Source organism: Cucumis melo, chromosome 6 (genome assembly GCF_025177605.1).
Source record: "Cucumis melo cultivar AY chromosome 6, USDA_Cmelo_AY_1.0, whole genome shotgun sequence".
Taxonomy (NCBI): domain Eukaryota; kingdom Viridiplantae; phylum Streptophyta; class Magnoliopsida; order Cucurbitales; family Cucurbitaceae; genus Cucumis; species Cucumis melo.
The window spans coordinates 31853203-31966495 of NC_066862.1; the positions used below are offsets into that span (position 1 = coordinate 31853203).

The 113293-nt window shown below is 32.3% G+C and overlaps 8 protein-coding genes across 12 annotated transcripts; 5 read left to right on the top strand and 3 right to left on the bottom strand.

Annotated features, from left to right (window-relative positions):
- Positions 1–38523: 38523 nt before the first annotated feature.
- Positions 38524–41190, top strand: LOC103491054 (probable serine/threonine-protein kinase WNK11). The gene is made up of 3 exons (XM_051086258.1): positions 38524–38685; positions 39240–39743; positions 40497–41190. The coding sequence occupies exons 1-3, from the start codon at positions 38683–38685 to the stop codon at positions 40890–40892; spliced, it is 903 nt and encodes a 300-aa protein (XP_050942215.1). The 5' UTR covers positions 38524–38682; the 3' UTR covers positions 40893–41190.
- Positions 41191–48380: 7190 nt separating this feature from the next.
- LOC103491055 (heterogeneous nuclear ribonucleoprotein 1) lies at positions 48381–51542 on the top strand. Of its 3 annotated transcripts, XM_008450861.3 has the most exons (5): positions 48381–48657; positions 48752–48868; positions 49073–49320; positions 49543–50749; positions 50997–51542. In XM_008450861.3, exons 3-5 carry the CDS (start codon positions 49099–49101, stop codon positions 51008–51010), a joined length of 1443 nt encoding a protein of 480 aa, XP_008449083.1. In that variant the 5' UTR covers positions 48381–48657; positions 48752–48868; positions 49073–49098; the 3' UTR covers positions 51011–51542. The 3 variants fall into 3 exon arrangements, with proteins under 3 accessions (XP_008449083.1, XP_050942762.1, XP_050942761.1); XM_051086805.1 differs by having other exon boundaries at positions 48381–48868; XM_051086804.1 differs by having other exon boundaries at positions 48382–48657; positions 48752–49320.
- Positions 51543–55615: 4073 nt separating this feature from the next.
- LOC103491056 (uncharacterized) lies at positions 55616–57671 on the bottom strand. 2 transcript variants are annotated; one of them, XM_008450863.3, is made up of 2 exons: positions 57303–57671; positions 55616–56948 (listed from the first exon to the last, which is right to left on the bottom strand). In XM_008450863.3, exon 2 carries the CDS (start codon positions 56929–56931, stop codon positions 55753–55755), a length of 1179 nt encoding a protein of 392 aa, XP_008449085.2. In that variant the 5' UTR covers positions 56932–56948; positions 57303–57671; the 3' UTR covers positions 55616–55752. The 2 variants fall into 2 exon arrangements, with proteins under 2 accessions (XP_008449085.2, XP_008449084.2); XM_008450862.3 differs by having other exon boundaries at positions 57201–57671.
- An 11542-nt stretch (positions 57672–69213) lies between these two features.
- On the top strand, positions 69214–72506 carry LOC103491057 (NAC domain-containing protein 91-like). The gene is made up of 6 exons (XM_008450865.3): positions 69214–69689; positions 69779–70041; positions 70117–70206; positions 70290–70748; positions 71776–72006; positions 72084–72506. The coding sequence occupies exons 1-6, from the start codon at positions 69515–69517 to the stop codon at positions 72264–72266; spliced, it is 1401 nt and encodes a 466-aa protein (XP_008449087.2). The 5' UTR covers positions 69214–69514; the 3' UTR covers positions 72267–72506.
- A 3810-nt stretch (positions 72507–76316) lies between these two features.
- On the top strand, positions 76317–82654 carry LOC103491058 (kinesin-like protein KIN-12F). The gene is made up of 15 exons (XM_051086831.1): positions 76317–76669; positions 76750–76812; positions 76916–77050; positions 77194–77277; positions 77400–77525; positions 77623–77682; positions 77787–77840; positions 77955–78047; positions 78170–78265; positions 78431–78579; positions 78734–78880; positions 79109–79238; positions 79328–80350; positions 80707–81471; positions 82116–82654. Exons 1-15 carry the CDS (start codon positions 76406–76408, stop codon positions 82368–82370), a joined length of 3444 nt encoding a protein of 1147 aa, XP_050942788.1. The 5' UTR covers positions 76317–76405; the 3' UTR covers positions 82371–82654.
- A 622-nt stretch (positions 82655–83276) lies between these two features.
- Positions 83277–87434, top strand: LOC103491146 (chloroplastic import inner membrane translocase subunit TIM22-2). Its single transcript, XM_008450973.2, has 5 exons — positions 83277–83650; positions 86437–86501; positions 86646–86718; positions 86798–86851; positions 87006–87434. The coding sequence occupies exons 1-5, from the start codon at positions 83467–83469 to the stop codon at positions 87245–87247; spliced, it is 618 nt and encodes a 205-aa protein (XP_008449195.2). The 5' UTR covers positions 83277–83466; the 3' UTR covers positions 87248–87434.
- A 939-nt stretch (positions 87435–88373) lies between these two features.
- LOC103491059 (pirin-like protein At1g50590) lies at positions 88374–90346 on the bottom strand. Of its 2 annotated transcripts, XM_008450867.3 has the most exons (5): positions 90081–90346; positions 89959–90008; positions 89796–89863; positions 89502–89668; positions 88374–89018 (listed from the first exon to the last, which is right to left on the bottom strand). In XM_008450867.3, the coding sequence occupies exons 1-5, from the start codon at positions 90197–90199 to the stop codon at positions 88520–88522; spliced, it is 903 nt and encodes a 300-aa protein (XP_008449089.1). In that variant the 5' UTR covers positions 90200–90346; the 3' UTR covers positions 88374–88519. The 2 variants fall into 2 exon arrangements, with proteins under 2 accessions (XP_008449089.1, XP_050942216.1); XM_051086259.1 differs by lacking the exon at positions 89959–90008 and having other exon boundaries at positions 90081–90238.
- Positions 90347–104925: 14579 nt separating this feature from the next.
- LOC103491147 (exopolygalacturonase-like) lies at positions 104926–106787 on the bottom strand. Its single transcript, XM_017045110.1, has 4 exons — positions 106743–106787; positions 106088–106372; positions 105279–105797; positions 104926–105150 (listed from the first exon to the last, which is right to left on the bottom strand). Exons 1-4 carry the CDS (start codon positions 106785–106787, stop codon positions 104926–104928), a joined length of 1074 nt encoding a protein of 357 aa, XP_016900599.1.
- Positions 106788–113293: the final 6506 nt, after the last annotated feature.

Here is a 113293-nt window from a genome sequence, read left to right on the forward strand (position 1 = left end):
CCTATATGTTTGGGGTTATCAAGTGGAAGTAAGAATTTATAATCCACATGAAAAGAAACTGGATTCAAGAACAACCAGTGGTTTCTTCATTGGTTATCCAGAAAAATCAAAAGGGTATAGATTTTATTGTCCTAACCACAGTATGAGAATAGTTGAAACTTGAAATGTAAGGTTCATTGAGAATGACATAATTAGTGGGAGTTTGGAACCACGAAAAGTGGAAATTCAAGAAGTTAGGGTGGAAATCCCTTCATCTATAACTTCTTCTCAAGTTGTTGTTCCTGTAGTTGTTGACTCTGTTAAAAATCCACAAGAACAACAAATTAATGGTCAAATACCACATAATGATATTGTAACAAATGAACCTGTAACTGAGGGACCACAAGAAATAGAATTAAGAAGATCTGTAAGATCAAGAAGATCAGCTATTTCTGATGACTATTTGGTTTATTTGCATGAGTCAGAATTCGACTTAAGCATTGATAATGATCCAGTTTCGTTTTCACAAGCCATTAAAGGAGATAATTCTACCAAATGGTTAGATGCCATGAAAGAAGAGTTAAAATCTATGAATGATAATGAAGTCTGGGATCTTATAGAATTGCCTAAAGAAAGTAAAAGAGTTGGGTGTAAATGGGTCTTTAAGACCAAACGTGACTCAAATGGCAATATTGAACGATACAAGGCTAGACTTGTTGCCAAAGGTTATACTCAGAAAGATGGCATTGACTACAAAGAGACATTTTCTCCTGTTTCGAAAAAGAACTCATTAAGAATTATTGTGGCTTTGGTAGCTCATTATGATTTAGAGCTTCATCAAATGGATGTGAAAACTGCCTTTCTAAATGGAAATTTAGATGAAGAAGTGTTCATGGATCAACCAGAAGGTTTTATGGTTGAAGGAAAGGAACATATGGTGTGTAGATTAAAGAGGTCAATATATGGACTTAAACAAGCTTCCAAACGGTGGTATCTTAAGTTTAATGATACCATCACATCTTTTGGTTTTAAAGAAAACATCGTTGATCGATGTATATGCCTAAAGATCAGTGGGAGTAAGTTTATAATTCTTGTTCTATATGTTGATGACATCTTGCTTGCTACAAATGACTTTGGTTTATTATGTCAAACCAAAGAATTTCTTTCTAAAAACTTTGAAATGAAAGATATGAGTGAGGCATCCTATGTGATTGGAATTGAAATATTCCGTGAATGAACACATGGATTGTTAGGATTGTCTCAAAAGACCTATATTAATAAAGTTTTAGAGAAATTTAAGATGGACAAATGCTCTTCAAGTGTAGTTCTAATTCAGAATGGAGATAAATTTAGTCTCATGCAATGTCCAAAAAATGAATTGGAACGAAATCAAATGGAAACTATTCCTTATGCATCTATTGTTGGAAGCTTATTGTATGCACAAACTTGCACTAGACCAGACATCAGTTTTGCTGTGGGTATGCTAGGCAGGTATTAAAGTAATCCAGGAATGAATCATTGGAAAGCTGCAAAGAAAGTTTTAAGGTATCTGTAAGGAACAAAGGATTATATGCTTACTTACAAGAGATCTGATCATCTTGAGGTGATTGGATATTCAGATTCAGATTTTGCCAGATGTGTGGATACAAGAAAATCCACTTTTGGCTATTTGTTCTTGTTAGCTGAAGGAGAAATTTCATGGAAAAGTGCAAAGAAGTCTATTATCGCTGCATCCACTATAGAAGCTGAATTTGTAGCATGCTTTGAGGCTACAGTTCATGGTTTATGGTTGTGGAACTTTATCTCAGGACTTGGAATTGTCGACAGTATTGCCAAGCCACTGAGAATTTATTGTGATAATTCTGCAACAGTTTTCTTCTCAAAAAACGACAAGTATTCTAAAGGTGCTAAACATATGGAATTAAAATACTTTGTCGTTAAAGAAGAAGTTCAGAAACAGAGGGTGTCAAATTGAACACATTAGCACTAAACTTATGATTACGGATCCACTGACCAAAGGATTGTCACCAAAGACGTTCAATGATCACGTTGAACGTATGGGCATCAGTAGATATCATCATTGAGATCAAGATTATGTTATTTGATACTTTGAGCTCATTTATTTATTGTTTCTGATTTTATTTTATGGTTGTGTTCTTATGATTAGTATATACATAAAAGAATTATGTAAACCAAACAGGACATCATCTTTGATAAAGACACTTATTGATTATCTTTATTATAGATCATGTTAATAGAAGAACTATTTCAGTGATACATGGAAGGGAGTATGTTAATGCAATGATGTATGACTGCCATGATCCTTTAGTAGTTTCTTTGACTTGACACGATATGTTATGAAGTTTAATTTTGCGCATTATGTCTATGAATGTATATGGTAAATAATGTCAATGAGCCAAGTGGGAGAATGTTAGATTTATTCTTAAATATAATATTATCATTAATGTGGCCCAATTGCATTATTTATTATTTATTCTTTTTGGGCTTATTATTTTATTAGGCCCATTAGGCTAAAAGATAATGCCCTAATTTAACACCATGATGGATGGTGTTTATAAATAGAACCTTAGGGATTGATCCTCTCACTGCCTCATTAACTAGTTTATTCTTCCCATCAAGAAACTTAAATTAAGTCTAAAAGGAAGGCAAGTGAAAGAAACACAATTCCTCAAGAAGATTATTCATGGATCAAGGTATGTTGTTTTTTAACTAATTTTAATTTGTAAAGTTATCTAGTTCAAAGATCTTGGCATTTATCGTTATATACAATGTTAAGGTTTATTGTATAATCATGAAACTAAATTTTACACTAGAAGCAGCCATAAACTGACGGACAATATGAACAATATATGCAACGTCTAGATGACTCACTGTTAGATAGATGAGACTGCCAACAAGTTATCAACACAGACTCACATCTTCAAGAGGAACACCATCATAAGGGGTCAAATGAACATTGAGATCTAATGACGTCGAAGTTGTATTGGAGTCCTTGATTCCTGAGTGGACTAAAATATCCAAAGCATATTTGACTTGAGATAATAAATACTCATTCGAGCGCCGAGAGACTTTAAGGCCAAGAAAGTAGTTGAGAGACCCAAGGTATTTCATCTCAAAATGTTGACTAAGATAATGCTGGAGATCATATATGACATGTGGATTATTACCAGTAATAATCATGTCATCAACATAGAGAAGAAGAAGAACAATACCCTGGGTGTATGGTGAGTAAAGAGAACTACAAGAGACGGGGTACTCCCGACGCATAAATACGTCGGCGAAAATGAAAAGTTCATCGAGAAAGGATATCCCGACGTACAAAACGACGTCGGAAAGAACGTCGAGAGAAATGCGTCGCGAGAGGCTTTCCCGACGCCGTACCAACACGACGTCGAGAAAGGTTTTCCCGACGCATATCTGGGCGTTGGGAAAACCGCTTTTCCGATGTTTTTTTTCCCGACATAAAGAATGTCAGGATATCCTTTTATATATTTTTTTAAATATTTTATTTCTACTTTTTTCCTTATAATATTTTGCTCAAACATTCACAATGAAGTTCGGATTGCTCAAAAAATTTTCGCAACGTTTTGAATTAAATTAAAACAAATTAAATATAAATTAATAAATATACAAACACAAATTAAAAAATAGAATTAAAATTAATCATACGAATAAGTTGACTACAACAAAATATAGTTCTCAAAATAGAAAAAACATAAACATAATGAAAAGTCTCCCAACGAGGTGCGTATGTACGTCATTCGACACCTTCGGTCCTAAAAATTGTATAAAAATAACTAAGTTTAGTACATAATCATATATTGCAAAAACTTAAGAATAATAAAGACATATACATACCGCAGAGCTAGGGATCATGTGGTGGTCCCTGTTGTGCACGAGTTAGTTCTTCTATCATCTTTTTCATACTTTCCACTTGTGAAGCTAATGCTTGGTGATTTCTATCTTGTACTTCAATCTCTTTTTCTGTGGACTGCGAACAAGATGTCGACGAACTGCTTGCACTCGCCGTTCTGCGGGCCTTTGACTTAATTATGTTAGGTAACGCGCAAAAATATATAATGAAAGTGGATAATTAATAAGGGCATAACTTACATGCGCATCCTCAGCGGCCTGCGACACGAATGTCCCAGCTCGAACGTGTGTTTCCCGAAACAATTTCACACGATCGACCGACTCCTCTTTTCTTTCAGCGAGCTTATACTGTCATTGTAGAAACGACTTGGACCCACTACTATGATTGTAAGGCTGCTTCTGTCTAGCAGCCTTGTTCGTCCGTGATTACTCCTGCATTAAAACAATTATATTGTTTATTTCGTATACATATTAAAACTTATCATAATTAATCATGACAAATACCTAGAATGCACGGCTGATATAATGGTCGCAGAGGAAGTGTCAATCCTCATCACGTCCAACTAATGCGTTTGGTGGGTTGGCACGAGCCTCCTTCGGGTCGCTGTACTTTTTGAAATGTCTATGACAGTCAGTCCGAAACTCTTTAAAGGTCGTGAGCATCTAATGCTCAACAAACCTGTTCTTCGCTTGATCATTGAAATCAAGCACAAACAATCGCTACACATTACAAACATAACACATTAGATTGGTTAAAGTTAGATATGTTTCAAATGAAATCATATATAAATGTGTAGTGCATTTAATTTCCTAGAGGTCGCCCTTGACGACCTTAATGTATTCTCTCCCAACGTCCGCCCACTTAAGACAGTGGACGGGAAATGTCTTTCACACGCACACACCTATCGCCTGGTTGAAGCGAACGACATGTGGAGAAATAGGCTTCTCCGCTTCAGGGGCGATCGTCATCGGAATACGCCCATTTATTGCAACGTGGCGCTCTAACTTCAAGAGTCGAGACTGCGCACGTCTTCTAGGAGTCGGAGTCACTTGTTGAGAAGAAGACTCTGCTCAATAAATCGATAATAACATATAAAGTTAGAAAAAAGAACATGAAATATTTGTAAGTTAAAATGAAGAAAATTCTTAGACTGACCCGTATTGTCGCCCACAGATGACGACCCTCCCGCAATGTTATTATCTAAATCGTCCTCAAACTGGAGGAACATATCGTCCGTCTCCATAAAATTTGATCGTCGATATGACATAATGGCTATGGACATAGAAAACAAACATTCAATAAGCAAATACTTCAAAAGATCTTCGCATCCTACAAACCCCTCCAAACTACAGAGGCTACCATAACTGCAGGATAGCCAACACAACCTAATTATTAACAACAAAATACTTCAAACTATCCTACTACCACCCATTCAAACCAGCAAATTCAAAACAAAAAAGGCTACCATAACTGCAAAATAGCCATCTCAAATCAACAATACAAATATTCAACACAAACAGGTTAGCCAAAACAAATCTTAACACACATTTTACATTTTCAATTCAAAACGTAAACTATAAATCCCCCCCCCCCCCCGGCTTCAATTTAACTTAAACCTCCCTCTCCCCAATTCAATTTTAAATTTAACTATAAATCCCCCCCTCCAATTCAATTTAAGTATTCCCCCCCCCCCCTCCCCTCCAATTTCAATTTTTAATTTAACTTAAACCCCCTCCCCCCAATCCAATTTTCAATTTAACTATAAATCTCCCCCTCTCCCCTCAATTCAATTTAACTATTAACCCTCCCTCCCCTCCAATTTCAATTTTCAATTCAACTATAAACCCCCCCCTCCCAATTCAATTTTCAATTTAACAATAAACCCCCTCCCCCAATTCAACCCCCATTCACTTTTCATTTAACTATAAACTCTCCCCTAAATTCAATTTTCTAAATAACCCTAAACCCTAAACCATTCAAATTTCAATTCAACCACAAATTACACACATTCTATACAAAAATACATTTAACAAACAAAAATCTATTCCAAAATAAAATCTTAAAATAATTTTCCTAAAAAAAACCCTAAAACATAAATTTAAACTAAATAAAATTTAATTTTCCACTTACCTAAAGTGGCAGACGACGGCTGAACGATGGCAAGGACGGCGGCAGAACACGGAACGGCGACGACGATTCTCTCTTCTCCCCTCTCGTTTTCAGTTCTGTAAATTATAGAACTGAAACGATTAAAAAGGAGATTTCCCGATGCAGTGCCGCAGCGTCGGGAAATCCCCCTAAAAGCGTCGGGAAAAGGGGCATTCCCAAAGCTCATTAAAAGGTTTTCTCGATGCTTTATAATGCGTCGGGAAAAATCCCTTTTTTCAATGTCGTTCCCGACGCACTGTGCACGGCGTCGGGAATAGTTTGTTTTTTAAATTTAATTTACCCTTCTCCCGACGAATTCTTGCCGATGCTTTCTTGGTGCATCGGGAAAGAGTGTTTTCCCGATGCTTTGCCCGACGCGGTGTTCATGGCATCGGGAAAACCCTTATTTCCGACGTTCCTTATGCTGACGTCGTATTCTGCATCGGGAATGATCCATTTTCTTGTAGTGGAGCGCAGTGTCATGAGAGCTAGAAGCAAATCCAAGTTGAGTGATGGTAGAGCTAAATGTGGCAAACCAAGCCCGTGGAGCCTGTTTCAGACCATATAATGCTTAACACAGGAGGCACACCTTGTGTAGAGAAGAAGAAGTACCAGGAGATGCTTCATGTGGAACTTCTTCAAAAAGTGTCCCATTAAGGAAAGCATTTTTGACATCCATCTGAAGAAGAGGCCATTGCTTGGCAACAGCAACAGCTAACAAACTTCGAAAAGACGTCATTCGAGCTACAAGAGCAAATGTTTCTTCATAATCAATACCATATTCTTGCGAATATCCTTTTGCAACAAGACAAGCTTTATAACGCTCAATAGTACCATCAGGGTAAGTCTTGATTTTGTAGATCCACTTACAACCAATGGGTCTTTTACCAGGAGACAATTTACATAGTTCCAAGTATGCGTCTTTTTAAGAGCCTGTAATTCATCATTCATCGCTTTCTGCCATAAAGGGTCAGTACTAGCATCTTAACAAGAGGTAGGTTCAACAAGGGAAACAATAGTCGAAAAGTAGCGATAATCTTGGAGATGGATAGGAGGTTCTCTTACCCAAGTAGAACGACGAAGAGGGGTATCTAGAGTAGGTCTATGACTATCATCGGAGATGGACGACTATTCGAGTTTGTAGGAGCAGGTACAAATTGAGCAAACTCGATATCAGGAGTGGACTCAGAGAGAGGAAAAAGTTCAACAGATGTGTCGGTGAAGAAAGGTTGAGGACTAGAGAAGAAAGAGTGGAAGAAGGACAAGCGAGAGAACATAGTGTGCTCCCAAAATGTAACATAGCGAGATATACGAAGTCTGCTGGAAAGAGGATCCCCACAACGAAAAATTTTATGTTATGTGCCATAGCCAAGAAAACAACAAAGGCAGGCACGTGGTTGAAGTTTAGTTTAATAAGGAAATAAATAAAATCAAATAATATATTCCTAATTACGAGAGATTGTTGAAAATTTCTTTTTATTGTCCTTGTCTTTAGGCCTAACGTGTTAGTGGGGTAAGTATGTGTCATCACCACTAGCACACTAGTACCTAGTTTATAGGAGAGTTTGTTTTAGGTTTTCCACTTTCTGATTTGTTCATCTTTCATTAGTTGAACGTGCTTGTATTGCCAATATATAGGTCATTTGATTGATTAATAAAAAAGTCAAATATTGAATATTTTCTTTTAATTTAATTAACAGAGATTTTACACATTAATACCCTCTCTCAAACTCAAGTTGGTAGAGTAGCTGTCAGCTTGATTTTGGTAAGTAACTAATTGAAGCGAGTAGATGGTAAAGTTTTGGTAAAGATATCTGTTGGTTGCTCAATGGTGGAGACAGATCACAAAAGAAGTGTGTTGCTTAAGAGATGATGACAAATGAAGTGACAATCATTTTTTATGTACTTTGTACACTTATGGAAAACATAAATGTGGGCAATCTGGATGGCATTATGATTGTCACAATGAAGGATAGTAGGACCTTGCTGGAGAACACCCATATTAGCAAGGAGCCAACGAAGCCATAGGAATTTAGTGGTAGCATCAGCAAGAGCACGGTATTCTGATTCAGTACTAGAATGAGAAAAACGCTTATTGTTTCTTGCTACACCAAGAAATGAGAGAATCTCTTAAGTAAACAAATAAAATCATGAACAGAGAAGCCAAATCAAATTGGAGCACGACCGAAACGAAGAGAGAACTAAGAACACGATTAGAATGGAGAACATACGTAATGGGGTTGAACGGAGAACTGAGAGCCAGGGAGTTGTCGATAGATGGAACTGCCGGATCTGCGTAACGGAAAGCACAGGGTCGGATCTTCGTCGACTGGAGCTATGGAGCGATGGGGCGGCAAACAGATCTTCGACTGCCTTCGTTGGATGGAACAGGTGGATCCTCGTTGAAGTGTCAGGTGGAATCGTGAAGCAGATGGAGCAGCGGGTCTTCTTGGAGCAGATGGAGGCGGCGGCTAGATCAGAAAAAGAGGGCGGCAGCTAGGTCAAAGTTGTCTTACCATGTGCTGATATTTTATTGAATAAAATAATTGTGTGCTATTACATCAAGGAAAAATAGAGATAAATACAAGAGACCTTTGTGGTAATAAGGAAACAAATAAAACCAAATAATATATTCCTAATTACAAGAGATTTTACACATTAATGAAAGCAAATTTATGTTTATGTCCTTACTTAGCTTGTTAAATACAATATAAATAAGGGAAACTTTCCTAAATATAACAAACTACTTAAATATTTACAGTCGTGTAACAAAGCCCATAAAGTTAGCCATTTTTTAAATATTTTCAGATGTGTCCTTCTATCTTTTTCTCCTCTCTGCGATTTTTTATCGTCTTCCTCTGTACTTCTTTTTTAGATGCGATTTTTTCCATTTTTTTTAGATTTGGGTAACTAAATCTATTTCTTTCTATCATCTTTCATTTTTTAGGTGCGGTCTTTCTTCCTCTTTCTTCTTTTTCTTTTTTTTTTCATTCACTGCATGTATCATATCGTCTTTCTTCTTTTCTTTTTTACGTATAGATTAGGTAACCAAATCTAAATGATGGTGTATAAAGAATCTTGAAAAAATTGGTTAGGCATTTAAATTAAGATAAGCAAAACTAAAAGATTGTGTATAAAGAATATTGAAAAAAATCGTTGATACCAAATTTTAAAAAAAAAACCATTTAGATTTGGCCCCAAATCTAAACGATTTTGTAACCCAATTAATTAAACGATCATGTAACCAAATTAAACGATAGAATTGAAAAAAACAAATTTAAACGATCGTGTACCAAACAATATTCAAATCTAAACTATCATGTACCAAATCGCATTACCAAATATATTACGCGCATTGTTGACGAGCTTTTTTGGTATTTTATATGGTGGGCCTCTAGGCTTTTTTCATTTTCAAAATTATTCTATATAGTGTAAATATTTTGCCGTTTTTTTATATTTTTGAAAATATCTCTATAAATAATGCTTAATGATCACAACCATTAATAAATATTCTTAAACTTCTTTCCTTTTTCTTAACCTACTTTGTCTTTCAAAGTTGAATGATGAATTTTTTGTAACGACCCAACTTTCCGGACTAAGCTGAGGTCACTACCAAACACCAAAACTCGACCATTCAACATAAAATTTAAAACGGACCAGTTATGATTCATTGAAACATTAAAAATCTTACAAAAGACAGTTTCGGGCCCTATTTTAAATAGTCAAAAAGTCACAAAATAAAATACCAAGTCACCAGTTCAAAATCACAAGTCAAAATATTCTGACAAAATACATAGCGGAAGCGATAAGAAAACCAGACGCGTCCATATGGCCTTCACGCATCCTTCCTGCCTCTCGTCGGTCTGCCCCTCGCTGTACCCCTACCTGAAAAGTTAAAGAAGAGAAAGGGTGAGTATAAACATACCCAGTAAGGGACCCACTACTAGGCCCGTTAGGGGACAACAGTTAACTTCCTATTCGGGGGTACCCTACATAACAGTCTAGTGCTCCCGAAGGATGCACATATCAGTCTAGTGCTCCCGAAGGATGCACATATCAGTCTAGTGCTCCCGAAGGATGCACATATCAGTCTAGTGCTCCCGAAGGATGCACATATCAGTCTAGTGCTCCCGAAGGATGCACATATCAGTCTGGTGCTCCCGAAGGACGCACATATCAGTCTAGTGCTCCCGAAGGACGCACATATCTGTAAGGCACACTACCCCATAGATGAAGCTAACCGTTACCCCTCAGTCCAAACTAAACTGTCTACATCAGTCACATCCCAACGGCATTCATATCACAGTCCCGCCATAGGCTTTGTCAGTCAGATAGTATAGGCTTAAACATCTACGCCCTCAGTTGCTATATGCATTACCGATTCGCACACCAATAGGGAAAACCCTAGGTCCAATCGACTAACCAAACAAAATCGGACTCACTGTCCATCCCCGTCCAAATTCCATGAACCACATCCAGACCAGTGTTTCACTACATACTGAACCGTAACTTCAAGGTCCATCAACATAAAACCTCAATCCACAACTCGCAGTCACAGTATATTTACATCAGACAAATATAATAACAGTACTTAACAGTCAACACGCATACAGTTATTCAGTACAGTCACTAACGTGTAATCCCCTGTGGATTACTACGTTTTCAGTCTGGATTCGGGGTCCAGTAGTAAGAAAACCCTTACCTGAAACTCGGTTATGCCCCTCGATCGAAATCCACGCTCGACAGATCTACCTAACGAAACAAGAAAGTTTTAGTTGGTGACTTTAGTAGCAGTTGTTTTAAAAGGTTATCCGTTGACTTACCCAAGGAAAGGAAGCTATCTCCAACCAGGTCTGCCGCGGAACCCGAGAACTTAAGCGTCAACTCTGTACTACCTTCAAGGGAGAAAAGTAGGGCCATATCTTAATCCAACATTCAAACTCGAATCGGACGAGGTAACATTAGGGAATTCATCAAAACAATCCTTACCGAAGACTCACCGTGAACCGAAGTGGAGGAAGGAAGGCTTAGGTGGCTCGGCTCGGCTCGGCTCGGCTCGGCTCGGCTCGGCTTGGTTCTCGGCTCGGCTCGGCTTGCTCGGCTCGCGGCTCGGCTCGGCTCGGCTCGGCTCGGCTTGGTTCTCGGCTCGGCTCGGCTTGCTCGGCTCGCGGCTCGGCTCGCGGCTCGGCTCACTCGGCTCGCGGCTCGGCTCACTCGGCTCGCGGCTCGGCTCACTCGGCTCGCGGCTCGCTCGGCTTGGGGCTCGGCTCGGACAAGGATGGCGGCTCGGGTACGGAAATGAAGAAGAAGAAGAAGGAGAAGAAAAAGAAGGAGAGATGGTGGTGATGGTGGCGCTGAAACGGAAATGAAGAGGGAGGGAGAGAGGCCGTCGGAAAGAAAAAGAGAAGAAAAACTTGGGGCGGTGGCGCGGCGTGGAAGGAGGAAACGGAAGAGAAAAAGAAAAATTTCGACGGGGGGGGGGGGGGGTAGGCGGCGCGAATTTAGGGTTTGTTTTTTTTAAAAAAAAGTTTATTATATATATATATATATATATATATATAATTCTTAATAATTATATAATATTAATAATTTAAATTAAATAATAATATATATACTAAATATAAATAATAATAATAATAATAAGTAATAATAATAATATATTAATAATATTAATATTAAATAAATAATAATTTATTATTATGTAATAATAATGTTTATTGTTTTAGAAATAATAATATTTCTATAATATTAATTAATAATAATAATTATAATATTAATATTATAACAAATAAAATAAATATTAATAATAATAATATAATTAATATTATATTATTATTATATCAACTTGCACTTTACATAAAACGAGAAGAATTTTACCTTAAATTTTCGGAGCGTTACATTCTTCCCTCCTTAGGGAACTTTCGTCCTCGAAAGTTTTATTTCTCGAACACTTCGGGATAACGGGATCTCATGTCGTCTTCACGCTCCCATGTAGCCTCTTCTACCCGGTGATTCCGCCATAAGACTTTAACTAGGGGAATTTGTTTATTTCTCAACGTCTTCACCTCTCTAGCAAGCACCTCAACAGGTTATTCAACATAGCTCAAGTTTTCATCAATCTCTAGTGGCTCGTAATCCACTACATGGGATGGATCTGGCACGTACTTCCTCAACATAGAAACGTGAAACACATCATAGACTGTCGAGAGTGATGGAGGCAACGCCAAGCGATAAGCTACAGGGCCAATCCGCTCCAGAATCTCAAACGGCCCAACAAAACGGGGACTCAATTTTCCCCTCCTTGCAAAACGCAAGACACCTTTCATAGGTGCTACCTTTAAGAACACTTTATCCCCTACCTCAAACTCAAGGTCCTTCCGCCTCACATCTGCATAACTCTTCTGTCTACTCTGAGCGGTATGCATGCGTGATCTAATCTTCTGAATCGCTTCGTTAGTAGACTGAACTAACTCAGGACCCATCAATCTCTGCTCACCTACCTCACCCCAGCAAACCGGGGATCTACAACATTTGCCGTACAGGGCCTCAAACGGTGCCATGCCAATAGTAGCCTGATAACTGTTATTATAAGCAAATTCCATCAAATGTAAGTGGGAGTCCCAGCTACCTGGAAATTCCAATGCACACGCTCGCAACATATCCTCTAAAACCTGGTTCAGACGCTCAGTCTGACCGTCAGTCTGTGGATGGAAAGCCGTACTAAAGTCCAACCTCGTGCCCATAGCAGTCTGCAAACCCTTCCAAAATTTGGAAGTGAAACGGGCATCTCTATCAGAAACAATCGACACTGGCACTCCGTGTAATTTCACTATCTCAGACATGTACAACTGTGCCCACTTACTAGCAGTATAGGTGGATTTACCCGGAACGAAGTGCGCTGATTTAGTAAGTCTGTCCACCACAACCCAAATCACTGTAAATCCCCTCAGAGTTCTCGGTAGCCCTGTAATGAAATCCATGGACACGTTCTCCCATTTCCATTCCGGTATGCTCAAGGGTTGTAATAAACCCGCTGGTTTCTGCCTTGGTGCCTTAACCTGCTGACACACCAGGTATTTACTAACAAATTCTGCTACTTCCCTCTTCATGTTACGCCACCAATAAACCCGCTTCAGGTCCTGATACATCTTCGTACTACCTGGGTGCATGGAAAATGGGGAACTGTGAGCCTCAGATAATAATTCTGTCTTAACCGCACTATCTGACGGCACACAGAGGCGTCTCTCGAACAAAAGTCCACCATCAGAGGATAACGAGAACTCAACCGCTTGCCCTGCCTCTGCTAGGCCACGTTTCTCAACCAGATAAGGATCGTTACTCTGAGCATCAATGATCCTTTGCCTCAAGGTCGGCTGTACTGTCAACTGGGCTAACTGCATAGTAACTGCACCCACTGACACTGCAATCTCAGCCCGCTCAAGATCCCGATGCAATGGGGCCTGTCGGGTAATAAGTGCTGCCGAATGTGATACCTTTCTACTAAGAGCATCAGCTACCACATTCGCCTTGCCTGGATGATACAGTATCTCACAATCGTAATCCTTCACTAACTCAAGCCATCTCCGCTGTCTCATATTCAATTCTTTCTGAGTAAAGAAGTATTTCAGGCTCTTATGGTCCGTGAAGATCTGTATCTTTTCGCCATATAAGTAATGCCTCCATATTTTCAAAGCAAAAACCACTGCTGCCAACTCTAGATCATGTGTAGGGTAGTTCTGCTCATGACTCTTCAACTGACGAGACGCATAAGCAACCACCTTACCCTGCTGCATCAAAACACAACCCAAACCCTTCTTGGAAGCATCACTATAAATCACAAAACTGCCAGAACCGTCGGGTACAGTAAGAACCGGTGCGGTAACTAGCTTCTGTTTAAGGTTCTGGAAACTGTCCTCACATGCCTTACTCCAAACGAAAGGAGCTCCCTTCCTGGTCAACTGAGTGAGAGGAGTAGCTATACGAGAAAAGTTCTCCACAAACCGTCGATAATAACCTGCTAAACCCAGAAAGCTACGAACCTCACTGACTGTGGAAGGTCGGGTCCAACCGGTGACTGCCTCTATCTTAGCTGGATCCACAGAGACTCCAGCCTTAGAAACCACGTGGCCCAGAAAGGACACCTGCTGCAGCCAAAACTCGCATTTCGAGAACTTTGCATACAATTTATTATCCCGAAGTGTTTGCAAAACCATACGTAAATGCTCCTCGTGTTCGGCCTCCGTCTTGGAGTATATCAAGATATCGTCGATAAATACGATCACAAAAGTATCTAGGAATTCCCTAAACACTCTGTTCATCAAGTCCATAAATACTGCCGGAGCATTCGTCAAACCAAAAGACATCACAATAAACTCGTAGTGTCCATATCTGGAACGAAATGCTGTCTTCGGTACATCCTCATCCTTAATCCTCAGCTGATGGTATCCCGACCGAAGATCAATCTTAGAAAACACTGTGGCTCCCTGTAACTGGTCAAATAGATCGTCAATCCTGGGCAAGGGATATCTGTTCTTCACGGTTACCTTATTCAACTCCCTATAATCAATGCATAGACGCATCGATCCGTCCTTCTTCTTAACGAATAAGACTGGCGCACCCCAAGGTGACACGCTCGGTCGAATGAATCCCTTATCAAGCAATTCCTGTAACTGTACCTTCAGTTCTTTCAATTCTGCGGGGGCCATTCTGTAAGGGGCTCTGGATATAGGAACCGTGCCCGGCTCCAACTCTATGGCAAACTCAACCTCCCTGTGCGGAGGTAACCCTGGAAGTTCCTCAGGAAAGACATCCGGATAGTCCCTCACTACTGGTTCTGATGACAGGGATACATCGGCCTCTCTAGTATCCACCACGCTCGCTAAGATACCCCAAGTACCCTGACTGAGCAGTTTACTGGCCCTGATGGCTGAGATTACCTGAGGCAACGACTTTGACCCTCCTCCCTTAAATTTAAAACTGGCCATCGAGGGAGGGTTAAACGTTACCTCCTTACGTGAACAATCTATACTGGCGTGGTTAGCGGCCAACCAGTCCATACCCAGGATTACATCAAAGTCTAGCATATCCAGAACTATCAGCGTTACTTCAATCACATGACCTGCTATCTCAATCTGACATGCCTTCACCTTTTCCTTCGACAACATACATTCCCCGGAAGGAGTAGATACTGACAGAACATGGTGTAAGGGCTCTACCTCAAAGCGGGCATGCGACACAAATGCGGAAGAGATAAAAGAATGCGACGAACCCGAATCAAACAAAACTAAGGCGTAATGCCCCAACACTGGGAGCGTACCTGTCACTACTGTGCCTGCCTTCTCAGCCTCGGTCCTGTTGGTAGCAAAGACTCTACCCTGATGTGGAGCACCTGCTCCCTGGTTCTGCGCGATCCCCGTGAGTCTCAATGGGCATCTATCAGCTGTATGACCCTCTTGCCTGCACTTAAAGCAGGTCCTGGTCCCGAATAAGCAACGGCCCAGATGGTGCTTCCCACAAGTGGTACACAACGGCTTTCCTCTGGCAGCCTCCCCTGCCTCAAAAGGTTTCTGCTGGAAGCTGCGAAACTCACCACCTGATCTGAAATTCCGCTGTGGTACTGGAACAGGCTGCTGCTCAGCCTTCCTCTTCTGTCCCGACGTCGAACCTCTGCCAGCGGTCTTAGACGAGTTGGCCCTCTCCTGTAAACTGAGATCCACTGCCAGGCGCAGTGCATCGGCATGAGTAGCGGGTCTGAAAGCTCGGACCAAACCCTGAATGTCCAGTCTGAGGCCTCTAACAAACTTATCAGCTCTGGCCGCCTCGGTCGCTATCATCTCGGGAGCGAAGCGGGATAACATGTCAAACTCCGCATCGTACTGCTCCACTGTCATGTCACCCTGCTCTAGGTTCAGGAACTCCTGCCGCTTGGCATCTCTCAAACTGGCAGAGAAGAATTTCGCATAGAAACTCTCCTTGAACTGCTGCCACGTGATCTGACTCACATCACCACCTAGCATTCTCTCTGTAGTCTCCCACCATGCAGTACCTCTGTCAGTCAACATAAAAACAGCACACTGAACCTTCTGATCCTCAGGGCATTTCATGTAACGGAATATGGTCTCCAAGGAAGATAACCACATCTGAGCCCTGGTGGGGTCCTCCAAAGACCCATCGAACGTCGTGGGATTATACTTCCTGAAATCCCTCAGATGCTTAGCCTCTGCTGACAACTGATCCGGCACAAACTGGGGCGCAACTGGTACCGGAGCTGGAGCTGGAGCAGGAACTGGTGCTGGAGCTGGCGCTGGAGCTGGCGCCGGAGTTGGCGAGACAGGCTTCTGCTGCTCCCGCATCTGCATAATCATATCTCTAAACCTCTGCTCTATGGCGGCTAGGTCCGCATGAGTAACTGGCGCAGCCGGGTCAGGGGCTTGGGCTACAGGCTGCACCTCAGGTTGAACGCGTCCTGCTCCCCTTCCTCGGCCTCCTCGACCACCCCTACGTGCACCTCTTCTTGGTGGCATTTCCCTAACAACCACCAACGATTCCTTTAGTCATAAATGGTAATTGAATTTGCAGTTTAACTTAGGTAAGGTAATGCAGGTAGAGTTATACATATACTTTCATGAGAGCATACCTGACGAGCGGCAAGGATCGTTTCAGCCATAAGGACACAAAACACAGACTCACATTATAAGTCAGTCTACAGAACCTAAAACTTTTGCTCTGATACCAACTATAACGACCCAACTTTCCGGACTAAGCTGAGGTCACTACCAAACACCAAAACTCGACCATTCAACATAAAATTTAAAACGGACCAGTTATGATTCATTGAAACATTAAAAATCTTACAAAAGACAGTTTCGGGCCCTATTTTAAATAGTCAAAAAGTCACAAAATAAAATACCAAGTCACCAGTTCAAAATCACAAGTCAAAATATTCTGACAAAATATATAGCGGAAGCGATAAGAAAACCAGACGCGTCCATATGGCCTTCACGCATCCTTCCTGCCTCTCGTCGGTCTGCCCCTCGCTGTACCCCTACCTGAAAAGTTAAAGAAGAGAAAGGGTGAGTATAAACATACCCAGTAAGGGACCCACTACTGGGCCCGTTAGGGGACAACAGTTAACTTCCTATTCGGGGGTACCCTACATAACAGTCTAGTGCTCCCGAAGGATGCACATATCAGTCTAGTGCTCCCGAAGGATGCACATATCAGTCTAGTGCTCCCGAAGGATGCACATATCAGTCTGGTGCTCCCGAAGGACGCACATATCAGTCTAGTGCTCCCGAAGGACGCACATATCTGTAAGGCACACTACCCCATAGATGAAGCTAACCGTTACCCCTCAGTCCAAACTAAACTTTCTACATCAGTCACATCCCAACGACATTCATATCACAGTCCCGCCATAGGCTTTGTCAGTCAGATAGTATAGGCTTAAACATCTACGCCCTCAGTTGCTATATGCATTACCGATTCGCACACCAATAGGGAAAACCCTAGGTCCAATCGACTAACCAAACAAAATCGGACTCACTGTCCATCCCCGTCCAAATTCCATGAACCACATCCAGACCAGTGTTTCACTACATACTGAACCGTAACTTCAAGGTCCATCAACATAAAACCTCAATCCACAACTCGCAGTCACAGTATATTTACATCAGACAAATATAATAACAGTACTTAACAGTCAACACGCATACAGTTATTCAGTACAGTCACTAACGTGTAATCCCCTGTGGATTACTATGTTTTCAGTCTGGATTCGGGGTCCAGTAGTAAGAAAACCCTTACCTGAAACTCGGTTATGCCCCTCGATCGAAATCCACGCTCGACAGATCTACCTAACGAAACACGAAAGTTTTAGTTGGTGACTTTAGTAGCAGTTGTTTTAAAAGGTTATCCGTTGACTTACCCAAGGAAAGGAAGCTATCTCCAACCAGGTCTGCCGCGGAACCCGAGAACTTAAGCGTCAACTCTGTACTACCTTCAAGGGAGAAAAGTAGGGCCATATCTTAATCCAACATTCAAACTCGAATCGGACGAGGTAACATTAGGGAATTCATCAAAACAATCCTTACCGAAGACTCACCGTGAACCGAAGTGGAGGAAGGAAGGCTTAGGTGGCTCGGCTCGGCTCGGCTTGGACTCGGCTCGGCTCGGCTCGGCTCGGCTCGGCTTGGTTCTCGGCTCGGCTCGGCTTGCTCGGCTCGCGGCTCGGCTCGCGGCTCGGCTCGGCTCGGCTCGGCTCGGCTTGGTTCTCGGCTCGGCTCGGCTTGCTCGGCTCGCGGCTCGGCTCGCGGCTCGCTCGGCTTGGGGCTCGGCTCGGACAAGGATGGCGGCTCGGGTACGGCTCGCGGTCACCTCGGCGGCGCGCGACGACAGACACAACAACCCGGCGATGGCGGCGACGGTCTTCGGCTTACCCCGGACTTTATGAGTTGCACCGGACGGCACGGAGGAGGAGGTGTTGCTGGTGGTAGAGACAGAGACGGTCGGCGGTGGTAGAAACGAAGAGAGAGAGGTGGAGAAGCGCCGGCCGATGGAAGCGAAACGGAAAAGGGATGGAGGCCGCGGCGAACGTGCTTCTGCTGTCGTCGGTGAGGGGCTGTAAAGAAGAAGAAGAAGGAGAAGAAAAAGAAGGAGAGATGGTGGTGATGGTGGCGCTGAAACGGAAATGAAGAGGGAGAGAGAGAGGCCGTCGGAAAGAAAAAGAGAAGAAAAACTTGGGGCGGTGGCGCGGCGTGGAAGGAGGAAACGGAAGAGAAAAAGAAAAATTTCGACGGGGGGGGTAGGCGGCGCGAATTTAGGGTTTGTTTTTTAAAAAAAAAGTTTATTATATATATATATATATATATATATATATAATTCTTAATAATTATATAATATTAATAATTTAAATTAAATAATAATATATATACTAAATATAAATAATAATAATAATAAAGTAATAATAATAATATATTAATAATATTAATATTAAATAAATAATAATTTATTATTATGTAATAATAATGTTTATTGTTTTAGAAATAATAATATTTCTATAATATTAATTAATAATAATAGTTATAATATTAATATTATAACAAATAAAATAAATATTAATAATAATAATATAATTAATATTATATTATTATTATATCAACTTGCACTTTACATAAAACGAGAAGAATTTTACCTTAAATTTTCGGAGCGTTACATTTTTCAACCCACATTTTTGGTTGACCTAATCCCTTCGTTCAAATAATTCGTTTTTTAGATTAGATTTAGATTTTGAAATTTCTTAAAAGAATTATTTCAAGTACGGTGATATGTTTTTTTCCCTTCCTTTTTCTTTAATCATGAAAAAAAACTAAAATTTAAAACATAATTTTTAGATCAACTAAATTGACTTGGATTTGGGTGGTTTTAAGCCATGTTAAACCTATTTTTGGGTTAATTAAATTAGCCTAAATAATAATAAGACCAAAGTTATTTTATTCGATTTAATGATTACCATGAAAACACATAAAGACGTTTTTAGGGGAAAAAATCAATTTTGGATATGCATAAAATTTTTAATTGATGTATTGTTTATTATTTTATCATTAATTTGAGAAATGGCGTTACAAATTGTGTACAATTTTGATTGAAAATTGATCCAAAGGGATGAATTTCGACCCTTGTTTATGATTTTGGAATTTATCAAAATTCTTCCAATCTGAGAACAATTTTTTTCAGAGAGATTTGAATAACATATTATCTTTTAAATTTGATTATGCCTAAGTGCAAATCTTTTGAAGAAATTTAAAATCGAAAGAAATCTAAATAAAGGTACGAAAATTTTAGAGTTTAAATTATTGATGGAAATGATTAATTTAATGATAAAATTCAAGAGGATAAATGAATGTTTAATTATCTTCTTTGAAATATTAAAAGAAAAGCAAAAGAGGTGGGGGGTAATTTCAAATTTGAGATTGAATTGAAGGTTTGTAAATGGATTGAAGGTGAGGGGAATTGTTCAACACCAAAAAAATGTTATTTTTATGCTTGTGGTTCTAAGATTCTAAAAATTATGGGGAAATAATTCAAATCAATTAATTTGTAGATAAGATGATGAAGGCAAAAATTTTGTAATTTGAAAGGATATATTTGATTTTGTTTTGATAATTTTGAAATAAGAAAAATAAATTTAACTAACGACAATTACAAAACTATTTAACATTAACTTAAGGTAATTAGTTTAGTTGACTTTGATTAACTTCATAATTGGATAGAAATTGTTGAAAGTAATCACACACTAGCAATAAACAATAATATCATTTATTAATGTGTAAACCTCATCAAGACATTATATGAGTGAAAGGCCAAAAACACATTCATCACAATATTGATTTTAAGAAATTTTGATAAATTTTCAAGCATAATTTGTGCCATGGCTAATATAAAATGTTCGAGGTAAATTTGTAAATTTAGAAAAGAGATCACCTACAAAACAAAGAAAAATGATTCCAACTTTTAAGCCAGCATATATGAGAAAATCATTAAGTAGAGGCCAAAGTTTACTAACTCTTTTGATTCTCAAACATTTTTTTTCTAATCAGTAAAAGACATGTACATAAAACGTATAATGTATAGCTTTAGATTATAGTAAACATTGCATGTATATGTTTAGGTTGTACTAAATTTAAAGGTACGAAATTCAAAATATAATAGAATTAGATGTACATGAGAAAGATTACAATAATTAGATTAAAATATAAGAATTTAAAGGTAAGACTTGCATATATTAAAAAAATGATTTCTTTATAAACAATATTTTTTTTTACAATTTGAAGATAACTTATTGTCACCTCTGAGCTTGATCTAAATTTTTGTTGTCTTCACTGAAATTCCTCTTAATAGTGCAACATAAAGTTATCAGTAATATTTTTCAACATTAGGATTTGTTTGTCCTTGTGCTTTGTTCATTGTCATTGAAAAGCATGAATGAATGAAGAATTATTTTCTCTTGAACTTGAATGGATATTCATTGTCATTTGGTGGGCCTAATGGTATTCGTGGAAGAAAAAACTTAATTTCTTGCATGATCTCTCATTGCTATTTTATCATGTATAATATTTTTGTTAAAGGATTAACATATCAATATTGTCCAATTACACAATTCATTGGATGAATCCAAATTTCTCAATAACGACGTAGAAAAAAAATCAAGGAAGCCTTTTATATAGTAAAAAAAATGTTACAAAAACTTTTCAACTTTCAAGTTTTAAAAATCATTTGCATTCAAACTCTTCACATTCTATATTTTAATTATACTTATAAACTTAAGTATAATTAATTAAAAAAGTAGAAGGTAAATGAAAAATCATTTGCATTCAATTTTTCACATTATGCATACTTTAATTCCATTAAACTTAGAATTAATTTAAAAAGTAGTGGGAGAGGGTGTGACTTTTATAATTATAAAAAAATAAAATTAAAAATGAATTTACCATAAAACTAAAGAGTGATTTGGAACATAGAATTAAACTCAAGTGTATGATAGAGAGAAAAAAGTTTCTCCATATTGAGGCGTTTATATATACAAGTTATGTGACTTTACAATTTTCTCTTTGAATTTTTATTTAACAAATTTTAAAATTGACAAAATCACCACTAATATTATAGATAAAATCACTAAAATGAAAGGAGCAAAATTGAAAGAAAAAGTTTCTCCCTATAGGCTCTTTTATATATAGTATAGATTTATCTTATTTTCTAGACATTTTTTTTCATATTCTATACCTTCATTTGACAAAATTAAATTTGTTGGATGGAGAAGAACGTGAGATGAGAAAAAAAAAATAGAGACCTAAACAGTAGTGTGCCTCTTGTTACACATACTTAAATACTTCTATTAGAGTCATAATGATGTATTTCTTTCGAGTTTGACCTAGAGTTTCAGAACCAGAACTTTGTGGTCAACTTGGGCTATCTATCAAATCACTTGAAACGACAGTTGTTGTGTCATTTTAACGTCATGCTATTCTACAAGTGCACGATGTCAAATTTCAATATAGTGTAAATTAAACTACTCGAGAATCCTCTCTAATTTGACTAAACACATAGTTAACACCCGTTTATTTTATCTAATAACCCAATTTAAAAAGTTAGGGAGTTTGATGGTGTAAAAATGTGTATTATTTCTCAGGCTTCATATTTATACTTGGTTTTGAGGTGTTCTATTGTTGCTTTCACAAGCTTATTATTTGTATATGATATGTACATCTAGAGATTAGATACAATGCCTAATCAAATTGGATATGTAATATAGTGCTAAGGCAGCTATTTTAAGTTACAATTTTTAGCATTATAATATCTAAATTTATAACTAATATATATTAAATCAAACTTGCTCCATATAATTTTCCTTTCATGACACCATGCTTGCAAACCTATCTTAATTGGTCATAATGTAATATTAGTAATCTCCTAAATGTTAAACAATAAAATTTCTTCATTTGAAATTTAAAAAAAAAAGAACAATATTCTTTTAGTTATCAAATTTTTAAAATTAAGTATATAAACATCACTTTCACTTTCAATAGTATTTTATAAGTTTTTTTAATTCATTTTGTTATGATCCACACTTTACCAATGTTTTCAAGTGTCAAATAGTAAATTTTGAAGACAAAGTGAATTTGACTTGGATAATTGACAAGATATCTCATTAAAAGTAGGAGGTTGGATCCTTCATCTAGTAATAGTTGTTGGATTGAAAAAATAAAAAGACACTACAAGAAAATGGAGGTCTCCCGACGCTTTGTGCGTCGAGAGATATATGAAAAGCATCGAAAAAGGTTTTTCCAACGCATAAATCTGCGTCGGGAAGGATGTCAAGGAAATGTGTCGAGAGAGGCTCTCCCGAAGCACAAAATATAGCATGATCAGGAGATCCTTTGACATCTCCCGACGCTCTATTTTGTATGTCGGAAGATGTCAAGGAATCTCCAGAGGCTATATTTTGTGCGTCAGGAAATCCTCTATTTAAAAAAAAAACCTTCCATTTAATAATGGAATTTTTTTTTACAAAATCAAGAATGAGATCTAAACAAACGAATTGAAAAATTAGCGATCAACATTATTGATACATAGTTTAAACATAAATAACAATAAAAACAATAACAAAATCAACAATAATAAAAACAATAACAAAATCAACAACAATAACTAAAAATTCACACCAGAAGGGAAGACTGAGAACATAAAGAACAATAACAAAAAATCAACACAATAAAAACAAAATTTACACAATCAACAACAAATCCACAACAAAATAAACATAGTTTAAACATTATTGATACAAATCCACAAAACAATCACAAGTTTAATTATATTTCTAACACCTAAACCAAAATAAAGAAAAAAAAAAAGAGAAGAGATTGACTTACCGACGGCGAGGGGCGGCGGGCGAATGTGAAGATCGGACAACAGAGATTGACGACGAAGACCGGATGGTGGATGAATCACCAATGGCGTCGAGATCTCCGATTACTCCCAACGACGTCCCTGACGCCATGCAGGATACGTTGGGAAAACCTATCTAACATAATTAATGTATGAAAATTTTCGACTTATAGTTTCCGACGTGTGCATGGGGCGTCAGGATAAGTATTTATTCCCGACGCTATTCACCTCGAGGTCGGAAAAAGTTCTTTTGTCCGACGTAAAAAAAGTAGCATCGGGATAAGGCGTATTTTCCGACGTCGTTTCTTCCGACGCCTTTTTGTGCATCAAAAAAACCTTGATTTCTTGTAGTGAGAAGAAAAAAATGGTTTTTAATATATACTTATTTTTGTTTATAAAATAAAAAGATAATAACAATATATTTTAATAAAATGAAAAATAACCGATGAGTTTGAATTTTTAACTTTTTTTACAAATAGTCAGTAACATCAATAAACACACCATTTTTTAAAAGATAGATACTTAGAAAAGGAAAAGTTGCAGTTGAAGATTTTTTCGAGAGATTTTTACATGAAAAATCTTTTAACAACTTATTTTATAAATATTTTACATTTTAAATCGACTAATTTTCATAAATATAATAAACATTCTAAATATCTACGGTCGTGTAACAAAATGAAGAATTACATGAAGTTGGCTACTTTTTTAGTATTATAAGGTTGCACTTCCTTTTTATCATCTTTCTTCTTTAACCATTTCTTTTCATCGTCTTTCTTTTCTTGTTTTGCATTTTTTCTAAATATTTCCGTTTATCCTTCCTTTCTATCTTCTTTCTTCCATTTTTCTTTTTCTTTCTATCATATTTTTCTTCTGCAATTTTTCTTTTATTCTCTTCTCAAACTGTTATTCTTTTTTTCAAACTATCATGTGCAAATATTAAAAGATCTATATATATTTTTTTTCAAACTATGGTTGTTTAAGATCGCATGCCAAATATAGAAGATCGAAAAAAATAATTGCATATTGGATAAGCAAATCTAATGTGTACAAAAAATAGCTAAATAGTAAAGAATCTTTAAAAAAAATTAAAAAATCATTGAGATTTGGTTAGTCAAATTTAAACGATTAAATATAAAATATAAAAAAAGTCATTTACATTTAGATAGCTAAATCTAATCGTTTAGATTTAGGAATTTGATAGCCAAATGTAAACTATCATTTACAAATATATTACGCCGTGGGTGCCAATTAATTAATTACAATGTATTTCTGGTATTTTTCTAGATGAATGAAATATTTTTATCATCTTTAATTTCTTCAAATATTTAATTCTTTTTTTTTTGTTGGTTTTATTTTTGTTATTAATTTTAGTGGATATTCCCTTTAACTTAAAGATATTTCACATTAAACAATGGTGTAATTTGATTTATTTTTTTGAAGATAGTTTGATTTAATGGTATTGACATGATCTCTATTTTAGAGACAAGAAATTTTCAATTATTCGCTCTTTTTTTTTTCTTTTTACTTAAAGAAAGAGTTCACATGTAAATGTAGAAGGAATTTATATATGAACCTATAATCTTTGATCCAAGTTACATGCCTTAATCAATTGAACCCTATCCTCAAATTCAAATGTCGTGAAGAAAATTTTTTGTTAGGTTAAAGAAATTTGTTGCTTTCAATTTGTGTTGAGATACATACATGACTTTATTAGGTAGTGATTAATAATCATGCATGAATGAGTTATCATCACATGGTTCAACATGTGTAGTCCATTAATATAATTAACCTAGCTAGCATGCTTGCAAGTTGAACAAAGCTAGCTATATATATATAAAGTTGTGATCATAAAATAATTCACATGCATTCTTATGTGTAGTATACATTAAACTTTGTTAAAAGCATATCCTAAAATCACGAGAGAGAATTAGACTTTCTAAGTTAAAAGTTAAGCTAAATATCTTTCCATATGTCTATAATTAACTTTCTCATACAATATATATCAATATGTTGGACTTTGTTTTAGAAGTTTTCTAGAAGATTGAACAAAGTTTTACTACTATGTGAAATGTATATAGTAAACACCCATATGATAGAAAATAAATACTCTTTAACTAATTTCTGCTTTACTTTTTTATTTTCTTGTTTAAAACAAATATACTTTAAACTATTAGAAAGTAAAGTTTGAATATACTTTAAACTATTAGAAAAAAAGTTTGAATATCCTTTTTATCGGTCTAGAAATTGTTAACACTTTGTTCAAAAAATATCTTTATTGTTAATATATGGACGAATACCTAACTATATTCGTTTCATAAATAATCATGATTTTTAAAAAAACTTGAATTAATTTCGTTAACGAACTTTTTAAAGTTATCTAGTTTGATTAGAAAGAGCCTATTTGAAAAAAAAAAAACTCATATACATACATTTCATTTCATATATAGTACAGATAATTTTTTTTTTTTTTGGTTAATTTTTTCGATTATTTATTTTATAAAACCCCAAAATCAAAATCTTCCATCAAAACGCAGGCAAACAATATTAATCGTCAAATAAAAGAAAAGTTAACAAAAGATAGTTATGAGAGAAATTTTAGAATGAGGGTTTTGATTTAGGGTTTAGGGTTTTGCATTCTTTTTTTTTTTTGTATTTATAATTAAATTTAAATGTTTATTGGCCTCAAACTAAAACATTATATAAGACTTGTTGTCAAGTGTCTGAGATGACGCGGAGCAATGATGTTTTTAAAAAAGGTTAATTTTAAAATGAAAAAAGTTGTTATCTATATTTTTTGAAATAAAGTAAACAATTTTTAGATAAAATCATAAAAAATGGTTTGCAAAAATTAGAGTTGAATTCAGGAGTCATTTGTGTATGAGGAAGGTGTTAACAACCTATAACACTCGATTAGAAAACGATGACTAAATCTTATATCTTGAATTGAAAACATTATTTAAATGAAGTTCAATTTAAAAAAAATAAGATTTTTAAAAATGTCTTATATTTTCACTGCTCATCACTCTTTGTAATTATTTAAAGTGTGGATCTTTGGGATCGAAAGTCCTACCATACACCTCTAATTAAGTTAGAGTTTTTCTTGTGTTGGATTTTTGACATTGTAGAGAGTTTTTGTGAGATAGAAGGAGATTTAGAAGGTTGTTACAAAGAGAACAAAATAGATGTCATAGATCTCTAGTTTTGCTAAAGATATGAAGGCTAAAAAGAAGCCGCGGCTATGGAGCCTTTGAGTTTTGGATAAAAAATAGGGGATGTGGAGGTTGGGTCAAAAAAAATTCCTAGGATTTTTTTTTTGTACGGGCTTTTTCTTTGTGTGTCTCATAGATGAAAAAGATTTAATTATCTACAGCCAAAATCATTTTTTCAAATGGCTAACAATTGGAATGACTGTTCTTTTTTATTTGAGATAATACAAACTTTGGCCTACAGCTCAAAATGGCATGGAACCTTTGTAAACCAAAACCTATTTAAAAAAGTAACCACTTTTAGTATTTATCCACCTATCTTAATTAGTCTAGTTAATTGATTTAGTTACTTTAACTAAAATACTCACAAATAACGTTTTTTTTTTATATATAAAAAGATGGTTAATTTCAAAATTAAAAATCAGCTAAATTAAGGCAAAATGTAATTTAACAATTGAAATGATCAATAGAGATTTAGAATTTAAGGGCATAAAAGGGTTACTTTTGTAAGGAATCAATTACATGAAAGTAATTTTTGGCCTAACACAATATGTTTTGATAAAATGGTTTGATATGACTTAGACTATAATGTCAAACCAAAGAAAGATGTTTTATTTAAAACATTAAGAACAATTTAGTCACATCAAAACTATAGTTTAAACAATAGGAAGGAACTTCCTTTTAATAATTAGGTTATAACATTGTAGACATTAAGGAATAATTCATTAAATATTAGAGGGTAGGCCAGCACCCAAACAAGATTTGGCCAATTCATAAATTGGGTACATAAGGTCCACGAGTAAAACACATTTTGTCTCATTCATATATAGGAAAAATCATTAACAAAAAGAAATAAATAAACCATATTATAGATGCACTATATAATTACAAACAATATACGTGTTTCATTGTATAAAGTTGTGAATAATCTTTGATCTCTATAAGAATGAGGCAAATCATTTACCATTGAACTACACTTATTTGATTCACATCACAAATTCTTTTGAACATGAAAAAAAGGAAAAGAAACTCAATTGGTTAAGATTATCACAGGATCATAAATATAAAATCAAACTATTCTCGAATTAATATGTTGGAAAAACAAATGTTGATTATGTTGTGCAGTGTCGAACCACTGTTTTAAAAGCAAAATTTAGCACGACTCGATCGCATATGCCGATTACTCTCCAAAGTTAACACAATTTCCCAACTCAAGCGTACAATCGTCAAGTTACGAATGAAATCAAAGAAAAACTTTTAGTTAGGGAAAGAAAACTAAGTTTTTTTTCTTTAAAAAGAACAACTCCACCACGTAAAACCCCTCTTTTATATCTTTTTCCCAAAAAAAAAAATTCCTTTAGTATATATAAATAGAATAATACTTATTATTATTAATTTTCAATTAAAATTTTATTTATAAATTAATACAATGATAGTCATTCTCAACGTTATATTATTTCATTTACTAATTTAAATATATAGTAATACAATCGTAAAATGAAAATTTTAACCTTTTAATGAATTTAATTGAAAAATGAAAATATTATTTCATTTACTAGTTTAATCTTTTGAGGAATTTAATTGAAATTTAACCTATCATCAAAATATTGTACAACATTAGTAATGGGTAGCATTTCCTTGTTAGCATATCTATTTTGCAAATTTAGAAAATTATATTTAGGTTTTTATAAATTTCGTAAACGATATTTTTTAATTCCTATCTTACTCTTATTTAAAGAAGTCTTCTCTGTTCAACTATTAGTTAAAGTTTTTCACTTATATAATATAAATATTTCATAGATATGAAGTTTGAAACATTAATATAATTCAATACATATGTAAACTTTAGTAACAATACGAGTTTATGGTTGAAATAATAAACAACCAAATAATAAAAATGTTTATGATTGAATTAATCAATCAATAATAAAATGAGTTATATGTATCTATATATATATATAAATATATAATTCTATTAAAAATGCAAATAGTATACAAATATAGTTTAAATAACAAATGCAAGCTTTTTACATATACACACATATAGATAGATAGAAATAACTCAAAAGGAACAGAAATTATGTATTTCTTTCAATAATAGGCTCTTATTTATTAAGGGTCTAACGATAATAGAAATCAAATATTGTTAGATTGTGATACAATTAATGATAATAGAAATCAAATATTTTGGATTGTAACACAATTATTGGATGATTGACATAAAATTTCAGATTGATATTACATATTCTTGTTTAGATTTTAAAATTAGATATTATTATTGGAAAATATTAAAACTCCAGACATAATTTTTAATACCCTCCAAACTTGTGGATTTTTATATTTATGGAACAAATCAAGCCTAATTAATTAATTAATATCGATTAATAACTACTATAATTCTAATAATAATTAAATAGAAATATATTATTTAGATTTTAAAAAATTTCAACTAATCAAGTATTTTATTTTATCTCAACTATTTAACATAAGTAAAAGTCAAAACAATACATCAATTTATATTCATTATTAGATTAAATAATTTAAATAATATTTAATTTAAAAAATACTTCATTTACTGATATTCTTCCCTTTTATAAAATAATTGTTTAGTTTTGGTTTCAATATATAAATCGATAAATAAACACTTGCTAATTATTCCCCCACAATATTTCTGACAATTAAAATCCATATATTCAAATACCAACCATTTATGGTACGTTTGAGGGAAGAGTTGGATTATGGAAGGGTTAGTGTTATGATAAACCTAATTTTATCAAAATTCTTGTTTGGGAAAAAGTTTAGAAATGTGTTTTATGATAAGAGGTGTTTGGGGAAGGGTTATGATTGTGTTATGAATAAGAGGTGTTTGGGGGAAGAGTTAGGTGGGTAGATTTATAGGAATTTTATGATAAGATGTGTTTGGGGGAAGGGTTAAGTGGGTAAGTTTATGCGGAATTTATGATAAAATGTGTTCGGGGGAAGGGTTATGTGGGTTGGGTTATGAATATATTTTGTTTATGTAGTATTTTTTTTTAATTCACATTGTATATATAGGAAATAAAATATTATTGCATATTTCTTTTACGAAAGCGTTGAACCCCTCTTATTGCAATTTTTTTTCTATGTCTAATGTTGTTAAATTAGTGAACACAATTGATGAATTTCTAAATAATTTGTTAACAAAGTGTGTACTAATTTTATTCTAAGTCATTTTTTAGAAATACAAATTTAATTATTGTCTATTTGTAATTAGCGGTAGCGTCCTACATTTGTTTTTAACAAATTTAATTACGTGTTCTAACACATATTTCCATATTTATATTTATTGTTAAATTATTTATTACGTAGGACTTGAAGTAAATGTTTCGCAAATTGTTACTATTTACCGTAATTCGAAATAAACATGTTCAACCGAATTGCCATTGATGTAAAAGGGAGAAAAATAAAACATATTCATTAACGGTATTGTACATACAAAAAAAAGTGTTCTACAGTAGGAAAACAAATAAATCAACAACATAGTGTAAGTGTAGTAACAAAATAATAATGATGGCAGTGAAGTCAGGACATAAACTATCTAGAAATGTCGCGTAAGATGACTCCGCAAAAGCTCTCCCTCTCATCATCAGGCATCTGTATGAAACCCCGTATGTCGTCCATACGAGACAAGAGATGCCTTTGCAACAATGCTCTATCCAATCTGGTTAGTTCTGGCATTGCACGCAATATGCGAAAGAATTTCTGGCGCACATGGTTATCATTGGCAAGGGCACGTGCAGGCCACTCCGCAACTATCTTGAGTTGGTCGTTCGTACACTCCAGCGCCATATATATGACTTCAAGCTCGGCCTCTTGTTGGCTTCCCCTCTTCCTCTTCGATCTGCTCGATCCGACCCTACCCTCAAATGCCCGAGAAGGTTTTGATGCGCGTACATCCTCCTGGGACATGTTAATCCCCTGGTTGTACACTGATGGGAACTCCTTGTTCCCATCAGAAATGTCAAACCCCTCATACCTGATAGGCTCGTTAGATCCCACGTCTGTGAATGTCTCAGCGAAGCGACCCCTTGCTCTATCGCGACCAAACACATATACAAGTTCATCGTAAAAGGGAAACGGTTTGTTAAGGAGTCCCTTCCCTACAGGATGCGACTGCATAAAAAAGAGGACCACTTAAAAGTACTCATACAAAAATCGTGAAGTAAATGTACACTGCACAAATAGTGGGACGTTTAATTTATGTTTCTTACTCTAACCTAGTTATCGAAGAGTTTCTTCTCCGCAATTATGCATTTTGCATCATCATTCCAACCGAACCCACTATACGCTGGCCCTCGCATTTCTGCGATGGCCTGGAATGTCCGCTTAAGTGTCTTTATTCTGCAGTCCATTACAGTGGTTGCGTAGAGCCAACATTTAGGTAATTTTTTGGCCATCATGCGTACCAGTTGGACTAAGTAACCTGGTCGGAACGTACAAGAGTGTCCTCCTCCTCTTTCGTTCATACATGCTTCGGGGCACACGATGATGTTATCATACTGAGAATGAAAAACGACAAAAAATTCATGGAACCCGTTAGTAATTTTACATTTTGACATTTACGACACAAAAACGAAGAGGAAACAATATTATGACATATAATATATGTAAATAATGCACGGTTACATTACATATAAAATAACGACAAAGTCTACGTAATTTAAATTGGCATACAACCGAAGGGTTATAATTTTAAATGACTTTAGCTAAGCGTTACGCAACTGTCATTTTGTGAACATTGCTTCAGCTAAATCATCGCACCAGTTAGACCACTCGGTTGTCGTGTCAATGAACTGAATGTTTTCTGTAGCGGTGATCGTGGCGTATGCAGAGTCCCCCTCGTCAACTTCGTCAATGTCGTTGCAATTTGTCATTTCTTTGTTTATCAAATTATATAGCAAGCAATATGCTAGGATGGTGCGACACTACACTTGGAGGGGATAGTAGGACTTTCCACGAAGTATTGCCCAACGATCTTTAAGAAGATCGAAAGCGTGCTCAATCATATTTCTTGTCGAAGAGTGCTTCATGTTGAAGTATTCATTTGCAGTCGTTGGGGGCATTTCCATCACCACTCCACTCTTGTAAATGGTAGCACTGGCCTCTGTATGGGGCGAGAAATTCCTCAGCATTTAGATAACCCACATCGCATAGATAATAATATCATGTACCGAAAAGCATTCCTCTATGAGCATTCCATATGTAACTTCAAAAGAGCAATGAAAATGATGATTGTAAATACCCTTTGACACTTGCAGTTCGTTTTGTCGGACAAGGGCATCCTCGAGAATTCGCGAGTCTGCTGCAGATCCTTCCCAATTGGCGATGACATATACGAAATCCCCTTTGGTGTCGCAGACGTTGCAATTTTCCCTTTTCGCATTCTGAACGTAGGGCGATATGTTGCGGGCACGTTCACCTTTATGTACCAAACTTATCACATATACTATGCCCACTTCGAAATACTTCCAACGTTGATCAATGCAGTTGTTTGTTACCGGGACATGTTTCTTTATCAACTTGTCGTATAGTCATAGCATACCCAACAGGACGAGGTTAAAATATCGTGAGACTGTCTCTCTGAATTGTACAAATTCCAATTGAATTACGCGGTTCTTCACGTCATGCACAAGGACATGCAAGAACATCGTAATCATTTCCTCAACATCGACAATCTCTGTCGACGAAAGACCAGCTACAATCCTAAGTAAGTGGAATAGAATTGCGAATGTTTGCCTATCCATGCGGGTGCTTTCGCAACACACAAGATCATACTCATGTATTATCCGAAAGTACGCAAGCTGCCTAATTTTATGTCTTGTATCGTAGGGTGTCTGTGGAAGACACTTATTGTCGTTCAATAGTGCCTCCAACGTTAGGAGCATCTGACGTTGGGCCATTGTGAACGCAGTTAGGACTCCAAGAAGGGTTTGTTGATCCATTTCAAAGTACGTAAAATTTCCTAAAAAATATTTACTAAGTCTATTGGTACACCATCGATATACATTGTGAAAACATCCCTAATGAACATTTCAATCCCTATTGCACATAAAGAGAAATTTTCAATTAATGTACTTAGTAATTTATTGAAAGTTTATTATGCACTTAGTAAAATAATGCACTTAGTATTTTTAAAAAATATCCCTATTTATTATAGGTTACATGTCATGTATGAAATAATAAACAAAATTTGATTCATAGCTTATCTAATAAATTTGTAATTTTTATCCAAAGCTTATCGAAAACCAAATTGTAAAAACATGTAAAAATTGTTCCCTTTTACTTACTAATTCAGTGTAACATAAGACAAATAACCCCTTTCAAACTCTTTTTAAAAGGTGTGTTGCGGTTAAATTTTATAAAATTTTAACTACAATTTTATGTGTCATAGAAATTTTAAAAATAGTATGTGCTACAATTAGTAATTCGTCAAAATAGTATTTTTAAAATAGTATGACATACAATTGTATGTGTGATAGTCAATGACGTTTTTCAATTAGTTAAATAAATTTTTGAATGTTATGAAATGTGTAGTAAATGAGCTCTTACATATACTTAATATAGTGACTATCCAAATTTATGAACATATTTAAAAAACAACCATTTATAAGTTTGTTAAAAGAATGGTGAAGTTCTCATTTCTATTACTTAGAATGATGGAAATGGTAATAGGAAAGTTTTTTTTTAAAAAAAAAAAGTTGTTAAATTATTGGTTACTTATACTAATGAAAATGTAGACATTGGTTGGTAATTTTGGAAACAAATTATATTGCACATCAACGTAAAAAATTAAAAAAAAAATGTGAAACATATAATAAAAGAAAAAAATAATAAATTCATTAAATAAATAAAATGTCCATGAAAAAATTTTATTACAAAACCGATAGTTTGTAGTCTAGAAATAGCCCTGAAGTACATAAATTAAATTGTAATGAAATAAACAAATACAATATCAACATTGAATCTACACATGCATAATCTGTAATACCTCTTACAAGGATGGGATGACCGCAAACGTTCTAAAAAAAAAGTTACGACACAAGAAACGGCGAAAACGTGATTGAAGAAAAACAAAGGACAAAAGGAAGGATTGCCTTATACGTAGAAACAATAACCTGAAAAAAAGATTGAAACATGTACGTTAAAAAAAGCAACATTGAAACGTAAAAATCATTTTTTAAAACGAATATTAAGCAGCCTCAGAGTTTAGAAATTGGTTCATTAAGTTGAACCAAATTTCATGTTTGAAAAAACACAACGACATATGAAAGGGTACAAAATGCAAAAGAAACGCAACGACAGATGAAAAAACACAAAGGAACAAACACAAAGGAGGACAGAAGCATATAATGAGAAGATGAATACAATAGACGACATATTAAAGGGAGAATGAGAAAAAAAATACTACCTAAAGAAGGACAATATACGAACAGAGAGAAGAATGCAGCCGAACATAAGCAGAAGTGATAAATCAAAAGAGGAAAGGTGGTGTATATATAGAGGAAGATGAGAGAAGTTATGATGCCTTTAATGAACACATAGGAAAGGGAAGTAATATACTGCAATATACATCAATACAATAAAGGAAACATGGGAAGTACATCCAAAAGATGGCAGAGAGAAAGGAGAGTGAGAAAAAAAATTACCTACGGAAGGAGATAATACAAACAGTGAGAACAATGCAGCCAAGCACAAGTGGAAGTGATAAATCAAAAGAGGCAAGTTCTATATATAGAGAAAGATGGTGGAGTTATGATGCCTTCAATGACCACATAGGAAAAAAACAGGGAATCTCTGCAATAACAAGCTAAAAGCAGAAGAAAGTCCAAGCAGTCAAAACCTATATACTGGAAGCTACACCAATAATAAACAATCTGAACATATGGAAGAGACAAAACAATGTGCAACTGACAGATTGTATGCAGGCACATATGTTCCCCAAAAGATAAGTGATGCAAGAAAAGTTGTAAAAAATTTCAAAGAACATAATATGGAAACAATAAATCAGGCAGCACAATCGATACGAAATGAAATTGGGGGTCAATAGAAGGAAACATACAACCAATTGACAACATAATTTATGAAGAACAATATGTAAAACATTAAAGAGGACAGAATCAAAGCCAAAAAATAATGAACATAATTAAACAGGACAGAATCAAAGACCAAAAGAAAGAACAACATTAAACAAGACAAAATCAAAGGCCAAAACCATTGCATAAGAAACAAATTCAGATCTTGTCAAATTGTACTCATCATCGGCTTTCATTTAAAAAAAAAGAGTTTACAAAACAGAAAATATACCTCCCTATCATACCCCAAGCTCACCAAATGCCACAAAAAATGGGTGTGGCGTATAGCATCCATCCAAAATCAATGAAGGCAAAGAGAAATCGGCAATGGGAACACCCACCGACAAATCAACAAGTGGAGCAACAAGCCGAGTTCAAATTTTGTAAACCCAACATGTTATTGACGATTTTGGAGGTAAGGAATACTCCCCACCAGTCAACAAAACCCAACAACTGAAAATCCAAACGACTTTGTAGGCAAAACCTTTCGGCCAAGCCTTCAACAAATTCATGAAGGGTTTCGGAGAGTGAGAGAGAAGGTGGATAGAGATGTAGATACGACAACCCCACGGGCAAATTGGCGAGCCCAGTTCAAGTTTTGTAAACCCAACATGCATGTGGACGGAGTACAGTGAACCAACATGTAGGTTTAGGATTTCGGAGGCAGGAAATACTCCCTACCGATCAACGAAACCCTAAGAAAAAAACCAAAACGAATTTGGAGGCAAAACCGCTCGCCTTCAACAAATTCATGAAGGGTTTCGGAGAGTGAGAGAGAAGGTGAACAGAGATGTAGATACAGTAACTGCGTCGTATAAAGGGAAAAATGCAAATACGGAAAAAAAGAACAAGAATAACATCAAAAATCGAAGGAGGTTTAAGTCACTCAACGCAATACACACCGATTTCAACTCAAAATTGAAGAGAAACATGGAGGGGAAGAAGATGAAAGAAGAAGGCGCAAGTAGGGTTCGACGATTGAAGAGAAATCGAAAAGGCAACACAGGTTGAAGGGATGGGTGAAGACGCGTTGAATAGGGAAGTGGAGAGGCAGACGTTTCAGTAGACTGAAAAGAGAAAGAGGGTAAAGACACGTTGAATGGAGAAATGGAGGGAGCGTAAAACCAGGTTTATGGAAATCCTAAAACTAGGGTTTCCACAACCCTAGTACCAAAGCGGGTTAGGGTTAACCCCACAGAGTTAATCTGTCGCCCAAATGCCCCCTTAAAGTTGTTTGGTAGAAAATCTGAATTATGTTTTATTTTTTCAGATTCACTGAGTTCATAAGATATGCGTTTGTTAGATAATCTGAATTTTGTTTTCGAAAACAGTTTTTGGATTATGTAGTCAAAATAGAGTAAATTCTGAAAACAACTTTTTTATGTTTTGATTGTATTTAGAATTTGAATTTTACATTTTAAAAAATAAAATTATATTAAATACATACAATAACGTGAAAGTTGTCAAATCGTAAGAACAATATATGATATTTTATCAAACTATAGGCTAAACTCAAACTTTCTCCAAACAATAGAAACTAAAATTGCAGTTTAAACAAGAACTTTAAACATAAACTATATTCATAAATAAATTATGCTAAATCTTATTAAATAAATAAGATTAGTTTTATAATTTATAAATATTAGTACAAAACACATTTAAACATTTTTTAAAACTGGAATTCGATTTTTGAATATGCTACCAAACATACATTTAAAACCATAAAATACAACTTTACTGCATGTTTTCAAATTTTCTACCAAACAGACCCTTAATACTATAATATGTGCAACCCAGATGTAACATAGATTCCTTTGAATTTTTACCTGGATTTAAATTTCACCATATTTACAAATAGTTTTTTTATATATATAATTAATTTGGGCGATTTTACAACAATAGCCCAATATTGTATCATCGTGGATCAAAATATTAAAATATCCTATCAACCCATCTCACTTGTTGAATCAAAAAATCTGGTTGACCAAAATCTTAATTGGTAGTTTGCTTTTTGTTTCTTTGAGTGGAGAATTAAAATCTCATATCCTAAACAAATATAAAAAATTTCTAACTCCAAAAATGAAGAAAACTTTCTATTTATAGGGTTCCTTGTTGGGCTTTTATTGGCTTGAGCCTGGTCTGGTCCAAGAATCATATACGTGGCTCAATCACATAAATTTAGGTCATATTTAATTTTGGATTAAGCTTATTTTTTAATTTTAGCACAAATAGATAATATTTAATTGAATCAAAATAATTAATTTGATCCAATTATCAGAATAAAGACATGTGACATCTTTAGAATTGTTAAATTTAATTTGAAACGCATGCTAATTTTTAGTTAATCTCAAATACAATTATTTTAGTAAATGACGTGACAATTGATTCCATAATTTTTTATTCAACAAAAACATTTGACAAAATATTTATACAATAAATTTTATCTTTTAGTTTTGTTATAAGGAGTGTAAATTGTTTGTTAATCTTCTCTATTTTAGAAAAAGAAGAACTGCTATATTCTAATTTTCAATATATCGATATTTTCACGTCTAGATGAGTTAAATAAAAAAGGAATATCCTAATACTTGAGGGGTAAGAAATTAGAAAATTCAAAATGGGCTAAAGGGGGAAGCGCATTTTAGCACACCACTTGACCAACTCCATGCCCCCACATATATGTTTCAAATATACTAATCCATGTGGATCAAAAGTCATTCATTGACTTTTCTTCATTTATTTATTATTACAAAATTAAATTCCATATAAATATTTTCTTGGAACCCAAATAACATGATTGGCCAGATCATCCACTTTTCTCTTTTCTAATTTCTTTATTTCTTTATTTATTATTATTATTATTTATTGAGAATTATGAAAAATAGAACAAAAAAATTATATAAAATACAAATTAAATTGAATTTAATAATAATAAAAATTGATCATGGATTTTTCTATTATATTTCATAAATATTTTAGTCTATTTTATTATTTTTTAAGTATGTCAAAGATTATTATTATTATATATTATTATTTCTTTTTCCCTCAGACAATAAATATTGCTATATCATTTCCACTAAGAAAAGCAAAAAGCTATCATTTTGTTGGCAGTTTATTACGTAGGGCCCACCTCCCAAAGAACATATAATTAAAATTAAAATCAAATTTAAATTTAAATCTAAGAAATCATTATTATATAATATCACATAATTTAGTCATAAAATTATTAGTTGTATTTATTTTTTTAAAAAAATACATTCCCTAATCCCTCCATCCATCTCCTAAGCTTAAAATATTGCTTCATTATTAATCAACACTTTTATTCTTCACAATATATAGTCATATGCCACCTCCTTAGTTTAATGCAATTCAACAAAATTCCCTATACATATTAATTTTCAATTAAAATTATAATTTCCATCCACTTCAATTTTTAGATTTTTATGTTTTTAGTAAATCTTAAATCATAATTTTAAATAATTCATATCCAAAATAATTAATTACTCGTTCCCTTCTAGAAAAAAACCAAAAATTCATTTTATCATAAGGTCAATTATATATTAAAAATATTGGTTTGATTTAAAAACTAAAATTGAATCAATTACGATTAAAATAATAAATAATGAGTAATATTTATTAAAAAAGAAAATTAGAAATATAGAATCGTAAAAGGAAAAATAAAATATATATATATATATATATATATATATATATATATATTTCTATATAAACCCACACCCACAAAACGTCTCATTAACACCACCAACCCTACTTTTTATTCAACGAATATAAATAAATTGGAGCACTGCCAATTGCCAAAGCGCTTCCTTCACCTCTCTCTTCAACTTTTTTTTTTTTTTTTTGCTTTTGTTCCCCTTCGATTTCTTCATCCTCTTCCAAGTTTATGGTGATTAACTACTTTCTTTTTCTTTTTATTCGAATATCATATTGTTCTATTTCTTTAATTCTTCTATTTTAGCCTCATAATCTCTGAGTTTTTTTATTGTTTACCTTAATTATTTCGTGTCTTCCGCACCAAATTTTGCTTTCTGGGATTGAATTATGATCTGGGTTCTTTTTTTGTTTCATCTTTTAAGCAATCTTTAGTCCAATTCAGAAACCAACTGAATATAAAATTAGTTCATTTTACTTGTTATTTACTATTTTCTTGTCCAGCAAGATTGTTGTTAGTATTCTTTCATGATATTATAGGTAGAAATTTTCCCCAATTGCAAAAACCACCATTTGAACTAGAAACTGGACCAATTTTAACGATGTAGAAGTTTGAGTATATAGTTGCGACTATAGCTAAATATTTTTCAAAAAAACATTTTTGGTAATTTTCCCCAGAAATTTCATTGTTTACGTCGAATAATCTAACTTTTCTTATTCTATACTTAAAATTTGAATTTTATGTCAGTTGAGATACGATTCGTTTATGAGATGTTTTTGTTTGTTTAGATGCCCAGTGTAATGACAGAGTCATCAGATAAAGAGACAGAGGCATTTGTAGAGGTAGATCCAACGGGCCGATATGGGCGTTATCCCGAGCTTCTGGGAACAGGGGCGGTAAAGAAAGTGTACAGAGCTTTTGATCAAGAAGAAGGTATAGAAGTAGCTTGGAACCAAGTGAAATTAAGGAGTTTTTCAAATGATCCATCCATGATAGATAGGTTATATTCAGAGGTGAGATTGTTGAGAAGCTTAAAGAACAACAATATAATTGCCTTGTATGATGTTTGGCTTGACAAACTTCATGGAACCTTAAATTTCATTACTGAGGTTTGTACAAGTGGGAACCTTAGAGAGTACAGGAAGAAACATAGACAAGTCTCTTTGAAAGCTTTGAAGAAATGGTCCAAACAAATCCTCAAGGGTTTGCAATATTTGCACACTAATGACCCTTGTGTAATTCATAGAGATCTCAATTGTAGCAACCTCTTTGTCAATGGCAATGTTGGTCAGGTAATATATACTCTCTAACTCTTGCTTTCATTCCTTTTAGAACTATGTCGTTGTTATTATAAGTTTATGTACATCAAATATTAGATTGTATTTGAAGTGCATGTTTAAGATGTTTGATTTTAGGAATCTATCTGAAATTTTCCACTAAAATAATATGCCATAGGGACACGGGAGGACATGTTTATTAAAATATATATTCTACTAAAATCAAAATCAATGAATTTGTACCTTTAGAGGATGTGTTTGGGGTGTTGAGTTGAATTTTAAAATCTTGAATTAATACCTTGAAGTTAGGAAGTCTTTGTTTGGGCTTCAAAGTTATTTAGTTGAAGTTCAATGTTGAGTGTAGAGTTTTTATGAAGTTAGAAAACATTAGAGGTAGAAAGAGATTAAAATTTAGAGTTAAAAAAGATAAAAAGAGAGGAATATGAAGTTTTTTGATAAATGTGCAAACCTTAATAGTGAACACGTATGAAGTTTGGTAAGTTGGGTTATTTAATACCAACTTATGAAGCCGGCGAGTCGAACACCTTATATATATTCTTAAAATTTTAGTTTGATAGGATTCCCACTTTCAAAGATTTAGTACTAAAAAAGAATTAGAAGAGTCCATTGGATACGAGAATTGGGCCTAAGGATCCAAACCGAGTTCAATATAACATTTGTAATGTCATTTAGTTCATTTATGGTGATGGTTTATGGATAAAATAAGTTCGAGCAAATTTCTTATAATTTGGCTTCTGGACATGACAGGTAAAGATTGGTGACTTGGGTTTGGCAGCAACAATAAGAAAGAATCACTCAGCTCATTCAGTGCTTGGAACACCAGAATTCATGGCACCTGAGTTATATGAAGAGCATTACACTGAGCTTGTGGATATATATTCATTTGGAATGTGTTTGCTTGAATTAGTCACTCTAGAAATTCCCTATAGTGAATGTGACAATGTTGCCAAAATCTACAAGAAAGTCTCCTCAGGCATCAAGCCTCAAGCCCTTGGCAAGGTCAAAGACCCTGAAGTCAAGGCTTTCATTGAGAATTGCCTTGCTGAATCCCGAGTCCGGCCTTCCGCCGCCGACCTCCTCCGCCACTCCTTTTTCAGAGAAATTGATGATGACGAAAACGAAGACGACAATAACGATCATTAGTGAATTGTGTTTAAATAAGAATTTACCTAGATGTGGTTTATATATTTGTGATGAATGAAATTAGTAGTCAAGGTAGCTAGAATTGGGTTGTGTGCTTTTGTGATTCATCTTCATTAAAGTTGGTTTTATTGTTATTGTTATTATTATGTGCTATCTTCTAATTGTTTTTTTTAAGAGATAGCATGTGGGTTTAAAGTGCTTTCTTTTCCCATAATTTTAGGTTTTTATTTTATTCATGTTTATTTCTTGTACATAAACACATCTTTTTAATTCCCACTTAAAAATGTCTTTAGTTTAATCTTTGTGGGTGTTCCATCTCTCTCTTCACAAGTTAACTTTCTTTTGCTTTTCTAATGCTTATCAAAATGTTCATCAAACGTGTATTTTGTAGAAAAAAAGAATGAAGTCGATAATTGAAGAATAAAATTGTGTAGAAAAAGTTTAGGAAAAAACCAATTTTGACCCATACATAGAAGGGTGGGAGGAAGGTTGTCTTATACTCTCTCGGCTTATCAAATTGTTTATAGTTACCGATCCAAACTATCTATATTAAGTGGGATAATCGGGTATAGTTTTGATGATTAAGTTATGATTTCTAACTAAAGTGGTAAATGGAAGATTTTTGTGTGGAATTTTGAATTGATACGATGAAAATAAGAGGCAAGAAAATGGATATATTCTAATGTAAGAATTATGATTCATCCAATTGTTCGATTGATCATAGGATTTCTATAAATTATTTATCATGAATGAATGTGCTTTGCCCATTTTCTTGAATAATCAAAACAAATACCCTAATTGATAAATTAATTACTTCATTAAATTATAAAGATGCCAGATTGATTATGTCCATTTAAATAGGAATTTAGTTAAGACGATTAATATCTTGGATAGTCCAAGTTACTAACCAATTTCATTCTTGAAATAACCATAGGCGACCTATCAATTCACACATAAACACGCTTAATTTGACCCTTGCTACTTATAGATAAATAATACTAATTTGATGTGTCACATGTTATGTTTCAATCTTTAGTCTAACAATGTATACAGGGCGAAGTTAAAATGCATCAACAAAACCATAAGCATTCCATAAGAAATATGAGATTAGAGATAAAAACTTCATTATCAAACAATGAGTTTCATCTAGCTCTAAGCCTGGTACACTTACCATAGTTGTAAATTATGTCCAAGGTTGAAGATACAATTACAAATATGCAAATAACTAAGTAAAATAAAAAAAAGAGATCAAGGGAGAGAGGCGGAGAGAATCCAGTTGAGGATTGAATAATCGATTCTACGTAACCTAAAATCGAAGAAGAGGTATTTGAACCCGTGCTACAACGATGTGGTGCTACGAACGGGGTTGTGCGATGCTATGTATCTATCTATCTCTCGTGCAAAAACATGATGGGCATCATCGTGCCATAGAGCATTGTCGTGCTGAATTGATGCCCTTGTGATAAGCACCAAGTGTAATAGCGGGTCGATACGCCTCGAGGTATTTTCGTCTTTTCATATTTTTCTTGATTTGGTTGCTTTGTAAGAGCTATGTTTTGGTCGTCCTTTTTTACCTTTGTTTTCTCCATAACACTCAATTCTACCTCCTAAGTGCTCAATGTCTATAAACTAACCAATTTAACATATAGTAATCCTGAATTAAGCTCAGCAAAATAACACGTTTCATCCACAAATACTATTAAAATCTTAAATTTAAAGTTTAAAAAGTTTCCTAATCCTGATCTATCTAATAAGTCTCTCCCTCCAAATAATATTGTTAAAGAAAGTTCTTTTCTCATGCATTTAATGAATTTATAACAAGGTGAAATTGATAAAATCTTAGACAAAACAATATTAGAGGTTTTTTGTTTTTGTTACAATTATTAAAACTTTTGCAAAGTTTTTTAACGGTTAATTAATTCTTCAATGACATTACACGAATGTTCATAAAAAACCATTACTAACAATTATGAATTGTCATCGTCAATCTACTATGGTAACTCATTATCGTTATTAAGGAATGTCAATAAATGACTAAAAAATTTGATATTTCTATACATGTATGGATTTTAATGACAATGAAAAATTGAGGAAAAAACATTTATATATTGATATTTTTGGCATGGTAAAAAACGCCAACAATTTCACTTTTAGTTGTCAAGAATATTTTGACCACGACAACATTTCAGGTCAATAGATATCATATGACATCATTTCTTTACTGTCAAAAGTTGATGACAATAATATTATTGCAAAATAAATACATCTCATAATAATTATGTTAAATACCAAAGAAAGCTTATAATAGTGAAATTTTATTTTGTTTGATTAAAATGTCCAAGCTTATAATATCTTCAAAATAAGTTGCTGCAATGTTAGACATGAAAAATGTATAAATAGTTAAGTAAAAACTTTGATATATAATGATAAACTTCATGAGATTGTATAGAAAGAAACTAAATACAATAAGTCTTGCCAATTGCCACATAATTAAGTTAAAGTACATTGCAATAAGTTTTGCCACAAAGAAGCTCATATTTTGATCACTAGCTTCCACATTCTTCAGCTTTCACCATTTCAATTTGTTTGTGCTAAGACATAGTAATGTTTATCTTAGAGTTCAACCTAATACACAACAATGTGGATGATAATCCCAACATTATTCATATGTAACTAAGTCTCTTTACCCATTAGTGAGCAAGCCAATTACATCTTGAGTACTTGACAAATCGAAGCTTGAATAAATTAGAGGAGATTGAAGATTATTGTAATAAATCTAAGCATGGTTGAATGATTGAGAGAGAACAAATCTCCATAGTGTAAATTATGGAGTGAGAGTACGTAGAGCAAGAGCCTAGCAGTGATGGAGATGATAAAACAAGAGCTGAATAAAGTTGAACGATGTCCAAATGATAACAAACTCGAAATTTTAACAACCATGAAGAAAGTTTCCTTGTAATTATTTTATTAAACAACTCATCACCCACTCTACTTTGCTTAGCTCTTTTTTTTTTCCTCACCAAGTTGCTCTTTAATTTTAAATAGAGGTAGTTGTCTAGTATTTGTCATCAACCACATCACGTGTCATATAACATTTTTATGTTATGTACATTTAACTAGATATGTAAGTGTATATTGAGATTGTGCTCTATGTTATAATGTAAATGTTAAGTTCACATAAAAGTATGGAAAGATGTTAAGTTTAATGATAAGATCAGATATTTTGAAATCGAAGTTTCTATCGTCGTCATATCTTATCTTAGGTATAGTAGAATTATCCAAAGCAGTTATGACAAAAGAATTCTAATTTATCATTTTCCTTTTAAAAGAAAAATAGTTTAAAACGGAGAAAGATAATAAGTTGACGTCCAAATATACCTTTTATATTCTATAGCAATACAATAATAGTAGAAACAAAAGAGAGCCACAATTGAAGAATATTATTTTCAAATTCAAAGGTGTATGAAAGTGAAACAAATGAACAACAAAAGGAAGTAAAGTCAGATGCCTCAACCATTAAAAGAAAGGTGAAAGTCAAATGTTGGAAAAGTAAAAGTTTTAGAATAAGGATTTTCCATGTACAACACATGTCAATTAGTATATATATATATATATATATAATTTCATTGTTTAACTATTTGAGAGAATTTATTATAATTTATAGAAAAAATTATACTTTTATTTCTCAAATTTTCATGAATATATGTATTTTACTCTTGAGTTTTTAGAAAATATTTTTGTAATTTTAAATGTCATACAATTATTTAAAAATAAAATTATAAAATTATTTTAAGGACCTTTTAATGCTTTTTTCCTAAATTATAATATACTAATAAATAATAAATAATAATGATAATGATAATGAATGGCCCTATGAATTTTGTAAAGCCAATGTTTTGCATTTGGCATAAAGTTGAGGATAAGCAATATTAGAAAAAGTGGATACATAAAATATACATTATGTTTGGCCCTACTCTTTGATTCCATTTTATAGTTTATCTCAATAACATTTCCAACAAAATTAATTTACACCCTAAATTATATTTACAAAATTATTCTATTATAATTTTTTTTCTTTTTAAAGCTAAAGTTCATTAAAATATATTTAAAAATAATTTTTAAAAATAGAAAATAATGAAGCACAGCTAAGCAATTGGAAAATTGGAGAGTGGACACCATAGATGGAGTGAAAAAGGCTCTCTTTTTCTAAAGGAAACTATGCCTAATAATATTTTGAAATAAAAGGTTTTAGTAGATAACCTTTTTTTTATTAAAATATCATTTTTATACTTTAAAATTTCTTTAATTTTAATTTTTAGTAAATCTTAAATTTAATTAATTCTAAATACTTTAAAATTGGTTCAATTTAAGTTTTCTTATAATATGAGTTGAAGAATGAAAAAATATTTATGTTTTTTTCTTAAATCTCATTTATATTATATATATATATATATATATATATATAAAAGAAAATAAAGCAACCAAAACAAAATCATAACAAAAGAGCATAATGCCATCAAGAAGTAATGTCTAATAACCACATCTATGAGCATAGGTAGCTAATTTATTGGCAACAAAAGTTATCCTCCTAATTAATCAATACAAATCCAACAACAGAATTATAACGATGAAGATCATAAATAAAAATCAATGAACACCTTGAATCTCATTCTCTTAGCGAGATTTTTCAATCAAAAGGTTCCGAACGATATGTAAATCAATTTCAGTTTAAAGAGGTGAAATGTCATCTTCAAGATCTCTAGAGAGGACCTTTAAACGTGGCAATAGTATCGACGAGTTCAACAATCTGCTATAGATTTTCAAATATGAAAAAGTGGTGATAACATTGATATTATTGATTTTTGAATCATTTGAAAAATTGACAAGTGTCCAATTTAGATTAACATTTAACGATGAAAAAATAAAATCTAAAAAATATTAAGTGTTTGCTAAAAAATTTTAATCACATCAAATTAGGTAGGGTAGATTTGGATTGACTTAGAAAAATGTTTTCTTTTTCTATTTAAGGCTTCTTTTTTTCTTTTTTTTTTTTTATTTTTTTTTTGTGGTTAAAAATCCCTTTTAAAAAAAAGCATTCATGTGAATTGTATATGATTTTGTTTGAATTGCAAAATAATAAAAGAAATTTTGATTAATGTCAAATTACTACAATTTCATTGGTGATCGTCGAAATTGGTTATCAGAGGTAAGCGTTGGACATGGTGGCGATAGTGGACAGAAGTGGTTGCCATAGTGGCCGGAGATGGTTGACGGAAGTGGAGTGATGACCATAATATAGTATAGTATAAATGAGTAAAGTAAATACATTTCGATGACATTTTGATAATTTTAAAAATTTTAAAAAATTAGGAAAAGATTAACCATTAACTATTCAACAAATAATTTTTCTAAAAGTTGATTTCAAAACAAATTTATCTAATAAACTAATTTTTTTTTAGTTATTTTGAATAATTACGGAACACTTTTAACTTTTTTCTAAATTACTTATTTTCAAAACTAAAAACACCCTTATTTTTGGTAAACTTGATCAAATAACCATTGAACAACTAACCAATTCAATATATACCTTTGAATAATTAATTTTAATATGTTGATTGTGAGGGTGAAATATGTATTAACAACTCAAATCGAAAATAAATTTAAGATAATTAAAGTTTAGGTTTTTGTTAAGTACTTATATACACTTATACGTAAATGGTGGGTGAAGGAATAGTTAACTTTACGAGGTAGGTATAAATTGATTGTTTTGGTCAACTTTTACTTCAAATGTTCATAACTTCAAGTTTAAGTTTTTGTGAAGGGTATATGTTATGTAATTTGTTTATAATCTTGAGACTAATCTACGAGGGGTAGGTGGTGAGAGGACACTCCGAATAGCTTTTTAGTTTCATCTAAGATGCCTATTTGAATTGACTTTTTCAAGTATTTATCAACACTTTTTTTATTTGTACTTATAAACACTTATTTAAAATATTTAGAAAGTCAATCTAAATGCACCTTAAATTTTATTTTTTTTTTACCGTGGTTGTATTCATTTGTTTGTAAATAGCAAGTGGGTGGGATAGTTAATTTGAGTTTTACTTTCTAGCTTAACCATAAAGTATTAAAAGTTAATTAGCTTTTACTTTATAATTCTAAAGTTTCAATGGTACTAACCACTTCTATTTATGAATAAAAGAAGTTTAGTTGTCTTGAAGTTGTAGTTTTGATCAAAATTTAGAGCATAACATAAAATGATATGCATTTTGAAAATACCAATTTTTTTTTCTTTTTTTTTAATGTTTCTTTACATCACATTTTAAATTTGATTTTATTTATGATTTAATTTTTATTTTTAAAATTATGACCCTTCAATAGATAAAGTGACCCAGAAGTACTTAGTGGGTTGGGCTTTATCTAACAAAAATAGTAATACCATGGCTGGGCTTTTAGCCCATTGGGCCTTTTTGTAGTGTTAATTAATCTTCCTCTTTTTTTTTTTTTTTAAATTTTAAAAATTGTAAAATATATAATAAAAAGTTGAAAATAAAGTTAAATAAAAAAAAAAAAAAATGAAGGTCCACTCTACTAATTTATTTATTGGTACCTCATCCTAGTGGAATTGTTTCCCTAAAACAAACACATCAAACCCAAATATAAAAAATTAATTGGGTAAAATGACCAAAATAATTTAAGAATTAATATTTCTTTTAGTTTTTGAATATGACTAAAATTTTTGATAAAGTGAGGAAGTGGTATGTAACAATAATGTTTAATGGTTTATACCCGTTTGTAAAAGTGCTTTTAGATTTACCAAGTTCAAGTGCATGTGCATTTCGTGGAGGATATAGATTTTAATTTTCGATTAATATTTTCGGATTTTATTAATATGTAAATTTTCGTAATTTTTTCATGTTCTTAATATTTCCATATTTTTAATTTAAAATTTTAATGTTTATTTATATTGAATTTCATTAAAAAAAATTAAAATTAAAATTAAAATATTTATTATGTAATATCACAAATTTTTAACCTAAAATCAACTTCAAAAATTAATTAATAATTGTATTTTTCAACGAATTGAAATTTTCATTTATAATCAACGACAATAAGTTGAAACTTTATTTACAATCGACCATAAAAAGAAGAGTAACGACTGAATGAGTTAAAGTTCCGTATTTGTTGGCATGATCATTCATTTTTAAAATGGGACGTTTGATCTTGACTCTCATGATTATCTATTTAAGTAAGAAAACAAAATGTATGAAACCGACTCATAATTTAAAAAAGAAAAGAAAATAGTTGTGAAGATTCTTAAATATTAATTTAAATTGGATTAGAAGAAATAAAAATGGTTGTCACCAAAATATAAAAATGATTTTAAGAAAAAAAAAGAAAGAAAAAAATCATCATCCTCTGTCATGTCTCTTGCCTCCTCCAAATATTCTTACACCAGTGGATTTGTCAGTCTCTCTCTCTTTCTCTTTCTCTTTCTCTTTCTCTTTCTCTTTCTCTCTCTCACCTTCAACGTTTCATCTAAGAAATTCCATTTCTTTTGATTTATTTAAGGGAAGTGGTAATTCCAAAGAAAAGATAGAAAAAAAGAAAAAAGAAATAAAGAAAAGAGAGAGAGAAGAAGAAGGGGATGGGCACATCCTCTGTTTTTCTTACTACCTATTATTCCTCTTCTTCTTCCTTCTCCTCCTCCTTCTCCTCCTTTTCTTAGATCTTAGTTTTCAATCGCTCATTCCCCTTTTCGTTAATGGTGAAATCCCATCTCCGATTCACTCTTTTTCTTTTTCTGGGGTTCTTCTTTTGATTGCTTTTTTCCTCTTATTTTCCTCTTTCCATGCTTGTAGGACCTTCTTTCATCATTTCGTTGATTACAGAGCATCGGATGTTTCAAGATTCAATCTGGGTTTTCTTTATTTTTGTTGTTTGAAGCGATTCCCAGTTGGGTTTTGTCTCAATTTTCAGTTAAGAATCGACCCCTTTTTGTTACTTGCGTAGCTGAATGAATCCCACATTTTCCTTTAAACTAGATTGGATTGTTTTTGTATTTCGGATTTAAAAAAAAAAATTGGGATCGGGTTATATGGTCTGAAATTGAATGATTTTGTTTTTTAATTGGGCATTTAAATCGAAATTCATTGGATGATTGATTGATTGTTTGGTAATAGAAAACAAAACAAAGAAAGAAAAAAAGATGGAATCAGATCTTGGTAAGCTCTTCATTGGTGGAATTTCGTGGGATACTGATGAAGAGCGTCTTAGGGAATATTTTGGCCAGTATGGCGAAGTGGTCGAGGCTGTGATCATGAGGGATCGCACCACTGGTCGTGCTCGTGGCTTTGGTTTTGTTGTCTTTGCAGATCCTGGTGTAGCCGAGCGAGTCATTTTGGACAAACACGTTATCGATGGTCGAACTGTGAGAATTTCTTCCCTTTTCTTTTCTCTGATCATACATTTCAACATCTGATTTCTGTTCTTGGTAACTTTCCCAGATTGAGTCTGATTCTGCCTATATTTAGATATGAATGATGTGTTCTGTGGATGGAATTTGTATGATTTGAGTAGTGGAATTCTCTTCTGGATTATGCCAATTTGGAGTTGTTTTTCTTTGTTAAATGTAGTCGCTTTCAATTTTCAGGTTGAAGCTAAAAAGGCTGTCCCAAAGGATGATCAAAACATGTTGAATAGAAATAGTGGTAGCATTCATGGTTCTCCTGGCTCTGGACGAACGAAAAAGATCTTCGTTGGAGGTTTAGCTTCGACGGTCACCGAGGCTGACTTTCAGAAGTACTTTGATCAGTTCGGAACAATCACTGATGTTGTTGTTATGTATGATCACAGCACCCAAAGGCCAAGGGGTTTTGGCTTCATTACATATGACTCGGAGGAATGCGTCGACCGTGTGCTGCATAAAACTTTTCATGAACTCAATGGAAAGATGGTTGAGGTTAAGAGAGCAATCCCAAAAGAGCTAACCCCAGGGCCCAACCGGAGCCCTCTTGTAGGATATAACTATGGTATGAGTAGGCCTAGTGGTTTTCTTAACAGCTATACACAAGGCTATAATATGAGTCCTTTGGGAGGTTATGGAGTTCGGCCAGATGGTAGGTTGAGTCCAATAATTAGCAGTCGAACTGGGGTTCCTCATTTTGGTACTGCTAATTATGGGGTGGGTGTGAATTTGGAGCAAGGAATGAGGCAAGGCTATGGCAGGACTTTGAACGTTATGAATAGTCAAGCGCAAGAACAAATGTTGAATTCCTATTATAATGGCAATTCAAATAGGTACATTGCCCCAATTGGCTATAGTGGGGGCAATGGAAGAGGCGATTCTCCCTTAAGCTCGAGTACGTGGAATGTCTGGGGAAATGGAAGTATGAGCAATGCCATGAGCTCCTCTGGCCCCGGCACTTTCTCTGGCTCTGGAACAGGGAACTTTAGAGTGGCATATGGAAATAATGATGATAATTGGAATTCGCCTGCTGTTGCTAATCATGTTGGGGCAAACGTTCCTGGCTATACTTTTGGAAACAATAATGGCTATGCAATTGGAGACAATAATGGCTTTGGGTTTAGAGGAGGCTATGGAAGAAATGGAGTAGTATCAAATGTGGCAGCACGAAAAGCATTTGTTGAAACGAACAATGGTTACGAGAGGTCATATAGAGACTTGTATCGTGATGAAGTGGTGCATGATGATTCGACTTGGCAGTCTACCGCTCCTGAACTGGATGGTTCCGTGTCTTTTGGTTATGGTCTTGGTAATCTTGCTTCAGATGATCCAGCCAAAAGTTCTGAGAGTTTTCTTGCAAGTTATGATGTTTCAAGCAGACAATCAACTAGAGGTAAACACACTTTACTTTGTTTTCTTTATAGTCTTCATTAAAGACACTCGTTAACTTGCATACCATTTGGTTTTAGAATCTAAATACTCACATTGTCGGTAACTAGTGTGATAAGATTGAATTGCAATGCTATAGGCTCTATTACTTCCAAAGTCGTGGTTGTTTAAGGACTAAACAAGAAATGCTGCCTTGAAAAGTCTGAATATACGTGAATTTTGAACCATATGTACTTTACTGTTGCTAACAGGAATTGCTGCTTAGAAAGATCGTTTGTTGTTTGGATTTTCCAACATGATTGGAGGAGTTTGAATATAATGCAATGAATCAAACATACCAAGAAGAAGAAGGGATTTGGATTCGTGATTTTTATACCGCTCGTTGAAGTTGATGAGCTAAAAAGAAAAATGGAACACTGATCTCATAACTTTTGACTTGGTTCCTCGATCAAAAGGCGATACATATCATATATATATAGATTTTGAAAGAAGAAAGGTGACAACCGAAACCGAGCATTGTAATTTTTTTTTTCCTTTTTCATTTGCACTTTCTTTTCTTTTTTGTTTTTTTCGTTAACGAAGACATAGGCTTGTTTCTTGGGAATTTGATTGAGATGTAAAACCAGATTGGCAGCAGATCATAGAGATACTCCAGAAGAAGAGTGATATTTTCAATTATTTTTATCATGCATCCCATATCCAAAGTGAGGCATGGAAGTAGTAATATCATTTAAATGAGGAAAAGAAACCGATGATTTATATTTTTTTCTAATACCATATATCCTTTCATTTCTTTATTCTTCATATTCTGCTGGTGCTGCTGCTAGATTTGTTTATAAATTGTGATTATAATATACTTTCTGTGATCTGAGATGAACACTTAGAAAGTGGAGCCAAAGGGATTTTGAGTTTTGGGATTTGTGTTGTTTTGTTTTGAGGAGGGAATTGAAATATGAGAAGTTTGATCTAATTTGTATGGCCATTTGATTCTCATCCTTGTAGATTAGGATATGCTTTGGTTTTGGCTTTTGCATCTCTTAACTTTGGAGTCTTCTCTACCTCTAAAGCATCTCTAAGAATTTAATGCTTGTGGTCCTTTTTCTCTCTTTCTCTATCCTCTGTTACAGAGAAGAAGAAAAAATATAACCAAAGATGCAAAATCTCTTACCCATTCCTTCACTCATCAAAAACATACAACACCAATTTATGGATAAAATCTTACCTTCTTCTTTCTTTCTTTCTTTTTTGGCCATTTTTGGAACCAAACCAGTGTCCTTCCCCCACATGTTCTTCTTATTACTTTTTTTTTTCTCCTTTTATTCTATTTATTAAGGCATCTTTGGTAGTTATTAAAAGTTTGTTTTAGTTTTTGGTTTTTGAATATCTCACTTCCATTCATTCCTTTTACAACCAAATTTTGAAAGTTTAAAAATTAGCTTTTAAAATTTTTTTTCTGCTGCTGGAATTAGGTTAAGATTTTGAATCTTGTACTTTAAAATGATGAGAGCGAATGCGTTTAATTTTCAAAAACAAAAAGAAAAAAAAAATAAAAACAAAATTGTTACTGGACAAGCTTGTTTTTTAATATTCTGTTTGATAACTACTTCATTTTTTTTTTCAACTTTTGAAATTTAAGTCCTCAAACACTATTTTTACCTCCAAATTTCTTTATTTTGTTATCTACTTTTTATCACTAAATTAAAAAATCAAACCAAGTTTTAAAATCGAAAGTAGTTTTTAAAATTTTATTTTTGTTTTTAAAATTTAGCTAACAATTTAACTTACTCTAATTCAGAAAAATGCAAACCAAACGTTATTGTTTTCCAATTTTGGGTTTACATTCTCTAACTTCTTTTTTTTTGTTTTTTTTTTTAATGTTTCAATTATTATGTGTTGGTTCTAAGTTTTGAGTAAGAAATTATTTAAGTCATTGACTTTGTCTTTTTTTGCTTATTTATAGAAAGTCAAATGGGAGTTGTTTTGTATTTATATATGCCAAATTATTGGAAGAACTAAAAGAATGTTTTAAATTTAATATTTATAAACATTAACAAATATAGAGAAGTTTGAAATTTGAATTTAATTTCTATTTAAGTTTTAAAGTTTTGTTTTGAATTTAACTTTTATTTTAGTTCCTAAGTTTAAAGGATTTTGAATTGTTATTACTTAATTTCGATTAATTAATTTAATATGACAATGATATATAATTTCTTAATAATATATCGTACTAACGATAAAATAATCAACAAAAGAAAACTTCAAAGAATAATTTATTTATTTATTTTGTATTAAGTAATAAAAAGATGAACGTTAAATAACTAATAATCATATGTTGGAGAGGATTAATTCCATTGTTTGTTATCACAGTAAAAATCTAAACCGATCTCTACTGTCAAGAAGTAAAAGTAAGCCGGTTGGCCGATATAACATTGATTTGAGTTCTTTCGATTTTGTAGAGTATAAGTATAAGACTAATAGTTAATGGGAAGAGAGCAACCAAACCGACCAACTTGGTTAGAGTTTGGTTGTTTAGGTTTTGTCAGACAACACATTTCTATCAATCAGATTCTTCCACCCATTTCCCCAGATTCTTTCTCTCATTCTTCAGTACAATTACTAATTAACTGATTAATTAATTAATTAAGGATAATGGTTTCTTGATAGTATACTTTATAATTAAATAACATCCCTTATTGTCCTCTTAGTGGCATGGGAGGAAGTTTCCACCATGTTATTGAAAAATTCAATGTTATGATTTCACTTTTTAACAAAACTTACCATTTTTCAATTTCTATTGATTTAGTTTTTTATTTGTTTTTTTAGGCTTTTAAGATAGCTATGATTTGAGTTCTTTCAATTTTATAATTGATTACATTTAGAGTTATTTTGCAACCTCTATTCATTAATTTTAAAGAATTTTTATTATTATTTTAGATTCATAATTATTTTTAAGTAGTTAGAAAAATTTCTAAGTCGAAATTGAAAATGAGTGTTTGGGGGAAGGAATCGAAGTTGGAAAGTACAAATTTTTAAATTTATTGGCCAAATTGAAGCAAAATTCAAACCTCAAGGCTAACGTACATTTATGTTTTAAAACCTTAGAAACTAAAATGAAAAATTTTGAAAGTTAGAGATCGATATAAATTAGGGGGAAAAAACTAGGGATCAAAAAATGTATTTTTTAAATTAAAATTTTCGTCAATATTTTGATATTTCGATCGACACATTTTTCATCTTGACATAAGCCACGAATCAAAATTTTCACTATATCATAACAAAACTATGAAACATGAAAAACAAAATGTAATATTATAAATACAATACAATACAATTGTTATAAATATGTCAACATACATGTAAGAAAACGTAAAACATTGTTTTTGTTTTTGAAAAGTAATTGTAAATGATAAATTAGTGAAAATATTTATAAAATATAACAAAATAGATTCTATTGATGATAGATAAAGATAGATAATCAGTATCTATTATCGATAAAATCTAAAATTTGTTTATCAGTATCTATCATTGTTAAAATCTAAAACGGTGCTATATTTTGTAAAAAAATTGTTTTTTTTTGTTATGTTTGAAAATTCTTTTATTTTTGATAATTCAATCATATTTCATATTTTTCTTGAAAATAATATTTTCATCAGTAATTTTTGTAAATTTTAACATTTTAAACTCGGTTCTATACTTTGTTAGAAACTACTAAATATTATTATTATTATTTAGAAATTAAAAAAAGAACAAAAAATAGTTATTCATCAAACAATTATTAAAGATATAATCGTTGTCTCCACACTTTACTTGTCGTTCAATTTTAATTTCTTTACTTTTAAATGTTTAATTTTAGTTTTTGGAATTTTAATGAATCTTAAATTTATTCCTACCAGTAGAATTTTTATTACTTTTTACTTTTTTTTTTTATAAGCGTTTTCACTATAACTTTAAAAATATATTCACATGTTATATTTCCTTGCTTGAAAATTATTCCGATCATTTAATCAATTTCATCAAAAATTAACCTTGATCGACTAAATTTAAAAGTTTACTAGAAGTACAAGAATCAAAATAAAAAAAATCAAAACACATACACCAAAATTATATTTTAACCAAAATAATAATACACTAAAGAACTAAACAATTTGTATTTTCAGAAAACAAACAAAATGCTATACCCGACTCCATTCTTAATACATAGAAAAAGAAGAATTAAGAACAAAAATAAATAAGACTATGACATGACAGTTTTTTAACGGACAGTTGTTTGAACTGTCTAGAAAACATTCGAGTAAATGTTCGAGTATTTCTAGTATTCAAGAAGGAAAATTGAGTTCCTTTATTTGATCGAAGAAAAGAAAAGATGAACATGTAGATCAATAATTTGAAAGAAAAAGTAAAAAAAAAAGACATTATTAATGAGATGGCCAAAGAGTAAAGAGTATCTTCTTGATATTAGAATGTAAATGTAAATTGAAGTATTACATTCTTTTTATCATATGAAATGAAATGAAGAAAGAGAGCTTTGCTTTGCTTTGCTTTGCTTTGCTTTTATTATGTTGCTTTGGTGTGTTTGGGCCCCACACCAACCTTTTCTCACCCTTTGCCCCCCCCCCCCCCCCCATGTGCTTTGTGGATCCCACATTCCCCAATTATATTATCATTAATTACATCATTACTTTCACCCTCCCCCTCCTCCTCCTCCTAATTAAACTCTTCTCAATCATTCCTAAATTAAAATTATCATTATTATTATTGTTCAAAACCACGAACCAAAAACTAACACCAAATACCAACGTTTCATAGGAACATAAACTAAGTAACTAAGTGGCAAAGCTTGTTTCATAAAAGAAGAGAAGAGAAGAGAAGAGAAAAAGAAAAACATTTCAAAATGCATAGAATGGAAATGAAAAACAAAAGAAACCATACTACAAAACCATAATCCTTTTCAACTCATATTACTCTTCTCATCCTAACATCTAGTGTCGACCAGCTCTCGTCGGGTGATCAGAAGAACGCCCTGCTCCCGTAAAACACACGCGAACCGCTGTTCTTGGGTGATTGTAAATTCGGGTCAGAGCTGGAAGTAGCTGGACTTGGAGAGCCACCATTAGTGTCAATATCCAATGGAAGCTTCATCTTTGCCAATGACTCCGTGAATTGTTGCATACTTTTCATGTACTTATCCACAATGTCTTGTTGTACTACCTTGTTCTCTGCCTCAATGCTCACAGAAACTAATGGCTTTCTAATTGTATCGCTACAACAATCATTATCCTCACCATTTTTTTCTTCTTTCTCACTTGTGCCATTTGGTGCTGAAACTTCTTCTTGAGTTGTGCATTTCGAATTCACGGGAGCTTCCAATGCCGATGGTGATGGCGATGAAGAAACGGCATCGTTTTGCACTTTACTAAGTGGAGAATCGATCTTTGTATCTTCACTCGACGAGCTTTCCACAGCAGAAATGACATGATGGTTCTCACTCTCAGAAACGGGCAAGCTCTCGGAAGATTCAGAATCCAGATTCGAACATGGGATACCGAAATACTCAGACACCATTATCTGATCTTCATTTGCAATCTTCGGATCGGGGAATTCGATCATATCCAAATCACTTGGATGTGACGACTTGATTAAGTCCGAATTCTCCACCCCTACAGTTGTTTCGATAGTGGGGATTACCATGACCTCCGGAGAAGCTCCATTATACGAAAGCGATAGCTGTACGAACCCGGCAGGAGAATGAAACAAATCAGTCGAAGAAAGACTGAATTCTTTCTCTAACTTGTTGTCAACAGCAACAACTTCAGTTAAAGGGATCAAAGCAAAACCAAGCAACTGATCTTCAAGATAATTCTTGACCCTGCTCAACATCCATATCTCACATTTAAGTGTCGTATCGATCGACCGAACGTCGAGACGAACCGTGTCATTGAATACCGGATTCCTCCCACCACCATTGATGGTTTTAGTGGAAACAGAGTTTGTAGGATCTGTTGTAAATGAAAGCCTTGCATACACATCTTGCTTATGGTAAATACATATATTGTGAATATCTCTAGCTTGATGAACAAACACCTCAAGAACACCAACAACTTCATTTCTTTCCTTCTCATTTCCCACAACAACACATTCTTTCTTCTCTTCCTCTAAGACACCCAATTTCTCAACTGGGGTAGCCATTATTATAATTCAAAAACCTGCATCAAATTTCCAACAAACAACACAAAAACACTTCTTATGAGATACATACCTTTTCATAACAGTTCAACACATCAAAAGAAGCCCAAAATCGGAGAGGAACAAACAGAAAATAACAACACCCAGAGGCAAAAAAGAAAAAAAAAAGCACTCAAAAGTGAAGATAGATTGAGTAAATAGAGAAAACCCAGAAATTAAAAGTGGAAAATAAGCAAAACCCTAAAAACAAAACTGAAGAAGAATATACCAACCAAATTGAATTGTGAGTACTGAGTAGAATCCCAAGAGAAAGAAAAAAGTTTGGGGAAAATAAAAGCAAAAGAAAAGAAGGGTTGTGTTTGTTTTTATCTTGCCTTTAAGCACCAAAGTCAAGAATGATAATCCGGAAAATCTGGTGAGAACTCACAAAACTCGAAATCGGCTATATAGTGGAAAGAATAATATAAATTTGAGGTCTTTAAGATCCAGAGGAATTGGGGGATTTAAAAAAAACAAAGCTACACGGGTGGGGCTCAGATTTGACTAATGAGACCAAAAGAGAAAGCAAAATCCTTTCTTTATTTTATTTATTCCCCCATCAACAACGATTGAAGAACAAGAGAAGAGAAGGGCAGTATTTGATTGAAAGTGGTGAGTGAGTTGTGGAACTGCAGAATGTCTTTGATTACTGTTTTTTCTAAGTGCTCTACTCAGCTTTTGAATCATCAACATCGCTGCCTATGTTTAATTATTGATCAAGAAAGGTTTTTTTTCTTTTTTTAAATATGATAACGAAAAAAGGTGGAGCAACTTTCATCCTTTTCTTTGCTTTTTTTTAAGCAATACTTTGTTTGTGTATTCAGGTTGTACCCATTTTTTCATATAGGAAAAAGAAAATCATCTGAATTTTGAGTTTCTCATGTGACAGATTTTGTGTTTAGACAATTGAGTAAACTCCTCCTATAGAATGCACACAATGGATATTGAAAATTACTTTTTCAATTTTCTTACTGTAGCTTTTGTATAACTTCATGAACCCTAGTTGAATTCTTGGCTAAATTTCAAAAATAAAAAATTAATATTTAATTTTTTTCTTATTTTTCAAAATTGACTTGGTTTTGACCTCGTTGATAGAAAGTAAAGAAAAAAAAAAAGAACGTGTTTATAAGTTTAATTAAAAAAAAACTAAAAAACTAAGTCATCTTTCGGTAATCATTTGACTTTTTGTTTTTGTTTTTTAAAGTTAAGTCTATATACACTATTTCTAATTCTAAATTTATTTGTTTGTTATCTAATTTTTGTTGGAATAAATGGTGTTCTTAGTAAATGGTTGCTTCACTCTATGAGAATAACCAATTTAGAAAAAGGACACGAGTATTCAAATGACCATGAACAAATCCTTAAATTAAGTGCTCTTCATCTAAATTTGATACATGAATTTGGTTTTGGTATTCTATAACTTTGCTTTCTCCAAAAAGTATTTCTCTCCATTTTCAAAATCGTTGAAGAAAGTTCGACACACTCACAAAGTTTTATTTGTTGATTTTCTTAATGTGGTGCTCGCTCTTTAAAAAAAGGTTATTTGTTCTATTCCAAGAGACAAATACTCTTAAACTCAAGCACTCGGGTGAATAATAAATTATCTTAAGAAGGCAACATGAATTCGTTGGACTCAAATTTTAATATATGTGTTTTACTGCTTTGAGATATTGGCAACAAATTTTACCAATGATTTAAAAAAATCAATCCAAATTTTGAAAACAAAAAATGTAGCTTTTAATTTTTATTTTTTTTTAGAAATTAATCATTTTAGGTTAGGGCACAAATTCAGGATATAAATTCAAAAACAAAATTTGTTTATTATTCTTGACATTGTAAACACACACTCTTTTACTATAATATCTACTCTTAATATTCTTAAAATGATTGTTTAGAAATCAAGCAACCTTTCTCAAAACTTTTTATTTAGAATAACACCAAAAAAAGAAAAAGAAAACTTTTAACAAATTTTCATCATTCATACTTTTTAAAAATATTTATGAGATGCTTTTTAAGATATCCGTAAATTTAAGCGATGGATATGGATATGGATACGTGGATATTTTTCTTTTTTAACAATAAAACTGTGTAGAAGTAAAAACAATGATACACATTCTAATGGCTTTTTGGGTTTGATGGGTAAAAAGAGAATTCTTCTTTTGACATTTTCAATGATCAATGCTCCAACCCTTTTTGTCAGAAGCAAAAGCTTTTATCAAAAACCACTTTTTTCTTCAAATTAAAAGTCTTTTCATTGTGGTTTTGCATTTGGAAAAATACATCTCTTTTCACACTTGTAATGGGAAGATTACATTCTACAAATATATTGTACAACTTTTTATTAGATACTATTGAGAATACCATCCATGTAAAGTTTTACATTCACTAAATAATATATATATATATATATATATATATATATATATATATTATATAGCATATATGTAAAAATGAAGTTAATTTTTGTAAATATAATAAAATATTGAAATATTTATGGTATGTGTAGCAAAATCAAAAAGGTCGATAAATTTTTCATAAATTCTAGATTTGACTTTGATGATACGGACGATTCGATACTTCTCTTTCTTTCTTACAACTCATCATCTAGAATATCAAGTTCGTTTAAATGTCCCTTTGATATAGTTTGAACAATCGTTTCCTACACGACGGTATATCATTTCCTATAAGATTGTATATCATAATTGTTTAAAAGAAGAATTACATGTGCGTGTGGTTGATTAATCGCATGTTGATTGAGACATTTTTTTTGTATTTTCCATCTTGTAAATATTTTTCTGGTTTATTATATTTTTTGAATAAAATTCATAAAAACAAGTATTTAAAAGTTAATGCCAAAAATAACAAAAAATCGAAAAAGTTAACGATATATTAGACTATTTTAAGATTAGAAACATAACGTTTAGATTGATGGAAGAGAAGAAAATGTTTTTTTAAAAAATAATTTTTATTTAAATTATTTTGATACAAAAAATATATAAATAGAATTTAAAAACTATTTTGAGTGGTTGTCGATCGAAGACTTATCGAATAAAAAGAGTCGAAAATTGAAAAGGCTATCAAACATACTCGAAAGTTATAAACTAAAAATAAACATAAACTTAGCTTCTAACCCTTTAAATAATTACTATGCCTTTGCTTTAAAACAAATGTTTTTAGATTTCTACTTCAAACAATTACATTCTAATAATCTTAATCAAATTAGAGTAATTAATTCTAAAGGGTGTTACTCTTCAAAATGATTGTTTTCCCTTTTGAATAAATTCTCTAAGTTACTATCAAATAAGTGCAAATAGTTAAACAAAAATAAGAAAATTAAAACGTTTTCATTTTGTCTCAAACAATTTCCATTTCCTCTTCCTCAAAGATATTGCAAATTTATACTTTTAAGCATACAAACCACCGTAAATATACTGTGATGAAATGAAAGATTATTTCAGGTAACTGTTTTTGTTTCTTGTTTTTTCATGCTTTCTTTTGTCTTAGGAAAGAAGAAAAGAAAAAAGAAACACTAAATGAGAGACAAGAAACAAAAGTACATTACCGAACAATTACTTACTAGGTTTGTTCTCTAAATTTTCAATTTTATGTTAAATAAGCCTTCAAACTTTAAACTTTTTTTTTTTTTTTTTATAAATTACACTAAAGTATTGAGATTGGAATTCCTCACCTCAAGAAAAATAATACATTGAGTTATATTCACTTTCGCTTAAAGAATCTCTCATAAATTTCTAAACTTTTGATTTATCTTCAATAGGATGACTTGAGTTATTTGACTATTTGCAAATTCACAAATAATGTTTTAACATAAAATTGAAAATTTATTATCCAGTCACATATATAATTTAAATTCGATCGATTCATTGGTTTTAAAAATATTCAAACGTCTATTAAATAGTATAAAAGTTTTGGGATTAATTAATCACAAAAATTATTAATTTGTTCTAAATATGATAGTTAATTAATTTTATAATTGTTTTTTAATATACAAAATTGTAGGATGAAAAATCGAACATCATCGATAATTTACAATGAATTTGCAAGTTGTCCCATTGAATAAATAATATATCCCTCCCTTCTATAAGAAGCTATATATATAGTTCTAAACTTTATATGAAATACAAAACATCATTTTACAATAATGAATTGAATATTTGGGCTACACTTTTTGGCCAAATGAATGCATTCTTTTCTTCTTTTTCTATATTTGCTTATTTACTACTTTTTATGTATAGAGTTGTTGAAAAGAAAAATGATTTGTGAAATGCAAATAATAAACTTGAAAATTTTGAAACTATGCTCCAAGGAGTCAACTTTTTTTTTTTTTTCTTTTTTTCAAAGGCTTTTGAGTTTGAGATTTATAATTTAAATTAAAAAATTGTAAAAAAAATCGAGTATTTTAAAAAATATTTATCCTTTATAAAAAAAATTGAAGTGTAATAAATTTTACGCAAGGTGTTTCTATTTATTAAAAAACCTCTTTTTCTTATCCTCCTCTTTCTTTTAGGTTCTTAAAATTTATAAATTAAATTTGATTTTAATTGTTCCATTTTTACACTTTTCTTCTTTTAAATTTTTAGTATTTTATTCGAACGGTATTTTTACGAAATGAACTAAAATATAACAAAAATTCATATATATATATATATATATATATATATATATATATATATATATATATATATATGATATTAGTCTATCAATATCCATTATTAATGTTTATTATTGATAAAATATAAAGTTTTGCTATATTTTATAATGATTTTCATTATTTTTTAATATATAAATTTTACTATAAATGAACTATTTTGTCATTACCATTAATATTAATATTTGGATTTCGTTTTGATGAGATCACCACACCTATTCTTCTTGTTTTCCTCTATTAATTACCTTTAAAATTATTTCTCCTTCAAAGACCTTTATAAACTTATTTTGAAATGTCAAGAGACTACTAAAAATATATTTCGAAAAACTCACATTTACCTCATCTTCTAAATTCAAGACTAAACGTAGAGACCATTTGGCCTAATGGTTATCACTGTAAAATTGGATTATGGTAATTCAACTCTTGTTTGAGAAAAGAGTTATTATAACCCTTGTTTTAGGCTTATCATAAACTCTCTAGTAGCTTTGTTATTTCATTTTTATTTTAATTTTACTCTTTTATTTATCAAATGTAATTTGTTTTTAATTAATTTAATAATCTTAAAAAGAATATTGTTTTTTTAATTTATTTTACTTACAAAATTAATTTTAATCAAAGATTAATGGTGATTAGTGTACGCATTTAGTCATTGTGTTTAACTTTTTATTTTATTATTTCAAGTCTTTTATTTATTTTTCACCTTTTCAAATATTTTATTTTAAAACCAGTCTATCTATATCTAAACTATTTCCCATAAATTTAAGTTAAATAAATTTCTAAAAAAATAAATTTATAAAAAATCAAAATAAAATCAAATTTGACGATTTAATATTAAATTAAATAACTTTTGAATTCTTAAATAACCTAAAAAAATGTATAACAAATATTTTAAAAAGTATTTGAACTTTAAATATATAAAAAATTTCTTTAAGATAATTCAATTTATTGGCGAGATAATTTAAGATTTATATAAATAAAATTTTGAATATAATTTTTTTACCAAATTATGCTCATACTTCTCTAAAATGTAGTCATTTCTCCTTTCTTCTTCCTTATTTTTATATCTTTCATTAATTCATTATAATTTTTCTTTTATCATTTTTGTTGCTCCATGAAACAACAATAATCCTCTTCTTTGAAAAGAAGGGAAAAAAAATATAGAATGTTTACGTAAGAAGAAAACTTAGAACATTTTATTTTAAAGGGAAAAACAATAATTTATTCAACCGTGACGATTATTTAAAAAAGTTTAAAATTTCAGTTCGTATTTAAAGAAAAAGGCAAATTGTTTCATGAAAAATAGGACGATTTGTTAAATTGAATATACAAAATTCGTGTACTGGATTTAGAATATGAATTAAAAAAAATTATTCATGTAACGATTACTTAAAAACGATTTGGCAAATTGTTTTACGAAAACTAGGATGATTTCATAAATTAAATATACAAAATTTGTCTACTAGAGTTTGAATATGAATTTTAAAAAAACTAATAATTTATTCACACGTAACAATTATGTAAAAAAGGTTAAAAATGGACGTCGTATTTAAAGAAATTACTACAAATTATTTTACGAAAATAGGACATTTTGGAAAATTAAATATACGAGATTTGTGTATTAGATTTAAATACAAATTTTTTAAAATATTAATAATTTATTCCCATGTAACGATTATGTAAAAAATATTTTGGATTTAGAATACGAATTTTTAAAAAAATGTATCAAAAAAAAATAAATTTTATAGCACTACCTATATAATCCTTCACCCAAATATATCTTATCATAACTACCTATAACCCTTCCCATAGACATATTTTATCATAACACTTTCTTCGTAACTCTTTCCTCAAACACACCTTAACATAATGATAGATTTGTCATAACCCTAACTCCTATAATCCAATTTTTTCTCAGATGACCGAAAAAGATATTTGTTAAAATAAAAGATAAAAAGATAAAAGTTAGTTATTTATTTATCTATTTTTTTTTATTTATAATAAAGTTAGTGTGGTGAAGAGAAAACATAAACATATATAATTATTGAGAGAAATAATGAATGGGGAATTTTTCCTTTTCAGGTTCCAAAAATTTTTTCTGACTTTTGCTTATTTACTTTTTGTTATTGCTTTTTAATGGTATGTAATGATTTGTATTTTCCACTCCCCTTTGGCACCTCAAAAATTCCTCTCTTCTCCCACATAATGAATGGTTTGGACTTTTCTTTTATATCTATTAAATTTAGCTTTAATTAATATGCATTATCCATGCTCCGCATAAGATCATTTTTTTTCTTTACACACCCTTCATAATTCAAACACCGTCTTTTATGATTCATATTTCGCCTTTCATATCATATTTTAAAATGGACATCGAGAACATCAACAACAATAAAAAAAGGACGAGCCTTCAATTAGTTAACAGTAGAAACATCAATATGAGCAAATAAGAAGAGACAGTAAGAACATGGACTTTGGTAACCTAGTTCGATGATACTGTATCTACGTCTGGAGTTTTTGACCTAATATGAGAGATTTTATTATTTGAGTAGTAAACCATTTTGATGTCAAGTATAGAGTTTCAACATCCATACCTTCACTCTATACCATCAGTGATACAACTTTACTGAATTAAACTTATCGCTATCATGATACAAATATCATCAGAATAAAATCTCCCCCTTAATCATTTATCTCATCAATCAACTGACTAAAGATTTATTGATGAAAATCTCTCTCTTAATGGTATATTCCATCAAGCATCACGATGGTTGTGTTGAACTTGTTTCTCAAACAGGTGTTATTTGATCTTTCTATGGAAGATCACCATACACGTTCTTCATGATACTAGGAATATAATATCTCACAAGAGATACTTAAATAAACGAATATTTAATAATTTATTCAAAGGAAAAATTCTTCAACTAATATATACTTTCTAGATAAAAATATTCTTTTGAAAAAATATCTTTATAAATTTGAACGGGGTCGAGGGCAAAGTCTAACCCATTGTATTAAGGATTAATAGTGCTATTTGCAAGATGATAAGCTAAAGTGTAGCTAAGCACTTTTTGTTGTAAACATCTCTTTAATTTTGGAGGAATGCTAAAAATGTGCAGTGATGGAAAAGTTGTAAATCATAATAAAGAATATATATATATATATATATATATATATATATATATATATATATATATGGTGGGTGTGGTACTAAAAGTAAAGAAAATATTGAAAAGACAATATATTTGAAAGGAATTAAAGTAAGAATAATGTGGATAAAATGATTCTTCTCCTTTTTCTCTCTTCCTCTCCTCTCTATTACAAACATATAAACAAAGATTGCCCACTCTTATCCTATAAATTTTAATACATATTCTCTTTTTTTCTTTTTTGCTACCCACCAAAATTCTTCTTTCAATTTTATAAGTTCATTACGTCTATTTAGAAAATAAATTATACGAAATTATTATATTTTAGATATAATAACTAAAACGATAAAAAAAAAAAAAAAAGAAGTTATATAATCACTTCTCTTTCTCTCAATTTCAACCCCAAATGCAGCCTAATTACTCACATTCGGTCCATAAGTTTTATTCGATATATTCGTAAACTATACCAATATAGGAAAAGTGAACTTTAAATTGATGAAGCATTTCTACTCTCGAGTAATTTTGAGTTTATTTTTTTAAAGGTTTACTGATTATAAACTTACTCTGGGTTTTGATTAATATTATCTTTTTAGTCCATTTTTTTAGGTACAAATTATGGTGTAGGGATTTTGACTGTCGATATCGTGTCCAAACCCGTGCCAAATGATAAACCGAATCACATGCTTAAGAACAACTAGTCTTAGTGGCTAGTTTGGGTCGCACACCAATTCTCAAACAAAACTAATTTTCAACCATGTAACTAGAGGGTTGAGTTGAAATTGTGAAAAAAAAATTGTAGAGAAGGCAAGTAAAACAAAGTAAATTCTATATTAAAGAATCTAGCTTCGGTTGTAACATTTTCTTTTTTATCCAAAGAGAATTCATTCATCGAGCTATCATTACTTATGTATATGCAATTTTTACCTAACCAATTTAATTGGAACTGCCAGTTAAATTGTCCAAAGGTTCTAATTGTTCTGATCCAATAGCATGCAATATTGAATTTCCCAATAGCATTAAGTTCTAGAGATCATTAGATGGAATGTCTAATTTCCACAGTTTAACTGACATTCAATAGGTTCAATTCTAGATTAGTTACATCAATGTATAGATTTACAAGCTAACCACCTAATCTATTGCTTCTAACCAAATCTTATCTAATTGTCACAAAATTAAACTAAAGATTACATAAAACAAGTTTAAGTTCTCATAAGTTCAAAGAGATAAAAGGGAGAATCTAAGAAAACCAAGTTAGATAACGATTATCTTAGCGTCTCATTCACATGTCGAATGATGAGGAGATGTTTGAGATAAAAAAACAACATAAGAAGACCTAGAAAACTAGAGAGAAAAGGTTGAATTTTGTTGTATGTCAAAGCTGACAATGGAAACATGTATATATAATTTTGTCACGGCATCGTGACGCTGATGTCTTTGCACGCGCACGTTAGCTAGCTTCAAAAGTTTGGAGCGCCGCTTGGCCATTTATGTAAAAAGGCAGAAGTGTGCTGCCTTTCGGCATCGAGGCTTCATATTGCCTTGGTTCGCTTTAGTTGACGTCATTTGACTTCGTAATGGCCCAAATTAGTTTCGAAATGACATAATCGCCAAATTACACCCATGAATTGTTCAAAACCTATAACACAATCAAATAAGATCGTAAAATCACTAAACGAGTTCAAGTTAAGTGGAAATAGATAACATATTTCATACGCTATCGAATTTGAATGTCGAACCTCTTGTCCTCAAGTACATAAAGGTGCCATATGAGCTAAACTCTTGTTGACGACTCATTTTTTAATCATCGACATTAACTTTTAATTAACTAATTCAAAGAAATACAATGTAGTAGAATTTTTAATCAAAAGTTATAAAAAATCTAACAGGCTTCAAGAAATTCTAAAATTTTCAAAGTAGAATAATCAACTATTGAGAAGTTTCATTAATTTTAAATTAATGGATTGAATGAGATTTATTTAAGGACATATTTCATTTCAAAATTAGCCTAAATTTTATAAGAATGCGTGGCATTTACAAACTTAGACAATATTCCTCAAATAGTGGTGTTGAAATTATAGCCTAAATTGTGTCTAAATTTTTAATTTATTTTGGGATCTTTTAAAAAATATAAAAAGCGATAAAAAAATTTCAAAAATGGAAAAAACCTACAGCTTCATCGTGGGAAATACCAAAAATGTCCCGTCAAATATGACGCGTGCTAATCCATACACGATTGTTTATATTTGACTATTGTCTGGTACATGATCGTATCGTTTAAATTTGGATAGCCAAATCTAAACGATCTATTTCTTAAATTCTCTGCATACAATTGTTTAATTTGGTAACACGTTTAGATTTTTTTTTTCAAGATTTGGTACACGAAGAGGGAAGAAATGAAAAAAAAAAAAAAGAAAGACGATGAACAGACGAAGAGGGAAGAAATGAAAAAAAAAAGTCGATGACAGAGGAAGAGAGGAAGAAAGATGGAATGACAAACTTGAAATATTTAAAAAATGGCTAATTTCATGAGTTCTATTAGACAGACCTAAATATTTTACTTGTTATATTTATGAAAATTTGTAACTAATTTATTAATTTTATTTATAATTTTTATTTATAAAATAATGTGATGTAACAATTCACTTCACAATTCTTTATATATATATATATAGATTTATAATAAATGATTTAGAAGCATATCAGTAGTCTATCAATATCGTTTTATGGATTCCTGCAAGGCTAAATCAATATTTTTAGAAGGTTAAAAAAGTATCTACAATACTAATGAAGTGTTTTGTATTATTTCAAAACATTTTTTAAAAAATAAAAGTAAATAAATAAATATTGTCTCACTCCACTCTTCTCCACCGCCATCCCCTCTAAATATCTCCATCACATCACTCCTCCTCTTTGCTTTTATTTTCATCCAAAGCTCATGAACTTGTTTTTTCCACATTGACTTGTAATTGAAATACAATATCAATTATTGTATGTGAGTTTATAAATATTGAAATCGCCCGTCTCAAATCTTCCATTTACTAAATTCACCAACGAATTTAGTATAGGTTCAAAGGTCTTGAATTTTCTCAACGTTATGCTCTTTATAAAATATATATGCAATTGAAATAATAATAACATTAGAAGATAACCTAATGATAAAACAATCATCTAACTCCTTTACACTTAAGTTTGAGTCTCAATTTTTATTATTAAACTATAAGTCTCCTTGCTTTTGTTTTTGATAATTTTATTTTTATTTGTTTTTGAGGTAGAATATATAAATTTCATACAAAATTCTCAAATTTAGGATTAAAAAGCAGTTTGATGTGAAATATAAGAAGAAATTAAAAGATCTAAATTTAAAATAAAAAAAAAAGAAAAGAAAAATAAATAAAATAAAATAATAAGAGGGGAAAAGCAAAAAGGGTTTTGAAAGGGAAGACAACTTTGAGTAAGAAAAAGCTAAGTGGCCGACTAAATACATTCTATACCCCTCTTAGATTCTATAAAACTAGGGGTGTTCGATAAAATAGCAAAAAAATTTATAATAATAAGATTCATGTCGCTACAATTTTCTAAATTGCAAAAGTAGTAAATTTAAAAGTAGATAGGCCTATGATATCCGACTATCATAGCCCTCTAATATCCATCCGATAGTCATTTGATAGACCTCTGATAGTTGTCATATTTGATAGACCTCTAATTACTTGTCATATTAATCATATTGGCAATATGCAAAAAAGTTATGCTATGGGCTGATTTTTTCTAAAATTTTGTCATCCGATGCAATTTTCCTAAATTTAAAATCAATAACATTACTGAAATGGAAAATTAACTTTGATGTAAATTAATTAATACGATGAATATAAAGTTGAATCATCCAAATATAGAAATCTACATCATCGTTACGTTGAAGAGTTAATGTGTTGCTTGGAGTTCAATCATTAAGTTAGGCTATTCAAGAATTTGGTTTTGTGTACGTCTTTCTAGTTTGATGTCCATTCCTTGTGAGGTGAAAATTCTTTGAAGCAATGTGATGAATTGAAAATTTTATTGTCAAGGCTTTTGACTAATCAGTCGAATATTTGTTCCATTTCCTACTCTGATTCTGTAGCACTGCCATGTTCCATGCGATGCTCGAAATTGAAGACTACTTGTCTTATAGCTCTGTGGTGTTGAGCATATTCTTGCCTTAATTTGCCTTTGAAATCTTGTATTATTGTAATGTCCCAGAATTTGTGTTAGGGTCAGTTTCACCCAAATTATGCTCAATGTTTACAATATCAAGAAATAAACACATAGAATGCTAGAACGATTTTGAGTTAAGCAAAGATAAGATAACACATTTTAAGAGCTGTCACAGTGACTAAAGGCTTTGAATTTAAAAAGTATTTCATCGTTCAATCTATCAAATTTCTTGATTGAATCTAATTGTTTGGAAGTAAGAAAGTTAAACTACTTAATGGAGCGACAATTGACATTCCTGAAAATGTTTTTCTTTATTGACAAGGCAAAGACAAGGGTTCTTCTCTCATATTTGTGACAATCAAAATTGATAGCATTTGTTCCCTCACCTAATTTCTTCCTTTTAGAATAATTTGTAGCATTTGTTCCCTCAGAGAAAAATCAAAAAAGGACCCAAATACTTTAATCTAAAAGATAGCAAATCATGAACCACTAGTACTATACAAGAACAGCCACCACCATTATTGACTGAACTTTGGTATGAAAATTGATGGGGAGCTTTACCATTCCTCCAAATGATTTACTGCCGATTGGTTTCCGATTTCGTCCCACGGAGGAGGAGCTGATTACTCATTACCTCAGGAACAAGATTCTTGGCCGTCAATCTCTTGTTCAATATATCCCTCAGATTGATCTCTTCAACTACGATCCTTGGGATCTCCGTAGTATGTAATTTATTCTTTTCACCATTTTACAAACCCCCCCTGTTTTTTTTTCCCTTAATCATCATCGTCATCTTCTTCTTCCCATTCAGAGTTTTCCCTTCTCGAGTCCGATAATTATGAGTGGTTTTTCTTCCGATCCCTCACCTCCAAAACTAAAAGGACTACCAGTTCTGGGTGCTGGAGATCCACCGGCGATGATAAACGCATCATGGCTCGAGGAACCAACAACGTCATCGCCACTCGAAAAATTTTAGTGTTCTATCGAGGCCGGGGTAAGGATGCTGAAAAAACCAAATGGGTCATTCATGAATATTACCTTCAGCAAGATACTAATGGCATCTCGTCATCCCAGGTTTTTTCTTTTTCCTTTTCTTTTGTCGATTACATCAGTTTAAGCTTTTGGGTTAATTGATACTAATTTTGTTAGTTGCCGTTCGTCGTTTGTCGATTGAAAGAAAATGAAGAAGAGTTTAGATCAGATGATCAACGAAAGAAGCGCAAAAAGAGACAAATCCGTGTAAGTATGAGTAGTAGTATTGACTTGAGCTTGAGATTAATTTGGTAATAATTTAATTTAATGTTTAATATTTGTAAGTATAGTGGAATGTAGACAACGATCAACCCGCTTCGGAAGATTTTCCAAATACACATCAACCAACACAGCCTCCAAATTATTTTGAAAATGAAGGTAGTCTCATTGAGTTTGTAAACTCGATGTTTGATCCAGACAAATGCCTCGATGATGCGAGCTCGAAGATGTGCAAGACCACTCCATGGTGTTCCGAATCAGAACCAAGAGAACAAGGTTCAATGAACATTATTCAACATTGCAGTGACAGCAATAGTGAAGTAAATAACCAATTATTACAGCCTGAATCTTCAATGGCTAGTGAACTTAATTCCTATAAGCTTAATTTGTTGTTGAATGAAATGCTTGACAACGATGAAACCTTTGATGAGGTGACAGCAAACAACCGCACTGATAATTACAGCAAAGAGGAATTAGAAAGCATGGTTCATGAACTAATTCAAGCTGGTGATACGACTTTCAGCATCTCGGTAAAGTTCCATCTTAAAACCAATACACATATGCCTTCTCAAGATAGATATGGTGCCATTAGGCCCAATACTAATTTGGTTATTTTGGCTTCAAGGCTCTAATCCTATATGAGGTTTTGAGTGAGGTATCTTGATTTTTTGATGTCTCTTAAAAATGGTGCTTGCTTTGTGGAATTCAAAGCAAATATCTCTTAAATAAAGATGGTTTTGTTATCATTTTGAATTAGGCGATCCATTAATCCAATTGATTATCTATATGATCCGATTGATTGTGTAAAGCCCACGGTTTCTTTTGGGTTCTCTTTGATGCCAAATTTTGGACAGAGGTAAGAGAAGACTTGTACATTGATATGGTGCTTGACACAAACACTCTGACGCCTAAGTTAAAGAGTGAAAGAGTGTGGATGTTAGAGAAAGTTTGAGTGTCGAACTCTAAGTGTTTGAGAAAGTTTGAGTTTCGAACTCAACTTACTCCATAATGATGTATTTATAGAGAAAGTTGACCTAGAGTGTTCTCTAGGATTTTCAAGTCATCATAGGATAATTAGATGACCAACCAGCAGAAAGGGCATGTCCTATTCGTGTTTAGCTACGGTCGGCCTCGATCGAAAGTCTTCCTCGGGCTATATATTTGGGCTTAAAGTGCTAATTTGGGTCGAGGCATGTTGGGCATTTGCCAAGGGTTGGCCTTGGCCAAGGTCACTAGTTTGGGCCCGACCCAAGTCAGCCTCTTTTTCTAGGTCTACTTCGATCTTTAGTTGTCACTTCTGGCTTGTATCATGACTTTGTAACCTCTGAATGTCATTTATATCCTTTAGTTGAAAATCACACATTAACAACCATCATCGATCAAATCTCAATTTCTTTTTGATGTTGAAATTGAGTACTCCTTTGAGATAACTTGATACCATATTAGAAAATGTTAGCTAGGTTCCATCTCTAGGAGTAACCTATTTGTAAGAATCTTACATGTGAGGTACTTGATTTTTTATCCAACTTTGGATTCTTAAAACAACCTATATTTCAGGACTTTGGTGAAGGACCGAGGACGATAATTCAAAAGTCGCGTAGAAAACCCCTTATGGCAAAGCATTCTCAATACAAAGAGGAAAAGGATGAGTTGGAAGACAATTCTTGTGGACAAACTTTAAAAGTTCAACGTCAACCGAAGTCCGACAGCATTGTATCCCATAGAGATGAACCAAAAAGAGACCAATTGAGGAGGGAAATTCGATGTAAAATAATGCAACAACACAAGGTGAGAACATAAAAAATTTATTATGATCATATTAAATAATAATGTTATATTGACTCTCTGATTCTTGAATTCTGCAGGCTGAAGAAGATGAGAAACATATATCAGGGACATATTCTAATGAGAGTCCAAGAAATTGCTTTTGGTATATTTTAACTACAAAAAGGATTCACCACAAGTCGAGTGATCAACCAATAGACTATGTTGCTAAAGTGCTTTTAGGATTCATAATGTTAATAATGCTTGTTCTAACTAGTTTTTGAAATTTTTAGAAATTGGGAGAGGAAATTAGTTACCTCTTGCCTAAATCTGAGGATTGATTGTAGAAAGTGAGAAAGGGGAAGACTTATAATCAGCCATTGTCGAACATCTACGTTGTATAACTTCGAAGGATACTATACGGGGTATCGTTGTATGTATTATATTTAATTATTTACAAACAGTTTAGATAAGTCTATATAAACTCTCTAATTTAGAGATCTATTATAAAATTGTTCCAATTACGTGTGGACGTAGCTATCATAATATCGGTGAAACACATCAATATGTTTGTTTGTTGATTCTTTTATTATATGTTTTTTATATTCTTTATTTATTGATTTTATACCATAATAAAAGAATCTGTAGAATGCCCTATAAAGTCCTAAACTTTTTCATAGAAAACAATAATTGTTTAGTTGTTCTTAGATTTTTAAGAATAGGATGATTTTAATTTAACTAATTTGGTAAATAAAAAATATTCAATCTTTTAAAGAAATAGAGAAAAGAGATTGAGATTTAGGAGAATAATTTTCTATAAAAAGTTTTATAGAGTATTGTGACCATTCAGATATGGAATTGTATCCCTTTCATTAAAAGTACAAAAACATAAAATTGAAAAACATTGATGCAACCTTTTTTTTTTTTTTATTTATTATTATTTCTCAGGTGTTAGATTAGTTGCAATCTGATTGTTTATTTTTAAATTTATTGTTTATTATCTACATTATAAAATCAAAGTTAAAATTTGAAAATTAGAAAAAATAATAATAATATTTTTCAAAAATTTGCTTTGGTGTTTAAATTTTGGTTAAGAATTCAATTCTTGTACTTGAAAAAGATGCAAACTATCGTAGAAAAAACATAAATAACAATTTAATCCAAGTCCCTTTGCGTTGTTGTTCATCATTTCGATTTCCATTTTAAATTTTTATATCTAATTGGTCCTTAAACTTTAACAAGTATCTAGTTAGTTGTTAAACTTTCCGTGTTTGACAATTTTATATCCAACATATCCTTAATACATTTAACATTTTTTTAAAAAAATTTATAAACTCGCTTGACACACAATTGAAACTTTGGTTTTCATAAATTTCATTTTGAGTATTATAAGGAACATCATTCAACACAAAACAGAAACGACATAAAAAGTTAAAATGACTTATTATCCTTTTAAATTTCAAGTATGTATTAGACATAAAATCGAAAGTTGTAAACTCATTTAACACTTCTAAAATTTTTATTGGACTAAATGGACAAAAAGTTGAAAGTTTAAGAACTAAAACGGTACTTTAACATATTTTTAAATAAAAGAAGGTTCCAAATATGATTTTTTTTTTGTTACTTCTATACTTCTATTGAAATAAGATTTGGCAATTTAACTTTTTTTCCCTAAAACAATCCTTTCTTTTCTTAAGAACAATTTAGTTGTTGCATTTTTTTAATTTGTAACAATTCATTCTGTAACATCATTTAAGCATCGTTCTCTTGAATTGATTTATAAAATTGTTTACGTGGGTGGGTGTGACAGATATTATTCGTATTGAAGTATACGGTAAGAATAATATTAATCTTCTATATGGTTGTAAACAATATCACATTTGTTTTCTAATTCTATACACTAACTTCAATATTTTCATTTTTAATTTTCATGGAAAGTATATTATTTTAGAAAATTTCACTCACTAATGGTACTTCTTCAACGAATTTCAATTGTTTTTTATTAAAAAAAAAAAATACTTTTCTCCCTAAGCTTTTATAGAAATACCAATCAGTTTGTAACAATTTAGTCTATGTACTTCAAAATTAGTAACAATTTAGTTTTTTAACTTTAACAACTATCAATGTCATTTTACTTTACATTTTCTTTTTACAATTTACTCTATATCAATAGTGAAAAATACTATTAAGATCGTCTGATAATTTTTTAATATATGCGTATTGATGATCTAATTAAGGGTTAAAGTTTGTTTTATAAGTTATAAAAACTAAGTCATTATATAATCAAAATTGTCAATTAAGTCTGATGAATTTTTTTACAACAAAGACTTGGTTGTTACATGCTAAAGTTCATTAGAAATCAAAACGCGATTAAAAAAAAAAAAAAAAAAAAAACTTAATACAACCAAGGACCTCTAACAAAACTAAGTATATCCTTTCCAATAACCGAAAACGCTCTTTTAACCCCACATGGAAAAGAAACTAAAAAATAAAAGAAAAAAAGTCGTAGGAAAAAGTTAGGTTTCCGCCAAAGTAAGAGTATGAATAACCTTATTTGCAAAACCTATTATAACAGCAAAACCTCATAACATTCACACGAGTGCGAAAGATTTCTACTAAATCAAAGTTTAAGAATTAAAAGTAGTTGAAAATATAATTATAGTATGATTTAATAGGAACTAAAAACAAAACATATAAAATAAATTGAATTGAATAACATGAGAAGGTGACAGCTATAAAATTCCCTTTTAGTCCCAAAAAAAAGTTCAATCTTTGCAGCTGTGTTCTCTAACGGCTACTTATTTGGACAAATGTAAAATGTCCATTTTGTCCTCTCTTTCATCTTTCATCTATGAGGAGCGTTTCCCTCTCACACTTTTAAAACAAACAATAGAACATATAATTTACAAGGGCAAATATATATATATATATATATATATATATATATATTTACAAAAACATAGTTTTTTTTTAAATTAAAAAAATTCACAAATTAATTATATTTCAAAGAACAAAACTATTAATTGATTTTCCTATTAAGATAAATATTTTGTCAAATATTCTATTTTTCATAATTTTACGAAACGAAAATATATTTTCTCGTTTTTGTTTGTCTTTTTAAAATCAAAATGTCTGTTTTCTTAGTTAAAAAAGCCATGATGCATTTTTCTTTTTCTAGAAACAAAATAATGATATCATATATGAAGAAAAATGGCCAATATTTAATTGTTTTAAATATGGAAATGTGAGTTTTTTTTTTTTTTTGGTCTTTTATGATAGTTTAATTCAACAAATTAATAAATGATTGCATTTTAAAGTTTTATGTGTATTAATTAAATCCTTGACTAACCAATTATATGTATTAAAATATTGAATATTGTAAATTTATCAATTATACCAACTAATACGTTTATTTTAATAAGCTTCTTGTTAAATTTGTAATTTTATTATCTTGAAAAACATTTGGCACGTCAATTGGAAATATACACTTGAAAATTGGACAAATAAACTATTTCCAAAGATAATCTGAATAAAATATTTAAATTGGTTCTATACAATTGTATGTTTCATGCAAACGTAATCTAAAAACATTTATAACTTAATATCATTAGACACAACTTTTAGAATTTTTAGAGAAAATAATGAGGTGTATAACAATGCTTTTTTTAAAAATTATAAATATAACAAAATTTATCATTGATAGATTTTACTTTGTTTTTTTATTTTTAAATTAGATCTAAAATTTTGTTATATTTATAAATTTATTTGCATTGTATTATATTTACAAATACTACTGGCTTTATTTTTCTTTTATCTTTACGATTATCTAACAATTTTTCTATTTAGAATTTGATCAAACGCTAACAACCTTTTTTTTTTTCTGATAAAGAATTTTAGGGCAAGTACCAATTTAGAATCCTATACTATGAGGATGTATTAATTTAGACTTTAAACTAAGTTCAAGTTGTATTAATTTAAATTCTGAACTTTTGTAAGTGTGTTCAAATAAAGCACAATAAAAGGTTTAAATTGACACAATCATGTAAGTTTGAGATTTAAATTGATACACTTATAAAAATTTAAACTCTAAATGTTTAAATTGATAAAACTTATAAAGTTTAAAATTTAAATTGATATAATCATTATGTATAAACTAAATTGATACTATTTTTCATAGGTTAAGGAAGAAGAAAAGGGTGGCATGACCATGGGCAGTTTAGTAATTACATTCATCAATTCAAAATTTAATTTCGTTTAAAAAAATTTTGTTTTTCAATTCCTAACGGTCAGTTCATCCCATCGTTTTGCTTTCTTCTTCCTCTAAAACCCTCTGATTTCTCCCATTTCCAAATTCGAAACTCTTTCTCTTTCTCTTTCTCTTTCTCTTTTGAAAGCTTCCATTCTTCTTTCACAATCAGTAACAATGAAGTCGAATCCAACCGGATCAATGGAAACTGGTTTCTTGGGAAACCTTTCTTCTTCTTCCTTTCGAAATTTCCTTCCGCGATCCATCTCTTCTAAGAAAAGCCTCATTTCCTCCATTTCTAAGAAAACCCACAAATCTAACTCTGAAAATACGCCTCCTATTCACCCTAACATTCCCCTCAACAACCATGAAATTCCCATTTCTAAGCCCCCCTTTGATTCCAGTCTCGATCTCTCTGTATCGCAATCTCTTAGTTTGAAGGTATGCTTAATTTTCTTTTGTGAATTTTACTTCTGTTGAAAGAACACTACTGATTTTTTGTGTTTATGATGAACTCTTAGGATGAAGTTGTTCAATCGGACAGTCAGTGTGAAGTTCCTAACCCCCCTGATCCACCCATCAAGGTATGATGAAGTTTACGTTATGTTCTATCTGTAGATCTGTGATTTCTTCTTGTCTTTTGTATTTTCTTGTGAAGTTCCTAACACCCCAGATCCACCCACCAAGGTTGTTGTCAGGATTAGACCTAATGATAAAGAGAATGAAGTGGAAAGGACGGTTAAGAGGATTTCTTTAGATGAATTGACGTTTGGGGACCGGAAATTTTCCTTCGATTCGGTTTTCGATTCAGATTCGAAACAGGTACTGTGCTTGATACTTTCTCTTTATAATTCGAACAACGTTAGTTTGCTGTTTCATAAATTTTGAAATTCGGATTTAAAGCAAGAAATCTGTTTGAAATGTTGAAGTAGTTTGATTCTCATGGAATTTTTCGTGAATTTTAGGAAGATATCTTTTCGAAGATTGGAATTCCACTAGTCAAAGATGCATTGGCTGGTTATAATACTTCCATCATGTCATTTGGTCAGGTAATACTTGATTCTTATGTCCCAGCACAATTTCTCTTTCATTTACATTATGTCAATTGTCACAAGATGGAAAATTGCTCATCTAATTCGAATTTTGGATTACTTGAATTGAATCTTTACAGACGGGAAGCGGTAAGACATTCACAATGTGGGGTCCCCCAAGTGCCATGGTTGAAGATCCTTCACCCCTTAGTAACCAAGGCCTTGCTCCTCGCATCTTCCAAATGCTGTTTTCAGAGATTCAAAAAGTATGCATCCATTTCCTTTCTATCAATTCAATTAGATTCCATACCTATTTTTTTTTGTTGTGTATGGTTGTCTAATATTGTGGTTAATCCAATTCAGGAACAAGAAAACTCTGAAGGAAAATTGATAAATTATCAGTGTCGTTGCTCTTTTGTAGAGGTATTGAATATTTCTTGACTTTTTATACTATTTTTTTTTTATAAAAATATCTATCTATAAGTATATGATCTCACATCCTTCTTTTTCTTTGATTCCCATTCCAGATATTTAATGAACAGATTGGGGATTTGCTTGATCCTACACAAAGGAACCTTAAGGTTAGTTGGCAGCTCACCATTCTTGATGTCTGGCTGGTTGTCTTCAGCATTCTTATGTCTTTGGTATTATATGCATCTTCTGTGCATTGTTAAATGTTCACAATATTTCACCAGATAAAGGATGATGCGAAGAATGGATTGTATGTGGAGAATGTTACAGAGGAATACGTGACAAGTTATGATGATGTGACTCAGATTCTTATCAAGGTGGGTTGTGGTGGTTGGGGTGTGTATGTGTGTGATTTGCTTTATTTCTATAGCTCTTCCTTTGTTTTCAACCATTGCAATTCAGGTTTCATTTACTTAACTTTCTCTATGTATGACTGCAGGGACTTTCGAGCAGAAAAGTCGGAGCAACCACTATAAATTCTAAGAGCTCTAGGTCTCATATTGTGTTTACTTTCATCATTGAGTCATGGTGCAAGGTGCTTAATCTAGAGTTTGAGTTTATTTGTCATAGAGAAAACATGTTATTTATGTTTTAGTTGTTCTTCTGTTTTATCAGTCTCTTATCAAAATCATGTGATTCAGCTGGTTGAGACGTTCAATTTATATCAGCAGTATATATAATATAATTGCTTTGGATGCAGGAAACATCATCCAAGTGTTTTGGTAGTTCAAAGACAAGCAGAATCAGCCTTGTTGATCTTGCTGGATTAGATAGGAATGTAACCGATGCCACAGGCAGACATTCCACAAGAGAAGGAAAGAATTTGAAGAAGTCTATGTCACGGCTTGGGTATGAGAAACAATGATTGGTGGAGTTTCTGATATATTAAAAGTTCATTTGTGCTAATTATATGTTTGCTTCAACTAAGATATCTGACAACGAAGACGGCTAATTTAACGATTACAAGCGCGTAACTGTTGTTGCTTTCATTATGTTGGTGCAGGCATTTGGTCGATTCATTATCTAAAGAAACTGAAAGACCATCAGAAGATCGTTTGTACAGAGGTTCCTGCTTGACCCATTTATTAAGAGAGTCATTGGGGGGAAATGCTAAGCTCACAGTTATTTGTGCTATCTCTCCAGATAACAAGTACATATCACCTACTGGTTTTTTTTTTCTTCTTTTTTTACCATCAAAGCATCCTATAAACTTTTTATTCTTGTATCTTTCACCAAGATAGTAAAAAATTAAGGTGCTGAGCTTGTCTAGATGGATACATGATCAGTTTTTTTCCTTATTGAGATAGTTTTTGCTTATTGTAGTACCCGATGCATGTCCATGCATATATTGAAGTTAGCTTTGTTTTTTTGGATGCAGCCATTCAGGTGAGACATTAAGGACGTTAAGATTCGGACAACGATTGAAATCCGTAAAGAATCAACCAATCATAAATGAAATAAAGGAAGATGACGTAAATGATCTGAGTGATCAAATTCGTCAACTAAAGGTAAGTTAGTTCATTCTTAGAAAATGATTGGTAAGTTTGAAATAGTTCGCTTGCTAATTCAAACCAAACTTTATGTCGTCTGATTGCAGGAAGAACTTATAAGAGCAAATGCCAACTCAGGGAAGTCAGTTCGAAAGACTGGTTACTTTCAGGGGCCTAACGTAAGAGACAGCCTGAATCATTTAAGAGTTAGTATCAATCGCTCTCTGATTTTGCCATGCATTGATAACGACTCAGACGAAGAGGTTAGTTGTAATGAGGAAGATGTGAGGGAATTGCATCAGCAACTGGATAAGGCCCACAGCTTTTCAGAAGAGAACTCGGATAAAAGAGATTCACTTCACTTTTCTTCTGTAGGAGAAAGTTTTGCTTCATATTCAATGAGTGATGATGAAGTAAGTTATCCCCAAACAATGGAAGAAATAAACCCTGTAGAACATCATGATGAAAATTTTCATGAGGACAAGATTATTTTAACAGATAATCTTAGTAGCCATGATTCCAAGGTTCCTGATCCAGTGAATCGAAGGAGTATTTCTGTCAGCTCATTCTATCACTTTCCTAATCTTGAAGATCCACCCTTGTCTGAGTCTCCAAAAATTGGAAATTCTCAAAGGAAAAGTTTGGCTGTTGCACCAAGTTTTGCAGACCATCATGGAAGTAAGATGTCAGACAGCTTTAAGTTTAACAAAGATGTACTGAGGCAGTCACTGAGTCAGAGTAAAAGCATCAGATCCTCATTGCGATCGAGCAATAATTTTGAGGATCCTACAGAGTCATTGGCAGCTAGTCTTCAAAGAGGTTTAAAGATAATTGATTATCACCAGCAAAGCTCAGCATTAAACAAATCTTCAGTATCCTTCTCCTTTGAACACCTGGCTCGAAAATCATGTCCAGAAGTCAACAAAGCTGTAGGGTCTCTTCAAACACTCGAAGAAGACAATGCCGTTGCCATATCTTCTCCCCATCAGCTTTGTGCATCTTGCAAAAGAAAAATTACCGAGAACGACAGTAATGAAGTACCGAGTAGCAACAACGAACTTGCAGCAGTTAACCAATCCAGGAATCTCAATGCCATTGTAGGACTCAACCAGTTAGACGATCTTGAAAAGGTATACACTTGGTCAATCATTTTTACTCCCCCTCCCAAATTACTCATGGTAGTTTTAATGATGGAGGTACAAGCATGATACATTTATATATATAATACGCAATGGTATAGATTTATCCAAATTAGATATGTGAAAGGTTAGTATCATGTTGATCAATATGTGTGAAATTTTTTTAGTCTCAAAACTTTAGTTAGTAACGATTTAATTCATATGCTTCCAAATTTCTAGCAATTTAGTCTTTTTATCTGACCATTTTGTAATAATTTGGTCTTTTAATGAAATTTCTTATTCATTTACTTCTTTTACTTCTAAGATTAGCATCTTCTGACATTTAATATTTGTGGAATACTCGGCAGGAGAGTGCACAAGAGAAATGCGAAATAAAGGAAATGCAGGAAGTTCAGAGCAATGAAAATTGCTTTACTGATGTGTCTGAGAAGGAAGAACTTCTTAAAGAAATTCAAAATCTAAGGAGTAAGCTGCAAACATTTGCTGATGTTTCAGCTAACAAGTCAACTGACAAGCTGAGATCCTCACTATTGCTGTCACGCTCGATCCACCTCAGAAAAAGCTGTCTAGGAGGAGGAGGTTCCCAAACTACTAACGAGGCGGAACTTGAAAAGGAAAGGGAGAGATGGACTGAAATGGAGAGCGAGTGGATTTCTTTAACTGATGAACTGAGGGTCGATTTGGAATCCATTCGACAGCGTGCGGAGAAGGTGGAGCAGGAACTGAACACAGAGAAGAAGTGCAATGAGGAGTTGGAGGACGCACTTCACAGATCTGTTCTTGGACATGCTAGATTTGTTGAGCATTATGCTGAATTGCAAGAGAAGTATAATGAGTTGGTTGGTAAGCATCGTGCCATCATGGGTGGAATAGCAGAGGTGAAAAGGGCTGCACAAAAGGCTGGCTACAAAGGCCACGGTTCTCGGTTTTCGAAATCACTTGCTGCCGAGCTTTCAGCTCTGAGATTTGAGAGAGACAGAGAGAGAGAATTCTTGAAAAAGGAAAACAAAAGCCTTAAGCTCCAACTTAGAGACACTGCGGAAGCTGTCCATGCTGCTGGGGAACTTCTCGTAAGACTTAGAGAAGCAGAACATTCAGCATCAGTTGCAGAGGTAACTCAACTCATCTTAATTTTATGTTGGACTTTAGAACCCATAAAATCCATTTGTTGTTTTATGAAAAACAATGTTTTTTTTTTAACATTTTCTAATTCTTGCAAAACTTAAAACATGAAAAACGTAGTGTATCTATTTGATAAATATTTGGTTTTAGTTTTTGAAGATGAAGCTTTTAAAACACTACTACTTTTATAAGTTTTGTTGTTTTGTTTGTCATCCACATTTTACCCATATTTTCAAAAGTCGAGCGATATTTGGAACAAAGAATTCAAATATTTGCTTAAGAAAGTCCTTTGATTTGTGAGATTTTGAAAACCCTCTTGGTAATATTAGTGTACTACTCCTACCCAAATTTCAAAAGTGTAGCATGTATTTTAAAAGTTGGTTTTCGTTAGTTTTCAAATGTGGGCTTGGTTTTCTATAAAAAAACACTCCTAAAAGTGAGAACAAAAGCACAAAAATCAACTAGTGGAAGGGAAGGAGTCATAAAACAGAGAGAAATCGATCATGGATTTCAAAACAGAGAAGAATCGTTATCAAACGGAGTTGTAGTTTTCAAAAAATTAAAGTCTTTTATCAACCACTGAGAGCAGTTTAGAAACGTTTTTTTACATCAAATTCTCTTTTTAAAAACACAGGAGAGTTTTACATCAGTTCAACAAGAGAACGAGAAGTTGAAGAAGCAAATGGAGAAGCTCAAAAGAAAACACAAAATGGAGATGATTACAATGAAGCAGTACCTTGCAGAGAGCAAACTGCCAGCTTCAGCTCTTGAACCACTGTATCACGACGATCACTCCGATGTCGGAATCGACAAGAGAGCCTCGTATGTGGACGATGATCAAGCCTGGAGATCAGAATTTGGAGCTATATATCAAGAGCAGCATTATTAAACTATCTAGTTTGAACCAAAAATTTCTAAGAAGAAAAATCTCAGGACATGAACTTTGATTTGTACAGGGAGGGGGAGAGGGGCAGCTTCAATAGACCCTACTTGGGTCTCACATGTGAGATTGATTGATTTGTGTGACATTATTTGCTTTAGAGGTAGAATGATTGGTATTGTTTTTTTCTTTTTACATTGTACTGTATGAATGATTTTTTAATTATTGTCAGTATTATTTATTCATAGTTTCCAATTACATCTGCAATATGAAGTTGTGTCATTTGCCTTTTAGGAAACCTTTTGAATATAATGCATGAATGGAAGAGTTTGGATCCATTCATTATAAATAAACTTCTGATAATCTTTTCACCAAATGAATTAATGAACTAGTTAAGCTAGTACAAATTTAGTAGATTTATTCAATACTTACACCAACTTTTGACACAATATGTCAATGCTCATCAACTCATATTTGTATGTAAAAAGAAAATAGCTCAAGTGATATATGATGTGTTAACAACTTAGCAACCAGAACATACTGATACTTTTGAAAAGACCACTTTTAAAGTTTAAAGTTAAAAACTACTCGTAAGGTTTGTGTATAATAAACAAGAACCATTATTCTCTTATTAAATTATTTCCTTATTAAGATTTAATGATAGACATTTTTACGTATAACAGTTAAATTCAAAATATTAACTTATATATGTATTAAATCGTTCTATCGTCAATAAATTTTACTATATTTGTAATTTTTTAAAAATATTGTCATCCACTCAATAATTATTCTTAAAATTGTTATTCGATTATTATAGGTTCAAAGGATAAAGCACAAAAAAATAAAATTTTGTTTAAAAGAAGATGATAAATGGAAACGACGTCGTGCAGCAGCGTCTAAAATGGGTAGAAGTGTTTATGTTATATACTTATAAGCAAACGGTTATTAACGGAGAGTGGTGTCAGAAACCAAAGCGATTGTGCTATCCGTTCAACAAAAAGAAAGCAAAAATCTTTTGAGATTTTTGGATTCGGGAGATTGAGTTTGGAAAAAGGGTTTATTGATTAGCTGAGAGTGAAGAAGATAGAGAGAATCGACGACAGCCATGGCGGATTCTTCTAAGGACGTTTCATCTGATGCTGACAACCTCCAGACCAATTCCTCTGACAGCCCTAATTCTTCCGATGCCATTGTTCCTTCCCCCCCTTTCACTGGCCCTGCTCTTTGTCTTTTTAGGTTTGCCGGTGACTCCGCTGCCGGTGCCTTCATGGGCTCCGTTTTCGGCTATGGTAATCGCTCTCTCTTTCTCTCAACAATTTTTGCATTTGTTTTTGGTTTCATATTCTGTTTTTTTAAATTGGGGTTTTGGTTTTTGACTGCATCCTTAATGTTTTCATGCTCTGTTTCGAGAAAGAACTCCACTTGCATGTGCCAGTTCTTTATGTTGAATTTTGTTTGAATTCTTTTTCTGGTTGGAATTTGTTTCAGTTTCATGGTATCACGCCTTATAAAAATACAAGAGTTAGTAACTTTCTATAACTAGTACAGTTGAGTGAACTACTGTAACGAACTAACTACTCTTTCAGTTTAAGATGGGGAATGAAGATTGATAACTCCTAACTGGCCCAACGGAAAGGATTTAGGAAGCATATTAGCAAGCTGAAACTGACTCCCCGCAGGAATAGAGCAAGATACATGAGTGAATGTCACTGAGTAGCATTAGAGAGAGCACAATTGGAATTCCTAGAAGTGTAGAATGCTTAAGTGCCAATTAACATCCAGAAATGATTTCAAGAACAGCCGTTAGATGTGTTTTCATTGGACTAGCACTAAGACAATGAAGAGGGGAAAATATATATCATATTTAGTGAAGACTACTCTTCTGTGGACAAAGAAAACCAGCTGAAAGGAGAACATGAGACTGAGAGAGCTTGATGAACCATCGTTAAAACACCCACTTTTAACTTTAAAGAGCTAATTTAATTGGCTAACCATGAAAGTTTTTGAACCATTGATTTGATTGTTAGATTTAGATTCCATAGGAATGAAGAGGCATATACATCTCAAACATGAGTGACATGGGGTTGTCCAAGTCTCACCGAGAAAATTAATTGGTAAACATGATTAGGAGAACAATAAACATGTTTAGAATGTTTCTCTAAGATCGAAAAAGTTTTCTAGACTTCCTCATAGAACACTTCTTAAACATGTTTGTTGCTCCTCATAATCATGTCTGCCAGTTCTTTTTTTTTTTTTTTTTTTTTTTTTTTTTGTCTTTTTATCTTTATTTTTTTCCAGTAATTTTGTTAGCTAGACTTGGACAACTACAATTCACACTCATGTTTGAGGAGGCATATACATGCCTCTTCCCTATAAGGATCCGTTTGGATTGATTTAAGAAAAATGTGTTTTTCGAAAATATTCTTATTTAAACTCTTTTGATAAAAGTTGTTTACAACACACATCAAAAACTATTTTGAGTGGTTGCCAAACACTTCAATTTTTTTCTAAAATTATTAATTTTTTAATTAAACACTTCAAATGTATTCCAAACACACCATAACTCTAATCAGCATATTAATGTTAATGAAAAGATCATGGTTTGCCAATTAAATTGCTCCATTTGGGGTTTAGGGTTCAGTAACACTGTTAAAAATAATGTGCTGTATGAGGTGTAGAACAACTGGCCACATCTTCATTACTGAAGGAAGATAATAATAGTCAATAGATGATGGTGCGTTCAAGTATATTGAATAGGAAAATATGAACAAGTTGGGGAACATTTGGAGAGCTCTTGTCCTCCCAAGACACCGGAGTCAAATATTACCAAAAATATATTAATGGTTTAAAGCCTTCTCCTAATACTCACCTTCTTTCCTGAATCAAGCTACCATACATCAGCTATCTAACTAACTCATTTCTTTAGGACTCTTTACTGAACATTATGAAGTACGCGTAATACTAGACAGTAGGGCCACCCCTCACTTTCCTACAGGAATATATTTTGAGAACTGGGGGTCTGTCAGAAACATGCTCATCGGGTGAATATATTGAATATGAATGAGAATATTGAAAAGCTCACATTCTGGCTTCTATTCAGGACCCTTCCCAATCACATGATTAGCATATTCCTTTGAACTATTCAGTAGATGAACAGATAGATAACTGGAATCTTGAATCACAATGATCCAGTTGATGACCTTTGATTTCATAATGTGTACAAAATTAGAAGGTTTCTGTTTCTTATTGCTCTGAAAGATATAAAGAGAGGGAAGGGCTCTGAATTGATCATTTGATGCAATTTTTGTTTTCCCTTTTTTAAAGAAACAATTTTAGTGATAGATGAAATTACAAAAAAGAATGTAAAAATCCACTGTGATTACAAAAAGCCTTTCCAGTTGGTTATAACTTTTAAGGGAATATTGAAATATTGAAATCCTTGGATCAAAAAAATAGCATAGTAAATAAGAAGTCAAAGAACGTATTGGAAGGCTTTTCTTCATCTATAAAGACTCCTTGGTTTATCTCCTTCCAATGAATCTGAAAGAAAGCTCGTTCACAAGTAATATAAAACCACAGTGTTGTTTTAGCATTTGTTAAGGGGTGTCCTAACAAAGTAATGCCAAGAAGATCCTTCGCATCATTAGGGGAAACCAGAGAGTCAGAGACTACCCAAAAGCAGCAATAATCATTTAAAGAACAATTTGCTGCTGCTTCTCTTGTATAACCTGCGAAAAAAGACTCTTATTGGCAGCCTGGGCATCATTGAGTCTCATAAGAAATGTCATGATACCGATTTTATTTTCTGATTTTCTAGTAGAGCCATGTACTGGTGAGGAATAATGCATGCCCCATCTTTGGAACATATAATATGGCATCATTGGGCTACACTAACAACTAGTATAGCTATTATTTATATTTTCATTCCATTGGAACTCCTGCAAAACTACATACTTCAGAAGTTGCATTTGACTAAATTTAACCCCCCCCCCCCCCCCCCCCTCCTTTATTTCCCTGTTATATAACAAAGTTTCTTTACTTACAATATTGCAATTTGAATGTATTTTGAGTGTAGGTTCAGGATTAATTAAGAAGAAGGGCTTTAAAGGATCATTTGCTGAGGCTGGATCTTGTGCGAAGGTATTTTGTCTTGTATATTTTTATTTATCGAAAAAGATTACTGGAGTGGTTTTTCTCACTGAACTAATTTAATTACTGGTCCCTGGTGCTTTTAAATTTCCCATTTTGCTCACTATCTTTTATTAATTTCGATTTATGAATCAGACATTTGCAGTTTTGTCTGGGGTACACAGTTTGGTGGTTTGCATGTTAAAGAGGCTGAGAGGAAAGGATGATGGTGCGTATTTTTCCTTTTGGAAAAATCTTTAATTATAGCCATATCGAACCCTTTCTAATTAAGTTAACGAGTTTTGTAGTTATTAATGCTGGAGTAGCTGGATGCTGCACTGGTTTAGCTCTAAGTTTTCCAGGTAATAACCTAACCTTTACGATTTGCATCTCATTTCATTCTGTAATTTATCCTTTGTCTTCACTTGGTGAAAAAGGAAGAGACCACATGTTTACTGGATTACATTTTCCGCGATATCTCGCATCTTTATTTGATTAGAGGGTAAAATTGTGTAGGTGCTCCACAAGCTCTTCTTCAGAGTTGTATTACTTTTGGAGCATTTTCGTTTATACTAGAAGGCCTTAATAAGCAGCAACCAGCATTGGCTCATCCCGTTTTCTCAAGAACGAGAAGCAACATAGAGCGGAATTGTCCCCCGTTGGTTTTGCCACTTCAGTTTGCACTTCCAGTTGAACTAAAAGGTGCGTTTTCTGCATTCTGCAAGTCCTTCGAGAAGAGTAGAAAGAGCAGCTGGTAATGTCCACAATTCTTAACATCTTTTGACCAACTTCATTACTGCAAATTTGTTGCCTAATGTTTGAAAGAGTTTGTTGCAATTTGAGTTGGAAATGAATCTGTTCTGTTCTGTTCTTTTTTGGCTGGAATGTAACTGTGAACTTTTTGGATGGTTTATTTGGAGCAATGTTAGCTATTTAATTTGAAAATGCCTCTTTGGTTTTACTATATCTTCAACAATTTGAGGGAAAATTTGAGGACAAAAATTCAATCTAATTTGAAAGATTGAGGAGATGATTTTAAATATGTTAAGGTTCCAAACAAGAGTAAACGCTTCTTCAGAATAGTATCTTTATTTAATTTTAAGAATTTCTAAGACCACTCTGCAAGAATGAACATAGTTTAATTTGTACCTACAATATGTTAGCTATTAAGAAGTTTGTGGTTTTTACTGTATTAAAAGAAAAATCTTACACCATTTTTTTTTTGTAAAAATAAATTGACTGAATTTATTATATACTTTGAAAGGGTGTCACACTTTACATTAATAACTCCAATAATTAAAACACGAACTATCCTATATGAATTAATTTGGATACTATTTTAGGATTCTATTTTTAATATGCATAATGTTAAAAAACGGGCATAGTTTAATTCACTAGCGAGAGTTTAAAGGATTCAACCTCAACTTTTTTTGATTGAAATCAATATTTCTTTAGTCATCTAAAAATACTCAAAAAGCGGAGTGTTCGACCTAAGTTTAAAATGTCGATGTTAATAGAAATACCAATACTTATGAAAATACCGATAATATTTTTGAAAAAATGCAAAAAAAAAAAAAGTGAAAAATGTTTTAAGTTAGTAAATAAACATTTTCTATTTTAAACTAGTTAACGTGTTTATTTTTTTGTTTTATGAAAATTTCTAAAATATAACAAAAATATCAATTCACCACTTATATGTATCGACAAACTCAATAAAAGTATCAATCAAAATGTCAATACGAAGACAAAAATTTCATGACATCAAACACGTTCCCCATAGTGATGCTTAGAGAAAAACATTAATTATATAATTCAACTCTCTTTTTATATATGAATTGAGAAATTGGAAGAACAAAATCTAGTATGTGAGAAGAAACCAAAGTATAAATTCAAGGAGACTTTAAGCTATTTATGTTGAATAAATTGTAATTAATTAACAATACATTAATAATTAATAATTTCATATGAATTTCTAAATGACACATATTCTAATTTACAAACTTTAAAAATTCCCAATAAGTAATTATGAATTAAGGTTGTGAACTCTTCCAATGCCTTGCCCTCTCAAAGCCATTTGTACAATTCTCAAAATCCTCAATGGTTTGGTCAATCTCTTCTTGAGTGTTCATCACAAATGGCCCCAACTGCACAACACTCTCATTCAATGGCTGACCTCCAACCAATATGAACCTTAGGGTTTTGGAGGATGACTTGTTCCACACCTCTAACCCATCCCCATTCCCTAACAAAAGAAGGTGATGTGGTGTAACCGTCGGCATCGATTTCATGCTTCCGAATACTCCGCCATCGCCTTCTAGTACGTACACGAACGCATTCCATCCCATTGGGATTGACTGCTCGATGCGAGATCCTGGGGCAAGAGTGAAGTCCAAGTACATGGTTGGAGTTTTCGTGTCGATTGAGGATTTTGCTCCCAAGGCTTCGCCTGCTATCACTCTCACTTTTACTCCTTCTCTTGTAGCTTCCACTATGTTCTCGTTGTGTATTTCTTGATACCTCGGTTCAATCCTGTTATTTAAATTTTGTTTTCCAATATTATTTAAGAAAAAAATAGGATAAATATCAATTTATATCCTAAAATAATTTCATTCGTTTGATGTTGTGTGAGACTTGAAATTATTCGGGTTAATTAAACTCCCAAAATCTTCGTATATAATCCAATTAATTTATCTTTCAAAATTATTCATGTATTAATCTCCTCTTTAAATACATAGATATAGTTTTTAAAAGAAAACTCGTCTAAGAGTCTAAATTGATTCATTTAGAAAAAGTCAAAGGTTTGATCGTATGTATGATAGTACAAGTTTTATGCAAGATATGGAGAGCTTAAATTGATATACTTCAAACAAAATTGAACTTTTAAATTGATAAACCCCTAAAATTTAATAGTGTAAATTGATGTATAATTTTTTTTGAAAATTGATAACTGCAAATAAAACAAAATCAAGTTTTATTTATTTGAGTTTTGTAAAAATACACAGACATACTTACATTTTGTGTTTGGAGGAAAGATTGATCCAAAGTTGTAAGCCACGTTGGGTGCCAATGGAAGAAGGCATTTCAGAGTGAACAATGCCTTTGCCAGCAGTCATCCATTGCAAGTCACCACCTTCAATTCTTCCTTTATGCCCTTCAAAATCTTCATGTATCATTGCTCCCTTTAATCATTTCCAACAAACAAAACTTCATTCATTAATAAATAAATAGACCTTTAACATGTAAGTGAATTGATAAAGAGCTTGAAAATTATTTATATAAAGAGTAAAAGGAAAAAAAAAAAGAAACCTGTAACATGTAAGTGACAGTTTCAAATCCTCTATGTGGATGATCAGGAAACCCACCAGGTGCACTCACTACAATAACAAAAGTTCAACTGATTAATTTCCATAACACATCATTAAATAATTAATTCAAAAATTTAAAGAGATTTGTACAACTGGGGGTTTACCAGAAAACTCATCAAGAACAAGGAATGGATCAAAGTATTTAAGCTCAAACCTGAAAGATAAAAATAAAAATAAAATAAAGAAAGAAAGAAAAAAAGATCCATTAAAATGGAAAAAAAATTACCTGCCGATGCTTCTTCTAACAACAGCTCCAAGGCCTTCATGTTGAGGTCTAGCAAGAAACTTCTTAACTACAGAACGAGGCTCTTTTATTGAACCTAAATTATTCCTCTGTAGAGCCATCAATTAATTAAACTTTTTTTTTTCTTTCTTTCTTTTTTGGGTGATTTTAATGGGATATTTATAGAGAGAAAAGAATAGGGAGAGAGGTTTTAAATGGAATAAATTTGAAAAATTTGAATGTGGGAGTTGGGAGAGGTCAAAGGGAAAAGACTACTGAGAGAGAGAGATTGCTTGAGGAAGAGGGAAGTGAAGAAAGAAAGAAAGTCCGTTTTTTTTTGGGACCATAATTAATTAATTAATTAATTGTGTTGTATGTATGTCAGCATGACGTTGAGATGACGTGGCTCATCCATGACTTTCGATTTTAAATCTCAACCGTCGGATTGTGGCCAATCGTAGCATTTTGGTGTTTGTTTATTTCTTAGTCCTTTGCTCTCTTAGTCTATGTCTTGAAATTTGTCTAAATAACACCTTACCATATCGGGTTTGATGGATAACACATGTTCTTTTCCTAAAAAAAAAATGGAGTAGTTTTCAAAATGTTAGACTATACTAAACATATTTATATTATAAATAATATTTAAAAGTCTTCCATTAATTATCATAAATATAATTATAAAATTTTCAATTTTCTGTATATTTACCATTTGCTACTATTTTCGTTTTTTAAATATTTATATTGTAAATATTATATATTAGACTATACTAATATTCATCATTTTTTTAAATTTTTTTATTATAATATTTACTATTTTCTTAATTTATATTCTAAATACATACTATTATAACTTGATCTAAATACACAAATATTCTAATTAAACTATAATAATCTAAGACTATAATAATTCATTATTTATCCCTAATATTCTTTTCTATACTCTTTTTCTGTTTTCATTTTTTTTTTTTGACTCTTTTTGGTTAATTTTTGTTACCATTACCTCCTCCTTTTTCTCTTTTCTTTTTAAACTAAGATGCCATTAAGGTTACCTTTTATGAGAATATATATCTTTGAGTCTTTCGAGAAAATATAAGTATAATTTTTGTACAATATTAGTGAGTTTTAAGTTTTCTTTTTTAAAAAAATAAAGGAAAAAATTGTTCTATACATATTTTTAGTCTTAATTTTGCACCAAATAATCTCAGTTTTAACGTTAGTGTTAATTAATCAATTGAGTTGTATTATTTATGGTTATTATATTTTCATCACTATGGTATTTATATTTAAAATTTTACTTTATAAATAAATTATTTTAAATTGATTAATAGACATTAATGTCAAAATTAAAAGTGATTATTAGTAAATAAATTTGTGCAAGAATATAAATTTGAAACATAGGTATCAAATAATTGAAACAAAATTCAAATATTGTATGTTGTAAAACCTAAATGGATGAGTGGATCAAGAATAATAATAATAATATAAAATCATTTAGCAACCAATGAATGGAAAGAACCTATCCAACTCTCACATAGGCTAAAACTAAACAAACCCAACACCTCTTTGCTACTCATCTAGTCAAACCATTGCATGGTGTTAAATATGTTTGAGAGTTTTTATTTATAAAACATGGTTTATTAGTAATTGCACTTTGGTTTATTTGAATGATAAATTATTTTTTCATGTTACACTTTAGAATGGTTTTGTATTAAAAAATTATTGATATTTGAAGTTTAGGAGTTGAATTCTTAAGCTAAATTAAAAAAAATGATAATAAAAAAGTATTCTTTTTGTCTTGTTTTTTAAAATATGGGAAAAATAAATTAGAAAAATGAGAAACTTTAAAGAAAATAAATAAATAAATAAGATTGATCAACTTAATTTTTAAATATTAAAAAAAATCAAATGGTTACCAAATGTAAGATTGATTTTCAATTTTTGGCTTGATTGGTTGAAACTTGGATAGAAAGTAGATAACAAACCAAAAAAAACTTTGGAAAGGAAGATGTGTGTTCGATCAAGGCATTCGACCTTGGGCCGGGCCTAGGCCTATTCTTTTAGGCCCATGCTCGAGTCAAATTTTGTTATATCTTTTTTAATGAATGAAGTGATAATAAATATTTTTAAAGGAATAGAAACAAAAACGTGAACAACAGGATTCAGACCTGTGCAAGCAAAGCTCACATGATTTCTAGTCATGCCCGATAACCACTCCGGCACGCCCACTCAATGGGATTCAAATCCCTAATATTGTTTTTCCTAGCTCTCATATGTTTTTAATACATCTACTTCTGCTAATTCTAAAATTGTTGTGTGAAACTTTTTTTTTGTTTTTAATAAATACTCAAAAATCAAAGATGAAGACAAAAAAGGTTTTGTAGAGAGACTCAGACTTGAAGGTGAAGAAAATTTTAGTGCATTTTGTTAGTGGTTACATCAAAATAATATTTCTTACATAATAAAAAAAGAAAAAAAAAACAATATGGGCTGTATTTGTGTAATTAAGGGCGGAGTTACTTATGGGCTAATCAGCCTGAGAACAAAATTTAGGCTAAATTTATTGGGCTTATAGGCCTAGTACGCAAATTAAAAGAGGGTTGTGGAGATAAGGATAAGTGGGTTACTGTCCATCCAAATCTTATCGTAATCTTTTACTTTTTCAAAAGAAAGATAAGATGTCAGACAAAGGTCCTGTCTTGTCGACCAATCTTTTGCATTTCTACTTTTGTAAATTATTGTCAATACGTGTAATAACCTGTATGGATAAATGATATATCGGTGAGAGATACATTTATATATATAAGGGCACGTCCCTAAACCCTTAATGGTATCAGAGCATTCACTATAATTTCTCAATTCTCTCTATTGAGTAAACTCTTCTTTTTAATCCGGGAAGGACGATAGTTAATTTCTAATAATATTCTTTTAGTTCTTTCTCTAGTCCTAATCTTCTCTTTATCAAAATTTTTCATTATGGTTATCTCTCTGATTTTCGAAATGTTTGCATTATGATTCCTTAATGTTTATATTCATATCATTCTTTTGGATACGAGTGTCGTTTGGTCAACCTGCATATTTTGAATGAAATGAACGTAAATTTAAGGAAGTAATTTTGATAATGATTTCTTAAATTAGATCGATTGATATAAATGATGTTGAACCATGATAGAAGAAAAGGATTAGCCTAGACAAAGAATTTTTAGAATTATATTAAAAATAAACTATTAGAATTCCTGGATTCTTCTTCTCTTCCTATGCTATCCAAACTAAAAAAGAAATTATCTCTTAATCCACCCGTAATTGAAACTTCTTCTTCTTCTTCCTCAAATAATTCTAGATTTAATTCCGAGAATTTAGAAGAAACTCTATCCAAATATAGTATGGTAAAAAATCAATTGTCTTGCATTGAGAATAGACTTCAAATTGGTCTATTCCAAGGCTTGAACCCAAAGAGATCTACGCTCATCCTTTCTTCAATTTCAGAGAAAAGGATGCTGTAGTAAGGATTTCAGAAGACAACATTCCGGTAAGACAAGACTTTTCGGAATACCGTCTTCTTGTAAATGAAAATATTAAACTATGTAGCAAACATAATTATATATAGATATCTGCATATAGGATGCATCCAAGTAGCCATAAAACCGCTCTTTAGAACAGGATTGGATGTACCAATCTATGTTGCCCCAAGAGACAAAAGACACATCTGAACTTTTCTAATTCTTTATTAGGAATCGTTCAATCAAACCTCGACAACGATCCAGTCTATTTCACTTGTAAGCCTGGATTTACTGTTGCACTTCAAGATAAGAATATTTACGATGTTTTATGCCTAGATTTCGAGCAAAAAGGCTACATTTGAAGAACGAATCATATCCATTCTCAGTCATGTATGTCCTATATTACAAAATGATGTATACCAATGCTTCTCCCAAAGCTTTAGGTGTATCTCCAAAAAATTACACCATGCTAATGGAAGTTAATCTAGAACAATCTTCCATGATGGTTTCCAAACTCTTAGACTGGAGCGAGCTAACCCGCAATCCAGTCTAGACTATCGAGCACGCAAATGTCCCTAGAACAAGGCAAAGCAGCACGACTCAAATAACCAAATATGATGATGGGCATGTTGAAGTTCAATTTCAAGAACTCCATCATCCCTCAATTAGAGAAATATATAGTGGACGGTCTAGTGTTTCAGAGTATCGACCAACCACTAGGGAAAGATCAATTCCTAAGTCTAATTCAATGAGGATGTAAATGGATTTCGAACAATCCATTCTAGAGGTTTAGTATGAGAAGTCTAAGGGATCTTTGTCGCCCACTCAAACTGACATGAAGAGAAAATCTGGAAATATATACAACCAGATAAATACAATAACTCTCGAAGAAAAAGCTCTATACGATTAATATGTCGGTCAATATATCAATAAGAAAGATTGAGACAACAAGCCAAAATTTCTATCAAAAGCCGAATTCATAGCTAAGGTCAATCAAAAGGCTAAGGAAGCTAGTGTTCGTGTTATTAACAAACGTCTCACTTGGAGACCTACAACTGGAAAGAAAATTCTCTTAGAATATCCTCTAGAAGAGGAAGCTTCCTTTCCTCACTCGAAAATACCAAGTGCCGCAATTGTCTCTTCATCTTATAAAACTATCGATGAAGAGAAAACCGAACGGTTGGTGTTAGGAAATAAAAAACATTAAACAACAACTCAATTACTCCAATAAAGTCTTAACTACTTTGTCGGGATCTATTGAAGGAATGAAACCAGAAAAACAGGAAAAAACTTTCTCCTCCAGAGCGGTCAGGATGACCTAGAGTTGACCCCAACCGACCAATAGTGCAACCAAATTCCTTAGATATAAAATTAAAGGAATCAAGTACTGATGAGCTTCTTGAGGAACTGACAAGGAAGCTTTCAGAAACATCCATTTCTAAGAAGCATATAGGAACCTCGTGCAAAAAAGAAATTAGTAATTTTGGCATGAGAAGCCTCAATACAATCAACTATGATTCTTCAAAATTCTTCCTATCAAAGTTTACAATACTGATATGAAGAATCATTATAAAAGGCCATCACCACCAGATCTAGAATGGGATGACTTACACCCAGATTTCCGATCATTTGATGGAAATAATATCGAAACTTGGAACATTGATGGATGTTCTGAAGGACAGATGATGATCATTTTTCAAGAAATGTTTATTGCTGCAACAAGCTATCTTAGAATAATGAGTCAAAGAGAGGTTGTTGACGCCTTAACTACAGGGTTTACAGAAAACCTTAGAAGTTGGTGGCACAATCATCTTATTGATGCAAATAGAGAAGCCATAAAGGACGATGTTCTGAAAAAAATAAAACAAGGGCCTAGTGGCGACGTTGTTACCATCCAGCCAACTCAGTAAACACCCTCTTAAACGCGGCTATCAAACACTTTGTAGGAAGAACCATCCTATACAGTGATCAATCAATGAAGGCTCTTCTGGGAAAGAAATGCCCCAAAATGAGCGATTTCAAGTGGTGTAAAGACACTTTTATGTCACGTCTTTATAATCTTACAACATGTAGAGATATAGTCTGGAAGCATAAATATGTAGAAGAACTACCTAAGTATGTTAGAGAAAGGTTCTATTCCATAATGGTGACTGATAGTGGAGGAACGGATATAGATTGGGAAGGCATCTCTTACGGAGATATCAATTTCACTATTCAAAAGGTGTGTTTGGAGATTTGTCAACAGCAGAAGCACGCTATAAGATTGCAAAGGACTCAGATTATCGGAGAGAACTGGGATCTTTCTGCAAGTAATATGGAATTGACAACACTCCTCCTTCTAGGAAGAAGTTTCGATCCAAGAAAGTCTTCGGAAGGAGTAAAACGAGTGAATCACATGAGTACTTTAACTGTAAGAGGAGGTACCATGGCAAAAGTAAGAACAAGCGAAATTTTTTCAAAGAAAATGCCATTTCTTTCAAATGCAAGAAAAAGGGTCATTATGCCAATCGATGCCCCTTTGTAAAAAAAAATTAACCTAATGGAGATTGATGAAAATTAAAAGCAATCTCTGTTGAAGGTTGTCAAAGCTGAAGAATTATCTTTCGAAGGAGAGGAATTCTCCTTCGAGAAAGAAGAAGATCTTTCCAATGCCGTCCTCGAAGAATCTTCGGAGGAATCTTCATTGTCTGAAAATGAGTCAGACAACGAAGCGTCAATTCCTTGTTCTGGTTGCATTAATGTTCTCACAAGCACATAGAAAGATCTCTTAGACATTATCGAATAAGTTCATGATAATGCAATTAGAAAAAAGATACTTTTGAGACTTCGAGAGCACCTAGAGACTCCCGATCAAAAGTTCAAAGATTCGATGAATTTCAGCTTTCAGGCTGTGATGAATCTGTTGTCAAAAGAACATGCTGCACCGGTTAAAGTCACAGTCCTCCAACATGAAATCAAGGTCCTAAAGAAGGAAATTAACGAAAACAGGCGACAAATATCTTATGTTGAAAATGCAGTTGTTGCAATTCAAAAACAGATAATTTCAAAAGAGAACGTCGAAACACAAAGTAATGAGATCAACGTTATCAGTAAAATCTTTAATAAGAAATGGCTAACTAAGGTTACATTAAAGATTAAAGATTAAAGATTATATGTTTGAAGAAACGATACTAATTGACTCATGTGCTGATCAAAATATGATTCATGAAGGAATTATTCCATCCAAGTACTTTGAGATAACCAAAGAAAGTCTCAAAGGAGCTGGTAATAATTATTTAAACATCAATTATAAGCTATCTAAGGTACATGTTTGTAAAGACGAAGTGTGCCTCATTAATTCATTTCTCCTCGTTAAGGGCCTTACTGAGGAAGTAATTTTGGGTACTCCATTTCTTACCCAAATTTATCCATTTATAGTTTCTGATAAAGGTTTAACCACTCTGAAATTTGGAAATGAGATTATCTTTGAATTTTGTAAACCAGTTATTCAAAAGTATCTTTCTTCAATCGAAAATGAGATTGTGCAAAGTCTTAATCTCATCTCAAAGAAAGAGAAGCAAATTGAATTTCTTCACAATGATATAAAAGGACGTAAGATCAGTGAAGAAATCAATAAACCTTCGATCTAAATAAAAATCCAATCCATCCTGAAAAGGATCGATTCTGAGATTTGTTCCAATCTACCCAATGCCTTCTAGGCTAGAAAAAGGCATATAGTGGACCTTCCTTACGTAGATAATTTTGATGAAACCAAAATTCCTACAAAGGCTAGGCTCATTCAAATGAGCAAAGATCTAGTTGATACTTGCTTCAAGGATTTATCTGATCTCCAAAAGAAGGGTTTAATAAGCCCATCAAAAAGCCTATGGTCATGTGCGACCTTTTATGTTAACAATCATGTAGAGAAAGAACGAGGAGTCCTTCACCTGATTATTTACTACAAACCACTAAATAAAGTGCTCAAATGGATTAGGTACTCAATACCTAATCGTCAAGACTTGCTTAAGCGTATCGCTAATGCAAAGATCTTCTCAAAATTTGATATGAAATCTAGATTTTGGCAAATTCAAATTAACCCAAAAGATAGATACAAAACTGATTTCAATGTTCCTTTCGGTCAATATGAATGGAATTTTATGCTATTCGGTCTTGAGAATGCTCCCTCGAAGTTTCAAAAGATCATGAATGACATTTTCAATAAGCATCAAGACTTCACAAATAGTTTAACATTGATGATGTTATGATTTTTTCTGAAACTATTGATCAGCATTTTAAACATTTAAATATGTTCATCAATATCATGAAAACAAATGGCCTTGTGGTATATTTACCAAAAGCTAAGTTGTTTCAAACAAAGGTAAGATTTCTTGGTTTTGATATTGATCAAGGAATAATTAAACCTATCCAAAAATCATTAGACTTTGTGGGTAAGTTTCCTGATGAAACCTAAGATAAGACCCAACTGCAGAGATTTCTTGGATGTGTTAATTATATCGAAGATTTTATTAAAGACCCCTGGACAATCTATCTGCCACTTTATGACAGATTAAAAAAGAACCCAAAATCGTGGATGAAAAAAGCCAAAATGATCATCGAAATCGATGCATCTGAGAAAGGTTACGGTGGAATTCTCAAACAGGATATTAACGGAAAAGAATCATTAGTTTGTTTTCATTCTGGTGTTTGGAATAGTGCACAACAAAACTATTCCACCATAAAAAAAAGAAGTCCTAGCAATAGTACTCTCCATTTAAAAATTCCAAAGAGATCTTATCAACAAAGATTTTCTTGTCAGAATTGATTCAAAAGCAAGTAAATTTATTTTTGAAAAAGATGTAAAAAATCTTGTTTCAAAACAAATATTTGCAAGGTGGCAAGCAATATCATCTTGCTTTGATTTCACAATTGAGTCTATAAAAGGCACTAACAACTGCCTTGCAGATTGTCTTTCAAGGGAGCATATCTCAAAGCATAAGCTCTCGAAATCCTCAAGTGCCTCAAAAATGATTTCGAACTTCGGTCGTCCTCGGCCGCTGGGGAGGCCTCTGCCTCCACTTCCTCCTCTTTCTCCCAATCAGCCCAATCCGACTAACCCTCAACCAGCTAGCTCTTCTAAAGCAAGCTCTTCCAAGGGCAAGCACCCTATATCTCAAGCATATGCACTCACCCTAATGTGTGTAGACAATTACGCCATAGATCTAAGCTCTCAAACAGTATTCCGGCGTCGGCAAGGTTCCTTGCAAAGGAATCTAACAATTGGATCTACTCCAGATCCATCAACAACTTTGTTGCGCCGCAACATCAAACAGGCCAGCCTCTAGGCCTCAATCCTATGTTCAGACGGTTAAACCTACGGTGTTTATGCCAAGACCACTGGTCACAGAATATCAAACAAAAACGACTCTGGAAGATGTAGTCATCAAACCAGAATTTGACGGACCTTTTGTCCTAGAAATTTGTTCTCAAGTTTACCCCCATAGGTTCAATTTTTTCTTGGAAGACATCAAGAAAACAAGACAATTTTATGAGTTCATTTTGGTAGACATTGTCTCTGTCGAAATCACTCATATTCCGGACCGAAATAATCTGCAGAAAATTATCTATTCCAAACTAAAAAATTTTAGGGTTCTAAAATTATCCCACTGGCCTCAAGAGATGTATGTTCTCCAAAAATTTTCAAAATTGTTTAATCCTCAATTGTACACGTACTGAGACTACATGGAAGCTTGGTACAAAGTACTCTGGCATGAGTCTCATAACCATTCTTGGTTTATTACGTTTTGTAAGAAATCTTACAAAACTAATTTTCGAAATTGATTTATAAAATGGTGGAGCTATTTTGGCCTAACTCCTGAGATCTTCCCTATTGAGGTCCAAAGAGCCTACCACCACTTCTCAACAAGCATTTATTCGTCTGCACTTTTGCCGATGTATCGATTCTCTCTTTATTTTCAAGTGCCCTGGATTTTTTGTTGGAGCCATTAGTTTTCATCCAGAGCTAAATTCAAAATCTTAGGAAAGATTTTGCATGTCAAATGCTAGGATAAGTATGACTATTGCCACTTGAACGAAGAACAAATAGCAAAATGGTTTAAAACCAATGCTCATCTTTCTCTCTCTCGAGAAGATTAGTTTTTTCTCACAAAGAACTCAATCATGACCTCAATTGCTGGAGCAAAGTCTGAAGTAGATCTCCAGGCAGTCATGGAAACAGTCGTCAAAAATAATTCCAACGACAACAAACAAAATGACCCTGAAGATATCACAAATCTCTCAGATTCATCTGTCAATGATATCAATTTTGAAAATGATCCTTATTACAATTTCGATATTTTCGATCCCTATTTGGATTCCCAACCAGGATAAAAGAATATGTTACTATCATCGTAAAAAAAAAAGTACATAAATAAATTTTTCTTTTTATTTTTCCAGTCTGAAAATGTAATTGTCGATTTGTGTAATCTCCGATTGAAGGGGAGGTGATGGAGATGACAGGTGACTGAAGCAGCGTGACCAACCGCAGGTTAGCGCAGTTAGCGAGGATTGTTTCTGGTCAGGAATTCTTACCGCGACCAGCAGAATCAACGAGACTAGGATGCTTGGGCAATTGATGGCAGGAAAGCCGAGAGTAAGTCCTTAGATGCATTCTATTCGAAAGAATCTACAGCCGTCGCATGGTGAGATCAATCCCAGCCATTCAAACAAAGTTGGATGACGTCATCTTCCTTAAAGAAGACATTGCCAAAAGAGGCTTGCAGACATTGGCAGACATATCTTTTCAGTTTTTTTTTTTTTTTTTTTTTTTTTTTTTTTTTTTAATTTTAAATTTGCATAATTATATTTTGTTTGTTTGTAAATTTGGCTTTTTCGGTTTGATAAGAATGAAAGGGGAAAGTGAGAATAAATATTATTAATAGGTCAACAAGTATGTAGTTAAATGGTGGGCCAATAGAATTGAGGTTATGGATCACAAACTTTTGAGCCTGGGCCCATTATGACATTAGTCATGTGGAAGCATGATGCTATACAACCAATTGACGACGTGTCGACTTTCCCAGGAGTCCGACAGATTGGAAGTTTACGTCCATTTTTTAGTTTTATTGTTATTATTATTTAGTTTCCATCAGGATCACAAATGATAATGTTTGTAACAGTTTCCATTTTTTTCCTTTGCCAAATCAACTTAACCCCATCAATTGTTCAACAAACACCTTATCACGTGATTTTTTTTTTTTTTAAAATAAATATTTTTACACTCTTTTTTTTTTTAAATTAATTTGAGATTTTATTGAATATTTAACATAAATTTAATAAATTAGTTAAACACTTTATTATTAATTTAAATGTCAAATATAGTTTCAGTATCTAATATATAAAATAGTATGAAAACATTTTTTTTCACAATCTTTTTGTCTTCTCCAAAAGAATTTCTCTTCATTTTCAAAATTATTGAAGTTCGGTACATTGGCAAAATTTCGTTTGTTGATCTTTTGAACATGGTGCTATTGCTAAAAGAAAGGTGATGATCTTTTCTATCTTAGGCGGTAATTTCTCTCGAAATTTAGATGCTAGAGTGAGTAAATTTGTATTAAGGAGACAACTCAGATTTGTTCGACTCAAATCTTTAATGTGGGTGTTCTATACTATCATATTGTTTTGTTTTATAAAAAAAATACATTTTTTTTGTTATAGCTAGTGATGTCTGTTAATAAATACAATGAGTAGAAGCACGATCGAAAAAGAGAAGATTGGAAGCAAACCTTTCTACCCGATTTGTTTCACAGAAATTGTCATAAAAGTTTAGATTGACATTTATTATCTTTATTTGTTTTACAAACTTTCAAATTATAAAACCTGGGATATTATTATTTAGGAAACATTCAATCGCACCTAACATTGGTTTTCTAATGCCCTCCAAACTTGTGGGATTTTTATCCTTGGAAAATAAATGACGAAGTCGTTGATTAATTAATAAATTAAAACTTAATTATTAATGTCGATTATAATTAACTATTGAATATAAATATATTATTTTTACTTAATAAATTTTTAACTAATACATTTAAGTGATGTTTCATGTTATCTTAACTATATAAACCTACTTAATATAAGATTTTATAATTAATTATATTACTATTTTAATTATATTATATTTATTTAATTATTAAATAAAATAATTAAGTAACTACTTAATTAATAATATTCATCTCTTTTTTATGACTGTTCTATTTCATTTTATTAAATAATTATTTAATTTTTGGTTTTATATACAAATTGATTGTAACGACCCAACTTTCCGGACTAAGCTGAGGTCACTACCAAACACCAAAACTCGACCATTCAACATAAAATTTAAAACGGACCAGTTACGATTCATTAAAACATTAAAAATCTTACAAAAGACAGTTTCGGGCCCTATTTTAAATAGTCAAAAAGTCACAAAATAAAATACCAAGTCACCAGTTCAAAATCACAAGTCAAAATATTGTGACAAAATACATATCGGAAGCGATAAGAAAACCAGACGCGTCCATATGGCCTTCACGCATCCTTCCTGCCTCTCGTCGGTCTGCCCCTCGCTGTACCCCTACCTGAAAAGTTAAAGAAGAGAAAGGGTAAGTATAAACATACCCAGTAAGGGACCCACTACTGGGCCCGTAGGGGACAACAGTTAACTTCCTATTCGGGGGTACCCTACATAACAGTCTAGTGCTCCCGAAGGATGCACATATCAGTCTAGTGCTTCCGAAGGATGCACATATCAGTCTAGTGCTCCCGAAGGATGCACATATCAGTCTAGTGCTCCCGAAGGATGCACATATCAGTCTGGTGCTCCCGAAGGACGCACATATCAGTCTAGTGCTCCCGAAGGACGCACATATCTGTAAGGCACACTACCCCATAGATGAAGCTAACCGTTACCCCTCAGTCCAAACTAAACTGTCTACATCAGTCACATCCCAACGGCATTCATATCACAGTCCCGCCATAGGCTTTGTCAGTCAGATAGTATAGGCTTAAACATCTACGCCCTCAGTTGCTATATGCATTACCGATTCGCACACCAATAGGGAAAACCCTAGGTCCAATCGACTAACCAAACAAAATCGGACTCACTGTCCATCCCCGTCCAAATTCCATGAACCACATCCAGACCAGTGTTTCACTACATACTGAACCGTAACTTCAAGGTCCATCAACATAAAACCTCAATCCACAACTCGCAGTCACAGTATATTTACATCAGACAAATATAATAACAGTACTTAACAGTCAACACGCATACAGTTATTCAGTACAGTCACTAACGTGTAATCCCCTGTGGATTACTACGTTTTCAGTCTGGATTCGGGGTCCAGTAGTAAGAAAACCCTTACCTGATACTCGGTTATGCCCCTCGATCGAAATCCACGCTCGACAGATCCACCTAACGAAACACGAAAGTTTTAGTTGATGACTTTAGTAGAAGTCGTTTAAAAAAGGTCGGAAGCGACATCCGTTGACTTACCCAAGGAAAGGAAACTATCTCCAACCAGACCTACTGCTAGACCCGAGAACTCAAACGTCAACCCTGTACTACCTTCAAGGGAGAAAAGTAGGGCCACAACTTATTCCAATGTTCAAACTCTAATCGGATGTAGCAACATTAGGGAATTCATCGGAAACAATCCTTACCGAAGACTCACCGTGAACCGAAATGGAGGAAGGAAGGCTTAGGTGGCTCGGCCCGGTTCGGCTCGGCTCGGCTCGGCTCGGCTCGGCTCGGCTTGGTTCTCGGCTCGGCTCGGCTCGGCTCGGCTCGGCTCGGCTTGGTTCGGCTCGCGGCTCGGCTCACTCGGCTCGCGGCTCGGCTTGGTTCGGCTCGCGGCTCAGCTCACTCGGCTCGCGGCTCGGCTCAACTCGGCTCGCGGCTCGGCTCACTCGGCTCGCGGCTCGGCTTGGTTCCGGGTCGGGTCGGCTTCACCTCACGGCTCGCGTATCCCTTTTTCCTTCCGGCGACGACGGCGCTTCCCTCTGTGCTCTGTCGACGTCGGAAACACGAGCTGATGACGGAGGGGATGACGGTGGTGGCAGAAACGGAGAGAGAGAGAGAAGCGTCGGCTGTAGGTGGTTGGGGGCGAAACGGAACTGGATGGAGGCCGCGGCGAACGTCCGGCGAGGCTACGCACACCGACGGAGATGGAGGCGGCAGTGCTGGCGCTGTCGGAGAATAAGGAGAAGATTGGAGAGGGCAGTGGGGCGTTGTCGGATGGAGAAGAGATGAAGAAGATGGAGAAGGAGGAACGGCGGCGCGCGGTGGAGAGGAAGAAACGGAAGAGAAGAAGAAAAATGGGGGGGGGGCGGCGCGAATTAGGGTTGTTTAAAAAAAAATTTATTATATATATATATATATAATTCTTAATAATTATATAATATTAATAATTTAAATTATATAATAATAATATATATATTAAATATAAATAATAATAATAATAATAAAGTAATAATAATAATATATTAATAATATTAATATTAAATAAATAACAATTTATTATATTTCTATAATATTAATTAATAATAATAATTATAATAATATTTCTATATATTTTTAGAAATAATAATATTTCTATAATATTAATTAATAATAATAATTATAATATTAATATTATAACAAATAAAATAAATATTAATAATAATAATATAATTAATATTATATTATTATTATATCAACTTGCACTTTACGTAAAACGAGGAAAATTTTACCTTAAATTTTCGGAGCGTTACATTGATAAACCAATACATTCTCTTTTAACTTTCATATCCAAATAGAAACATTAATTATCTCATACATTTGTAATCTAGACATTAAGATCTTTACCACGTAAAACATTATCGAATGATCCATAATCGCCCCTTCTAGAATATCGTCGAAAGATTTATTCTTTTGGCTCCACATCAGCTGCCACATGGAGATGAGTAACATAGTTGACTTTGACCAACTTCTACTTCATTTTTTTAAAAGTTAAATGACATGTCATACTTCCTCACTGTTGTACAACTCACAGTTCCATACTTTCTTTTTTAATGTCATATATATCCAATCATTCTTATAAATTGAACAATATTACGTTAATTAAACTATCTTTTGCTTTCAAGTGATCACCTCAACAAAATCTAAACTTAGATCATTTACGGTACTTGTTGGTTTAGTAATATAAGAACAAAATGATAACTTCATTTCTCAAATCGGTAAAGAAAAGATATTATAAATTATTACTGTGTGGAAGAAGCTTAATTACATTATTGGGTGGTTCTTATTAAATTATTATTGAGAAAAGTACTGTTTGTGTTATAAAGAGAACAACAAGTAACTAAAGGCAAGATGGAGGTAATTGATGGCCAAAAGCAGAACCTCTAACATTATGACAGTTGGCTGTTGTCCTTCCACCACCATTAAAAGGAAGGTTAATGTCTTGTAACACTATGCCTTGACATGGAAAAACTTGGCTGCATTCAAAATCTACTGCCACTTGTGTATTTGAACTCCCTCTTATGCCTTCATATCTCACATCTTTAATCTGCACCTTTGATTGACTCTGCCAACCACAAAAACCATAATCTTTTGCTTTAGAAGAATCATATGTGTACATTAGTTGTAATTATACCTTCTTTATAATTTGCTATAACCCTAATTAATGCTCTTAAATTATCTTATATACTATACCATTTCATTTGGACCACAAGAGTGTGGACAATAACTTTGATCGATGATGATAGGATTTTTGACGTTGTTCATTTGGAGATTGAGAAATGTGACCTTGCTAACCATGTTGGAATATGAAGATGACCATGTTTTGATCCTTGCACCGTTAGTTGTGCCAAGGAATGTGGAGTCTCTTACTGTAACTTCGAAGACGTCTTCTTCGTTTGGGTACTTTCCAAGGCTACCAATGCTGATTCCATGACCAGGACCACATTGAACGTTAGTTATGTTGATGAATTTGCTTCCAGGACCCAAGGAGATGCAATCATCTCCAGTACCTATTGTTGAATGCATGATGTTGATACCACTTGATAATGAAACGTGGATTCCATCTGTGTTTGGACTGTTTGCTGGAGCTATCACTGTAACGTGATCAAACGTAACATCACGACATCCATGCACAGCAAAATGGAAGAGTTTGCTGTTATATGATTTTATATTGCTGATTCTCGCATTGTTGATACCAGTTAGTTTCATAGACTACATCGAATTAACAATATCAAATTGTTAGATTGCAACGAATATGTGTTAGATGTATTTAAAGTACTTACAAGAAATGATCATACAAAGATAAACATCTTCATAGACAACATAACAGGTAAAAGTTATCAAATATAAAAAAAAAAACATTAAAATATAATAGAAACAAAAACATGATAAAACATGTTATTTACATCAAACAGATACATATAGTACTGCTCCCCTAACAATATAACAAATGTAATGTTAGGTTTATTGTTAGTGAGGAAGAAAGAAAAAGATGAACTTACGATAGGACGATTATGTGAGGCGGAAGGCCAAGCAGTAGAACCGCGACCGTTCAAGCGACCTAAACCATCAATGAAAAGGTTGTTGACTTTATCGATACTAAGCCAGTAGTCACCAGTATTCTCGTTGAGGGGAGCCAATAGTTCACCATCAAGTTGTATATGAATGAAGCCATGGCATGGACCTTGGAGAAGCAATGGCAAAACCAAGAACCTTCCAAGTGCTGGTATTAAAACAACACCCCCTCCATTATTTGTACAAGCTTCACTCCATGCAGTGCTTAATGCCTATTTATTAAACAAATCAACTATTAACCTCCGTAAACGGTATAATCTAAATTTTTATTATGTTTTATAAATAATTTAGTTCATTTTGCGATGATCGAAAATGATAAGATGAAAACTTATCTTTTCATAAAATTTGACAAAAACCATCGTTAACTAATAAATGGCTAGAAAATTAAGCACATCATTTTCAAAAACTAAAAATAAAACAACCAAAGAACTCGTTTTTTTATTGTCATTAATTTTATGAATTACTAGCAGACATGTAATATAGATATAAATACAGAAAACTGTGTAAAAGAAAAATTATTTGAATTGATAAATTTTATTATAAAGTAGAGATGATTTTAAGCTGAAAATAAATTTTTTGTACCTTGCTATTATCCGTTATTGCATCAGGTTTGGCACCAAATTGCATAATATTGAACACTTTAGATTGAGCATTGCAATATTTAAAAATGCAAAGTAATAATATCATATTGGACATTACACATCTAATTGCTAAACAATTCAAACCCATTTTTTCACTTTTTTTTTTCTCTAAAAAATTTGATGATTTTTGTTCTATTTATTTTTCATTTTTATAACATAATCTTAAGAATCAAAAATGGAATAAATCTCAAATATGAGTTTTTTATTCTTTTGTAGGTCAATTTATTTTGTCAGAAAATCTCTATAATTATGATTTTATTAGTGAATAAAACTATTGAATCGAGAGATTAATGAGAACGAACTATTAAAGGGAAAAATTAGTCTTACCTTCCTCAAATTTCTTTATCTATATGAGATCTTTTTGTTGAAAAAGAATATTAGAATTAAACCCTAAACTCCATTGCATATTGAATGGTTGATAAAATCCTTTGGAGTAACTCAATTCTTTTCGGGATCCTTTAAAAAATATAAAAAAGCAGCAAAGTATTTATACTATATAGAACAATTTCGAAAATAGAATAAGTCCAGAGATCTAAAATATCAAAAATGGCCTGTCAACAATGCACGTAATATATATTGTTTGGTACACGATCGTTTAGATTTTTTTTTCAATTCTATCGTTTAATTTGGTTACACGATCGTTTAGATTTGGGTACATGATTGTTCAGATTTGAAGTTCCAAATCTAAACGATTTTTTTTTTTCAAAATTTGGTATACGATCGTTTAGATTTGGCTACCTCAAATCTAAACGATTTTTTTTCAAAATTTGGTACACGATCGTTTAGATTTGGCTAAATCTAAACGATTTTTTTTATATTCTTTATACACAATCTTTTAGTTTTGGTTATCCTAATTTAAATGGTTAAACGATTTTTTTCAAGATTTTTTAAACACCATCTTTTAGATTTGGTTACCTATTTTAAACAATTTAGCAAAGAAAAGAAGAAAGATGATATGATGTCAATGAATGAAAAAAAATGAAAAAGAAAAAAAAAGAAGAAACATGCACGCAACTAAAAGAAAGAGAGAAAAACAACGTAAAAAAGAAGAGTGAAGAGGAACACGATAAAAAAATCGGAGAAAAAGATAGAATGACAAACTTGGAATATTTAAAAAATGGCTAACTTTATGGTTTTTGTTATACGCATCGTAAATATTTTAGTAGTTTGTTATATTTAAGAAAATTTCTTTTTTCTTTTTATAACATTTATGAGTATTACTAAAGAGTTTATTTAAAGAATCTTTTAAAAAATATAACAAATAAACAAAATATTTAGACCGTATAAAACAATTTTGAGAACGGAAAAAGTTCATGGGCCCACAATGGAAAATACCAAAAATACTCCGTCAACCACGCTGTCAAGAACACGCAATATATTTGGTACACAATCGTTTAGATTTGACTATTGTTTGGTACGATCATTTAGATTTGATCTTTTACATTTGTCTCCAAATCTAAACGATTTTTTTTCAACATTTTTTGTACATGATTGTTTTAATTTGATATATGATCATTTAAATTTGATAGTTTAGATTTGGCTGCACAATCATTTAGATTTGGCTAGACGGTCGTTTAGATTTGGCTAAACGACTTGTTTCTCAAAATTGATCTTTTGGTACACTATTATTTAGATTTAACTATACGTTTATTTTTTTTTGTACACATTTAGATTTGTCTATCCAAATATAAATAAAGATTTTTTCAAGATCTTCTATATTTAGTACGCAATCTTGAACAACCAAATAACAGTTTGAAAAAAAAATAGATATTTTATATTTGATATACAATCTTGAACAAAATAAAAATTAAAAAAAAAAAAAGAAGAAGAAGGGAAGAAAGACCATGGAAAGAAAAAAAACTCCTAGAGGAAGAAGAGAAGAAAGGACAAACGTAGAATATTTAAAAACAATATCACTTTTTGATTTTGTTAAAATGTTTTAACGATTTGTTATATTTATGAAATTTTTTTATTTAATTATTATTAATTTTTTAAAAGAGATTGTCGTTTTCGCTAATGTATCAACTTTAACTTTCTCTAATGAAATATTTCATCAACTTTTTTTTTTTTTTTTTTTGTGTGTGTTTCTTTTAACATAATTACGAGAGTAGAGGTCGAACTATTGATTGTTGGAATGGTAGTTTGTCTTTTTATACTTTATATCCATTAAACTATATATCATTGGTTCCACACAATATTATTATTTTAGTATAATAGGTAGTGAAAAAGAGGAGTATTAGAAATAACAAATTTCTTTGGTCGTTAATATATCTAAATTTCCATTGGGCTATCATCATCACTTTGACGAAGACACATTCTTTTAATTCAACACAATATGTTTGGATATATTTGAGGTTTCCATCTTTTAACTTATATGTCTAAAGTAATTGGACTATCTCAACAACATTCATAGATGATGAGATATTTGTTAAAAAGAGTTAAAAGGGTATTATTAGTTATCAAAATCGTGGAAGGAGATATGCTTTATTACATTTTTTTTTAATAATATTTCTATTTTTAGATCCTAGGAAATCTAGAGATGTAGTATGCAGATTATATATTATTTGAACTAGATTTATTTCCTATTTGAATTGTGTTATTAATATACTAGGCACCTAAGTATTAAAATTATATTTTATTAGGTATAAATAGGTTATTCTTAGTGTATATGTGTACCATGTTGGAGAATAAGTCTTTTTTATTAATAATAAACAGAAATTTTGAGTACAACAAATAAATTAAAATTTCAATTAAGTTCACACATTTATATTTAGTGAATCTCTTGTAATGCTCAAAAATTAAGATAATTTTGGAGTTAATTATCTTAATTTTATTTAATTAGATTTAATTTATTAGACGTTATTTTGAATTTATTTAATGATAGTTATTTGATTTTTGTAGGAATTGAAATTAATTAAATATTTTTTGGATGAATATTTAATTAATTAGAGGTTTTAGCATGTGGTGTTTGTTGAGATTTTGATTAAATGGTATGTTACGAGGATTAAGTAAAGTTGTGGATTTTTAGTGTTGTTGAAGTTGAATTAAATTAAATAATTATAGATGTTATTTAATTAAATAATGGATGTTATTTAATTAAATTGTGGGTGGAAAGTTTGTTGGAGATTTAATAATTATATGTATATGTGAATATATATATATAATTATTATGTGAAAGGAAAAGATAATTATATTTGTTGAAATATAATTATTTAAAGAAAAGATAATTACTTTGGAGAAAGATATATAATAATTAATTACTGTGGAAAATAATTAATTATTTTGGAGAAAATAAATAATAATTAATTATTGTAGAAGATAATTAATTATTTTGGAGAAAGATAAATAATAATTAATTATTGTGGAATATAATTAATTATTCTACAGAAGGTTAAATATTGATTATGGAGTGGAGTTGTTATGGTTGGGTTAAGATAATTCATGTTGGAAGTTATAAGTGATTTATTGGAAAAAATTTGATTGATTAAAAAGAATTAAGGACTTAAGTTAATTTGAGATTTTGGAGGGAAAAGTTGGTTTTGGTGGAATTGGATTTAATTAAGTATATATATAGATATATATATATATATATTTAATTAATAATTTGGAAAAGTGAAGTTAATTATATGATAGAATGTAATTATATTTGTTTGAAAAAGAAGATAATCTATGAGGAGAGAGATGATTGATTTGATTGGACGAGAAAATATATATATTTATTTAGAAAAGAGAATAATGATTTAAATAAATATATATGTTTATTATAGATTTTGGTGAGAGAAAAATAATAGTAATAAAGAAGTATTATTATTATTATTATTATTATTATTATTATTAATGGTTATAAATGCCTAAGATTTTTGCATTTAAGGTATTTATTGAGAAAAGATAATGGAAATAAAGATATATGTATATTTTTGGTATTATATATATATCATAAAAGAAAAAAGAAATAATAATAATAATTATTGTTATTATTTGAGTTTATAATAGCATTAAAATACTTAAGTTGAAAAGAAAAAGAAAAAGAAAAAGGTTCTTTGTCTTCTTCTCTAAGATAACCCTTTATTGCTACCGCCTCACCAGTATTAGTTAAGATTGGTCTCTTTGGCATGAATTTTCAGATAAGAGTATTTTTCAACCTCCATCTGAATAACCTTGGTAAGCAAATGAAAATTAAATTAATATTTTATTAATTTAATTTTGGATCTATTTGAGGTTTCTTTAAAGGTTCAATTGGTTAATCTTGGATTTTTCCCAATCAAAGTTGAATTGGTTTCAACCCCAATATTTAGAAAGTTAATTAATTTGGGAGAATTTTTGGATGTTAGCCAATTGCTAATTTTATTAATTAATATACTGAGTTTTTCCTTTTATGATTAGGATCAAGTTAGTTGAAGTACTTTGTTTGACTGAAATCTCCAGGTAAGAGATTCTCCTACTAGACTTTCAAACTGAATTTAAGAGACCGTATGTTATTATGATTATGCATTGATGATAGCTAAAATGCATAACTATTGATAATGACTTCATTATAGTGATGATTGATGATAATGACTAGTAGTATGCTGTTGAGGACGACTGCTTTATGTTTATGATTAAGATATTTGGATAAGTATGCTATGATTGTTATGTTATGCCATGTTTATGATAATGTTATGACACGTTACATGCTATGGATAGAGTGCACTGTTAGCTTCATCTATTAGAGTCGTACTCACATGGGTGTCCCTCGGGATCACCACCTTTTATGACTGTGTAGTCCAACGAGATTACCAGTCATTATGACATTGACATTGACATTAACATAGACATGATTACGAGTGATTCGATGAGGTCACTCAAAGCTCGATTGTCTTAGTGTTTCCTTCGGGTACACTAAAGACCAGATATGTTCCTACGGGATCACAGATTGTACGTGTTGGGAACGTGCCAGTTTAGGGTTATTCTTTACAGGACTCTAATGGAAAGTTAATAGACACCTAGCAAGACTAGTAGTGGGTCCCTTACTGAGTATATGTTTATACTCACTCTTTTTATGTTTAATATTTCAGGTAAAGGTAAAGGTAGAGGAAAGCTGGCGAGCGACAGTGAAGGATCCGTGACATGCCATATGGAGACTCAATTTTGCTTCCGCATCTATGTATCAGTGTTTCGGTATTCCATTTTTAATGAAAAATTTAGTCTTCCCTCTTTTCAAGAAAGTGTCTATTTGTTATTGTTTTTTTAGTAATGACCTCAGCTTAGTATAAAGAATTGGGTCGTTACATCTCTCATCATATGACAAAACCAAAAGATATATTAATCAAAAGAGAGGAAGGTACATGGGGCAACAAGAGAAAAACTCGAAGCAACAAATTACAAAATTTGGGTGAGCATATTTGTTGTATGTGATCGTGTGTTTATTCTATCTTGTTAGGGACGATCAAGAATTACCTTTTGCTTGGAACATTGTCACCTCACTCAACAAAATTCACATGCAATCTGTCTTCGAAGCGCTATGACACTCTAAGGCAAGGTCGTGGAGTTGTGCAATTTACGTGAATTAGGAAGACTACTGCCTAATTACAATACCGCACACAATGACGTAAGGCGTTACAAGCTAAGGCAGAGGCCTTTTAAGGCCATAATTGTACTTCTTTGGCTCTTGTTGATGGACATTGACTTCATTTTCATCCAATTAAGTTCCATTTTACATCAACAAATGATTCTATCATTGATTTGTTCATACACTACAAAATAGCTAAACATGAATGCAATATATTATCAAATTGAGCAGCTTGGACAACACATTTTTGGTGCTATTAGTTATTCAAATTTTTATGAAAAACTCTATCGAAATTTTTATAGAATTTTAAAATGATTTTTTTCTAATAATTTGTGCTTGCCAAAATGGTGTTAGAGTTTGACAACGGGTTTTATAGCATTATTGAAATCTATTGTTGGTATGTCACATCCTAGAGTTTAATTATGGTACAAAAACTAAAGGGGGGGGGGGGGGTATGACAATGGCTATCATGGATCTTAAGTGTTCAGTCTAAGAGTTATTCACCCTTCTTACTAAACCCTTGATCGGAAAACCTATGAATGATTCTAGAAACAAATTTGGCTTTGAATAAATCAACCACTAGTGTGAGTGCTTATCACTTTTGTGTACACATCTTTTTTCTCTCAAAGAAAGTTTTGTACATATTTTAACTGCTTTAAATATTGTGTGTGCATATATATTTCATCATCCATTCACTACAAGAAAATGTATCTACTATGACAGTTCATTTCATCCAAAATTAAAAGGAGGGAAGAAAAAACTGTCATAAAATGTCAAAATGCGCGTTTTTGGCGGGAAAAGGCAGAATTTTTCGAATTTAAAGAATTTATTACAGTTTTTAACTGTCATAAATCTATGATAAATTTTAACTGCCATTGAATATAAATAATAAAATAATTTATTAATTATATATTTTCTTATCTCCTTTCTTATTAATAAAACAG

What these genes read in the sequence shown, in the direction of transcription:
- LOC103491054 (XM_051086258.1), top strand. An exon ending in TCAATGGCAATGTTGGTCAG is followed by an intron (nt 39,744 to 40,496) that starts GTAATATATACT and finishes TGGACATGACAG; the next exon opens with GTAAAGATTGGTGACTTGGG.
- LOC103491055 (XM_051086805.1), top strand. Translation starts at nt 49,099, where the DNA reads ATGGAATCAGATCTTGGTAAGCTCTTCATTGGTGGAATTTCGTGGGAT. An exon ending in ACGTTATCGATGGTCGAACT is followed by an intron (nt 49,321 to 49,542) that starts GTGAGAATTTCT and finishes TTCAATTTTCAG; the next exon opens with GTTGAAGCTAAAAAGGCTGT.
- LOC103491056 (XM_008450863.3), bottom strand. Translation starts at nt 56,931, where the DNA reads ATGGCTACCCCAGTTGAGAAATTGGGTGTCTTAGAGGAAGAGAAGAAA.
- LOC103491057 (XM_008450865.3), top strand. Translation starts at nt 69,515, where the DNA reads ATGGGGAGCTTTACCATTCCTCCAAATGATTTACTGCCGATTGGTTTC. An exon ending in GCAAAAAGAGACAAATCCGT is followed by an intron (nt 70,207 to 70,289) that starts GTAAGTATGAGT and finishes TTGTAAGTATAG; the next exon opens with TGGAATGTAGACAACGATCA. An exon ending in AAATAATGCAACAACACAAG is followed by an intron (nt 72,007 to 72,083) that starts GTGAGAACATAA and finishes TGAATTCTGCAG; the next exon opens with GCTGAAGAAGATGAGAAACA.
- LOC103491058 (XM_051086831.1), top strand. Translation starts at nt 76,406, where the DNA reads ATGAAGTCGAATCCAACCGGATCAATGGAAACTGGTTTCTTGGGAAAC. An exon ending in TGACTCAGATTCTTATCAAG is followed by an intron (nt 78,048 to 78,169) that starts GTGGGTTGTGGT and finishes GTATGACTGCAG; the next exon opens with GGACTTTCGAGCAGAAAAGT. An exon ending in ATCAAATTCGTCAACTAAAG is followed by an intron (nt 79,239 to 79,327) that starts GTAAGTTAGTTC and finishes GTCTGATTGCAG; the next exon opens with GAAGAACTTATAAGAGCAAA.
- LOC103491146 (XM_008450973.2), top strand. Translation starts at nt 83,467, where the DNA reads ATGGCGGATTCTTCTAAGGACGTTTCATCTGATGCTGACAACCTCCAG. An exon ending in GCTGAGAGGAAAGGATGATG is followed by an intron (nt 86,719 to 86,797) that starts GTGCGTATTTTT and finishes CGAGTTTTGTAG; the next exon opens with TTATTAATGCTGGAGTAGCT. An exon ending in TTTAGCTCTAAGTTTTCCAG is followed by an intron (nt 86,852 to 87,005) that starts GTAATAACCTAA and finishes AAAATTGTGTAG; the next exon opens with GTGCTCCACAAGCTCTTCTT.
- LOC103491059 (XM_008450867.3), bottom strand. Translation starts at nt 90,199, where the DNA reads ATGGCTCTACAGAGGAATAATTTAGGTTCAATAAAAGAGCCTCGTTCT. An exon ending in CTGTCACTTACATGTTACAG is followed by an intron (nt 89,669 to 89,795) that starts GTTTCTTTTTTT and finishes AAATGATTAAAG; the next exon opens with GGAGCAATGATACATGAAGA. An exon ending in CTTTCCTCCAAACACAAAAT is followed by an intron (nt 89,019 to 89,501) that starts GTAAGTATGTCT and finishes TTTAAATAACAG; the next exon opens with GATTGAACCGAGGTATCAAG.
- LOC103491147 (XM_017045110.1), bottom strand. Translation starts at nt 106,787, where the DNA reads ATGCAATTTGGTGCCAAACCTGATGCAATAACGGATAATAGCAAG. An exon ending in CCTCACATAATCGTCCTATC is followed by an intron (nt 105,798 to 106,087) that starts GTAAGTTCATCT and finishes AATTCGATGTAG; the next exon opens with TCTATGAAACTAACTGGTAT. An exon ending in CTTGTGGTCCAAATGAAATG is followed by an intron (nt 105,151 to 105,278) that starts GTATAGTATATA and finishes TGTGGTTGGCAG; the next exon opens with AGTCAATCAAAGGTGCAGAT.